At 40.0% G+C, this 123339-nt stretch overlaps 2 protein-coding genes across 10 annotated transcripts; one reads left to right on the forward strand and one right to left on the reverse strand.

Moving 5' to 3' along the window:
• The first annotated feature begins 891 nt into the window (after positions 1–891).
• Positions 892–28838, forward strand: ENTREP1 (endosomal transmembrane epsin interactor 1). 4 transcript variants are annotated; one of them, XM_048931296.1, is made up of 11 exons: positions 894–1295; positions 3115–3171; positions 10882–10992; positions 12632–12760; positions 13477–13584; positions 13708–13841; positions 16625–16754; positions 17265–17340; positions 19889–20035; positions 21609–21898; positions 22876–28838. In XM_048931296.1, the coding sequence occupies exons 1-11, from the start codon at positions 936–938 to the stop codon at positions 23080–23082; spliced, it is 1749 nt and encodes a 582-aa protein (XP_048787253.1). In that variant the 5' UTR covers positions 894–935; the 3' UTR covers positions 23083–28838. The 4 variants fall into 4 exon arrangements, with proteins under 4 accessions (XP_048787254.1, XP_048787253.1, XP_048787256.1 ...); XM_048931299.1 differs by lacking the exon at positions 894–1295 and adding an exon at positions 1589–1979; XM_048931300.1 differs by lacking the exon at positions 894–1295 and adding an exon at positions 2040–3052.
• Positions 28331–109585, reverse strand: APBA1 (amyloid beta precursor protein binding family A member 1). Of its 6 annotated transcripts, none has more exons than XM_048931287.1 (13): positions 109430–109585; positions 60743–61947; positions 48824–48925; positions 45747–45786; positions 43489–43634; positions 40059–40091; positions 38857–38943; positions 38119–38304; positions 35603–35782; positions 34522–34734; positions 30828–30947; positions 30106–30246; positions 28331–29734 (listed from the first exon to the last, which is right to left on the reverse strand). In XM_048931287.1, exons 2-13 carry the CDS (start codon positions 61892–61894, stop codon positions 29663–29665), a joined length of 2472 nt encoding a protein of 823 aa, XP_048787244.1. In that variant the 5' UTR covers positions 61895–61947; positions 109430–109585; the 3' UTR covers positions 28331–29662. The 6 variants fall into 6 exon arrangements, with proteins under 6 accessions (XP_048787244.1, XP_048787247.1, XP_048787246.1 ...); XM_048931290.1 differs by lacking the exon at positions 109430–109585 and adding an exon at positions 109300–109406; XM_048931289.1 differs by lacking the exon at positions 109430–109585 and adding an exon at positions 108558–109128.
• Positions 109586–123339: the final 13754 nt, after the last annotated feature.

Here is a 123339-nt window from a genome sequence, read left to right on the forward strand (position 1 = left end):
TTAATGCAAGAGGATGGCTTTGGCTGGCAAGAGATGCTTCTGGGTAAGGAGTCCTATAAATCCCGAAACTTCATGCAGCAAGTCAGCAGAAATGCACAGAGTATTTAATTCCAAAGCATTACTTATAACACTGAATGTTCTCCTTTCTTTGCATCAGACCTTACCCACTGCTACAACATATGTGGCATGTGTCGAGTGAGACAGTAATGCCTTTAACGCAGCTAATTTTCCCGCAGTTCTAAAAGCTGTATTTATTATTATTATTATTATTATTATTATTATTATTGTATCTGAGATCTTCTGGTTTTTCAGTTCATGTCCAGACAAGCCCAGCAGGTACAAAACCACACACGCTGATGAAAATTCAGCACTCATAGCTGAATTAAACGCCTGAGCTTCCTTTCCTGGAACATTTCAACAAGTGGACAAGCATAGGGACAAGCCACCACCGCAACAGCCCTTCCTACCCCAGGAGGGGAGGACAAAGGGGACACAGGGAGTCCCGCGGCCTGGGCACCCCCTGCTCACTTAGCAGCTCGATCCCCTCGGGCCGGGACGCCCGCCAGCAGCGTGAAAGGCAACCCGCGGCTTCCCGCCTCCTCCCGGAGCAGTTATTTTAGAACTCGGGACCCACCGCGGCACAGCAACGACCAAAGGAGAAGGGGCGCGGTGCCGCGAGAGGGAAGCGGGCCGAGGGGCGGCCGGGGCACCGCGATGGCCGCGGGGACGGGGAGGGGCGCGGCGGGGCGAGGCCGGGGGGCGTCGGGCGCCAGCCCCTGCGCCGGGGCGGGGAGCGGCGGGGCCGCCGCAGGGCCCGTCCCCAGCGGCACCTCCCGGGCGGGGCGGGGAGGGCAGAGCCACAGGAAGTCGGCGCCCGGGTGGGCTGGCACAGGGGCGACGGAGGGCAGACGAGGCCCAGCCGGCGGCGGCCCCTCATGTCGCTGCCGGTGGTGTTGCCGGGCTCCTGCTGCCCCGTCCCGGCGCTCGCCGCCGGGTCGCCGGCAGCCGGCACCGCGACTCAGCCGCCGGGCTCGCTGCCCGCCGCGGCCGCCGAGCCCTCGCTGCCGCCGCTCCGCTCCCGTCGCGTCGGCTGCCCGCGGCCGCGCCCCGCCGCCCGCTCTTCGCCCGCCCGCCGCGCCCCGGGCGCCGGGCTGCTGCCGTCGCGGCCGCTGCTGTCGCTGGGGCTGCTACAGCTGGTGCTGGGCTGCTGCATGGTGGCGCTCAGCTTCGGGGCGCTATCGCTGAGCGGCGCCCCGCAGGTGAAGAACGCGTGTCCCTTCTGGGCCGGCTCCTCGGTACGTGCCCGGCACCGGGCGGCGGGACGGGACTCGCGTGCGGTGCGCGCTCGCTCCGAGGCGCGTGTTCGGGCACCGGGCTCGCTGCTGGCGGCTCTGTAAGGAGCGCCGGGACTTCCCTCTCCTGTTGCGTTCCGTTGTAGGCTGCGCCTTCACGCATAGTGCGCGGGCAGCAGCCGCTGTCCGAGCGGCGGGGCAGGGCCCGGGCCTCGGGTGAGTTCGCCGCGGAGCGCAGCGCAGCCCGGAGCGGCGTGCGGCTAGGCGCCGGGCGGCACGTCCGGAGCGCGGGCAGCCTTAACCGGGCTGGAGCCCGAGCCGCCCAGATGGCGGCGTGGTGTCTGCGCTCGCGTTTTTCTTTTACCTTTCTGCTTTCCTTCGCTTTTATTTCTCGCTCCAAATCAGAGTTTATTTAGATCTCTGGCAGCCGCGAGCTTTTAACTCTGCGAACAGTACTGTGCTTATGATTTAAAAATGTTCTGAAGCTGCACATGTAAGCTGGAAATGCCCAATTACTTTAATAATGAAAAAAAAAGATCTTTTTTTTTTCATGCTGGCTCTGGAACGGTAACATATACAGCCTTAAAAAAAATTACCAGAAGTGTCTTTTGAGCATAGCAGCGTGAGTGAAACGTCTCATCCCAGAGGCAGTGTGGGATGCTAGAGGCTGCTGAGGGCTGGCGTTGGGTATGTATATGTATATGGCCTTTTTCTCGTTTTAGGTGCAGCGTCCTTCTTGTGATGCATGGAGGAAAGACACTCTGAGGAAGGCATTCCTTCCGTACATCTTAAATCTTAATCATAATGAAACCAGTGTTGGTGTCCCTAAGGGAAAACACCAATTCTTATAAGTATTGGTGTGCTTTGTTACAAAAACACGTGTCTATTTTGCACTCAGAGAATTAAAAAATGTTTGTTATGAAACTGCAGCGTTATGTACGTGCTTTTGCAACAGCAGTGGTGATACCGGGAGGTGTTTTGGCCGAGTCATGTATGCCTGTTATGCTAGGTCAGATCAGTCATGTCAGGTTAATGAAGCGGCTGGAGGGATTTGTTAAAAACGTTAGTGGGCAGCTTCCCCTTTGTGTTCCTGCTTGGCTTTGGGGTGGGAGCGCAGTCTGAGTTGGCTTAGTCACAAAGGCCCCCAAACTAAGGGTAATTCGTGCTTGCACCCAGGACCAGCTGAAAAATGTGTTTGCCTTTTCTTTCGGTTCCCATTCGTCCAGTGGGGAGTCTCTGGTGCGTGGTTTGCTTCAATTCTACAGCAGTGCTTTCTCCTTCCTTAACTGTCTTGCTGCCAGATGAAGACACAGGGGACAGCCCATGGTTCAACAGGTCTGATTAACAGCACCTGCTGCGGAGGGGATCTTCTGCTTTCTCTTTCCTTGTGTGCATGCTGGCTCTCTGGCTGGGTAGCAGGAAAACATGTCCTTGGTTGAAATTAATTTTTTTTGGCAGTTGATGAGATGGGAATTGCTGGTGTGACTTTCTGGACGTTTTCTGGGAGGAAGCAAAACAGTAGATAAAAATTTCAGTTCCAGTTGTGTTTTCCCATGGGGTGCTCTTTCGAGTGAAGAACCTCGTCAACACAGGCTCTGAGTATCTGCTATAGAGTGTGCCCCGCGTCATCTCAGCACTGCTCTCACGCTCCAAAATGCTTTCCATCAGAGCAGTGGCAAATATTGTGTAAATACAGTGTTTTCTGAGCACTGTTTTCTGAACGTTACCTTCTTGGTAATGCTGTTTTCTTAATGTTACAGGTAATCTTTCAATGTTTTCTGAACGTTACCTTCTTGGTAATGCTGTTTTCTTAATGTTATAGGTAATCTTATCTGGAATCATAGGGCTAACGACATGGAAGAGACCAATGATATTATTGGTGAGTATGGATTAAAACTTGTTGCGTGAGCGTTTTCAGAAGATGTAAACGAATTATCAGATTGTTAGTAGTCATTGGTTAAAAAACTCTACTTCTTTCTCCATGAAAAAAAAAAGACCGTACTGTTGAATCTCTTTTGTAGACTGCAGAGCTATATTTACTGAAGAGGTGAGATGCCATGAAAGGCTGAGTTTATGTGCATCCTGCAATCCTTTTAGGAGACTGTTAAGGGCAGGAGAGGATCGTGTCTGCAAGATGTGCTGGTGTTGTTCACAGAACACCTTCTATGTAGGTACAAGAAAATGCTGGTTTAATAGGGATAATCTCTCTGAGGCAGTGCTGCTAAACCTTAGAGATAGTTGGTTTGAAAGCTGTGGTCGTTTGTCCTGTGCAAGTGTCTGGTGGCAGGCTGAGCTAAACTAAGCACTGCTGTCCTACAGTATTCAGTGTTAGTGTTTCAAATACAGTTGACATTACGTTGTTCTGAGAGGAAAAAATCAATGTGCAGGGTGTGTAAACTGTTCCTGCTTGTAAGTGAAATCTGAAGCTGGGTAGCTCTGAAAGTCTCAGAAATGGAATTTGCATAAAAGCATTTGAAGGTTGGTTTTCTTGGTTTTGCAGGTTTTGTTTTCACTATACTATCGCTTCTGATGCCCTTTTTCCAGGATAAAGCAGATGTTTTGTCTCTGTACAGTGTGTCCTTGGGATGTGTGTGGTATCCATGTGGCCATCAGTGAGATGTACCAAGCATCAGAGAACAGACTCTGACTGCATTTCTCAGTGGTGTGTTGCTTGGTACTCCAGGAGCAAAAGAAGTTTTTGTACTGCTGCTCTGGATACAAAGAAAAACCTGATCTCAGCCTACCAGTCTGGATGGGCTATGTTTTCTTGAAAATAAATATAGTTGCATCTTTCTCAGAATGCCCAAGTCTTGCAGATGGTGCCTGATTTGGTATTACATGAGTTCTGTACTCTTCCTACAGCACTTACTGTTGTTGTTTCCTTTTGTCTGAGGTTCAGTCTTCAATTCTTTCACGCCTCCCTTGCATCAACTTTGTGGGCCCTTTTGGTTTTACTGAAATAGAGGAGCAGCAAACTTCCACATCCTTGAATTTGTGTGGAATGATCTTTTGGGTGGATGGTGAACAGATGGGAACAGAATGCCCTAGGATGTTGTGCTGCAAGGACATGGGGAGGTTCCTGAGATTAAACTCCTGCTCTGATCTCAGAGTTGACCCTGCACTGAACAGGAGGCTGCACCAAGGACTTCCTGAGGTCCCTTTCACATTTTTTCTAAGACCGCAAGATACTGAACGATTTTTTTTTCTTTTTTTATATTTGCAGTTATAGACAATTTTTGAAAGCAATATAATTAAATGCAAAAAAAAAAAGAAAGAAAAGAAACCAGCATTAACTGGTACATGGGGGTTTCAGTTTAAAAAAATAACAGGAACCTAACTTTCACAGGAAGTCATACATTGAACTGGCTATGGTCTGTTGAGGAAAGATTGTTAGTTTCTATAAGCAGATTTATTTTGGGATACATTTCTATTACATTCACAGTCTAGTATCTTGAATATTTTCTCCTGGAATGAATATTTTCATTCAGCTGCCATGTAAGTTGCAAAAGCAGGTTTTGTAAAGAGCTAAGTAATGTGCCTTGTTAGACCGTACAGCTTTGGGTTATGGCGTTCATAAATGAAAGTGGAGAACACACTCAGGGCTAAAACAGATCCCATTTCCAGCTGTGACTGCCTCCACTTTTTGCTTCTCATGAAAGGCTCTCATACCTGATTCTTGCAAATGTGCTTTAGAACCACGGGGCTTCCTCTCTGCCGCCTTTTGGAGCAGGTCCCTGTTGCCTTTGCCTGTTCAGAAATAGCACAGAGCCAGCTCTCAGCCATCATCACACGGCTGTCCTGGCACGCCTAGCACTAGCTCAAGCAGGTGCCCAGTGTAGAAATGCCTTTATGTAGCAAATAAGCTTTGCAGAAAGGATTGATTTCCACGTGAAGGTGGTTGTATGAGATTGTAGCAGAACTCAGATATTTGGTGTTTTGGGTATGTGTGCTAGACCCGTGCTTGAAATCTGAGAAGTGGGGAGTATTCCAGGCACAAGGTATGAATTAGCACATTTTGCATTGCAGCAGTTTGTTAGTGTTTAGTTGTGTTCGTGTGGAGAACTTGGCTGTACCTCAATCTACACAGGCCCTTGCATCAATAAGGACAGGCTTATTCTTTCTTTTTTGTTGTCGTTAGGTTCCATGATTTCTTCAGACTCTCTGCTCCAAGTACCCTCTGGAGTCCCTCAAACACATTTAATTTCGCAAACAGCTTTGTTACCTGCCCAGGTGTGATAATTCTGCATAGACTTTGACTTTGCCTTGTTGTGCACCGGGAGCTCTCAGAGGAGGCTGTAGTCAGGGGCAGAGGTGAGCCTTGCGGCCCTCTCCCTCTGGCAGCTGGCAGTGGAACCACGTTCCAGCTGGGTGCTACAGAAGGTGCCCACCAGGAGATGTTGGTCCTGGAATGAGCTTGTGGGAGGGACACGCTGATGCTGTTTCTTGAGACTCCTTGTGTTAACTTATTTTTGATTTTTATTATCACTTTCCAGTCTCTAGGGGACTGTCCAATGAAATTCACTGAGTGAATTCACAAAGTGCTGAGAAGACAGAGCTGGGGGTGAGGGAGAGGTGACGTGGAGAGGAGAGGAGGGCAGCTGCCTCTTTCAATCGAAGGCCACAGTGGCAGGGAGCCTGGGTAGCAGGGCTGATTTATTCCCAGCTGTGAGGCAGAGGTGCTGGTGGTGCTTGTAGGAGTCAGAGGTGATGGGAGAGGACAGAGGGGGTGGTGGGATTTCCTCTGGAGGAATAGGGATAGATCATCAGATAGAGACGATGATAGGCCTCCAGCACCACAGTCAGGAGAAAATTAGTCCAAAGAGGAGCAGCTGCAGGAAAGGATGGGAAGCAAATATCAGGTTGCAGGGATGGAACGCTGTGAGGCAAAACAGAATTGTCATCAGCTCTCTTGATGGACCTTCTTGCAGGGCCAGCGTGGTCTTCAGCAACGTAGCATCTGAGAAACCCTGGCTCTGAAATCTTACCTTGCTTGTCATTGTCTGAGACTTATCTGTCCTGGGTATCAGTTGTCAAGTGACTGCGGAAGTTAGCCTATGCCGCCTGTGCTCTGATCTTTGCTTCAGAGGAGAAGCTTCCTCCTGTGCATGCTTGCCCAAATGTGCTCATGGGAGAAAGGGATTTTTTTTTTTCCTGAGGTTGTTTGGATATTGGCTATCAACAGTTCTGGGCTGGATGCTATTGTGCGCCTGAACAGAAGCTGATTTCTTCCTGTCCACTCCAAAACTCCTTACTTCCACAGGACTTTTCGTTTTATTTTCAACTGAAGAAATGTGGCTTCTTTCAGAAGGCGTGTAAACTTGCTGTTGCTTGTTTGTTTGCATACACATCAAGAATTTATACCAAAATAGTTGTTGTTTAGGTTCACTTGAATTCCTCATTCCTTAAAATCTTGGCTCTGCTAGCAACAGCGTAATGCTATGCTGGTAGCTGTGTTGCAGGTCTCCATGTGGTACAACAAATAGGAAATTAGTAAGGTCACATAATTTACATATGATTATTGCTGTTGGTGCTGTGTGTATATGGAAAGTTAATACATTGACTTAGATTTTGCTAAAAGGATGCTTAAAAGGCTTATGTGTAGGACATGCACAGATAAGAGTTAGTGACTGTGCAGCAAGTGTTTTCCTTTCACTGACTTTTTAAGTGCCTGCTTGTGCCTCAGTCATGTGTGTACATATCAAAAGTCAAAGCAATTTCTCCTTGGCATTTAGACATTGGCTTTGACAGTGGCAGCAGCAGGGTAGCAAGAAATCTGCCAGTGCAGAATAAATTATAGGGTCATGGCCTTATCATGTATGTTTGTCCTGCTGCTGCTGCAGCTGCTTTTGAAGCTAATGAGAAAAGTGCCACTAACTTAAACAGAATTGGCTGGCTGACACCATTTAGACGGGTTCTCAAAGGGCAGAATGTTCGGTTTTTTTTGTTTTTGTTTTTAATGTGGAAAAGGTCATCCATGCAAGAGATTAGTAGATACTGTCTCTGACATTAGAATACACTTCGATTTCCTGGAGTTTAATTCATATAGATGTTCACCAGAACCTTCTGCAGCTGTTCTGTTCACAGTCCATGTGTATCTGACATTCAGAAGATGAGGGGCAGTGGGCAAAACTAAAGCCGTAATTTGAGTTGTTTTTATTTTTGTCAACACAGTTTGGTTCAGACTAGTTACCTCTATTTGGACTTTTAAAATAGAGCAATTGTCTTTGCCTGTTCTAAATGTAGGAGCATGTTTATCCTGGTTCAAATATGGGTGGGTCCTTCTGCTGAAATAAAGTGGACCACCTGCTTTTACTTGTTGGTGTGTAGTGAAGGAGAAGGTTTTTTAATTTACATCTGCAGGACAATATAATTTATAAAGCCAGCTGGCAAAGTGTGGGTTAAATGTACAGTGGGGTGGATTGAAAACTGAAAGAACAGTTGGGTCTGGAGGGTGGTGGTCAGTGATGCACAGCCTGACCAGAGGCCAGTCAGCAGTGATATTTAAAATCTTAATGAATGATCTAGACAATGGAACAGAGTGCTCTCTCAGCATGTTCACAGATGGTAGAAAGTGGAGAGAAGTGACTGATGCAATGAATAGTTGTGCTGCCGTTAACACAAACTTGGTCAGCTGGAGAAATGAGCAGAGAGCAGTCTCATGAAGTTCAGTCAGAGGAAATGCAGAGTCCTGCCCCCGCAGGCACTCCAGGCAGTATTATGTGCTGGTGAACTCTCTGTTGGAAGCCCTGCTGCAGAGAAGGCACTGGGGACCCGTGCAGAGAAGCTGCTGACCATGTGTCAGTGAAATGTGATTGTGGCATAGGAGGCCAGGGCTGCATTAGAAGGAGACTTCCCAGCAGGCAAGGGAGGGAATCCTTCACCTCAGCGCTACTGAGACATATCTGGGTACTGGGCACTGTTCTGTGGTCCCCAGCACAGGCACACTGGTTCAAGTGCAGCGTAGGGCCAGAAAGGCCTGTAGCAAGGACTGGCTGAGAGGTAGGGCTGGTGAGTCTGGAGGAGACTTCTGTGTGTATAAATAGCTGGTGGAAGGGAGTGAAGAAAAGGGAGCCAGACCCATCTTGGTAGTGCCCATTGACTGGACACAGTCCAAATGCTGTGAACATGAGATAATTATTTTTTTTCCTGTGAGGATAGTCATGGTAGGACTCAGGCTGCTTGAAGAGGTTGTGCATTCTGTGGGGCCATGCAGAACCCAGGCAGATGCGATGCTGGGCAGCTGGCTGCTGGGGACTCTGCCTGAGCAGGAGACTCAGCCTGAGCAGGAGATGCTGACCTGATCACCTCCAGAGTGAGGTTCCTCCATCACCAGTGCCTGCAACCTCAGCCTTTCTCTGAAAATGCTAGCTAACAATTAGCAAGCGTATTTTCTCTTGACAAGTTCTGCTGGATGCTCCTTTCTGGCCTCTAAGATATGTGAATGTCTTCTCAAGTGTGGCTCGGATCCTGATCATTTTTTTCAAACTGTAGTTGGAAGAATCATTTTTATGTCCTACATCTTAAATGGGTTTACATTTTGCAGTCACAAGTCGATCTACAAATAATAAAAAACAGGAAAGTTTTCATTTATGTCTGCTAGAATTTACTAGAATGTAAATGTACCGATGACCATCCTTCTTTTGAGTATGTATGATAATGGTTATTTCCTTTTTATCATTTGATTTTAACACGTCTAATTTAGAAAGATCAGTATGATAGTTATCCCAGATTTTGCAAACTGTTACAATAGAAGTCTGGATTGTTTACTTATATGCTTACAGTTGTATACTGGCTTGTTTCTTTTACAGATTCTGTACCAAAGCAGAGGACTGATATTTGGATTTTCCTCCTCTTGTGCTGTTGCTGTATTTTTGTTGTGTTTTGTTTTTTTTTTTAACTGGCTTCTTTTTAGAGTATGATTCACTTCAGCACTGCCTAAGGAATGGCTTTCAAATTAAATTCTGTGTTGTTGAAGATAACCAAATAGCACTCAAAGTGCATCCTAACGTTAAAAAAACCCTCTGGTATGTTTTTATGATACGTGTAAAGCTAGTTGAAAACGCTGTTCCTCTTAATTTTTATTGTAGCATGTCTAACACAGTCCCATTCCTCTACTGAGAAGCATTATGATCAGGTTTGAGTAAAACCTGCTAGTAGTGAGATGTAAGTTAAAGAATGAGCTTCCATTATAATGTTCTTCAGCTCAGGAGTGATTTTTTTTCCCATGGAATTGCTGAAATGGCTCTGATTTATTTTTGGTCCAGATATCTAGGTAGCTAACCATGGTACATCAGCTAAATTTACTTGTAATGCTGTTGCTGTCTGTGTGTGTTCGGAAAGGCCGAGTTGTGGGAACTGCTGTAAAGCTGCTTAGAGCAGAACTGAGCCTGTGTCCAACAGGATCACCTCTTCTGCAGGTTTTTGTCATTGCTGAATTAAAAATGTCAGTCCATTCTCGTACAAAGGCATCTGAGCACACAGATTAGCAAGGATTTTTCTTTTGTATCTTTAAAGGACATGAAAGAGCTAGTACTTGTTTTGTAGAACTTGTTTTGTAGAACTGAGAACTGCTTAAAATGTAAACATGTTGACATTAATCTGTTACTTGTTTCCAAACTGTTTCATACTGTTCCATACTGTTCTGATATGTAGAACTCCTATATGGAAAATTTTGCCTGTATGAATTTAGGAGAGGAAAAGTTCTGACTTATATTTAAAATCCATATAGCCTCATATAAGCACGGTTTGCAGATTGTAAAGTCTTACACGAAGGTAGGACTTCATTTTATCCAGTGCTTCTGCTAGTTGTTTTTCAGATACTATTATTCCTGCCCTTGCTGTTTTATAGGACTTTATAAAACTGAGGGTATTGCCTGAGTTATGAATCTAGGTTTTCAGGCTTCAGTAGCCAGGAGGAAAGAAAATCATGAAGCTGAAGCTTAATTGTCTTTGTTGTACTTTAACAAATATTTTTCATTAATTTATGCTGCAGTATAGCTTTGGAAATTCTGTGAAGGATCAGTGTTGTCATGGGATATTGCATCTTCCATTTTCTTAATAATTCAGACGTGTTGAGAGGTGAATTCAGTGAAAGGGTATGGCATACAGTAGATTTCAAAAGTTTTGAAAACTTCTAAGATGCTTTACGATTTTTGACATGCATTTCCCCATTTTACTGGGGTGGTTTTTTTAGGGCATCTGGACAATTCAGATGATACTTTGGAGAACTATAGAAAATTGCTTGCTATGGAGTTCATCCAAGCATTTTAAAGTGGACTGGAGCATAAATAGAGCTTGTTGGATGGCTCCAGAAAACAGCTCACTTTTCAGTAGTTGCATGCATTTTATTACTGCACAGTTAATACAGAGTAAGGCAAGAGAAATAATAATGGTGTTCAGAATAACAGTCTTCTAGATTAAGGTAGGACATGTTTGAGTACTTCAGTGAAATCTGAGCGAGTTTTGGAAATTGCCCAGAAGAGGAGACTCCTATCTTCGGTTTGGGGATGAGATTTACATTGCCATAGATTCCTTGCACTGATTTCTAAATTCTGTTTCCTCTAGTGTTAACTTTGCATTGCTATTTCAGGTTAACCTGTTTGTTCTGCTGTCTGTTATCTGTGTGCTGCTGAACCTGGCTGGATTTATACTGGGATGTCAGGGTGCTCAGTTTGTGTCCAGTCTACCGAGATGTGATCTGGTGAGCAGTGATTTATTGCATATTTTGATATATTTATGCATGTTGAGACCACAAAATCTTCTAATGTTGAGATACAAGTAAGGCAATTAAAATGTAGCATGTTGGGATTAAAAAAGGCAGCTTGCTCCTTCAGACCTATAGTTAATTCAGTTGTGAACAAACTCACTGAAATTCACAGCAGTATTTTTATTATCTCTGTCTATAAATACTTACTTTTTGGAGGTCTGGAGTCTTCATAAGCTGTTTATCTCTCACAGGTAAAATCCTTCCAGAAGGTATGTTGTGAATGGTTTTAAAAGAGCATAATTGGCACAGAAATGGTTTTGTTTGACTTGATAGCTGGCCTCTGTCTTAAACGTCTGAAGACGTTAAACGTCTGAAGCTAATTCTGTGCATTGGGTTCCTAAATATATCTCGAAAAAATTCCCCTTGCCAGCAATATGCACTGCCTTTAATGTAAAGACCACTTAAGAATGAGCATAAAGGATTTTTACAGTCATTTGACAAAGACAAATGCGCTAACTCGTTAGCTCATGGGTGGAAGTTTTTCCCCTTTAATCCAGCTGGCTGGGACATGTTCATACCTTGCAGTGAAAGCCATGTGAGTGAAAGAAATAAGGTAGGTTAAGCCATATTGGATTCTCAGAACACTTTTACTGCAGGAAAATCCAGTTTGCACTATAATGCAAAGATTTTTATCAAATAGGTGATGTAAGAAGCAGAAGAAAGTCAGTGGAAGATATAGAATCAGTTGGTAATAAAGATGATTGTTTTTTGCAGAACTTTTAAGGATTAATGGAAGGATCTTCAACTGCTAATTTTCACTCAGTGCTTCACAGAAAGCTGTCTTTGGTTCCTTAATATGTCAGCCTAGTGCAGTGAGAGTTCCAGATTGTAAGCACTTGATACCAGTGTATGGAAGCAGCATGGGGAACTGCTAATGTTATTTGAGACAAGGTGGTTAAATGTTTCAGGAATTTTAGAGTACTCTGTTGCTGGAAGCAGCATAAGGTACAGTTGAAAGATGTTCCTGAAATCATGAATTACTCTGTGTTTTTGCAGGTTGAAAACCTTTCACACTGTAACTATGATTTGGCAGCTAATCAAGCAATTATCTCGTGGCAAAGAAACATTAAATTTCTACTTGAAAACTAAGATAATGATATGAATTTGGAAGTTGTAAACAGCAGTGGTATGCAGATATAACTCTTACTGGTTTGTCTGGGTTGAAACTACCGTTTGGATATCATTCCATTTGTAGAGATACAGAATATACCCATGAATCAAAGAAGATGTATCCACTCCAAACATAGCATGGTTTACATGTCAGTCAACAAAGAATTTCCAGGCTGCTATGTCTTTGCAAGAGGTTGGATAGTAAAATTGTTCAGTAGTCACTGTAGCATTAGTTGTATTTAAATGTTCTGAGTGTATTAATGTTTTGTTTCAGGTAAGAGATGTTTGTAATAGAGCTTTATGATGCATTAATCTTGGGCATGCTGAACTGTACAAATTTGACTTCGTAAGTCTCTATGCCAGTCCAGATATAGTTTAACATGCATGTTCTGTGTTATGCAGCTAAAAATGTTGTGTAAAACAGCTTATACCTTAAAAAGTGGGTTTATTTGTTTCTTTAAAGGTGGTTGTGGGTGAAACCAAGATTTGTTTCTGCTGTGAAGAATTTAATCCTGCTAAATGCACAGAAAAAGAGAATGTGCTGAAGCTGTACCCAGTGAAGTCATGCGGTGCTGTTCACGTCCTTCTCAAGGTACCCTGTGTTTGCTGATGAAAATGACTGCTTTGATAAAGTTGTGAAATTGGGTCAAACAGTGTTGAAGTGATGATTTTATTGTGAAAAATTCTGTTATCTTGTGGTCTTACATACTGATAGAAGGTTTGGGGTTTTTTGCTTATCTCTGGGTCTTGAACAGTGCATTCAAGGTGATCCAACATAGAGTTCTTGTTCGTTCTGTGCCTTATGCAATCACAGCTGCATTTTGGTTCAGATGAGACTGCTTGAGTAAAGATGCTTAAGGTTAGGCTTATGATTAGAGGCCTCTGTCATCTCTTTTGGTAGTCTCAGTCCTTCTTAGCTTACAAACTACTAAAATACAACTTCAAGGCTGCATCTTCTTCAGCTATAAAAGAGCTTTAACATTTCTCTAATGGTAATTTCTCACAGTTGCATTTCCCATGGAAAAGCTAAGAGGAAGACTGTCACTCTTGGATGAATAGGTGGCCTACAAATCACATCTGAGTAAATTAAAGCCTCCTTGATCTCTGTCAGGAAACACTATAGGGCGAAACAAGCTTTTGCAAATTATTACAGTCCTGGAGGTCATGAATGCAGAAGTCTGCATCACATATTTTACTAAGAACTGTCATGGTCATCTTTGTGTTTTCTATGTTTGTTTTTTCTTTCTTTTGACATTTACAAATACCTTGATTTAATCTTTTGATTTCCATAATCTTCATGTTCTTCAGAAAGTTATCTTTGCTCTTTGTGCCCTGAATGCTCTCACCACCACAGTTTGCTTGATAGCAGCTGCCCTGCGTTACTTACAGATATTTGCAACAAGAAGATCCTGCATAGTACGTGAGTGCAAGGCACTGCCTGATATAAACAGTCATACTAACATTATTACTAGATTACACAGTTCAGTAATTTGTTAGATCTCAGTTGGAAGCTTTGTTAACAGAGTTGCATTTGATTAGGATGAATCTCAGATTTCTACAGAAGAAATTGAAGAACAAGGTCGCATTTCAGACCCTGAAGATTTTGTCCCACCTGTGCCACCTCCATCATATTTTGCAACATTTTATTCATTTACTCCACGAATGAGTCGCAGGTAAAGCCTCAGATGCTCTTTCCTTCCTACTTGGATGTACTAGCTTCTGTATTTCTTGAAATTCAGTGGGGGCTTGTGGGTTTTGTTACTCTTCATTTTGCAGTAGTTACATGCTTTTCATAGTAACTGTTGGGCTGGCTTTGTTTATTAGTTTATTATCCAAGTGGGGCTGAATATTCATAGGCAGAGATAGAATGATGCTCAAGCAAACTGAATCACTGGACTCATTAAAACTCTCACATTTTGCCGTGTGCAGGAGCATTTTGTTTATTTCATTGCTTCATCAGAAACAGTGCGTGCGACCTCATGGGTCTTGCTGAGGTAGTTACAGTTTCTGTTGCAGGATTACCTAGAAAATGATAAGAAAACAGTTTTACACTGAGAAAGCCATCCAAACCTCACTGAAAACAATTGATAAATGACAGTTGGTTCTAGCACCTAATGTGTTTGCTTGTTCAACAGACTGGTGTATGTAGCCATCTCTGTGGCAGCGGAGGCATCTATTGAAATGTGCTTGTCACAGCTTCCCATCCTGGGGAGGGGCTGTTGTCTTTGTCAGGCACAGCAGCCTTGATGTCGTATCTTTCATGCAGCAGCGTTTGTCTTTTCAGCACAGCAGGAGCCACTGGGCTGTATTTCAGCGTTTTGCAGTCTGGAATAATGCAGCTGCCTCACCCATTACAGCATTAAATCTTGCTGATAACATCCAAGCACAGATGACAGCTTTGCGAAGTGGGGCTGCTTCTGTGAAGGCACTGAGGCCAGTTATGTGGCAGTGCAGAATTCACAGCAGCAGTCCAGCCTTCTTTTCTTCCCTAGCAGGCCAGGCACTGTGTCTCATCCCGACATGGGCTGTGGGATGGCTGAAGAGCAGCCTGGCCTCTTCTTCACCCTGATGCATGTCACCTGCCTTCCTGGGCCAGGCAGCTACAGTGTGAAGGAGGCCAAGAAATCTACCTCAGTCGATTTTAAAAATATTTATTGTTTGGGGATTGGGCATTTGCTGAAGTGCTAGTGTGTTTGCTCACATGGTGTGTTCTCAGATCTGATGTGCTCTCAGACTGAGCCCGCACCACTTATTTCTCAGTGGCTCTGTGTGGCCTTGCTGTTGAGAGACATTTCTGTGAACCCAGAGACGTGTGCTACTGCTGGGTGGAGGTGTGAGGGCAGGAGGTGGCAAAGACAGGCCCTTGCCTGTGCTCAGAGTGCCCTGCGTGGGTGCCCAGGGATAGCCTTTGCTACTCTTTCCCATGCCACTTCCAAACCCCTGTGTCACCATTTCAGCAAGGGTGGCACTTGATGTTTCCTCACACATGCACCTAAATCTTTTGGTTCTGTAGATGTGGAAAGTGGAAATTAGGAGGCAGAGAACAGAGTGCACTTAAGGGAATGCTTTTCTGGCTACATGTTCTCTAATGAGATGTAACACAATAAAATTTTTCTGCAGCATTGATTTTCAAGATCTGACTGAGCTGTGTAGACCAGCTCATGTTTAAAAATGAAGTCAAACTAAGGTTCAAGATCTGTTTGGTCATTTGGTGCAGCGGCTGTAAGCTCAGCATGTATGTGGAATAACTGAAAAATATAACACCAGAGGAACATTCATGTCAGCTGCTGGAAAGCTTCAGATGGTTTTGAAGGTTTTTGGGGCAGATGAAGGTGGCTGAAATATTTCTGCCATCTTTTAAATTTAAAAAAAGTAATGGCTGGCTACCAAAATCTTTTTTTATTATTTTATTTATTTATTTATTTTCCCAAATTTTATTCCTTTCTTGTATAAGAAGCCTTCTTTTGGCATTTCCATTCTCTCTGCCCCTTCAGATCACGGCATGAGTATCCTTCTCGTAGCCATTCTTGTTTGCTTTGTGTCTTGAGAAGCCTTAGGCTCCTGGGGAAGGATTCTCCTTAAAGCACTGTCTCCTAGAACACATCCCACTGATGGCGGGAAGGCAGGAAAAGATCTGGAGAAGAAAATGCATGATTGCTTGAGGTGCCTGTTTCAGGACCAAGTCAGTACCTAAAAATGCAAGGAAAAGCAGAGACAATCTTAGGCATGCAGATTCAGAGGCTTCTCTGAAGGCTGTGCAGACAAGCTCCCCTTGGCAGTCAGTCCATCTCCAAACTTTCCCAGCGCCAAAAGCAGCATTTGCTAACAAGAGTTTCTCCAGAGGATGCTCTTGAATTCTTCCCCTTGTGAGCTGCCTCCTGAGAGGAAGATGATGCAGAAAAAGGTCTGGGATTTCAGCTGTATTTGAGATCTCTTTAGTGAAAATTCAGAAGTAACCTTTACTGTGAGGTTTATTTGCCTTGTGTTACAAATTTGCCTTTGTGAACTGATCGCCTGTAATATCCTCAGCCAAGCATCACTGCAGAAATAGCCTTTAGCCTCTTCCTGTGCAGCTGCATCAGAACATGTAACATGAGACTAGAAGTATCTTGAATTTCAGCTATAATTAGGAATTTAATAGTTCATGACAATCAGAGCAGGGTTACGATGTTTTGAACACCCACCCGTGTTTGGATCTGTGAGGTAAACCTTGGTCTCTGCTAAGCTGCACCTGCAGCAGGCTCGGCCTTGGTTCTGCCTGGGCAGAAATCCTGGTGGCTTCCTGCAGGAGCACTTTCTTGGCAGCCATTTCCTCCTGCCCTGGCAGCTCTGGCAGTTCTGGGGGGTGTTAGGGGCTGCTACTGAGAGCCCAAGCTGGAGCAGGCACAAGGTGCTGGCAGAGCTGCTTCCATGCTAAAGAGGTGCCGTGCTGATGGCTCTGTGTTGTATGTTACAGGGTGCTGGGCTCTGATGTGATTCCACTGCCTCACATTTATGGAGCAAGGATTAAAGGCATTGAAGTGTTCTGCCCCCTGGATCCACCTCCTCCTTACGAAGCTGTGGTGAACCAGATTGACTCTGAGCAGGTGTGGTTCGGAGGGGTCTCCAAATGTTATCTGTCTGTCTGCTGTAAGAGTAAGATCAGCTGCTCACCTTGAAAGCTTTCTCCCAGTTGGGCGTCATGGTAGAAAACTATGTGAGCATGGATGTAGGAGCAGGGAACGCAGCAGAATGTTATCCTTGAGGGCTGTTGTGCTGCCTTTCTGCTTTGCTTTTGTTCTGTGACTGTATTCTACCCATCTGGGACTACATCAAAGTCTGCCATATTCACTGATCCCTTCTTGCTGCTGTTCTGAAGAAGATGCTTTTTTTTTCTGCTGAAACTGCTCAGCAGGATGAAATTGGCAGAATTGGATGATAATGATTGATTATAGAAATTCACCGGTTTTACAGTGGAGAGAAACAGAAATAACATAGTCACTGTGCAGTTACATTCACTGCACAGTTCATTCTCTTGGGTGAATGTTGCAGTTCTGGAAAAGTACTGGAAAAAATTGTGCTGGTTTTTGTTCCTGAACTTTTCTGTTTTATTCCAGGAAAGTGGACTGCAAGAGGCACGTGAGGAATTTGTTGCTGATTCAGCAGAAACCAGTGGCAGGCAGGCCTCTCAAGGTAGGAGCATTTTAAAATTTGCTGTAGAACAGTTCTGCCCAATCAAAATTATTTCATACAGCATATGGCTTTGTAAGCCAGAGATACAGGACTATGATTGGGCAGCAGGAATGGGGATTAATTACTTGAATTACAAAAAAAAGCACATTAACAGCAAACAACAAAAGGAAAGAATATGTAGGTTGCTCTAAGTGTAATGCTTCCTATTAATTTCCATGGAAACTGTAATAGCTAGAAAGAGCACAGTAACACTATTTCATTGAGGAAGTTCTCAGCTACAAAATACTGTTCTTCAACGTAGTCGTCACTGTTAGCTGTATGTTTTCACCAGCCCTGAACAAGAGCCTGCATGCTGTGGTAAGGTAAAATTCTGCTCCAGTAGATGTGACCTGTGGTTGCTGTTGCTGCACACACCGCCCCCTCCTTCACTGTGCTCACATCCACTGGTTGGGCTCTAGAAATGTTCAGTGAATGTCACTGCGTGCCAATTCAGTGCCATCTCTTTGCTTCATCCGCTCTTCCATGTCTGCTGTCGTTGTGTCAGAGTGCCCCTCTGCTGCCATCTGTCACAGGGCATCAACATGTAACAGGATATTGGTGGGAAGGCTCAGCCTCTACTGCCGTACCACCATGGCTGCACTACAAGTGGATGCTCCTTTTTTCAGCATTGTTTCAGAAAACTGTGGAAATTGCTCCAAGCTGTTCTCAGCATAAATTTTCTATTTGTTGCTGTGTGCAGTTGCAGTTAAAATATTGCTGGCTCCCAAGTAAACAACAGGCAGCTTTTTCACTCTGTTAAAAATTTGTTTTACTTTCCACTTTAACTTGCCATTGCTGTACAGATTGTCTTTGGTGCTACAAATGGCTGTTTATCCAGTTGCACGATGATCACACCACAAGAATATTGAGAGAAAAGGCACTTCAAAACCTCTATTTCTCCTGCCACTGTGTTCTATGGACAATTTCAACCGTTTAGCTTCACACCAAGGCTTTTTTTATAGCTTGCCCAAGAAGTCAGCAAGTGTCAAAGAAAAGATTTAGGATTTGTTTTTTGTATTTCCATAAAACTGTACTGTAATTGAACAAGTTTATTTCGACTTTCCCTACACTCCAGCAGTCAAACTAAGACTGCTGAAAACCAACACATGCTTCTGGTATTTCGTCAGTTGTGATGGCCAGAAAGAAATTGAAAAAAGTGGTAGCACAAAGTTTTGTTCTGAAGGCCTTCTTGTAAATATAGTGGCAGTTGCTTTCTCCGGGTGCTTAGAAACCAGCGGATATACAGAATGATACAGGATAGCAAACATGAGGCTGCATGGTTCCTGCTTTGAGTTTTGAGAACAGAACATAGAAAAAACGATAGAAGAGGCAACTTGTTGTAAAGGAGAGTCAGAAAAGATTACAAAAAAAAAAAAAAAGCCGTGATAAGGCATTGCTTGAGGTATTGTTTGTATTTAAAACCTTCCTTCACAAGCTAGCAGATTTGATCACATCGTGCTCTCCTTCTCATCCTTTTAGTTTATTTGTCCCTCTTTATTTATTTATTTTTTTAAGTGGCCTGTAAAGTGACTTTTAACTCTCAGCCTGGCTGAGTTCATGTGCAAGCAAGAGAGGTAGAATATATTGATAGAAATAATTTTTTGATAGAAATAATAAGCAGTATTTCTTCTGTGTGCCTCAGCTTTGCATGGGCAGTGAATTTAAGAAAAGAAAATACACTGAGCAGTATCTCCCCCTGTATTAATATCAGTGGCTGTGTACCAGGTCTGTACTGGTTTGTTTTCTTCATTAGCAGCCTGAAGGATGCTGTGCTCTGGGCCGTGGCCAGAACAGCGCTGCCCTGCAGTGAGGAGACTGGAGCACTGGGATAGCACAGGTGCCCTGGGGCAGGGAGAGGCAGAGCAAGGAGCTGTGCTGCAGTCGGGGCAGAGGAACGCCACCCACTGTCTCAGCTGATGTCGAGTAACAGTCTATAAATAAAAAGTGAAGTTATGGTTTATGCTGGCAGTCTGCTGTGCCAGGCATTTCTGTTGGATGCCACCATTGCGGCGGGTAGGCAAGGTGTAGTTCAGACTGGGAGTGAAGGCTGCCTGCAAGCTAAGTGCATCCCAGCTTCAGGAGGGACCCTGTCAAGCCAAATAGGTGTTTCTCAGCCAATTGTAATAGGAAGACACCTCCTGAGGCCTTGGGGTGCTCACCAGCTGCCCTTGGTAATTGCAAACTGGGAATTTTCAATACACACTCAGCTTTACTGCCACTTACTCCTTTTAACACCTGTGAAGTTAATATGGATTTTCATTAAGGTCATGAAATCAATGTATTCTTCTGAATAGTATTAAAAAACACCTCACCAGAACACCAGTGACTAAAGGAGTGTTTCTGGTGAGTGCAGGCAGATGGTTGCATACGAGTACTTCTAAGCTTTTGTGTCCAATCATTATAGCTATTTGGGGAGCAAAAAAAAAATCAGTAATCTGAAATGATTATGCCCTCAGATCTGCTTTGTTCTAACTACTTTCCTTCACCATTGCTGTTCTTGATTATTCAGGTGAAGAAATTCCCAAGTCTCCCAGCAGAACGAGCCTTCCACCTTCAGCTGCCAGCCCCACGCCTGCGGAAGTTCACAGGAAAGCCTTCAGTCCCTTACAGAAACGGTCTAAAAGTGACCCTGTGCTACACTGCCAGTTGCCACAAGGTGACTTGACTTTCTCTGTCCTTGCTTAGGTAACAAATCCTTAGGCACACATCTGTCAGACTACGTTAGCACCCTCAACCCACTGCCTACAGATACCAGCTCCTGTCTTCTCGCTGTGCCTACATCACACCAAGCAGGCTGTGCTTTGTCACATGCACTGCTGCCAACACCTCAGTTTTACTTTCTTACTTACTCACTTTACTTACTTACTTTCTCAGTAGGCTTTCAACTCTAGGAACAACATCTGCAGCAGGCAGGTGTCTGTGATCCACTGCAGTTGCTGTGTAAGGGCTGCTAGTGTGGCTGCACAGTTAAAATCCAGGAGTCCAGAGTCTTGCAGTTTTTACTGCAGTGTGTTGGAATCCCTGTAGTAGTTGTTGATGTGTAATGGTGTTCACAAAACAGAAATGGGGGAGTGTTTGTAATTTTCGTTTTGAACGCTGGAGTATTCTTAGTGTTTTATGGAACATGTTCATGTCTCCGCTGCATCATCTGTTTTCTCTTTTCCTCCTATCAGCTTCCACCACAGCACCCCAGAGAATCTGCTGCTGAAGCAGTAGTTAAATGACACACTGCGCCTATTCAGAGCAGAGAAAGCAGAGCAGTGTGTTTCTGCTGGAGAGGCAGTCTGTCAGCCAGAAGTGTTTGGGCTGATGTATAAGGTGTTAGGCCTATTCAGATTGGATGGGGAAGCTGAATATGCAGCCACTGCAGAAAGGGAAGTCAGCTGCTTAGCAGCGGAAGCTGCTTGAAGTTAGCTTGTGCTCCTCTTGCTGGAAAATTTTGGATCTGCTCCTGGTGGTGATGTATTTGGAATAATGAGGTCTTTGAAGAGCTATTTGAGCGACTTACGGGTGTTCTTACTGTTTTAACAGGGTCGAAAATCAGTATTATTTAGACCAAAGGTGGATTTTTATTCAGACTAAAGGCGGTGGAACTGATGCCACAGTGTCCCTTGTTTAGTCCTTGCAAGGTCATTTTGAATGGCTTTTTTAATGAAATTTCTGCTTTGTAGTATTACCAGCTGTCACTTTGGGAAATAATTATTTTTAGGTATTTTGTGAACAGTCATCTGTTAATAGCTGAAAGTTACTAGAAGTCTAGGAAGTAATATAAAAGTAGTAAAGTAAAGTAAAGTAGTAAAAGTAAAGTAAAGGAAGTAAAATAAAAGTAATAGAAGTCTAGGAAGGGTCATAAAACTCACAAGCTGTGTTTAACCTGCTTTGCATGTCAACACTAAGACTAAATACTCATCCCATCTCCAATCAGAACAGAAGTAGGAGCTGACCAACACAAAATGGAAAACCAGCAGTCACAGAAGTGTTTGTCCCCATGATAGGCACTCAGCCATAGTGCATATGTACTGTTATTTTACAAGTGTTCTCTGTACTGTGAATAAACACAGTAACGAAGAGAGCCTTGAACAATATCCTTACCATGCCAGACTGTTAAGTTTCACTTGGTTAAATTGTGTAGTGCCTCATCACTGAATTGGTATGGAAGTGTTATTGGATATTTGTTGAAGAGTATTTGAACCAAGTAAATTGTTTGCTGTGTTGATCTTTGTCTTCAGGCCCAGTGCTCAGCTGTGAGGCTGCGACTCAGACTGAAATAAAACCACAACTCAACACTGTTACATTGCGGAACAGTTTGAAAGCAAGACCTTTGAAGTCAAGACCCCGATCTTTGGTAGACTACAAGTCCTACATAGACACCAAGCTGCTTGTGGCACGTTTTCTGGAGCAATCTTCTTGCAGCATGACCCCTGACATACATGAGTTGGTGGAAAATATCAAATGTGTTTTAAAATCAGATGAGGAACATATGGCAGAAGCTATCACCAGTGCTACCTTCCTTGAGCAGGTAGTTTCATTACTTACATTTGTAGGCTGGCCTTGGTTTGGAAGTATACGTTTGTAACTCTACTTCATGTGCCAATGCTTTATTTTAGCTTAATGTAGGGAAAATATAAGAGATAGAGAGGCTGTGCATGTGGGGTATTCTGGCCTTGTGGTTGATAAAGCAGGGTAGGTTGGAAGACTGCAAAGAGTCACTAACTGTGGGGGAGAAGAGAAGCAACTAGCAGGAACAGAGACTGATAAGAACATTGTTATAGAAGTCCCCTAGAAACATCCTTTTGGAATTTGTTCGCAGAATAAATATAAGACTTGAATAAAAATAAGACACAGTAGCAAGGGAAAAAAGAAAGCAGAAGGTAGAAAAGGTGTGCTTACATCAATGGAATGAATGTCCAGTTGCTTTAGACGTTGCAACCTTTATCAAACATGTTTTGGCTGATTTATAAAGCATTTGAAAAAATGAGTTGATTTAAATGGGGTGGGAATGATCTGCTGTGAGAGTTGGCTTTGGTTTAAATTATCATGCAAAACATGTTAAAAAATTAATTTAGGCTGTGGAAGTAGCAGGATTTCCAACTGCAGAGAACACAACAAATTTGACAAAAACTGCTGAAAGATACTTATGGGAATTTTATTTTTCACACCGGTCTGCAGCTTGTTAGTTGAGTGGCTTCTGCAGGACTAAGACTAATTCCTTTAAATGATACCTGACACAAAATGGTTTGGGGTAACTAACTCTTGTGCAGTTTTCACCAGGAAAAAAAAAAAAAAAAAAAAGCTGAAGAATGACAACACTCACTCCTTCAATCTATGGGACATTTCCCATCATCTCTCTTAGGCAAATACCAGCTTTACTCTGAAATGCTTATTTATTTATTTAGGAAATGAGTAATGCTACAATTAGGTTCTTCCTGGTTGGCTAAGAAATGTTAATGAAACAAGAGGTTGAAAAAAAACCGTATCTGTGTTTGCTTGTTAAAGGTTATGGCACCTGCCCAGCAAGATGTGGGGCTGAGGGCCCATGTGCTGCCTTTCAGACGGCGTCCTGGATTGCTGCACCTGGAGAGCTGTGGTGATCTGAGCACTTTCACAACAGGTGAAGACCAGCTAGCAGAGAGGAGGACCCAGAGAACAGAACACGAGCGGCCTCACAGTCTTATTGGAGTTGTCAGGGAAACTGTACTTTGAGTTGGTTTCTGTTCTTCAGTAGAGCATTTCTGTCAGGCACACATGTGGCACAGGAAAATCGTCTCTGACAAGTAGTGGACAAGTGTGTTGCTAATCCATTTTTACATTCTCATATTCAAGACTCCCAGTGGGAAACTCATTCTGTAAACCCTCTTAAGTACACTGCAAGCAGTCCTTCCAATTAGGCTGTTTAGTTGCAACTAGTGTCTTTGTGATTGATACACTGCTGTTCTATTGCACTTCTGTAGGCTACTGCCACTTAGAACAGTTGTTTTGTTTTTGCTCTATTTACAAGAGTTACAGCAGAAGGGCTCTGCCTTGGTTCTTCTGTGCTCAGGCAAGCACAGTTAATTCATGTGTGCACTTTATATCTTGTGGAAGAACATGGCCAGAGTTGAAGCCTGTTTATGTGGTGTATACTACTGTAGTTCTATTGACTTTTAGCTGGCTTGTACCACCTTAACATAAAAAAACACCTCTGCTAGTACCAACTGCCATCCATGCTGGAAGCATTTATACAGCCATCTCAGATTTTCTGCAGATGTGCAGGGGATTACTTACTTAATATTATTTTGCCAACCCTAACCACTAGGCCATAGTGACCTATGAATTTAGTCTCTAGTTAGTAGACAGATACATATAAGCAATTTGGCTCAAGCTGTTGGCTGCACGTAGTTTGTAAAGCTCTGTTCTGTATGCTGCTAACTGGGAATACACTGTGTATTTCCCTAGGCTGGGATCAGGCACATAGTTCTGATAGGCAAGGCTAGTTGCAGCCTTCTGTGTCTCGGTAGGATGACTCCTGCTGCTATTTTAATGATAAAGCTTCATTTAACAATTACTAAACAGCTTTCTTACTGAAAACTTAAAGGCTTTACTATGAATTCTAGGTAGGCTCTTTCAGAAGGGGAAACTGTAGTTTCAACTATGAAAGACAAGTAAAATAAAATGGTCATCTCTGCACTTGACTTGTTGTTTTATTTTGGCCTGGTACAGAAAATGCACTGTCATATTGGTACATTTTGTTCTCAGAATTAAGAGCAGAACAAGTAAAAGTTGAGTCTTGTGGAAGAAAGAAAACATCACAAGAACATATTAGTATTTATCTCAGATGTTGTATGTATTTTGCATTACATATAAAACTCCTTTTTTTCTTGAGAAGTGCATCAATTGAATTGCTTCTGTGAAAGCATGAGAGTTAGCGTAAGCCATTGATAGGTTGTTTGGCTGAGCTGGAATACAGACATATAAAATGAACACCGGGTTTCAATACTACAAATGTCTGGAATGCTGAGGAGTGAAGAGTTCCAGGGGAGCAGTCATGCCAGGTTGGTGGCAGAGAAAACAAAAGTATTCAAAAGCATATGGAGAAAGTAGAAAAGTTCTAGATTGTTTTATGGGTACAGAGGTAGCCACCCTCTTCAAGCAATACCCATAGCTTCCTTCTCCTATGTGCTGCAGTTATTTGCTTGCACTGTGGTCTGTGAACCATCTCTCCTAACTAACTAGCATGCTAACTAACCGTTGAGTTTCTTTTGCTTCCTAGGAATTGCTTCTGCCTTCCCTCAAAAGAAGGTCAGCATGCAGATTCAGGGATAATTGCTGTATACATAATTCTGTCTGTTAAATATTACATATCATCTTGTTATTTGAGTAGGTCAATCTCATCAACATCCTAGTCTCCAAATCAGTAGTTTTGCTCATGCACTGTGGCTATTATATATGTTGTGTGGACGCCAAAGAAATCACTGCTTAACAGCTCTTAGTTTGCTGAACAGTGAGGAAGAAAGTCTACCAGCAGGCATATGTACAATGTGTATAATATGTACAATGTACAGTATGTACAATCTGGCCATTTTATGCAGCACTTGAAGTTATGAAAGGGAATCCTTTATTGTTATCTCTATAAAAAAGGCAATTGGAGCCCTGGAAAGCATCATTTAAAATGCAGCTTCTGAAAACGAATGCAATGAAGAATGAGGGCAGAAATGATTACACTATCTCCTTGAGGATGTGGGAACTCAAGTTTACAGTATCTCACTGGCCTAGGATCAGGATTTAATTCAGATCCCATCCATGCAGACACTACCCCATTTTCATTGTTCAAGCTTCGAGAAGTCTTTCTTAAAACAATTTGATTTGCCACTTCTACTGTAAAACAAAAAAGGATGTTCGGATAAACTTCCTGCTGCACTTTTAGATGAAGGCAAGGATGCAGGAGTTGCATCAGCTCCAGCAGGCACCAGGAGCTGCCTGCAGGTTCCCTACTCAGCAGCCATCCAGCTGAGGTCATCTTGTGGCCCAGGAACACGTGGAGCACAACACAGCTGTTGTGTGGTAGTTCAAGAGTGCTCATGACAACCCACAGTGCACAGAAAATTCTGTGAAGCCTCATCTGAAGCAGTGTTCCTGGTTGAATTTCAAGTATCACTGCTAACCAGCATTGGGTTATACAAATATTTTTTAAGCTTTTGCAGAGGCACTTTCCTGGGCAGCCTGGTCTACTATTAAATGTGGAGGCTGGCAGCCCTGCCTGCAGGGGGGGAGGTTGGAGCTTGATGATCCTTGAGGTCCTCTTCCAACCCAAGCAAATCTATGATTCGATTACAGTTTTTAGTTTTGCTTATCCAAGTGGTATTAGGCCTTTAAGAATAAATCACACTGACGACCTGAGCAGAAAAACAGTGGTTTCAGAAATTGTATTAAGCAGAAAGAATATTTAGTAAAATCTTGTTTATGAGCCTCCCTTTCCCCAGATTCAGTTATTCAGGCACTGGGATGGTATTTCTGTGATTGGTATAAAAGGCATCTTGAAATTACCTCCTTTCAGAAGATTCAAACATAGAGCCAACTCATTTGGCAAAGATTCTGATGCAACATTAGGTGAGAAATCATTTTCATTTAGAAGCACTAGTGTAATTTATTAACTGAAAATAATGCTGCTTTAAAGACAAAATTGACAATATTGGTTCACATCTGCAGAAATACATGTACTACTACTCCAAACTCAGTAACAACAAAGCAGTTTTGTTACTTTCCAAGCACTCATGCACTCAGTACTGGCAAGCCAGCCCCTAAAATTAGTATGAGCAAACTCTCAGCCTTGTCTGAGGTATTTTTGTTTTGTATTTTATTGTTGCAAATCGTACAGACATTAGCGCTCTGTTAAATAAAGGAATGTAGCACAGTACATACATCACAACAGAACAGCTGGCCAGGGCCCCCCAACCCCCACCCCAAATAAAACCACTCCTCTTCCACCCTCCCACCCCCACCCCAAATCAAACCACTGCAGCGTCATTACAGAGGTCAGAAACCTGTGGCAAAGAAACATCAGAGGAATTACATTCAGTAGATGTGCAGTATCAACATTCCAGGCTCACATAGATCTATATATATATTTATATTTATATAGAGAGATCATTAAATGTTTACAAAGAACAATATTGTTACAAATACAATACTATACTTTTCCCAACGCTTTACAATAATTTCTATTCACCCTCTTTACAGAACAATAATATAACTTCATAGTCTAGGTACTGCGCTAAATATGTACAAGATATCTCAACCACATTGCTGTCTTCAGAAACGTATTTTATTTAAAAAAACAAGGAAAACAAGCAAACTCGGAATCCCCAATTTGAGCCAGGTTCAAAACAAATGTGAGAAACTTGCCAATAAAAAAAACAGAAGGGATATTTCACCCTTAATGTAAACACTGAAGAAAAAGTTAACAAGACTGCACAAAGCAGCGAGAAAGAGAACAAATTCAGGTCTGTCACTGAAGAAGGAATGTAAAGCAGCAGTTTGCTCCATCTTGTCTGTTAATAATTCATGTCACCTGACAAACTGCTGCAACGGCCCAGAGAACTGCCAGCTTTCCACCTGGAGCGTGTTTTTTGAAAGCCCTGTCCTCCACACGTAAGACAGGATTGTTAGAAGACAGTTACCAACAGTGTGTGTGAACTACGGACCTGCCAGTTCAGAAACCTCTCTCTCTCTCTCTCTCTCACACACACACACACACACACACACCTACTGTAAGGATGTATTTTTTGCTAGACTCTGATCCCACAAGCATTCAGTTGCTTAATGTGAAGTGCCTGTGTACTGTGTGCCATGAAAGCACTTGAGTGCCAAGAACTTGGCAGAATTTTGGATGCAAGATTTTCAATAAACAGTTGTTTCATCGCTCCGTACTTTCAGGTCTTCAGCATTTTGCAGTGAAGTCAGGTAAGGACCCCACCACGTGAGTGGTACAGAAGCACAGAAACGAGTGAAGCTGGGTGTGAGCACAGCAGGACGCAGAAGCACGGTAACTGTGTCTTTGAGAGTTCACTGAGTTACCTCAGGCAACTCATGGAAAGGCTGCGCTGTATATAGTCCTCTGAATTGTACATGGATATATATTGTATTTACATATATTACTATATATATGGAGAGTTCTGAAAAAAATTCAGATGATCACCATAAACCAGACGCTGACAGGTAGACAAGATACACGCCGTCCGTTATCCACTTGCATCAGCCTGGTGGCAGAGGTAAGTGTTAACCTGGAACACTAACGTGGCGCTCTTGTGCAGTCTGTTATTCCACAGATTGGGATTAAACTATATAACGGGAACTGCAGTAAAAACAAGTCACTCTGCGTTAATCTCAACACTAAAACATATTCACTGACAATACCTGACAGTTTATGCAGTGCTCCATTACCTCCCTTAGGATTTACTGCCCTAAAACTACAAAGTTCTGTTTTCTACCTCTCAGCAGGCCGTGGATGTTTGTGATATCTGAAAGCCAAAAATGAGCCTCTGGAGCTCGTGCTCCATGGCTCTCATCAGCGTGCACACCAGCTGTGCCTACGCACACACACACATCCATCCATCTCTGGAGACATTCCAAGCTATCATTACCAGACTGCAAATAATGCTTCTTTTGCACGGTCTACCACACAGTAACTGGGAAACAAGTAACTGTGACCATGAGAACATCTTCGAAACAGAACAGACAGGTCTGTGTGACCTGTTCTTGTTTTCATCCCACTGAGCCTTCCTACCACGCTATGACATAGCAGAAACTGTTTCCGTAAAAGAAGACCAGCTGCTTGGACTAAATGCATGGTACAATTTCAGTGTAAACACCAGTATACAGTCCTGGTAAAAGTAACTACAAACAATGGAGAATTTTCCTCTCACTAGGAAGAAAAGTCACTGCTTTTATTTATTATTATTCCTTAAGGAAAGAAAAAAAAAAGGAAACAACCCAACCCGTTTTCCCCCTTTTATCTCTAGCATGCAAGTTACAGGCCACTCAAATCCTATGTTTCATACATCCCTACAATATATCTTCATACAAGTGCATATAGTACACATATATATCCTAAAGGTGCCATACAAATGGAAAAAAAGTCACAACTTAACTTAAAATAAATATGTTTATCCCCACTTTACCGCTCCGATTATTATCTATGTCATGAACTAAAGAGAAAGTCAATAAAATTAGACAAGTCTTTGGACAAAAATATATGTTAAAATTGGCTCAGAGAACAAAATTACTTAGAATAGTATGCAGATCTCTTATATTCAAACTTCATAAATAGCAAGCACAATTTTAAAAACATCTATATACACCGGCACGCATTGCTGTGTGCACCAAATGCAGAAATAAGAGCCTAGAAAAAGTGTAGCTATTCAGGAAAGCCCCTCACTATTTCTCTTGTAGATATTTAAAGATCCTCCCCCCCCTCCCCCCCCATCTTTAACATCTAAAACAGGTAAGGGACTATAAAAGACACGTTACATTTAAAAACAAAGCAAAACAAAACAAAGAGTTGGAAAACTGGGGGCAGAGAAGGGAGGGCAGTTGTTAAAAAACAAAAAGCTTCCCCCATTACTTGGTGTAAGTAATGGAATTGTAACACGTTTAGGCATCTCAGGAAGACCTTCTTGGAGTCCTACAGTCAGGACAAACTGCTGATGGGGAGTAGTTAAAAAGTGTGTATTTGGACAGTCTATTTTAACACAGCAGCATTCACTCATTCTTCTGGAGGGCAAAATTATCCCAGCATTGTAGTTTTCCTACAGATGTAAACCTTTCAGAAAGCCTATGGGAAAATGGGAAGGAAAGTTCATCACATGCAGGATGTCCAAGAGAACACTTTACTTCCTACATTTCTGCCTGTCTAGTAAAAACATCTTTCATTTTGCAACATCAAGCTTATTTAATTTGTCAAATTACAATCACAAAAACCCCTAGTTATTAGAATTACTCAAACAAATCTAATCTTTTTTTGTGAATCCTGCAGTGAAGAATGCTGCTGTTATTTTCTTGTTTTGCATGTGGAACTGCATTTAGTTTCACTTAAAAAGAGATGCAACCAAAATAGTCCTGTAGATATATTTTGCCCCTTCCCTAAATACAGGAAAATGGTGGTGAGAAGGGAGGAGAGAGAGACAATATGCTTGTGAGTGAGATAAAGAAATAAACATCTCTGCAGACACATAAATGCAGCACTAGAGTGACAAGCACTATTGAGGAAAAACATCCTCCATGCACATTGTGACGGTGAGTGTCAGCTTTAGATGTAAACTGGTTGCTCTTGTGCAGTCAGCAGTCTGTACATGGCAGCTGGCATAGTCTTCATATGAATCTAAAGGAAATAAGACAAGTTACTCAGTGTTCCTAAAGTGCATACTACTTTGGCGAAGGAACTAGCCAAGGTCAGACAGAACAGAAGGGAAAAGCAAAGCCTGAGAAATTTTGCATCCTTATTAAAATATGGCAGGTGGTGAGATGACAAAGCAGTGTGATCGGCATCAACTGACCACGTAAAGTTGTGGATACTTGAAAATTCCTGCATACAGTTCATCTAATACACATGAGAACTACAGGTACATTAAAAAAAAAAGAAATAGTGGATTATCCTTACCCTCACTTCCACTGTTCAGGTTTGAGTAGCAACAGCCTAAAAGAGGTAACAATGATGAAGTACATCACACTGCTTAGTTGCACTGCTCTTACCTCACCAACAGCGTTTGAGAGAATGTGAACAATTTTCTCATGGGGTGTTGCTACCACACTCTGTCCATTGATTTCAATGATGCGATGGCCAACACGCACACCTCCTCGCTCTGCTATACCACCTCTCATGAGGCTGCAAATCTGGAAGGCAAAGGAAAAATCTATCAGTGCCTAAGTATGGAAGAGAGGCATTAAGCTACCCCTTCTCGCCTCTAAATTGTAATTCAATATAGGCTTGCAGATTCTAAAATGTCGTTTATCACTGTTTCAAAATAAGGTCTGTTAGCAGCAAATAACTGCCATATATTCTCTGCCGAGAATACAACAGTCAGAAGAGGCTATTTGTGCTGCATGTCAGATGCGCTACAGTGTGGCAATTTAAAGGTGTAGGAAGGACCACAGTTTAACAGTGTTAGGGATGCAGATGCCTTACTGCAAGAGGATGTAGAATAGTCTTTTTCTTTTGAGAATGTACAATGTCTTGGTCAGAGACAGAAATGAAGACTGAAACAGCCTCAGATACACAGTTTTGTTTCTCTCATCTGTATTTGTTTCCCTAACTCTGAAGTTGTGGATTAAGCAGAGTCAAAGATAAAAATAACTCTGATTAACTGAATGTTTAGATCCTAAGACTTAATACGTATGCAATGTCCTGTATGCTGTGATGAAGAAAATGGCAGTTTCCTTCTTCCCACACATGTGCTTCACAGGAAGCTACTTACAATCCCATTTTGCACACTGAAGCCCAACTGATATCTGAGGTCCGGTCTCCTGATCAAGACAGTGGTCACTGGAGGACACCTGACTATGTTCAGTTTAACCCGAGCCTGGTTTTTCAAACCCTGCAAAAAGAAATCACCATGAGAAATGCTGGAGACAGAGGGAAACATTTAACATGAGCACTTGTGGGAAAAAGGTAAGTGTTAAAATACTGACATAGGAATACTCCTGAATAAACATTTATCTGCGTGCATTCTAACAGAACTGGGTCACTCTGTGCTAGAAACAAATATGCAAATTACTCAGGGAAATCAGCAATACAATATCAAATGTTCCTCGTTAAGAAGCTGAAACTGCTGTTCTAAGAAATGTGGCTTCCTCTTGCCAATTTCTTCGTCTCATAACAAAATGTGTAAGAAATATATGAAACTGGTTTATCCAGCACACTGAAAAAAGCGAACTGTGGCTGGGAAATGAAATTTCAAATATGTAGCTAAGATAGTAACCAACAATTGGCTTCTCCAATGGGATTCTGGAAGGTTCTACTCCTCTCAAATGCTTGTTTAAGCAGTGCTGCTTTTTTGCACTCCTCCTCCCTTCTTGGTTTAACACATCCATCGTGAACTCCTTGATACTAGAAGAAAAATGAAAGAGGATTTTCTTTTTATGTCCTTCCGTGGTGGTGAAACACTAAAACAACAGATTGCCTGGACTGGCACGGAGAGTCCATCCTTGGATTTATTTAAACCCCAGTAGAAACAGCCCTACAGAATCTTTTCCAGCAGATTCTACTTCGAACCAAGGTGCTTGCAAGCTGCTAAGAATCAGCAATGTGGTTGCAAAGCTCCACAAAAACTCAATTGCTGAAATGCAGGTAGCTGCACTCTGTGCAGCTCGGGTATTTTACTTGTAGACTGCTGATCTTTTTTCCAACATAGAAGCAGAGACACATTTTTCTACTCTTAAATGCTTCATTCACACAAAAAATTAGCCTTCAATAAATAAGTAAATCCATATCAGTAAAGAAATGCTTCATAAAGAATACAGTGGCTTCCACCTTTCCTTACATAACACACATCAATTCCAATATCTATTTCTGAATTCCTTTAATAAGTACAATTAAAATCTGGGTCCCACTGAAACTAAGTGGCACCTGGCATTAACAGAAGGTTAATTCTGAAAAATAATTTCTACTGCAGCTAAGGTAATACAATAAAGTTTCTCCGTTCAGTTCACTGTTGGTGATTCTGTTGAGCTGAACTCCTGATTCAACAGTGACTTGAATAACTGGACTGGCATTCAGGGTGAACTGCTTTCACAGGGTGAATCTTCTTTCTTGCCAATGCTTTAAACTGTCTGGACGCAGTCGTCACAAGGGCAATGGCTGGTCTCACTTCCACACAATCTTGAGCTCAGCTTAGCTTGTTATTCAGGTGGCTTCAGGAGAATGATTGTATGAACTTGAAGTGAGCACGTGCTTATGGAAACTGCCTCCACTCCACTCTCAGCTAAAAGAACATCCCAACTCCACTTCTTCCATGGCAGTGCTCAACACTGGGTTTATCTGCACGCTGTATGTGCTCAAGAGCCTCCAAAACAAACATGGAGTAAAAGACAGGAACTACTTAACTTATACTAAGCTGAAGGTATCATGCTTAATCTGATGGGCTTCTCCCTTAGTCTTCTAAGCTCAGAATAGTAGGACTCACACTGAGATATTATTCATGTGAGGAATTTAGGTATCTAACTTCAGACATATGAGTTCATTCATGTTACATGCCATCAACAGAACTGATACAAATACACTCCTATTTTTCCTGAGGTATGCACAAGTTATTTACACCTGTTCCTTCAAAAAGCACTAATGTGGTCACCAATAAAAAAATTTACTAACCTTACAAAAAGCACATTTATTTTAAAAATGACTGATTCTGTATTATGCAAAATGGTGATAAGTGCTGACTAGAAAAAAGCAATTGCATAACTTGACCAATTTATTTCCTTCTGTAGTCCCTGGGTCTGTTTCTGATAATAAAAAGTACCAGAGGCTTTTGAAAAAGAGAGATACAGTAATACAATTGGGGAATAACCACCAGCAGCTACTCCCTAGCTCTGTCATTCTGTAATTGGTTCACAGACGATTAATAGCAGAGCCTACATCAGTAATACTAACATTACCTTACTGAACAGCTTGCAAGATATTCTTCAAATTAACATGATATTCATATTTTCATAGGAGCCTTTAGAGCACTCTAAATAAATCTGAAATCCTGAGATTTTTCTGCCACATTTAAATAGGCCATTCAGCAGTTCATGCACTTGACATAAGAAGTGCTATGTGAACAGCTCTTGATGTATGGTAAGGAAGACATGAAAATCCGTTGACTTTTCTTTAGAAACACAAAATACACAGCTAGCAGTTTTTTACAGCTACAAGTGTAAGTACCAGCTACCATAAGAGAAACGTCCACAAAAGATAAGCTGGTTGTTTCTGTTTTGAGAAAATACGAATGCGCTTCATAAAAACAAAACCCCACCTGAAAGGTTCTGAATCAAAGAAGCACAAGTCATCACAGTTTTAGAAACAAAACTTATAAGGGACAGGAAACAAGTATGGCTTACATGAAAAGCCTGAACTTGTGGTGGACTTAGCTCCACTGAAGCTTTCTGGGAGACATGTAACGTGATTTTTCTTTCCATACTTCACAAATGCAAGACTGCTTCTGTCAATTTTTTGTATACTACACTTCCGGGCTTTCATTTCCACTTGCAGAATCTAAAATGTCTGGGTCAGAAATCTGTGCATCTACTTCTCACTATAGCACAGCATTCATGTTTTGGAAACCAAAATGGGAAATCTAGTTCCTGTGCCCATGCTACAGCAGGGACACCTCCCAGGAGATCAGGTTGTCCAGAGCCCCATCCAACCTGGCCTCAAATACATCCAGGGCATCCAGAGCTTCTCTGGGCAGCCTTCTAGTGCTTCATCACCCTCTGAGTAAAGAACTTCCTTCTACTATCTAATCTAAATCTCCTCTCTTTTCATTTAAAAGCATTCTCCCTTGTCCTATCACTATCAGATCATGTAAAAATGTTAGTCTCCCTCATTTTATATCCTCCCTTTAAGTATTCGAAAGCAGCCATGAGGTATCCCTGGAGTCTTCTCTTCTTCAGGCTGAATGATTTTCCAGGTTGCAAGTGCTCATTGCTTGCTTATGTCAAGCTTTTCATCCAAGCAGAGTTTCTACAGAGGATAAACATGTTCTTTTGTCTTTTTTAATTTAAAAATACTTCAAGATACATCAAACAAAAAGCCTCAGCTCCACTTCAGCCAGAGGCAATAAAACAGTTAGTATAGCTTATAACAGTATTAGGCAACTCTTTCTCCCACATACATTGTTACATAAAATGTTAAGAGCCTTTAGACATCTATCGATAGACATCTGGCAGCATCTAGTTTTCCAACAAAATGTTCTGATGATGTTCTGTACATTAAGACATTAAGTTCTGATGTTAAACTCTGTAAATGCCACAGTTCACCTCCTGAGAGTCAGAAAACTGGGAGAGCACAATTTGCATCACACTTTGAAAATCACCAAATGGAAAAATTCAAGAAGAATTAATACTTAATTGTTCTACACTTACTGCTTTCCTACTATGTAACCCTTTAAAAACATCCAGAAACATTCTCTGTACCTTTATAATGCTCTGACATGTTGAGAGAGGTAAGCCAACCAGACTGGTCCCATTGATTGACATGATCTGGTCCCCTATATTCAGCTTTCCAGACTTCTCTGCTGGTCCCCCATGCATCATATTGGCTATGATAACTGTAGGCAAAATGGATCCCCAGCCAGACTCCACAATTACTACACCTAGGATTTCTCCTTTTTGCTTTTCGATGTAAACCTGTATCATAAGAAAAAGTGCATCAAACAGAAGCTTCTTCTCAAACACAGAACTGACTAATTGCCCCTCCCTTTTCTCCTCCACCTTCTGGAAAAAGAAAAAAAAAAAAAAAGTTTATCTATATTTACTAATATTTATATATATAAAACTCCTCCATATATTTTATAAATTAACAACACACACCCTTCGCTATTTGCAACATGCCTTTCTAATTCAAAGGCAAACAGAACAGTTGTATTCAAACATTAAATAATCAACAATACATAGATTTTGCTTAGTAAAGAACATTCCTCATACAATTTTTTTTTCTGCAGATGAGCAGAGGGAACTGGAGGGGAAGAAACAGTGATTACTGTGTGCTTCACAGGACAAAGTTAAACAAGAGGAGTTTACAAGAGCTTATGACTACACATTGGAACACCACATGCTGTCTGTTGCAGTGGTGCACAGGTTCATATTTACTACAAAAAACAAAGCAGCACACCCCTTCAGCAAAAACAATTCTTTACAATCTAGAGTCAGTCACTCCATCAGTGCCAACATGAGTTTTACGCTATTTACTGTAATCTCTAAATTGTATTAATTTTTAATCTGCTTTAAATTCATTCCGTTAGCATACAATATCAAACATTTAAAAAATGTTAGATAAAAAGAATGCAAATCAATTCACTTTTCACACATGATAGACTTGGTTTGCTCTGTTTGCCTTTGATAGAGAAATGATGACAGGTTGTCCTACTGAGGAGGATATTCCAGATTCATTTAAGTCATTTGTAAGAAATATTAATGCTTTTCTGATTTGTGCCTGTATGGGCCTGCAACTAGTACAGAGAGTCTTAATGTTGTTAGGAAGAAAAATGAGACATACATCTTTGCAGTTTTCAGATTTGGAGAAGTGAATGAGGTCATCATTGTACATGTCCTGGGTGTTGAGCAAGTCACTATATTCCTTCTGGCTAAGGTCTTCTGGGTTGATTCCATTCGCCCTCAGAAACTCCTGGTATGCTACACTAAAGGCTTGACCTATGGACTGTGCAATCAGCTGTGCCTGCAGCAATTCCCAGAGAAAAGAAAGTCAAAACATTCTGACGGTCCACTATACAATCACATTGTAAAATGGTTCAATCCTACAATGGCAAGTCACAGTTAAAAAAAAAATACTTGTGCACTAAAAATTAAAGCTTTACAAGATGTCCATACGTTCTCTTGAGAAAAGGAAATCCTGCCACAGCTAGGAGTCACTAGCATAAATGTAAAGGCACACCTGCTGCAGTGACTGAAAAATAGAAGGCAAAAAACAACTCTACCTCCCACCTGCAGTTCTTCTCAACCTTGCAGCTTCTATGTGGCTCTCCTGTATAGCAGAGGTAATGCCACTGATGGAGTTGGAAACAGAAGTCAACTGGGATCACTACCCTTTGAGGTCAAAGTAAAGTTAAAAAGACAGGTACTGGACAGTAGGGGAAAGCAGCACACAGGGTGCAGAGTACACACACAGATGCTGTGTGTAACAGGAATTGTAATACAAATACCACTGTGTGGGGGACAGAAGCTGGCTACAGTCTGCACAGAAACAGTCCCTTGCAGCATGATGCTGAATGGGGAGAGGGGCTAGGGAAGAGATGGACAAAGTGCCATGTTTAACCAGACCCTGGGGATGGCTTGTTATGAAAACTTCTGCGGTGTATTTTTGTACAGCTTTCCAACTGCATTTTAAGGTCCAGTTTGGTCCCCAGTAACAAAAAGTTTCTCAACTCCCAGTTAAGAAAGTGATTGTATTTCAAAGCAACTCAAGATAGCACTTAACTTGCTGATGAGCATAGCATGATAGCTAGCGCTGAGAACGCGAATGTCTAGACTAGCATTATTTGCCAATGCTCAGTTCAGTGAGAAGAACAAGATGGCACAACAGTGGGAAAACAAAGAGCTAAGCCATAAACGCATATTTTATGTATGTTCATACGGATATACCTTGTCTCCAAGAAGAGATCAATTCCCATTTAAACAGCCACTATTTGGACACATCAGTAAGAATCAGTTCTTTTGGATATTCAGCCAAAAACAGGACTGAAAATCTAGTGCTACCTTCCTTAGATGAGGACATTTTGGCCAACCTCCACTGCTTACAGCAGGCTGCCAATTTTTTTTATGTTCTTGGACAAAATATTGACAGACTACTTTTATCAATGCTTCTGTCTTCATTTTTCAACCTCAGTGGAGGACTGACATATGTACATCCACCTGCAGCTACACAATTCATCTGAACATAGGCTCATATTAGGTTCATCATTACGTTTAATCAGCTGCTTATTCAAGGAACTTTCCTTCATCAAAGTCCTTGCTGATACACCATGGAGTAGAAAGCATAAAAAGATTTTAAAAGAACTGATACTCCCACTTCTGTTAACTATTTCAGTATATGCAAAATTGCACCACAAAGTCTTCCTTCAAACTAAGTGATGTGCAAGCCACAAGAACAGGAAGTAAGCTATTACCTCATCCTCCCTAATTTGGGCAGGATGCCTTCTGCAACTGGCATCACTTCTGGGATCTGTAAGTAATTTACACGCAGTTGCAATTCTTCTTTCATCTCCTGCTATGTGAACCATTTGACTGGTATTAATATGACAGTTGCCACAGAGACAGTTAATATATTTTTACCTGGAGGCTCAGAACTGGGAGTTTTTATCTTCCCAAATTTTTTGAAATACTGTGTGTAAGCTAACCTGATTATGAGACCAACAACTCTATCTCTAGCCACTTCAGTCTGTGTTTGACTTTATATGTCAGTAACCCAGCTTTACGAAGTGCATAAAACCACCATGCTACAAACAGCGCTTGTGAAAACAGGATATGAAGGTTAGTAACAAGCATGTTAAACTTAGCAAACCTACACCACATTCATACAGCTGTCATGACTACTTTGGGGGTACTAGAATTAAAAACTTTCCTAGCTGCCTTTTAATACAATAGCAGCATCTACTCTTCAACTCAAACGAAAAACAAACAAAACAAAAGGATGCTTCTCAGATGCAGTAATCCATGAGGTGACATTTAGATCAGAAATTCCCTAGGAAAGCAAGCATCTTCAATAGGCATTCATTCTTATAAATGAATTATGAACTTGCATAAGTAAACTGTGACAATGGAACCTCCTTATCACTGTTACAGAAAGATAATGTGGAAACTTAAAAATGGGAAGCTTTTCTATAAACATCAACTTTGTGGTTAAAATGTAAGATCCAAACATGCCAACAAAAAGCAAGATGAAATATCTTGCTGCGATTAATGAACAAACAGGATCACTTCCTAGTGGACTTCAAGCCTACCAAGATGCGCTTACATTTCCACCCCTAGAAAATTATGAGACAGGTAATTCCTTACATCCTCAGACTCGAAGACATGGCAAATCATTTTGTACTGTCTCTTTCCATCCTGGGAAGGGTGAGATGCTTCCACATTATCCTGGGAGTTAGACCGTGGCATTCTCCTACGAGCCATCAGAACAACTATATTCCCTATATCTGCAATGTAAGAAATGGTCCGCAGAGGATGATCCATCATAGTTTCCTAGGGAACAGAAAAAAAAACAATCTGAGAAGCTGTTTCAGTGAAGTTTTTACTGGACTCTGAGTACTATGTCAACATAAGACCTCAGTTAAGTGAAGCCCATACAAAGAAAGAAGACACCAATAAAAAACAAAAGTTTTGCTTTCCAAAGGAATAAAGCAAAGAACATGTTTTATGAATTCAAATTTACACAAAAACCTCAATATCAGAACCTGAATATGCTGGGGATGTACAGATTCAATGTGCAAAGCACTACAGCTTTCAAATTATCACAGCCAACCATTCCTGGCTACTATGGGCACAACCAATACTTGCCACATGACAGCTAATAAAAAGTGAGCTGACTGCAGTCAGTTCACCTGAAATTTCTAATAATTTAACTACTGACATACCAGAAAATTGATTATATGACATGGCTCTTGAACATGGATTTCTTCCTAAGAAATCCTACAGGGAAATAAAAGAGCCAGCACTTCTTTAAAAACAACTTCTGGCAGACAGGTGAAAGTCTATTTCAGTAGCCTACTGTTACAAAGGTATCCTTGTGTATACCTGTGTGTCTGCATTCAGTACTTTAATTCTTTGTGTAGAAATGAAGAGATCCACTTCAGTCATGGGTTGAGATTCCCCTTCTGGAGCCTGCAATTAAATGAATTAGAGTCAAATGCACACACAAAGTAGCATCCTTACTAATGATGTTAGATCACAAGCAGGGGTGTACTAAAACACAGTCACCAGAACAGCAATGCAAGATAGAGTATTAGACTGCAGAAGCTAAAGAGAAACACAAAGATATGGAAACTACATACGGATTTATGAAAGTGAATTGGATATCAAACAATTGTTAACCCCATAAAAACTTCCTTGGTATCTTTACTGATCCAATAAAGTTATATGTGACTGCAACTTGAACTGTATAGATATTTCATGCAAATTAGTATGATTCTCCCATTTTTGCCACATTAGCAATCCCACTTTAAAGAATTTTTTTTCACACCAGCAACAGAAACACCTAACAGTTACTCTTGCCTGAGGAACTTCTTTTTAAGCTTACAGCGACTGCTCAGACCAATGGAAAGAAAACATACCAAAGGTGGGTCTAAGCAATTTGTAGGGCAGTTCTGGTAAGAAAGCCTTCACAGTCAGACAATGTACTAATCAAGCATCAATCCCAGCACAGAAATAAGATGTGTGTCAGCAGAAAGCCAATGCTTGTAATTTATTTTTTTTTTACAAGTTAAGATTTGTTAAAAGGTATTTAAAATCTTCATAAAGAAAACTTATTATTAAAGTAAGCCATTATCAGCAGATTACCATGTATATGTAAACTTTTTTTGCATCCAGCAATTTGACACATCTGTGAATCAAACAAATAATTCTTTATCTAGATAAAAGATAAAATAAAAATAGATTTATTTTTAATCCGTCATTTTACAGAGTTACAACCTTTTCTGTGTTAGTCCTGTTTCTTTAGCATGGATTTTAGGTACTGCCTGTAACCATTTGATAATTCCAATTTTTACTCTACTTCTAACATGAAATGGCTAATGATAAGCAACAAAAAAAGGCCAACCAGGCAACTGATTTCTGAGAAATGTCAACTTGTATGGTGGCTCAGAAATAATCTTAAAAAAGAAAACAAACAAAAACTTGCTGGATGCAGAAAATAACACAAAATAAAAAGAAAGGCAGAAAAATCTCCCAGAAAACAAAAGAACAGGCATAAAATAAAGCTGATGGAGTTTGTACTGCACCTTCTTCCTGCTTTTGGCTAATTTCTGGGCCATCTGCTTAGCATGGAATAAACAGAGACAGGAGAACGGTTAGAGAAGAATTTACAGAGACTCCAAGTCAAGCAGGAATCTGCATGCTAATGCCAGGGCTCACAGACTTCTAGCTGCTCTAAATTAATCCCAACTCAGATTAATTTTCTTTTTCTTCACTTATCCAAGTTTATCATAACCACTTTAAAACATGAAAAGAAACCACACTGAGAAGATCAGTCAAGAAACATACAAAAGCATTATTTTTTTTCCATTCAAGATACTGCTCTCAACAAACAGGTTTTTGCTTATTTGCTTGTTTGTAAGAGAGGAAAAAAAAGCAGCTCTCCCTCATTTGCAGTAGTAGGAGCCATGAGTACAGCCTTTGAAGCAACACCTGGATAGACAGTGAGAGAAGAGTTTTAACCATTTTATTCCATTGTTTTCTGATCTAAGGAATTTAAATTAGAAGTTGCCTAAAACCCCCACATCACAATCTTAAAACCAATCAAACAAAAAACAAACAAAAAAATCCCACATTATAAAACTTCAGTAGTTTCTCCCAGAAGAACAGCGTGACAGAAGCAACAGAAGCTAACCTTCACCTCCGTTTTCTCCTCCTCACGTGCAAATATACCCAATGCCAGCATTCACATTACATTTCTGAACAAAGATTTCCTCTGACAACTGCATATCACCATGGTTTTTTCTAGAAAAGCATGTACTTCATAGCTACAGCCTCCTAGAACAGTCTCTTGTCACTGATTTGTCACTAGTTCCACTGAATTATATCCAAAGATATACTGCCCCACTGCAACAAGTGTATTTACACACTACTGCTGTGACAATAACAACACAAACAAACATCACCTTTCTTATGATCTTGCAAACATTATTCAAACCAAGGTGAAATGAACTTATGAACCTGCTTACTAAAGAAATGCAATACTCATTAAGCACGCAGATATCCTTTTACTTCCAACAGTTAATGCTAGCCAATTAAATTTACAGGCATTCTTGTGGAGGCCTAGCATTGCAACATTCATGAAGAGAAATTCATAGCTAGCTGCTTTTATGAAGAACAGAAAGGAAGCCTCAACCAAGAGACACAAAGAAAATTTACATAGACGCTCACCTCTTTATTCTGTCAATTTTAGTGTAAACAAATCTGAATGCAGCTACTGAAATTTTAGACGTGCTGCTTATTTACAAACATGAAAAAATATTCTCACATAGGTTTTTAGTCATCTTTTCCAAATGGAGTAATATTGGATAGTCTGGTGATAACAAACCACTGCAAAAGCAATTAGAAGAGCTTCATGCTGCAGGCTCTGCATTATATTAATTTACATTGGTACTGAGAAGTACTATCCATATGTTGAATAATAGAGTCCTGGTATACACTGGGCAAGGGGGAGACACTAATGAGACTCAAACCCTTCTCCAAAATGAAGATCCCCTTCCACACAATTTTCCCCTCCCTCTTCCCCCAAACTGTACATAATGATCGACCTCACAAAAGTAGAAAAGTATAGGCTGCAAAGACGAGAAATTCAAAATTCTGCTCTTTGTTCCAATGAGAGTGTATACTCTGCATTACTCTTTTTGAAGAATGATTTTCAAGTATTTCATAGAACTGAGGTGATGACATGGGGCAACTGATACTAAGAAGTGATTTGACACTACACAGAAATGTCGTGAAAGAAGTTACAGTTCACAAAAAAAACCACCACCACCACCTCATCAAATTAGGATAATTTCACACTACAGACTATCAGTCAAATCTTCTTTATTGTTGTTTTGCTAATGAAGATCAGAAGATTATTTCAGTGTGCTTAGAAAGAAGCTACCTGATTTAAACATAACGATATATTTTTTAAATACGAAGAGCCTCTTCACCTAAACAAAATGTAACCACATAATACTCGCAATACTCAAAATCTTAAATCTTTAAATATCAACAAGATTTCACTTTTCGGCTTAGATATTCTCAAGCCATTTAATTTCTACAAAAAATGTACTGCAACTTATCAAACACATGAAAGATACCTGGTAAACAAAATATGTGGAAATTTAAATTATTGGCGCATCTTAAGTTACATTTAGCAATTCAATTATTTGATAGCTCAAATTTGACAAATCTCCCGATGAAAAATAATACAGAAAGCTGTTCCTCTGTATGCAAATTGTAGCATCAGCTCTGCACAAATCAGATGTGAACTGTAAACACAGAAGTTTTTTTTTCCTATACTGCCATAAGTATTAAACTTCAAGTATGAATTTCAAGTAAACAACATTGTTTTCCATGCCATTTAAATGAGTAAGACTACAGTCAGAAAACAGTTCAATTCCTCTCCTAAAACTAAAAGTACCTCTTGGTGGTAGTATGAAATCAATTAAGCTTGATGAATGCCTTCAAAGCATTGTATCTGTTACAACTTATGTTGACTTCACGTAGTTATATGTCCATGCAACAAAACCCTCAACTCTTCTGCTTTTATCTGCAGAGGTACTTGTTTAAAGAAAAAGTATGAAGAACTGTTTTCAAAGTTTGTTCATATTTTGAAGGAATTAGTATGTGGTCTAACTGCTCATCTAAAAGGAAGCATTAGAAGAATTATTAAATTCAAAAGGAACACACTGAGATTAGGAGGTATGCGAACACAACAAGCCTTAAACAAAGCTGTTCCCTCTTTTCCAATACTCTGAAGTTTACAGATTTTTCTAAGATCTGTCTTAATTCATAAACTTTGGCTATTTAAGTAGTGATTAACCTAGGAGCAGGAACTCTATTTGTCATAATGAAGCTCTCACTAAAACGTTTGGCTTGAATGGCAATCGCCAACAAAATCAATCAAAACCAACACCAAAGATCTCAAGGGGCAGAGGGGCACATTTGCATTTCCATCATGTAGAAGAACATAATCTGCCAAAGAACTGTGCAATGGTATTGTGTGCCATGCAGTAAGCAAACAATTTTCTGAAATTCACTTAGTTTCAGAAAATTATGCGCACAAGCTTGCTTTTACCAGGTCAACTGTACAACTGCTAGGACCTCTGCCCTATGACAAATTTACTGTAACCAAGAACATGCAAGCCTGTTCATTTAAATGGATGTATAAATTATGGATTTGATGAGTGAAATAAGCTGAACAGATTCCTTCCATGTTGAGGCACAGCAGTGCTGAGGCATAACAGAAACCTCAAAAAGAACTTTATTCTGCTAATGAATTTCTTAGACTCTTTAACTTTTCTTTATAACTCATGTTCAAAAAGCAGCACTACGTAACTGATTTACCTTGCAGAAAAATAAGGCACTTAACCTTCCTGAAACCACAGACAACCCCACACAAGAAGACTACTGCTTACATATCCACAATTTTAAGGTACAGCATGAAAAGTAGCCGGAATCATTCCTCACCTTGATTCTGCTGACAGCTTCCTGAGCCTGCATCATTCTCACATTCTTGGAGGGAGTTTTATCAGACAGGAGCTGAGTTGAACCAAGATAGTTGGCAGCAAAAATGATTCCATCAATTAGGTCTTCAGGATCGCACGGTCCAGGAACTGAAACAAAGGAGAGAGATCACTGCAGAAAATCACACCGAATCATGGCAAAACACAACACTGACAGCTTGAGCCTGCACCTGGTGGCTGTAAATGCTCCTCTAAATTACTACAGTTTCCCATGACAACATGGCAAACAGTTCTTTCAGAGCACACCACGTAAAAGCTCTCAACATCTCTTCCACAAAAACTGTAATCATTAATCCAATCTGTCTCTTACAATAGCTCATTCTTCTTGAAAGGAATCACCTTATGGCAAAATCTCTCAGAGCTTTTGCTGTTACAAAGAGACATGGTAATAAGCTCTTCCCTCATCCACCAAAAATCTCCTTGCAATTCTAAGACAGTTATAACTAAAAGAGAAAGGGTGCAATTTAAGAATAGCCATCAGTTACTTGCTCACTGTCAGCCACAGTTAGTACACGGCAGAGGAACCTCCCTGGCAATGCTTTACAGGTACCAGCACCTCCTCTTATCAAGGAGACTGATAGCCCAATTAAACAAATTACTTTCATCTCACAGGCCTTTAAAAATCATCCTCAGTCTCAACAAAGATATTAAGGGAAAGTACAGAATGCAGTAAAAATGTTGCTACATATGCAGAGCGCAGGATGTTCCAGTGGGAAAAAGCAGCACTGAAGTCCCAAAAGATTATCATCTGATTCCCATCAACTTCTCTGGAAAGTCAGAGGGTGAGGAAGTACTCAATGCCTAACAATTTAAATCATTATAAAGCAGCATTTGTTATCTGCAACTTTTAGATATAATTGCCAAACACACCACACAAAAACTGTGTATCTAAAACTGCAACTGTATGTTGCAATTTAACACATTGCTACATGTTAAAATTGTCAGGATCCCAAAGGAAATCTGGTCGAGCTGAGCTTCTTGCTTCCTTAGAAGTGAAGAAAAGATAACTGATGTTCAAGACAAGTGAAAATGTATATCCTCTTAAATAATTCAACTGGCAAAAGCAGTTGGATTTGAGGGCTTTTTTAAGTTTTCTATTCTAGGAGCAAAGCAAAAAAACCCAAAAAACAAACAAAAAACCCCCCTAAAATATTAGAAAGGAGTTTTCATTAGCTCAAGGCTTTTTTTTTTTTTTTTTTTTTTTTGAAAAATGGGGCGATGGAGCCCAAAGTTTAACATTATTTACAATGCCAATTCTGTTTTAATTATAATACAAGAGACCAACAATCACTTAAAACAAGCATGAGAAACTTGAGCCCTGAAGAAATGCAAGTAATTTTTAATAACAGAATAACAGATCTAAGAGATTAGTAGAACAATCAATTTGTAGTCTAAAGGGAATGGCTGATAATCCTACTAATCATTTAAATACAGCAAACTGTAAAGCTATCCAAGAAATTCCAAGACAGTCAAAACGACCAACTCTATTTCCAGCACTTTGTAAAGCACACGTTGCAACTGCTAGTGGGGCAAAACAACAAATGAAACTTCAAATGTTTGGCTTCTGTTGTGCACCCATAACAACATAACTGAATTTATTATTTTGTTTGTCTGCATGGAGTGCAGATTCACACAAAAGGTAACATGAGTTCAGGTAGTAGGTAATCCGTTTTCTCACGTCCTTCTCAATAAACACATCCCTATTACAATCTGAACTCTAATACAGGAAGCATTGTGTAATTAGAGGACAAGTAGCTGTAAAGCAGTGCAGATCTCCTCTGGCAGGCCTACCGATTAGTCCCATTAATTCAATCTTGCTAATTAATCCAACTGAGATTGGAATGAGCATGACACTTGAAATTAGTGCTAGACAGAGCACTACAGTCATCTTGCTTAACCTCTTTTCTTTATTCATCATAAAAAATTTAGCAGTGTTTTATGAGATTCTGATAAAAGCCTAGTGGATCAGACAGGAATTTGGAATGAAACACTAAAAAACAGAATGTATGCATATTCCTGAAGTTCAGAAAGAGCCTAATAGGATTTAGCTCAGGCTACAGATTGAAAACAGTTTGATCTAAATCGGTGCACCCAACTCTAGTAGCTTTTCTATTCAGCAAATGAAAATAAAATTTTATGCATTATAAATACTGGAATTCTTAAGAGATGCAAAAATATTTAGAAATCGTAGAACCACCTTACCTTCAACATAGGTTGGAAATGAAGCCAAGCTTTTTCTGGACTGTAATTAAGACAAAGAACAGAGCATGTGCATATACAGATTAAAAAGTTCTCCATGCCAAAAAGAAAAAAAAAGATATTAAAGGAAGATTGCTGTATATTAAGATTTACTATTCTATCTGGTACTTTCAGACTTGAACCAGGTACGTAAGTTCAGTGTATTCCATTTACATGTTTAGCTATCAGGCAAAATGCTAAGCTCAGTTTTCAGTTACATGCTGGTATCTGTTAGCATATTAACTATCAAATGGTGCTCTGCTTTCACTAATCAAAAGGTACGCAGGAAAACACATCACACCTCAAAGATCAGAGTTTTCCCACCACAAATGAATGCCATGTAGAATCATACAAAATTACCTTATGCTTTTTTATGACCAAAACCATCAGCTCAGTTAGTTATTCATTAACCAAATTTTGTTATTCATCACGATTGTTTTTACATGTATCCCTCACGTCATACAGCCTATTAAAAACATTTCAAATTTTATATTCTGTGGTATAATTGAAGCCACTAGAACTTTGACACCAGCTCTATTTACACTGCATCAAGCATAAGAATATATTTGCTACCTTCAATTCTCTAAAAGGTGAATGGTTCAAAAAAAACTTATTATGTATATGTCAATACACAGTGCAAAGGAAGACCTTATTTCCAGCTGCAGCTTTCTGTATGAAACACACTGGCTAACACTTCAAACACCTGAAAGCTACAAATTCAGTAAGACTCACCATGTTATTATACTCAATAACATACTCACATTGGAAAAGTTATCAAAGAAAATTCAATATGCCACATACAGATGACAACAGATAATGGAAATAGATGCTGATATCACAAGCATCGCAAGTAAGAATTTTGGATAGCCCAAGGATTACAAAACTTTAATGAACATATAACTGATTTGTATCAGCAGTAACTCCTTCAATGACTGTCCAATTCAGTAGTATTAAAAGAAGAGCCACATACAGTCAGAATACTGCACATTATCTTAGACAGTTTCGAGCTGCAGTTATACATATTCATATTTATACCAGTATGAAAAATTAGTCTCCTTTATTGAAGGAAACTTACTAGGTTCTGTATGATAGTGATAAATATAGGTAGACCAGGAAGGTCTCTGTTAATTGACAGACTAATCCCAAAAAGTTTTTCCCATTTTTGCAAACGGAAAATACATGCAAGTAATTTTTTTTTCAAGCACCGATACTGGTCTTGCTATAAAAACCACTCAAGAAAGAAAAACAAAACACACATGACAGCCAACAGTCTATGCAACCCTTAAGTACTTGTTCCTTCTAAAAATGACTAAGCTGTACTGCAAAACAAAGAAGGCTCCCCACCAGAGGTAGTACTAACATAAATAAAGATGTCAGTAAACCACCATCTCCTGCTGCCAAGGCATATCAGCTGCTGCACAGATAGAGACATTCATTCACAGATGTGTGGCTCTTTCACCTCTTCAGATTAATGTTTTTTACTGCACCACCTACCTATACAGGCTCAAAAGTCATTTGCTATTGCTACTCGCATGTAGCTAAGAAGGATATTTAACAGACGGACGCTGACCACACCAGAGGACAAATCCACTGCACACCACAGATAGTTTATGCAAAGAAATGTCTTTTCTGATAAACTTTTTTTTTTTCTTTCTTTTTTTTTTTTTTTTTTTTTTTTTTTAATTCAAACAGCGTGCCCAAAGTTTATAAATACAGATTTGGCAACTGCTCAGCCATCTGGCTAGCGGATACAACTTTTTCTCAAGATAAAACCATTAAACTGTCATTACACACGCTCTTACAGTGAAAACTCTCACCAAAAAGTCATATTTTTTCTTTTGCTCTTTATCCAGGTCAAAGGATATTCCACTAAGGCCACAGGAATACTAAGGAAACAGGCAAAACTGCTAATAAGATGAAATCTACACCTTTTAATTATCCAAAAATAATGAAATGCTGAGATCATCAATGTTTCATTACTCTTGTTAGTATTTTTACTGCCTTTTGGCATAGCATTATACAAACTGTACCTTAGAAAAAGGTTTTTATTAAGATCTTAAAAGAATTCCCCAAAACTATGACTCTGTTTTATCACTCCTCTTGCATGAAGATACTAAAGCAGGCACTATTGCTCATTTGAGAGGAACAAATGGACTTATTCATCCTACTGTGGATTTTACCAGGTTTACCAGGATTAACTGTCACCATGCGTGAACACATACTAAAAACTGAAATGAGCAGCACCTTATCTTGTTTTCCACATTTTTCCCCTGAGTAAGTTTATCTAAAAATATTTAATAGTTAGAAAGTACATGAAGTAACAAAATTTATAAGCTGAAGAAAGCTAAACGCTTGAAGAAGCTAACAATACTGCAGCTAAAAATGTAATGACGCAATCCACTGATTAAAAAAAAGAAAATAAACCAAATTTTGAGTAGGTGGAACTAGCATGCAGTAAAAAGCTAATAGGTGAAATAATGCGTAAGAAAGTATTTAGCTGCATTGTGCAAAGCTTTATTGAGGAGTCAAGAACTCCTAAATTCTGACTGTGAATCACTGGCAAATTATCATCAGATCACATTTAGTTCTTCCAATAGCTCTGTCTGCTAATATAGTAATGTTAACATACTAAGTAGAAAAAATTACTAAATTAATTTTATTTAAGGAGGATTATTCACCTCTCTGAGAAACATTACTTTCTTTGTTGGAAGACATTTTGAACGGGAAAAAAGAAAGAAGCTCCTTCATTTGTCTCTAATACAAAAGTGATTTCTTCTGTTCTTCTTCCAGCCTGGTAAGTAAATTTTGCAGCAGCCAAACAGAATCAGAAATGTCATGATAACCCTTCTTAAGTATGTTAGAAATTCAGTTGGACAGCCAGGCAAGCACAAGGGGAAGAAGCTGTAAATCAGCTGTAAATCAGTAGTTTGTTGCAGTATTGACAGAAGAGAAGGGATTGCACAGGTCTAAGAGCGGAATGACAACAAAAAGGCATGAGCAGCATGAACAAGACTGTGGCTTTTAAAAAGGTTTCACTCTACCTCTTTATTAGTGGAGGGCTCTGCTGTACTGCAGACATCCTGGTGATGTTGCCTACTTGACGACTCAGCACCCCGAGGTGAAGAAGAATCTGGAGATGGAGACTAGACATGGCAAGAAAATAAAATTAAATAATGATCTGAGTGAACAATGTAGAAATTCTTCTTTCATAATTTCCTCTCACTTGGCAGAGGAAATAGGAAATGAGTGAAAAAAAGGAAAAATAAAGAACAAAACAGGACAAACATTTTTGAGATGTTGTAACCCTTGACTTTATCACAATGACAACATGTAACTCAGTACCTCACTGGACTTGGTCTGAACAGCTAAGTCTTTTTAAAAAACCATTTATTTATCAGTAATGTATAAAATAAACAGGTGGAAGACTTGAAAATCTGTACACAACGGCAATAAAGACCGAGCCAAAAAGTGTGTCATAACATCATTTTTGTGAGGTAAATGGAGGATTGCCTGTGGCACTGGGCCAACTGCTTACATTTACTGTCAGCATTCAGCAACACTGCAGTCACAGGGCTGCCAGTTGCGCAAGAACATTCCTGTTACGTGCAGGCAAATGATTCTGTGAGCTTACTGAAAGCTGTGAGCAACACAGACCCATGTTCTAGAATTCTGACATTTAGGAAAGAAAATATGAAGTCATTAAGCAGAACTAAGCTGTGATGGTAGACAGGCGAGTTGATCACAACCAGAGAAGAGATTCTGCTAAAGGTAACTTACTCTTAAATGTTAAACTGTAAAGATGGAAGAGAAGACTGCAGTTTCCCCTAGCAGCACAAAGACTTTCAGGCATAATAAACCTGAAGTAGTAAATTAATTTCATTTAAGCAGAAGCAGGCTGTAAAACTTGTCCATAAATGTCAGTTCCACTATCTTTAAAAATACCTTTTATTAACTGTACAAAGAAATACTAACATACTCAAGGACTTCTTAATGTACTAAATGGCTATACAGTACCAGTATAATCAATGGTTCTTCAATCTGGAGGATTTACAAACTCTGTAAATACTGCACAGTTCATTCTATGATCTAAATAACATATATGCCTCCTACATCAAATTTCCTAATTTCCTTTACTTCTTTAACCCATAGCCTTTAACCCATAACCCGTGTCTCATACCATTTCCTAGTCATTCAGCATCATCATATTAGAACATCACAGTATAAAAACAAATGGAACAGCATACAAAGCAGTATCATCAAATTTCCAGTTCTATGTGATCTGTCAGTGAGTATTTTGGTAACTGTGGGAGAGGCTATTCTAACCAGAAGCTGTTCCTGATGAATGCTGACAAAGAACACCATAGTGAGGTACCACAGAAGGGCAAACTGGAATGTAAACGTGACACAACACTGAGTTGGAATTAATGATGGTGACCAAAACATATGAGAGTACAAAGCGTCAAGCCAGCACGAATTTTAAAGGCAGATTTTCAAAAGGTATTTGCAAAACAAGTCTGTGCACATGATAAAACATAAATCCTCTAAACCAACTTTAGCATTTGTTTATACAAGCTGAGTTTTTAACTCAGCAGAGCCAGATTTCTACAACCTCCTTTGATATAGGGAGTTTGGCCGATTCAACAGTTCATCAAATGAACTGTTGAATCAGTGGCAATGATGGCAAAATAGTCTAATACCATTCTTTCATTTTCTTTACAAGAAGAAAAAAGAAGAAAAAAAGAATCCTCTTCCCTAACCAAAATTATCAATAATAATAATATACTGCCTACGAATAACAAATAACAAACTCCCTACAAAGTTTGCTACACAAGAAGAAACAAGTACTGCCCATGAAAACTTTTCTACCAGCGTTTGAAGAAGAAACATTCAGTTTTCCTTCACATCACAATGTTTGTTCAGAGCCACCACTTACAATCCACAAAGAAAGAATGCCATCACAGTCTGGAAGTAGCTTTTGTGCCAATAATGAAACAAACTGACAAATCACAGCGGACAGACAACTTGCACAGCTGTTGTATAAACTGAATTCTAAAATAAATGCTTACCGACTGCTTCATTATCTGATAAGAAAACAAGTTCTAGAAACCTAACAAAAATGCTTTTAGAACAAACAAAATAAATGCATGTGAAGCATGCTGTTATTACATAGAGAGATCCAGCAGAGGAATGAAAGTGTTTTCTAAAGTGCAGTAATAAAAAAGTACAAGTTGCCCACTTGAATATCTACTTACGCTTTTCTTACGATACTCAACCTGGTACATCCAAAAATTCTCCATCTCAATTTCAGTGTTGTTTGATTCTAACTAACACACAACTCACTCCACTTGAGAAGCCTTCCCTGCTATTGCTCAAAGAAATTCTGTAACAGAACTTGTAACAGGAGAGGATGAAGCATTGTGTTGCATGGAACTTATCCAGGTCAATCCAGCTGGCTGCTGAATAACTTGTGAAGAAAAACATAACCAGCACTGAAACTTCTTCAAACACAACCACCTGCTTTCGTTTTATAAAAGCAATGCTGTTTTACCTATTTATGGCAGCAGAGTCTCTGAAAACAGTATAACTTTGGGCCACAAATAAAACTGGAACAGAAAGGATGAAATGCTACTTCAGCACAGCAAGATGAAGTTAAACAAAAGACCATTACTTAAAATGTCTGCATACAGGCTTCTTGGTCAAAGAACAGCAGATTACCTCTTCCTGTACCTAATTCCCAGAAGATAATTGGGTAAAGCAAGGGCTTTAAATTTAATTGACCTCAGTGACAAAAAGTTCCCTGAATGCTACCACACATACTAAGCAAAGGTCAAAGCACTACAAAATTTTCAGATCCAGCATGCAAGTGTAGTCAGATCTGTGCCCCTTTGTTTTAATTGTCTATCCATTGTAATCTATCAAACTATTTCTCGCTATTAATTTAAAACTGACTTTCAGACCATGACTGCATTCCTTATATACTATAGATAGTGTTATTAAGCATTGTACATTCAGTATAGTTATGAGCTAGTGTTGAAGTTGTTCTTTCCTTCAGGAGGAGAAAGAGTAAAGAAAATGCACCTAAATTCCACAGCTGAAGTTTTTAATAAGCAATCCATCACAGCTGTCCTTTTTCAGGACTTGATTCAAAGTATACCTCATAGAAGACAACAGACCATTCATTTAACAGATGCTGGATTAGGACCTTGAGTTTGTCAGAAACTCTCTTACAGTCTACAGAATCTCCAGTTAAGCAGGATGTTATGCATATTCACTACTCTTCTCTAGAAAGACATAAAACAAGTTCTGTCTGATCATGTGAGCAATAACATGATAGTATTTAGAATCACAGAATCACCAAGGTTGGAAAAGACCTCCAAGATCATCCAGTCCAACCATTCACCAGTCACCAATATTTTCCCACTCATATCCCTCAGCACAACATATAAATGCTTCTTGAACTCCTCCCAAGATGGTGACTCCACCACCTCCCTGGGCAGCCCCATTCCAGCACCAGACCACTCTCATGGAGAGGTATTATTTCCTAACATTATTTCCAACCTGAATCTCCCCTAATACAAGTTGAGGCCATTCCCTCTCGTCTTATCACTAGTCACATGGGAGAAGAGGCCGATCCCAGCTCACCACATCCTCCCTTCAGGTAGTTATAGAGAGCAATAACGTCACTCCTGAGCATCCTCTTATCCAGACTATACAATCCCAGTTCTCTCAGCTGCTCCCCATAAGATCTGTGCTCTAGATCCTTCACAGCTTCACTGTCCTCTGGACATGCTCCATGGCCTCTATGTCTTTCATGTAGTGAGGGGCCCAAAACTGAATGCAGTACTCGAGGTGTGGCCTCACAAGACTTATGCAAGTTTGATTTCTGATTCTTAAAAATCGAACTAGAAATCAGATTGCTGGATCTTAGGAGCACCAACATTTTCTCACATCAGGAAACATTTTCATCACTTCAGGAAAGGTCTGGCAGGAAAAAAAGCACTTAAGTAGAGCTCTGTGAATTCAAGTTAGTGACCTGTGTCTGATATATTAATGTATAAAAATGACAGTATAAAGGAAAAAATCTTGATTTTACTTCTTTGCTGCTAGCTCAGTTCATAAGAAAAAGAACAAACTGCAATTTTCATGTGCCAAATATGAAAACATTTTCTTGGATAGTTAAGTACAACACTAAAGTACCACAAGACAGTGTGCTTTATAAGTAGAACTTTCCAATGCAAAAAGACATAAATCACTCAACACAGGTAATCTACCTTCCACTCCTACCTATGGCTACCTCAACTAGCTATCAGAAGGCAATATTTCTTGGCCAAAACTGCCTATTTTGTTGTTGTAGAGCATCTACTGTGACTTGAACAGTTAAAATTCTGTTCACTAAAAACTAGACTGGCACCATCAACATATATTCATAGCTTTTAAATGATCTCAAGTACCCATTAAGAATAGAGCTAAGGAGCTAAATTTCTTTACAATATAACTAATCATTATTCCTAGTCTGCTTTGTATAAATTTGCATTAAATGTAGTGTTAAGATGAAGGCTTTGGAAAAAAAAAAGAAAAAACTATTGTACACATACACACATACTGTGGAGCAATGTACGGAATTCATTTTTTACCTGTGACACAAGAAAGAAACTCCAATTTGTTCTCCAGTTAAAAATGTGACACAACCACATCTCTCTGCGTAACAGCACACTCATGCATCAGTTTCATAAGTGGTTCAGGACATCCTCTTAATACTGCTAATTTGCACAGATGATAACAGAGGTTAACTTGAGGGAAGATAACAAACTGACTGATCTATTCAAATGAGAACAAAACATTTAGTGGCTATAGCACCTCTCCATATAGAAATCCCAGGCACCCCAGGTGACTCCTGCTGCACATTCAGCAACTCAGAGGTACCACTCTTTGCTTCAATGAGCAGACCACTGCCTTCAGCAGGGACTTTGCCTGTGCAGTGCAACTTCTGCTGCAAAAAATGACCAAACAGAACACAAGTAAGATACTTGCTTACAGTCAACAAATCACTATTCCTGCAGATTCAGATATGGCCATGAATAGCCTGTAAACACAGCTAAGACAGGTTATGTTTTGTATGTAGTTTAAAGTGATCTGCAACAGTGAGACATGCATGTGCCAAAGAGGTTGCGTATGATCAGAAATGAGCTTTATATAAGATCTGAGAACTTCAGCAGTTCAAGGCATCTTGGTTTGAGGTGATCTCACTGGTTTGGCTGAAGATGTCTGCTGATGATAAAGCTTCCTGCCACTCAGAGCCAGAAGACAGTGACTGACAAACCTCCTGAGGGATATGAATGTCTGCGAGTGCTGAAAGTCTGAATAAACTAGCTTTTAAAACACTGCCCATTACCGTCTGCACAAGACAAACACATAATTCTACAGCAAAACTCACTGAGGTTAAAAAAACTGAGATTTTTTTTATCTGAGTTATGATTGCATATCTACACCAATGTCTTTCAGAAAAGATCCCAATCTGTTACTGTTTTAATTACTAAATCTTGGATACAATATACCTAAGGATAAGAAGAACATTAGATTTAGAAATTTAGAAAATTAATTAGATGAGCTTACAGTAAATGTAACTCAGACTGCTAGGGAAAGAGGCCCTTTGCCTGTTCCAAAGAACCTCTCAGCCACAGAAATCAGGAGTAGTAAACATGCAGTACCACAGCCACACTCTATGGGCTGGTAACTTCTCTCTAAATAAAACCTTACTCTATGGGCTGGTAACTTCTCTCTAAATAAAACCTTAAGTCTGCACAAGCTCTGACTGTCCATCAGACAGCACACATATGAAGAGGGCAGGGTCCATTCAGCAGTGTGTGCAACAGAAGGAAGGCTGACAGCACAAGAGGACTCCTAGAGCTGGTGCAGTGCTGACTGCTTCTCCCTCTCAAGCATGGACTTCCACAGCTGTACTTTCACTTGAATTCATAGTTTGAATACGGTTCCATGACTCAGTTTGAAAAAAGAAAAAAAAAGCGTGCTCTAGAAAGCACTTACTATCATGAACATTAATTGATAAACGTCTCACAGAATCATAGAACACTCTGAGTTAGGAGAGACCTACAAAGATCATCAAATCCAACTCCTGGCTCTGCAAAGGACTACTCAAAATTCAAACTCTATGTCTGAGAGTGGAGAAAGTTAGAAGGCAGCCTAGCACGGACTTACAGGACAATAGTGCAGTGTCTGATGCACGGACTCATGTGAATGATTCAAACTGTTTATTACAAGTTTCATACCACTTATATACCTTAACATGTTTTTTTTTCTAGCTTTCTCATCCAGCCCTACAACTTTCCCATCCACCTTTACATGTCAATAGAGCATTCTACAAAACACTCTTCAACCATTCATGCGGGCACTTATCCAATCAGAACCGTAAGACATTCTTTTTACTTCTAGAGGTGCCCTTGGTACTCACGCTGTTTATCTCGCTCCACAGCTGCTGCTCTGAACAGTTTTTCTTGTATTCCAACATAATAGCAAATAAGAGCACAAGCAAATGACAGAGCAAAGAATAGTATTCTACAATTGAGAAATGCCAATTGAGGATGACATGAAAACTTAGTCATAAATCTTAAAGACCTGGATGCAAGATGTAGTGATTCAATACAGGAACATTAAGGCATCTTAATTTTCTCATAGACAACCCTCAGCTGGTACTCACTGCTCACAAAAGCGCACATCACAGGACCACAGATGTACATCTTAAAGAATGAGGATGCTAAATGAATGGTGTATTTCTTTCATTTTCAAACACATGACAGTGTACTTTCTGACATTCTTTATAGAAAGTACATATTTTTTACGTGACTACTACTGCATTTTCTTTTCAGCAGGACCCTCAGCTACTAAGAAACTCTGACTGGCTTTCTTCTGTGTGACTGATGAATCACCATAAAACTTTCTGCTCTGGGGATTAAAATAAATATTTTTTTTTTCCTTAAGCTGAACTTTCTATAGATTTTTAAGACTGTGATCTTGACAGAAAGATGACCCATAGTTTTTGTGCTCAACAACGAGTTTTAAAAGGCTCACTCAGAGAAAGAAAGCAGTATCTTAATAATACAAACTCATATTTATTTCACTTCTGTTCTTTCACTCCCAGTTCATGTATTAGTGAAACCTGCTTAATTATTTAAAACAGACTTCTTTATTCCCTTGTTAATAAAACATCAGTCATCTTCTGGAAAAAGTGAGGCAACTTAATCTCCATAAAGACACTCAATTTCTGGACTCATCACAATTGAGATGTACGGCTGAGAACTCAAGGATTGAAATAAAATACCCATAACCAAAAAGAACACAGACAATACAGCACATTCTGTTTTATGTGAAAGGCTTACTTTAAGCTGTGAGTCTCCACCTCACAAATCCAAGCCATCTACGTATTCAGTTTGAATTTGCATTAGGTTTTATTCTAATGACATCACCATCTCAAGTGTCTGCAGAGAAACAGAGACTGTGGCCACCACTGAGGGATCTTTACAAAACTGAAGTCTCAGAACACAGCTATAAAACATTCCTTGCAGGTCAACAAAACAGTTTTAAGATCTATAATTTAATAAATAACAGACCTCAGTAAACCACTGTTTTCTCCTGATAGTGGAGGAAATAAAGTAGGTAATGTGACTCTATTCTTTGGTCATGAGAAGACAGAAATATTCCTTAAATCCCAGCCAAAAGAAGATCTACTTGAGTGTTTGGGCCTTTTGGTGAATTTCTCAGCAGGCCCATATATTTTCACAACATAAAAAGCCACTATTATCACAGCTGACATTTTAAACGATTTTCAGACCTTTTGTACAATTTATACCAGAATACTCCACCTTATTCTGAGGTATCTCCTACGAAGAACTATTATTCCTTTGTCTACTCTGCATCCACGCACTGCAAACATCTTCTACACTGATCTTTAAGCACTGTAATTCCTATGCTTGGCTAGTTGTACCCACAACAATTTTCTAATGGAGAATCTGAAAAGAGTAATAAGCCTGAGCTACCTAAATGAAGTACAAGCATTCCCTTCCATGGAGATAACTGTAGGAATTGAGAACAGTATCCTTTTAGGGGATATGTAGGCAGACCATAAGCTTCACACTGGCCTCCAGCTATAAGTATTGTTTAGTAGCTATGAATAGAGTATCTCCAGTTTCACACTGACTTAACCTAACTGCAGCTTCACAGCTCTTTTCCATGGGTCAGTTTTCTGATGTCACATTTCTCACAGCTGAGCAGCTTTAACTGTTACTGCACTTGAAAAAGATGCACTCATGAGGCTATTTCCAATATATTTTAGAAATTTCCATAGATTTTAGAAATGTACGTTGATTTTTCCTATCTCAGATGTCAAGCTACAAAAAACAAAACAAAACAAAAAAAAAAAACACAAAAAAACCTGTATTTATTACAAAGACAAAGATTAAAGATCAGTGTAGAAGACGTTTGCAGTGCATGGATGCAGAGTAGAAAAAGGAATAATAGTTCTCCGTAGGAGATACCTCAGAATAAGGTGGAGTATTCTGGTACACAAATTGTACAACAGAGAATTGTTCAGGTTTTATCAAATACACAAGTACTATACTTTTCCACAAACCACCTGGTACCTAAGAGAAAGCATCACTAAAGAAGGTGCACAAGATCACTGCAGCAAAAAGTCTCTATTGTTTAATAGATAGTTGCAGATAGTTGGTTACCCTATTTATTTATTCACACAAGTCTGCTGTCTACCTTTGACATCACCATACTACCCATTTATTGCAGTAGAACTTCTCATGGCTGTTGAGTAGTTTTCATTCTTTGTATACATACAAGACATTTGCTGTGGGGAGAAATAGGAAGGAGTGCCTGAAATTCCTGGCAGATTAAATATTAAGTAAATGTGGAAACATGGCTTCTTAAGAACAGACTTTTACTCAAGTGATCTGTATCCTTCAGATGTTTACTGCATAAATCTTTCCTAAGTACCAAAATATATCCAGCTGCAGGCTAGCCGAAAACTTCTTGGTTTCTAGCTTCTCAAAATAGTCTCTGGGCAGCACAAAATCGTCTTCGTCCACACATTCTTCTATGAAATTATCATCTAAATGTTCAGAACTAAGGAGTGACTTTATTGTGAAAAAAAGGAAAAGAGTTTGTCATATTTAATGACTCTCAACTGGAAATCATTCTCCTGACTCTCTAGCTGAATCGCTCTCTCGAAGAGCTCCTTGCTAAGCAAGAAGTGACCATTACTTAGCTCTAAAATGGACTCTACCAGTTTCAGTATCACATGATTAACTGTACAGAATGATTACAAGTATTTCCAAGCAAGTATTACCTCTAAAAGCAAAACAGTTCCGTTAAAAAAAAAAAAAGCAATGTGAGGACAATTTTCAAAGCAGACCTTCCAAAATAATGAAGGCAATAAAATACTCAATTTGCATCATCTGATGGTCCATGGTACTTCTAGGCAAAGAAAAGCATGTCTGCACTGCCTCTCTCTGTCATTCCTTCTTATATCAAAACCAAATATTAGTAGTCAGATTGAGTTACATCTCTGGCATAGACTTGATTACACTGAAAAGCTTGTGTTTGAGGATCATGTTTCTCTTCCTTCCAAATGGAGAAGGAAAATCTACATCCAGATAAACAGGCTTTGGCTACATTTTCACTCTGATCACTCACAGTCACTTAGTCAGCATTAACACAGTTTTGTTCAATTTACTGCTATGAAATCATGGAAATGCTCTGTTTACGAAAACAAGCTGTTCAGAACAGTATAAACTGAAATATGATGTGAAGAGTCTACTAAAGCATACACCATACAATCTTAAATTAGAAACAAAATCCCCATCCAATCCCAAGTCCTGTACTATATTCTTCTTCTGCAATACAGACTTCCCCCAATCTGCTACAGATCTTCTAAACCATTATTTGACTTACTTTCTCTTTCCAAGAGCACAGACTGCCTGTACAGTCTGTACAGACTACAACCACCATTTAACTTTGCACACAGTTATACTTATCACTACACATCACTGTTTTAATTGTAGTTGGAACTTAAAATCTCAGTCAGGTTCTTACCTGACAGACAACGAAAACTACTGAATTGGTGCAAAACTGAAACACCAAAGTACTTCAATATAGATACCAATATTGAGGGAGACTGATAGAAATCTGTTTCAACTACTGTATGAATACACCTACCAGAATACCTGGAAAATCAAATTCTGCAAAATGTACTGATACTTAAGAGATCAGTGAGCACGCCCTCAGAAAGGACTCACCACGGATACACAACTTAGTCTTGCTGAGAATATCACTCATTCTGGCTGTTACGATCAGACAGTTAGGAACCAATAGAATGTTCTCTGACCTTCGCAGAAAAAGACAGCACTGGAAGATACAGTCCAAGGATCAAAATGTACAGCAAAAGAGTAATGTAATCCATATTCAAACAAAAGCAGAGAATTAATGAAAGCTTTTGGAAATTTTTTATATTAAAGATACTCATTCTCTTTTACAGAACAATCTGAGAATGTTCCTTTAGCCTTCAAAAGACTGCTAATCAATTCTGTAACTTACTTAATGTAAAAAAAATATTAGTAGGAATAGTTTTTGCAGTGTTATTTATTTTGGTTTCATTAAAAATTTCAATGAAAATGTGGAGGAACAAAAACAAACTCAAACATACTTATCACTATATGTTTCTAACAGCTTTGAAACAAAAATAAAATCTGAAAGCTACTTCAATCCCATGTTCCAAAATATCTTCTCATTTGTAGAAAACTAGCATTCATAGTTTGGAAAACAGATTAAATAAAAAAAAAAAACAGAAGAATGCAGTATATCTATACATGTGATCTTTTTTCACCAATTGAATTCTCTTTTCTGAGCCTGAGGTGTTCTGGACAATTCTGACACAATCCTAGAATTTTAGAGTAATTTAGCTGAGAAGGCCAAAAAAAAAAAAAAAAAAAATCACCACAAAAAGTTCTTCCAAAACAACAAAACACAGAAAGATGATTCAACAGCAATGAAGAGGATGGAGCAGATGTTTGCAGTGCAGCGCAATTATTCTTGAACTAATAGCATGGGACTGCTTCAGAAATTGTTTTTGCCTGGTAGGTTTAGTATCCCAGCTATTTTCACAGGCATAAATTTAACACAGTTAACAGATGTTTATGAGTTTATTTTATTAGAAATACAGAAAACGCATGAAATTTCAGGTAAATATTATATAAGCCACAGGAACCACAGACTGTGAATTAATTCTGATTCAAGTTAAACGTCATGCCAGAAGTAAAGAATTTGAGAAATGTTCATACTGTATATCTCAATGGTCTTTGATACTTACACTGATGGAGATCAAATACATTTTACAGTGTTAATATACTGAAGATCAAAGCACAGTTCTAGAGAATGCAGGAGGCCAAAGCCAGTGAAGCTTTTCTGGAATCTGGATATGTGACATCATCACATATAAAATTTACATATTTTTGATGGAACTGTTAATATTGCTATTGAGACTCAGAAACCTAGAATTAACAGAAAAATGAAAGGCTAAATTATATAAGACAGTGTTCAGAGCTACTGTAAATATCCCATGGCAATGAAAAATTGAAAAGCATTTGCTTCAGGAGCAAAAGAAGTGAAGAACTTTGTGAGTCAAATCCCTTATTAGCTTAACTGGGGTCAGAAGTATTTCAACAAGAAAATTTTGGTCCACTTACAACACACGTATATACATGTTTACCTTTTATAATCCCTCTAGTGTACATATCTTAAATAAGTAAAGCACTGCATAATTTGCTGAAGAACATGTCCCAGAACATGAACAAAGTCCACCCTCTCTCACTGCAATGTATGCTACTGCTAAAGAAACACATGAAGAAACACGTAATTGAGAACTGAAAGCTTTGTGTACTCACATCTCCATCTAGTGGCCTCTGGTCGTCAGAATCCCTGGTCGGGCTGATGTCCTGCCGCATCACCCAGATAGGCTCCTTCGGTTCATCGGGAGTATAAGGAGAACGGATGGTTCTTGTCTTCACTTCCTCAATAGCCTCTTTAATATCCTTAATGGCTAGTGAAATTGCATCTCTCTTTTCCTTGCTGTACCTCTGCACAGTTTCTCCCGAGCTGGATGTAACTCGAGAACCAGGTGGGAGCTGGCCATTGCTTTCATGCCCCCCACCAGGAAGAGCATGAGCATGCTCCAAACTCTGCTCGGCTTCTGGCATGTCTTCAGCTGCCTTGTCCAAGCTTTGGGAGCTCATGCTCTGCTTCACCTCTGCCACAATCTGATCAATGTCCTCCTCTTGTTCATAACTATCCATCCTTGGGTAGGGTGCAAACTCTGCCTCCTTTTCTGGGCTGTCAGACTCTCCATCAGACCGCTCATCATAATGGTGAAGGCGGGCACCAAGGGCCTCCTTGCGGTAATTGTCAGCCTCCTCCCTTTCACGCTCATACAGCTGGATCCCCTCCCTAGCATCAAGGTCTGGTGTATCCCCTATCTCCTCATACACATGCTCCTGCAGTCCATAGTCAGCGTAAGGCTCAGCATACTGCTCATCCTCCCCTCGGTGGAATAGTCGATGTGTGTAGACATACCCCGAGTAGGCTGCGTTCATGGCTTCCTCATGCTCGATGGAATGGAAGTGTAAGTGATTGGGCAGTGTTCGGTTATGAATAGCCTCGCCATGCTCAGCCTCAGCATTCTCTGTGTATTCCTCAGACTCAGGCCTATACTGCACTGCATATGCACTCTCATCTTCATTCTCCTGAACTCTCTCTGTGTCGTAACTATCCTCCACTGTGGCTATCACATCCCCTTCTGCAGTATCTGTATGATTGTGGAAGCCACTCTCAGTGCTGGCTGACCGAGCTAACATCCCTTCCTCCTCCTGCCCAGGCAGGCCCCCTTGGCTGCTGTTTGTATGCCTTGGATAGTGAGTTGCATACCGCTGCTCCTCTTCCACCTGTGAGTGCTCCAGGTCAGCTTCTATTGACTCATTCACTGCTCCACTTGCTGGCTCTTCACTTACCTCCCCATCAGGCGGTCCAACCAAATGATTCATGGCAAGTTCTGGTGGGTAGGTCACTTACTCTATTGACATTCTGTCAATCACAGCTGGAAAGAAAAGAAAAAGCAACAAACTATGAAGTTACTCTAAGAAAAAGTGGAGACAATGAACAGAAGCAATAAATGGCACCCTTCCATTCCCAGCAGATAAACTTCTGATTCCATCAGCTCTGAAGTCAGAGGACAGCCAGTACTACAGTACAACCTCCTGTAGAAATACTCTCCAAAAGTATGAACAAACCATGATTCTCTTGGGTAGTGCACTTCCCACTTTTACCAACAAATTCTCTGCAGAAGAATCATTCCCAAGCACCTCCTTGGAGCACCTTCTATGGACTGCTGTAGCATTTAAGTGACATGGAAAGGCATGCATTAGAAAAACTAACAATTGCCAGGGGCTCTAACATTGTAGAGGTATGACAGAAGTATTCCACCACTTTATCTGGAGCTTACTATCTCTGCATATAGGAAGAATGTAATAATGTAAAATGGTAGATTTAGTCCTACCACTGCAGTCTGCAATTGGTAAGATACATGACACCTATGCAGACCACATTTCTCTAATGGGGTATCTCCAGCTGAGCTGACCACCCTAACTCCTGAGATCAGCAGAGATAAAAAGGGAGACTCAGCGTGCATCTGAAGTAACCTGTTTCTTCTCCTAGGGAAGCATATGACAGCTACATTCAACATAGATATCTTCATGGAATCTATCTAAAATTATCTAAGATGGATGATGACTCCTGCACCAAATATCTTTCCTGTAACATGAAGCAGCATTACTAATTCTCATAACCTGACCACAGCGAGACTAGCAAGGCATGTTAGCCTTGCTGACTGATTGAAAGCCTCAAAAGATGATACAAATACTAGAGATGTCTGCCAACAATAAAGCCCACAGAAACAGGAAAAACCCATAAGAATACAGTTTAAAGTATGAGAGTTTCTTAGAGCGAGCAGGCTTATCTACCTCAGAAGGTTTCATTTGCACACAATAGCTTCAGCTATTCTGAACCTTACCCTACATTTTAAAATGTAGTGTCATGAAAAGGACATCTCCAGAATTCTAAGTTAAACTGTATGTCTGTGGGTAAAATACAACTTCAGCCTGTGTTTTATTGTTGGAATACTTTAAACTTCAAAGATCTATAAAACCATGTACCAAATACTAATTAAAAAATTAAAATTAATGTAAAATAGAAGTTGAAGTCAATCCCCCGAGTACAGACAGAGAGGTTTCGATGGCAAATAGCTGAATAAACAAGCTCCATGAATGAGCATTGGAAATACTGACAAGAAAACAATACCAATTTCAGCTGCCCTCTGTCAGAGAATTTGACAGGCAGGAAAAGCAAGATGGGAACCACTTGCATTGCAGCCGCAGGGGAAATCTAATGGGATCAGCTTCCAGATGAGCAAATACTCCTCCTTGTCTTGTCTTAGCCACACCTATTGCTTTAGTCTAAAACTTAAGAACTCTTACATAAATAAGGAAGTAAGGGACCAAAATATAACACTGCCCTTGTTCCAGACTAATCTCATTTTCAGAAACAGTCTGTGCGTAATTCTTGCAAACGTGGCACACTGTGTTTCAGCTCTAAAATTTGACTTTTTATCTCCTTCACAAGGGAAGAAGAAGTATAGCATATCTTAATATCAAAATTGAATTTTCGAAGTAATAGTTAATGTATCACATGAACTGAACAGGTAAAGATTTTCTATACAAATCAATATTGTTTCAAAATAACTATGAGGAAACTCAGTTTGCTTTCTCCATCTAACAAAGATATCGAAGTAAGAAACTTTCAATGACAAGATAAGGCCTTTTGCTTCTAAGGTTTGCTGGAAAGAATGGACAGATGTGTGTCAAAACTACCAAAGCAAGCATTCCTCTGCCCCCAGCACAGAATAAGAAACTGCTATTTAAGGAAATAAGAACAAAAGCTCTCAAGCACTTTCAATTTCAAGCCCATAAAAACAGTGAAGATGCTGATGTGTAACAGCCCCTTGAAAAGTTCATCCCAAAAAAGATTTCCTTTCCCTTAATTTGGACAGAATAGAGGATTACTTACTAATTTTTATTTAAATATGTTGCAAACTCATATTTAAGTATCCTTCACAGAGAAAGGGCAGTAATGCAGAAAGAAATGAAGCTACGCAAAAACGCAGGAGAATGACCAACTTTCTGAAATCTTTAACACATATATCCCAGCACACCTTCAACTGAATGATAATAAGTTAGAAGAGAAGGAAAAATTCCAGATGACACAATGTGCTTTAGGACAACCAAATTTCCAATAGTACCTGAAAATACATGATTCAATTTTATGAATCTTAATAGGAGAATGCAACACACTAGCTTACTATGGAGAGATAGCATTGTGGACAGATATAGATGTATGAAACAGAGGGATTACAGACGATACAAAAAATTCTAATGACCACCCAAAAGCCTCAACATTTTCTTTACGCAAAATGGATGCTTCCACAGTAAAATTCTTTCACTTACTAAAGAATGATCTCAGACTAATTTCATATACTGAAATTTCCAGGTTATGTCTTTTGAGGGAATGAGAAAACTGTTTCACTTTTAAGCTTTCTCCCAAGGAAGGTCCTATTCTGGTTGTACTTACTCGGTTAATTAAATTTTACTTTTTAACTTTGGGGGAAAAAAAATTGAATATTTCAAAAAGCACTGAAATTGATTTACTAAACTGGGGATCTGAATAGAAGTCCCAATAATCTTCAGTGAGAACCAAGCATCTAAGTATATCCATTCAACTACCTAACAACCAGTCTTTAAATCACCTATTTAAATAATAAGATAGATGTTTAACTAGATCTGTTTTCCTATGTAGAAGCTGAAGACTACTAAAATATTATTTTTCTGATTTTTCCTGATTTTTCTCACTAGGCCTTCCAAGAGCACTTCATCTCCTACAAGCAAACAGAAATCAATACCCTAAATAAAATGCCATAGACAGAAGAGAATATAAGCAAGAAAGGTCATCTGACCCGGGAAATAAAGACAAAGCACTCATCTGAAATGTATCATACTCTCCCATTAATTGCCCGGAACAGCAGCTGTGCTTCAGTAATCACACATATACAGGAAAGTGCTTTCTGAGCACTCAGCTCTGCACTCAAGACTTGATGGATGAATCTGTCTCCAGAACAGAGAAATCAGAGGTTGATTACTAGTGCAACCAGCTTCTTCCTGAAGGTTAAACTACCTCATTGCCCACAAAAAAGAAAAATTAAACATCTCCACATATTTTTCAAGCAACAGTATTAAACTGCTTGAGAATTTTTCCTTGCTACTTTACATTAAAGAATATTTAAAATACCAGCAAAGGCTATGCTATCATCTGGAAACAAGACTGCCACATTAATGTTCAGGAAAAATTTCCAATAAGGTAAAAATATGAGATTCCAATTTGATTATTTGTTTCATTCATTCATCTGTATAATCACTTGCCTTCTTATGCATGTTTACTTCACAAGATTATCTTAGGGTGCCCCCAAAGCAGCCCCTTCTCCCAGCTGAAACAGTCCCACCATGCAGCCTCCCCTCATAGGGCACAGTCTCCAGCCCCACAGCCCCAAGGCATGCCCTCCCCTCATGCTCATTCTGTGTGTCTCATGTTGTGAGCACAGCCCCTGCCTCCCCCCCCCCCCCCCCATCTGAGGGGCCACATCCCATTCCCACTGCCCCTCACTTCTGCCCAGACGCAGTGCTGCCCCAGCTCAGCTCCACGCCACAAACACCTGGGGCCACCCCTGAGTTGCACCCCAGCCCCACCTGGCCCAGTCTGCATCACTGAAACAGATTATTTACACACACATTTTTTAATCAATTTTCTCATATATATAAGTCATAACTGTTTCCTCTTATTTCACACAATGTTTTTAAGAGAAAAATTAGTATGTGTGGTGACCTTGTAAGCAAAAAGAGCTTTGTCTGTCCTAGAAGTCAGCTGTTCCCTGAACATGTTTACCCACAACCCCAAGTCACATTAGAAGCAGAGAGACTTCAGGCTGAATTTGCAAAGTCATCACACTGAGTGTAAGCTGTCACAGCACACTCTCCACAGAATTTCATAAAGTACTCCAGCAATGCACCAATATTTCACTTGTACAGGTCTTTACAAAAGACAACAAGTAATATTTATTTAAATACAGCATGATTCTCAGTCCCTCAGGAACTATGCTACTTGGTAGCACACACACATTTCACTCCAGGCAGCAGAGGAAGCCTTGGAAAGAAAAAATACACAACGAGAGTAATATTCAGTTAGTCACAGTGCCATAGCAAAAAAATGTTTTCAGTGCAGGATTCATATTCAAATTATGTTACCGAACCTATTTTATATCTAAAATTGCTTCAATACATTAAACTGTACCAAGGACTGCATCAATTGTACATGATTTCCAAACTCCTTCCCCGCAAAAACACATCAGGGATTAGGGGAGGATTATTCTTGCTCAAGACAAGGCACTGAAAAATACCCATCTCCAAATACAAGCTGTATCACTGAAATAAACAAAATGAAAACTGCAGGTGTAGTTACCTATATGCAGAAACACAGTACACACGTACGTAAATATGTGCTTGTTGCCCATATGTCTTAGTCTTAATCAATAAATAAACAGGTAATATGTTACTCTTACTCTATTAAGACTGGAAAGGCTGCATTCAGTACTTGACACATTTACTAATTAAAATAAGCAACGTAAATTTCTGGACTAAGATTTCTTACTGCAGAGATTTTTTTTCTAATCACAACTAGCCTAAAAGAATATGCAGATTCCTAGAAGAAAGGCAATATTCTTGCTATAAAATAGTTGTACACTGGCCCACGCTGAGTAACCACGGCACCTAAAAAATCCATTGCCTAAATGAGAACTGGAGCCAGCCAGGCTCTGTGCACAAGATTCAGGGACTTACCATTCAGGTCTCCCCACAACTGAAAGCACGAGAGACTGAACTTTGGATGTAACAGAGGAAGAAGAAACCATAAATTTATGACCAAAGGAACACTCCACTACTTGAACAGAACCATGAACAGATTTAGGTCTCTGGTAGAAATATAAGTAAACTGTAAAAATTATTTGGGACAGATAATTACATCTATTACATAAATATTAGTGTATGTATATATATATATATATATATGTACTAATACATATACTAAGCTGCAGTATGCACCTAACTGACTGAAAGGTCAATCACACACTGGATTTCATTTTTCCACTATTTCTAAATCTACTTTTACAGATTTTTACAAAGAGTGTAAAACTTTGAGGTGTAAGGGATGAATATGCGTCAGCACAGACCCAAATGGTATAATCTCCTTGAATATATGGAATTAATTTAGGCTGATTTAGAATCAATTTCCACATCATTAACAACAGTCCTTACACATCTCTTTTAATTTGAATTGACATCGAAGCTAAAGCAACCTGTACCCAGCAGTTCAGAAATGTCATAATTCCCTGCTAAACTTGTAACAGAGTACTGCAACCACACCATGTTCCTGCAATCCTCATTTTATTCAAAACTTTAAATCTGTGCAAGGAACACTATTCAGTAACTGTTCAAAACAGAAAGACAAGAGGTCTCAAGCACTGGTGAAGCTTTAGGGCACTGGAGAGAATGTTCTGCTCATAAAAGAGATTCTTCCCATCACCTTTTGCTACTGAAGTTCTGTTTGTACAAGAAACAGAGACAAAGGACTCTGGGACTATGTGAAAGTATCCATATGCTGCCAGAGAAAGGTTAACTGTATTAAGACCCAAAAGCATCAGAGAAAAATGTTGAGAAGAACCCCAGGCAACCTCTGCAGTAGAATACAAAAACTATATGCAGTAAACCAAAGATCCTTATAAGAAAGGAAAAAAAAACACAAATCCCAGTTGGAAACTGGTTGAGAGAAGAAATCTGACTGCTCTCACCAACCAGAACAATAAAGCATCATAAGTAAAACTGTTATTCTAAAAGCTAAGCTAAGGAAATGTAACTTACTCTTTCCACTCTGCTTCGATTCTCTGACAGGTTATAGCTATCTTTATTTCTGGTTGTACTATGGATTGAATCTTTAATTAACAGCTTTATAATCTGTTAATTGCATCAATTTCCACATAAGAAAGAGACGTTAAAGCCATATACAAAGTGTCAAAGCATAATGACATCTAAGATCAATAGTTGAATAGGAAACTAATTTCAGTCTCTGTTAGAGGTACTGATATTAAAAATGAACATTTACTGAATCTGGGCACATGGTTATTTGTAATTTACAATATTTTCCTTTCTGTGTAAAAAGGGAAGAACTGTCTCAGAAAGCATAATGGAAAACAGCAACTCTTCAAAGATTAAAGGATGTTATCTTCGCAACTGTGACATTTTTATAGCAGTTAAAACTATGTATGTCTATTTAAACAATGGGACAATCTATGCTAAAAACAAACAAAACACACAAACAAAAATCCTCAAGTCAACCTAACAAACACAAGACCTCTTCCATCTCCTTTCACATGCTACAGCACGTACATACAAAGCATCTGTAAGCAGAGCTAACAAACATGATAGATACAGTAAACTGCAGAGAATGACACAACCTTCATAGTGAGTATGTATGCCCATGCTTGTGTCATGAGATTAAAACTAAGATATCCAATAAACTTTTGAATTTTCTTCCTCTGTTCACAAATAAAGAGTATCCTACCTTTCTGGCTGAGACAATCTTACTCAGGTGTATTCTTGACTGTTGTTATACTCTAGATGTAAATATCTACCATGCACAACTATTCTTTGATGCAATGGAGACAGAAAATATACCAGACAAGAATTAAGATTCAAAACACTCTGCATCTGTTAAAAATTCTGAGTCATTTAGTCCTTCTGATTTAATAACTTGAAATTACAGTGTGAAGGGAAAGTCAATTTTTATCAATTTTGTTGTGGAAAGCGCAATTTTCAAGTGACTTAAACACTACATTTGTTAATTCCTTAATGTGAACAAGACACACGTTGTGTCAGGTACACAGAAACATTCTGACAGCGCTGAGATGACCTCAGTAAAAGAAGGATCTGCTAGAACCAGTCTCTTAGTTAATTGTGTCCTTCAGCTGAACGAAGCAAGAAGAACAATACTTCTAGTGGCAATTGTTTCAAGCAAACAGAAAGGCTAGAGTAGAAATAATAAAAAGTCCCTAGGACTGCCAAGCAATAGATTATTTACTTCTTAAAGGCATCTGTAACAAATCTAGCAGTTACCAAGACAACACTTCTTGAGGTAAAAAATCTGTTTCTTATCTTCCCAAATCCAAGGCTCATCAAAAAGGTATGGAAATACCACTGAAACTGAAACCACTAGATTGTGGATCATCCGATCCATAAAAGGATTTGTTCTGTGGAGCTCACAATTGCCTCAGAGCTTCAAGCTAACAGATACACCCTCACAGAAAGCAACAACTTTATTTCACTGCTATCGAAGGAGCTGTATCTCAGTTAAGCTGAAAGCCGGTGGGAAAGACAGGATAAAGAATGTGCTTACCATCTATCATGCAATAGGGAGATAAAAATGTACCACTGCCTGGCAACCATAACATCAGCTATGGAAAACACCAGATTTTACACTACCCCCTCCTTCAACTCAGAAGCATGAAAGACTCAAAAACAACTGAATTAACACCTGTTAGCTGACAACCCTAGGCTCCTCTTCAAGGACATGATGTATACTTGGACCACATTATTAAGAAGCTGCTTTTAAGCACTGGATAGCTTGCCTGGTGGAGAAACAGAAAAATCCCACTAATAGAAGGATTTCACTCAAAGGTCCAGGCTAACCAAAATTAATTAACTAACTAAATACACTGAATGCAACTTCAAAAGGTTTGAGCTTCTACCTATACAACTTCTACATTCAGTAAAAAAACCCAAAAACCAACCAACCAACAAACAAAAACCTATGGAACAACAACAAAGATGCAAAGGGAGAGAAGGTGGGAATGTATAACATAGGTTACAGCAGTTAAAATTAAGTGTTTTTTATCATCCCCCAAACAGACACCTTTCTCTTCTACCACACTTTCTGTTACAATTTTAGCCCAACCAATCTCAGACATAAGCTGCAACAGCACTTGCAGCTCCTTCAGTTTCTTCTATTCTGATGATAAACTGATTTAGTCCCAGTAAAACAAAACAAAACCCACTGCCAACAAAAACAAGTCAGAACAAAGCAACAACAACAAAAGACCTAAAAAACCCAGAACTACAGAGAATAGCTCCAGAGGCTTGAAAGAAAACTGATCTGTCACTTCCATCTTCTCATACATTCACAATTCTGTCACAGCGCTACACCATAAAGGCAGCCTCACTGCCCTCCTAAGTACCATTTGGAAGGATGCCATTTACGTCTGAAGCTATTAGAGAAAAAAACGGCCAAAATGGACATCACACAAGCGTATCTTCCACTAGCTTCTTGAACGGTGATGACTTCTCAGCAACAGAGCAGATGCACCACAAGGTATCCCATACAAGATTTTTGGCTGCCAGAGGCTGGTCTGACTAGACCAGCACCTACTTGCATTTGACCAGCACCACTAGAGATATCCCAGGCTGCCCCAATTTTTATCTAGTCTGACATAGGAACAGCTTCTGTGCCTTGGGAAGCTGTGCCCCTGTGCTCCTCTACAGGACTGATGTGAGAAAGGTCACTTGTCCCAGAGGTGAGTACCAAGACGGGTCTTATTCCCCCACACAGGGGAAGACCTTGACTGAAGCCAACTTTCTGCACAAGCACATTTCTGTTAGTACTCCAAGGCAACTACACATTAAATCTGTTCCCAGACATAATTAAAACCCTACTGAAGGCTGGCATTTCTCCACATCTGCAGCTCAGAACCAAACTTGAAGAGTCTCACTAATTACAGTCCTCGCTGGGTCCTCAGAAACATCTCACAACAAGCAGACTCAGCACAGACTCAGCAAGGGAGATTCATGGTGGGGTGGAAAGGAGAACTGTACTTAGTTGCAGTTTCCTGAACTCCTCAGTTGAAGAAAAAATAACCCTGGTGATGCTGATCAACTTAACCAGATCACATTGCCAATGTATTGCCAAATCAAGGACATCGGAACCAGATATATTACGTCAAAAACATAAAACTTGCCACATTCCTCAGTTTCTATCCACTAAGCAAACAAGCTTACCATACATAATGGTAATTATACAGAAGCGTTCTCCCAGTTAAAAACAAACAAACAAGCAAACAAAAACTTGAGGGCTATCACCCAAGTACACTTCCCTATTCAAAGTTTACAGCTAGAACTTCCAACAAGTCAAGTCAAGCAATACACACAACAGGAGAAAGGGACAGAATGTTGGAGTCATAAGGGAGACAGAACACAAACAAGACATTTTCTAAACACAGGTTTGGTGGCAGTCATCTTCCTTTTAAATTACTGTTCCTCCCTCACTGCCCAGTGCTTTTGACTCCCTTTCAAATAAAAATTACTTCAAGCTTCAGGTGTCTCACGTTTCTGTGAAAATATGTTACTTTGTCTTCTCCTTAGAAAAGAACTACTTAGATTTAGTACAAAAATAAGCACATTGAAAATACTTCTATGATAGTCTCCTAATCTTTTTTATAACATTCAGACAAGCAAATACTGCAATTACAGCAGAGAAAAGTAGCAATTAAAAAGTGCAATTGTAATGTAAAAAACATTTCATGTGGGTAAGCTTACAGGACAAAAAGTACAAGCCTAAAATGAAAGTATTTAGGTACTCAACTATTAATTTTTTTCTTTTTTCTTTTTTTGCTTACAGACAGCATAGGAGTCAATGGCTCCGTTTTGCTTACTGACAGGAGTTATTAGAAAGAAATGTACAAAAACATGACCATTTCTTTCCAGGCTATTAAGTCCTAATTATTTTGCTCTATTATGTTTTATAAAGAGAGAACATGATGCACTTTATATGTTCCATAAGACCTAGGTAAGAAGGACTCTACACTACCAGGGATTTAAACTTATTCTGCATTGTCCTTTTATTTCTTTTCAGTGAAGGACCATCCCTCCTACAATCCTGTCTTTCTCTTCTGACATCCAAGCTTAAATGCCATTATTCTCCAGTAGTATTTCACTAGCATTAAAAGCCATGCCAATCTTCTGCAGATCCTGAGCTCATATACTTAACAGCCAAGGTCTGGAATTAAAAGTAAAGCACTGCAAATATAAGCAATGTTTCACAAACTTGTCTCCAGCAGACACAATATTAATGAACCTCAGTCAGTGCTGGGGAAAAAAAACTGCTTGCCTTTTGAGCTCTGTGACTAGATTTTGCCAATTATGAAAGCCTCTGCATTTCTGTCTTTCATCAATTTGAGGAAGGAGAAAAATATCCAGGAGAAAAAAAAAAAAAAGAAAAAAAAAGGAGATGAAGAGAATTGGCAAAAAACAAAAAAGCCTCTGCAGTTTGCAAGGATGAATTGTCATCCGCACTCGTCAGAGCGAGTTGCTCAAGGCAGGCCTACATTCATGTTTGTCAGTGAAGTACACTTCAGAAGTGTACTTCTTTTTTGGCTATTCAATGATTTTGCAGAGAAGAATTCTTCCACGACGTCCTGACTAAATGTCTATTACCATGAAAACTCTTACAGCTAAAACCGGAACTGACTGCCTGCAAATTCATCATATGTCTATATAATGCACCTGTTCACATGAGTAAATATGTGCCTGAAAAGAAACATGCAGGAGATCAGGAAGTTTCTTAGAGAAACTAAGTGGGGCAGGGTAGGGTGAAGGCTCAGTGGAAATGTGGCACATTATATGCAAGGTAAATTAACAAGGCATGAATTGGTTCATGTGAAACTCTTCTGCAACTCATGCAGATACAAGTATTATAGCTGAAGACCTGGCATTCAGTTTCAAAACTCTGCCAGTGACATACTGTTTTTAATTCTTGAATTTAAGCATTTCTTTACACTGCACATTAGTGTTTGAACTCCACACTCTTGAAACAAGACACGAGATCCAGGGATATCTGTTTATTATTTAAGCAATTATTTTCATTTCCTTCACATGCATACCAACATTTTTCCCTTTTAAAAAATGTTCCAAAAATACATTTTTATGAACAAATACAAAGAATCAAAATAAAGTTATGTAAGTTGTTAAGAAAATATAGCTGTTGAAGAAGAAAGGGGAAAAACAGATACCTAACTTCCTAACTTCTTAAAAGAGTACTTAGAAATTTTATCTTTTAATCTTGAATGTATTGTGAATTTCATCTTCTGCAAACACTAGACAGTGGCTAACATTTATCTGGCGTTTAATCTGAATATTTATCAAAAATATTCAAGGAATCACAACAGCCTAATTCAGTTGAAACAGATTGTGATTGACGTGCCTTAGATCAGAACTGTTCAGTGAAACTCTGTAGCATCCATCATTTCTAGTTACAAGACTGCAAAGTTAAGGTAACCACAATCAAAGCACCTATTAGGAGATTCTCCTTTAATGTATCAGGGTACCTAAGTGTAACATTTCAGTTATGGTTACTGACAACGTAGCTTTTGTAGCAGTGCTCAACCTCTGTTACTGTGAGGAAGGCAATTTCACCACTTACCTGAATTAACGTCCTCTGAGAAAAGTGTCTCCCACTCTCACCTGCAAAGTAGGTGCATACACACAGACTGTTCTGAGACCAAAACCATCATGCATGACCTCCTGTGTAACAGAAGCCACAAATCTGCATCTTGTAACTCTACAGCAACTCTTCCTATGTATGTGTTTACAGGCTCCAAAGCATATTCTGTCACTGCTCAGACAGACTAGTCCATAAAATGACTAATTCTGTTGGCAAGATGAGGCTGCAGCACAGTCTAATAACTTCAAAATTGCACAAATCCCAAATCAGAGCCTTCAGAGCAGCCTTGGTAGAATTCTGAAAAAAAAAACAAAACAAAGCAAAACCATCCCACAACTCTATCATCTACCCCAGATGTTCCATCGCTTTCACATTCACATACAGTTTTAGCCAGAATGATGGAGCACTGCCAGGCACACAAAATTGAATCTATTTGTCATACTTAACCATTAGAAAAAACTCCACCCAAAACTCCTCAAAACTCTTTCTTATTTTATCCGTCAGCCTTTTTTCTGGCTTAACAATCACTGATGGACTGAAAAATGTTTCACACGCAATGAAGTTTTCCTGTGAGCTTAAAACTTTTCTCTCTTATTGTTCCCAAGTACTTTCTGCAGTTAGATAGGCTCCAGTGATATTCCACTTCTTTCAGTTTTTCCAAGATTTCACTTCAGGTGAAATTCCTATCACTTTGTACACAAAGAAATCAAATAAGATAACAAAGAGACTGCATTTTTGCAAGAGAGAAAAATACAGCATTATTTAATGCTTAAAAGTAAAATACTTTTTTTCACACAAGATACCCAAAGAACCTTTACAAAAGATCAAAAAAAGTAGAAAAGACTTGTCTGTGAAGCAGGTTAGGTCTTGTGCCAGTATTTTCCTTTCAATATTACATCCAATTTGCCAAAGGTGCATGTCTTCTTTTAACAGCACTTACTTTTTTCAAGTATTGTGAGAATCCTTTTTCTTTTCTACATGCAGCATTAAGAAACCAAGAAAGATAGCTTTTCAGCTGAACAGATCTTATTTATTATCAGCGAGGGTTATGCTGGCATGTCATCAAGCAGTATGAACAGGATAACCGCCCACAGGTCAAGCACCTATGCTATTTGATACATATGGGAACACTGAAAAAAAGTTTAACCTAAAAGATGAAAGACCATGCTTCTACATTGCTATCTCAGATAACAATCCTCTCTTCAACCTTGCAGACTGACTTCAACCACTGAAATTGTATTTTTTATAGTGAGCTGTATTACAAGAGGGACTATTAAGTATATAAATCTTCTTTGGGAAAAATGGAGAAAACATGAAATTGTATTCAGATTTGGAACAGACAACAACAACTTCCCTGTAATTCTTGCCAACACCCACAAATTACCACTGCAAAAAAAGAAAATTCTTATGTAGCTTGATTAATGAATCAATTGGTTGAAAAAAAAAAAACCAAAAAAACAACAAAAAAAAAACCTCCAGAACTTGTCACCTATGTCCTTTTCAGAATTACCTCCAGTTAGAGAAAATTATCTGTTCCATATAAAACTAATTTAGTCTTTGACTTACTAAGTAACATTCAGCTAATCTGAAGTATGAGATTTTGCTCAAGTATCTAAATTACAACCACTTCACATATCATAAGAGATCATTATCTCTAAAAGAGATAAGCAGTGGGTCACAAATCTACAGTAACTGAAATAAACACATGCAAACCTTAGATCAGGCTGGAAGCTAAACAGACAATCCAAATTACAAGGGCTGCTCCAACAGTAAAGCTTCCTGTTTTATTATCTTGGACCATGTCAAAGGCAGGTGCTAGTGGTTCGGCAACAGAAGTTGAACCTTCCCACAAATATTGTTATATGTTGTTGCTGTGTGACAGGTGGCAGCAGAGGAGCACTCTGACAGAAAGCAGCCTAACATGAAAGTGCAGGTGAAGAAAGGGGTGGAACTGAATTCCCCCATACAGAAAAAATGGCATCCACTTATACTCACTGATGTTTGTTGAACATTTACAGAGACCAAACTGTGGATGTGAGCATAATTAGGTGGTGGGTGGTATGTTTCAGCAGTGATACTATCATCACAGCTGTGAAACAGAGGGTCCTCTCCTCTGGTACAGATTTTTATGAGCATGGCACACAGGCTCTTATTCATTTTGTTCAGAGCTAATACAGTGAAAAGACTGAAAAATAGGATTTGCTCTATCAAATAGTATTCTTTGTATCAATTTGTGCTCTTTGTATCCGTTGCAGTTTCCATGGAAATAATCAGGAGACATTACTTTCAGAGCAACCCAGGTACAGTAAACTCTTGAATTTTGTAAGGCACAGTCAACATGCTTAACATGAAGGTTATTTTAATCAATTGAGACACAAATCTCAACACGTATAGGAAGAGCTGCAGGACATTGTGAATCAGAGGGCAGGAATGGATAAAATGATGTAATGTCCTGACTCCCTGACAGTAGTTCCACTTGGAGGGGAACAAACCTTTCGGATTTCCTGCAAACTTTTCAGCTTAGTGTTTCCTGGAGCAAAGATGAAACAGAGAGACAAACTCCAGCATCACAAGAGCTTTAACATCCACAGGAGAAGGAATCTCATGATCCCTGCAATGTTGCTCTTTGGACATGTCTTTGTAAACCCAAATAATATAACTGTAAACTACTCAGAGATACAAACATACGAAATACAGCAGTAGTAGACACACTACCTCCAAGCTTGAGTGCAGAGGAAAGCACACAAAACATTCCATTCAAGTGAGGTCCCAGATGACTGTAGGAAGGGTCACATCACTCCCATTTACAAGAAGGGGAGCAAGGAGGACCTGAGGAACTACAGGCCGATGGAGTGACAGCACAGATGGACAAGGGAAAGGCGACCGATGTTATTTACCTGGACTCGAGCAAGGCCTTTGACATGGTCCCCCCCCCACATCCTTATCTCCAAATTGGAGGGATGTGGATCTGATGGGTGGACCACTCAATGGATAAGAAACTGGTTGAAAAGCCGCAGACAGGGGGTGGTCATCAATGGTTCTGTGTCCAGGTGGAGACCAGTAATGAGCAGCGTCACCCAGGGGTCTGTCCTGGGACCGGTGCTCTTTAACATCTTTATCAATGACATCGATGATGGAATCGAGTGCACCCTCAGCAAGTTTGCTGAGGACACCAAGATGAGTGGCGCGGTTGACACAGTGGAAGGAAGGGATGGCAATCAGAGGGACCTTGAGAGGCTGGAAAGGTGGGCCTGCATGAACCCGATGAGGCTCAACACAGCAAAGTGCAGAGTTTTGCACTTGGGCCGGAGGAATCCCAGGCATCCACATAGACTGGAAGGAGCGGTGCTTGAGAGCAGCCCTGCAGAGAAGGACCTGGCTGTCCTGATGGATGAAAAACTTAACATGAGCCAGCAGTGTGCTCTTGCAGTTCAGAAGGCAAATGGTATCCTGGGCTCCATCAGAAGAGGGGTGGCCAGCAGGGACAGGGAGGTGATTGTCCTCCTCTACTCTGCTCTTGCGAAGCCCCATCTGGAGAACTGTGTCCAGGTGTGGAGCCCCCAGTACAAGAAAGACAGGGAGCTGTTGGAGAGGGTCCAAAGGAGAGCCATGAAGATGATCTGGGGACTGGAGCACCTCCACTACAAAGAGGGGCTGAGGGAGCTGGGCTTGTTCAGCCTGGAGAAAAGAAGGCTGCAGGGTGACCACATTGCAGCCTTTCAATACCTAAAGGGAGCCTACAAACAGGAGAGGAATCAACCCCTTGGAAGGCAGATAACAGCAGGACAAGAGGAAATTATTTTAAGTTGAGAGAGGGAAGATTCAGGCTGGATGTCAGGGGGATGTTCTTTACTATGAAAGTGGCAAGGTTCTGGAACAGGCTGCCCAGAGGGACTGTGGATGCCCCGTCCCTGGAGGTGTTCAAGGCCAGACTGGATGGGGCCCTGGGCAGCCTGGTCTGGTATTGAATGTGGAGGCTGGTGGCCCTGCATGTGGCAGGGGGGTTGGATGTTCATGATCCTTGAGGTCCCTTCCAATCCTGGCCATTCTGTGATTCTGTGGTTCTATGATTGCTCTTAAAAGCAGGCTATGGAAAAACCAAAGGGTAAAAAAAGCCTTTCCTTGCATAGCTCAAATTAGTCTTGACAGTGTAGCAGTATGTTTTTGTGTCCCTGGACATGATGCTAGAGTACAGAACAAACATTAAGCATTAACTCAGAAAACCTGGAAGCAAATAGTAAAATTCTTAATCACAGTTATACTGATGTGCAGTCATAGAATCACAGAATCACAGAATTGTAGGGGTTGGAAGGGACCTCCTGAGATCATCGAGTCCAACCCCCCTGCCAAAGCAGGTTCCCTACACCAGGTCGCACAGGTAGGCATCCAGGCAGGTCTGGAACATCTCCAGAGAAGGAGACTCCACCACCTCCCTGGGCAGCCTGTTCCAGTGCTCCGTCACCTCACTGTAAAGAAGTTCTTGGACATGTTTGTGCGGAACTTCCTATGCTGCAGTTTCCAGCCGTTTCCCCTTGTCCTGTCTCCATTCACCACTGAAAAGAGTCCGGCCTCACCATTCTGCCCCCCACACCTTAGATATTTATAGTCCTGGATCAGGTCCCCTCTCAGTCTCCTTTTCTCAAGGCTGAACAGACCCAGTTCACTCAGCCTTTCCTCATAGCAGAGATGCTCCAGGCCCTTCACCATTTTTGTGGCCCTCCGCTGGACTCTTTCCAAGAGATCCCTGTCTTTTTTGTACTGGGGAGCCCAGAACTGGATGCAGTACTCCAGATGAGGCCTCACCAGAGCAGAATAGAGGGGGAGGATCACCTCCTTTGACCTGCTGGCCATGCTCTTTTTAATGCACCCCAGGATGCCATTGGCCCTCTTGGCCACAAGGGCACACTGCTGGCTCATGGCCAACCTGTCGTCCACCAGGACACCCAGGTCCCTCTCCGCAGAGCTCCCCTCCAGCAGCTCATCCCCCAACCTGTACTGGTGCATGCAATTATTCCTCCCCAGATGCAAGACTCTGCACTTGCTTTTGTTAAACCTCATCCGGTTTTTTTCTGCCCAGCTCTCCAGCCTGTCCAGGTCTCGCTGAATGGCAGCACAGCCTTCAGGCGTGTCAGCCAATCCTCCCAACTTCTCCCAACTTAGAGGAGTAGGCAAATCTGCATATAGTAGACATTATTCTCTCAAGGGGACAGCATTCAACTGTAAATGGAAACACTGAAATAAAATTAAAAAAAAAAAAAAAAAAAGGAAAACTGGACAGATAAACTATGTCCTCAATTCTTTTATCAAGCACAGAAATGATGACACTGCATAAACATCCAAGCGCACTGGAACAAACACCAGCATGCACAAAGCAAGATGAATCTCAAATATCTGCTCTAGTGAAGTTGAGGTAAAAATGCAAAACAGACAAACTTAACCAAACAGCAAAAATTCAACAGCAAAAATCAACGGAAAATCAAAGGAAAACTCTAGTGACAGAAAAACAACTGCTTAATGGTAAACAATAGCGCAGAAAACACATTTTCTTCCTTAAGGTTCAGAAAATATACAATTAATTATTTTTACTAGGTTCTTACACATTGTTAGGGAATAACAACACAAATCACATTTCAGGTAAGCCAACATGTTGAAAAGCTGAAATATGGATTTCGTTTGTAGTCTGTAAAGGTAACAACACGCAGACAAACATTTTAAAGGGCTCATCAGGGAAATCTGGAAATAGAAACAAAAAGAAGAAGAAATCCATCAGAGCATTTCAAGGCACAGCAGATTCTCTAGTTAACAAGTTCAAATCAATAATCCATGCCCACCATGAAGAACTAAATGTCAGAAACACATTGAAAGAAAATGAGCATAAGGGAATTGCTGGAGATGACAGAGCAAACACCACAATTTAAGTGACTGCAAAACACCACAGCCGAAGGACTCCAAGCAGTGACATGATGGCTTTCTTGGCTGCAAGCCCTCTTAAGTGCAGCTAAATCCCTTCAACATACATTCAGCACATGACCTAGAGAGGTCAGCCTCATCAGTATCAAGCTCTATAACATCACAGCCCAGGTCTTCCACACCTGACACCCATTCTAGAAAATACAGCTGTCAGTTTCACCCACAATATTCTGAATACTTCAAAAGACTAAAAAAAAGTAAAAATGTGTTATTTCACTTCTGTCTCCCACTCCAAAACTCTAATTCTTTAGGTCTCTGTCAAACAATTCTTCCTATACCAGCCTGGATGGGAAAATCACTTGCTCAAACCAACACCTGCAGCATCAGCTGGATTAGAGGGCACAACCAAGAAGAAACATAAGCAATATGATGAAGGTATTGAAGGAGCATGTGCAAACTCCTCATGAATTACCTTTCCCAAATGTCCTACTCTCAAAGCCTGCACTTCTACCACCGCAGGAAAGCCCCAGTCACACAGCTGCATGTTACCTGGCACCTTTCAAAATCGCTCAGCCTTCTTTCTTATAAGTAAACCCAAGGTCACCCACAACTCTATGAAGTTGTAAAGAAATCACCTTACTTAAGTCACAAAGGTTACTGCAGTGGTTATTCTACATGAAGTTCAGTCATCAGTCTGAACTCTCTCATAATCTTTTAAAGGCAACTCTACGGCTCATAGTTACTCTCAACTGACACTGACAACACATTGTGATTCTCGAACAGACATGCAAAAAGATGTTAAAAGTAGTGCACTGAAATCAGTATATTCAATTTTCAGAAGGAAGTATTTTCTAGTTTGAATAAAGTCAGGTTCTCCTTCAAATCCATTCTTAACCACTTCTAGTTTTTACTTTTTTTTTTAAACAAAAGGTTATTGTTCTGTGACTACACAAAAGAAATCCTAATCAGCAACAAAACCAAACCCAAACCAAACCAAACAAACATCACTTAAAAAGAGCTTCGTACTTGGTAAAATACAGTTGCCAGGGTACCACCAAACAGACTGACAGATTACCGCATGTAACTGCATATGATCCTTTTTGCAAAGATCTCTTTGCTGAAACGTGTTTCATGTCTCTGCAACTTAAAAGTGGTAAAAAAGCTGCAGTAGAGAAACTGCAGCAAGCATCTAATTAATCCGGAGAACACAGACTAAGAACATAAGATAATCTCGTCTTCAGTCATGCTCTGAAATACAGCTGAAGAACACAAAAGTTTTGGAAGTAATCATGTGAATGTTACTGCTTGACTTTCTAAAGCCTTTTAGGAAGATTCAATACCACACGATTTCAAGAGAGGCCCCTCCTTCCCTATGCTGCCCAGACACACAGCAGCAAAAACATTTCCAGACAGAGCTGTAATATATCAGAAATGTTTACTTTCTAGAAAATTGCTGATGCAGTCAGGGACACAGGTGGCTTCCTATTCAATCCCCTAGTCAGGTGTAAAGACCTAAGCAGGAGCAGATACATAATTGGAAGTGAGCGAATGGCTGCACAGACAGAAAAGTTTCACTTTTTTCAGCTGAGAGATCCCATTCGGCAAATGAAAGATGGCCAAAAAATGCGGAGATTCTGAAGCTATTCAGAATAATTGCTTAGCAACAGCTAAAAGCAATTAAAATATTTTTTGAGGGAATTCATGGGAAAAGAATTATATATTTAGACAGTTGTAATTGTAGAAGAGACACTAGAATGGGCTGCCCATAGAATCTGTAGATGCCCCATCCCTGGAAGCATTCAAGGCCAGGCTAGATGGGCCTTGAGAAACCTCATCTAGAAGGAGGTGTCCCTGCCTATAGCAGGGGGTTGGAACTGGATGATCTTGAAGGTCCATTCCAACCCAAACCATCCTATGATTCTATGAAACTGCAACAGGATTATACAAGAAACAGCAACAGTATCAAAAGACAGTTCCTTGAATACTGGGGACATTGTCATAAAATGCCACAACAGAAAAACTAGCAGAAAGTTCTGCTGTACATCTTATTATCCATCACGAAAACTCTCTGGGACAACTAACTGTAACAGAATGGAAGAAAAAAGCTTTTCATGAAGGACAACTATGGCAAGGAGCTCTACACTGCATTTTGAGAGCAGTCTATTTATTCTGAAATTCAAGAAAATACAAAAGACTGAACCAAACTTAAGATGGAAGATAGAGAAGACAACAAAGGAAATACAGATGACTCAAGTTCTCAGACAAACACAGAAAGACTTGTTTTTACTAACAAAATACCCCAGCTACTCAAAAGACAGTTGGTAAAATACAAGAAGTCATTAACTCAGGCACTGGATGAGAAAGCTATGCATAACACAGTTACTGCAGTTGGACTTGATGATCTACATATGTCCCTTATAACAGAAGTATTTTAATTCTTGAAGAATATAAAGAACCTTATTGCTTCAGAAATTACTAGATACATAGGAATTAGCACTGACAAATGAGATGGGATATATAGCTGCATCACAATCACAAACCAATGAAGTACAAGCTTGTAAGAAGAGCAGGATTCTAAGAATGACAAGATGAGAATAATTCAGGAGAGGTGCCAGATAAGTACAAATAATTACAGGATACCTGGAATACAAGGCCTCAGTGAGAAAGTCTGAAGAAAATTACTTTTCTAGTCACATGGGGAAAAAAAAAAAAAAAAAAAAAAAAAAAAAAAGAAAAAACAGCTTTTACAACTAAAAATACTGAAAACACTGAGATTGCGTCTTAGGGAAAGCAAAAGAAAAGTCAACGAAAGAAAAAAGTAAATATACACTTGTAACTTTTAAAAGACAGCAGAGCCCTAGATCTGATTAATTTTGGAGGTTACAGAATTTCTCTTCTTATCTGAAGAACTAAAGAGAGGCTACAAAAAACATGTAATCAAAATGATGTAAGATGTTATAATTAATTCCTGCAGGAATTAATTAGGTTCATAAATAACTCTATAATTTCACATCAGTGATACAAATTCTACAGCAGGAAGCTTTTCTTGCTTATTAAAACATTTCTAGGCTTCTTTAAGGCAGGAAAATCAAGAGAATCTAGATCTTTCACCAAGGTCCTCATTTAATACTAAGTAAATGACTTCCAGAGGTCCCTTTCTACTCGTAAGATTCTGTGCGATTTTACAAAACAGGAAGACTTCAGTAAGAAATTGATAGTACATAAAGGAAGTTGTGAGATGTGACTTTGGAGCACAAGGTTTCATAATAGGTAAGGCTCTAGTAATGACCATGGCAGCCCACAGCAGAAGTGTGAAAACACATTACCCCACTGCTCTGGCACATAGAGCGCCAGCACATACAGTAAGAACCTGATCACTATGAGCTGAAAATGGAGCTGAGGCTGAAGCAGAATCATTATATCCAGTAATTGAACAAAGTTAATCAAATCCAAACACTCCACAATGGTAATAATTGGAGAATTTGGGGCTATCAGCACACTCACTCTGATACCCAGTTGATAACACTACATGAAGTCTACACTGCCTATATGACAACATCAGAGATATGAAATCTGGGTATGATTGTAGCAAAACTGGAATCTGAGCAAGTAATTTGTTATAGGAGGGTTGCTTACCTGGCAAGAGTTTTGACAGAGACAAGGAGACGTAAAAGTCATGAAATACTGAGCTCAAAATCACAAGTAATGGAATCACAGAATGGCTTGGGTCAGAAGAGGCTCAAGGATCAACCCCCTTCAAACCCCTACCACAGGCAGGGCTGCCAACTGCCAGCTCAAGTGCTTTATCAGATTGCTCAGGGCCCCATTCAACCTGGTCTTAAACACACTGAAGTACAGGGCATCCACAACCTCTTTGGGCAGCCTGAGAAGAAATCTTCTAACTAAGAAGAAAATACTAACCAGGTGGAGAAAAACAGGAAGGCTGGTCTTGCAATGGTACCTACAAATGGTAATACAGTGACACATGGATTCAAGTCCACAAGACGACATGCTGGACTATCCATCAAGTTTATATTCCTAAGACTGCAGAGTGCTGGAGAACAGACTTACACATTAGTACTTATAAAACTGTAACACTGCGGTGATCACATAATGCGATTCCTTGAAATCTCCATTATACCGAATTATAAAATTGTAGATCATTATATTTGACTTCATAGAGCACAGGTTACTTTGTATGTATCATTTTCTTGTTCCAGCTATTTCCTATTATTATGTTTATCAATCCATAACCATTTTAATAGTTCACATCACCTAAGTCTCCAATCTGCATTCTATAGGGTGGAGCGTCAAATCTTGCCAGTTAAAGAATATTGGAAATATTTCTTACAGAATGTTTACATTAGTTTACATGATAAAATTCCACTTGCACACTCATCAAGCAGAATAGAGAGACAATAAAGAAGAGGAAAGTCCCAAAATACCCTGCCTCAGTTACTCCCAGACCATCACAGGAGTTAATTTCCACAAGCCCTGGATATAAGAATATATATAAGAATATAAGAATATAAGAACCCAAACTACACTGTCCTTGCGAAACAAGCACTGGCGTTCTCTCTGAGCTTCAACTCTGCTGTGCAGGCATGGAAAACAACCAAGATGAGTCATGAGCAGCAGCATCTGCCTCAGTTCCGTTGAGCTGTCGAGTCTGGCATGATATATTTTACTCTAACAGTGTAGTATTAAACTAGACACAAAACACAACCTGCTCTATAAAGCCAATATGCAAGCAATGCACTATAATCCTATCAAGCTAAATCAAAATCACTTCGACCACTGTACCTACAAGTTAAAATACTATTAAATAAAAATAGTATTCACAAGTATTTCTGCCAATCACCACAAGAAAAGTGTTTTTGATGAAACACTGTAGGAGTCAAATCTTCTCCATTAAACCTAACAAAGCACTACATAGCTTGAATGCTTTATCAATTTCTGTGGTGCCATTCCTGCAAGTTTTTAACAGTTTGATTTTTTTTTTATTGAGACAGAAATAGATACTCCAATGATGTACCAACCAGAAATTCTTCATTTCTACCTAATCCCTTCTTGATAGAGGGCAAGTCATATAAAATCTCTCCTTCAGTTTGCATGTCTGTAACAAGCAAATAGCACAGTACAAAAACATTTTTAGACTGCACTGAAAATTATCAATGAATATTTGCAGTGAATTCAGAAAATGTAAATTTCTATCAGCTAATCCCAAAATGTTGGATACAGCACTGGTAATGTGAAATACAGTGGAAAGGAAGAAGAAAAAAAAAGAAAAAAAGAAAACACAACATCTATAAGCAGAGGGAACAGCCACAACCCATCTCTTTCACCTATTTTATTTTTGTAGTAGTGACAAAAATAAAAGCCTAAAACAAGCCCGGTCTCCTTAAACATGCAGTTTAAAAATACAAAAACAGCGTCACTCTGGAACACACATCTTTTGAAGATAATCATCTAGGAGAATTTACAATAAATGTATAGTTGGTACATAAGGACATGCAACAACACTAATTAAATCAAACATATCTGAAGCGTATTAATTATATATGATGCAAATGTTTCATTGCAAGTTAAAACAGGCTTACTGCAGCAGACAGATTTAAATACCAATAAATAAGGATTGTAAATTTAACTGTAAAACACACCACCAAACTCTCTGCACACTTTTATGGAGATGCAGGAGTTGAAGAATAATTATTTTGTTTCCTTTAAATCAAACTGAACAGCATTTAAATCAGGTGTGCTTGTAACACAGCAAAGAAACATTACAGTGTGCCGAGTTACTCTTCAAGGTACAAGATTTAAAGTCTTCTAAGTATTAGGTAGATGGCAGCAAGCTGAAGCGGTATGTCTTTTTCTTTGAAATCGATGTTACGTTTTTTCAGTAAAACTACAGATTTTCTCAGTTTACAGTGTTTGGAATGACTTGGGCGGTCCTACTTGCTGTAGACTCGCTGAAGCAAGTTGGCATCATGAAGAGGTCAGAAGTTCCCTTGTAAATGTCTTTACATATTATGAGAAATGCTTTTAAAGGCAGAGAGCAATGTAACATTTTCACAACACTACCGCAGGGCAGACCCAGATTCTCTTCACAGGCCAAGTCACAGACTGATCCTCTTAATCCACGTATGTTGTCTATCTAATCCCAAAACCAGTTCACAGGAAAAACTGTCAGTGCCTTCAGCATGAGCTGTAAATGTGGTAACACAACCTTTCCTACTTCCTCCAAAATATTTAAAATTTCTGTAATTTTTCCTTAAAATAACTGCTTCAGACAATGGCAGAAAAATATAAAATTCTTCTTTGGAAGTATTCAGTAACAGTTCTTTATTAACCAAACTCAACTCAACAGTGCGGTGACAAGGACAGAAGGGAGGGTCACACGCTTTCTGAACATAAGTTCTGCATTAACAACGATACCTTTCAAACTATCAAGAAATGTAGAGAAACGTAAAACCTATAATCTCATTGACACACTGGCATAAAAATAATGGTCCAAATTAAATTTGTTGAATTTTACCAGGGATTAATGTCGCCTGTTTAAAGTAATTTATTTTCTAATTCCTAGTACAGACGGGGAGGGAAGCTTAAAAGAGTTTGTTCCTGGAAAAAAAAAGGATCAGATCTTTCTTTCCTAGTAGAAATCACAGATATCAATCCTACCATCTCAGCTAACTAGGTAATCCAAATGGATTGGACTTCAGCGAAATCATAACAGGCAGCGTACAAACTTGAACTAAATTTTCTTCCTCAAAGACAGACTGCTATTCCACAAAGCAAGCTTTGTAAACTGTATTAATTGATGCATCTACACAAGATGTGAACAGCAGGTTGTCATCTGCATAGTTGCTCTCCCAGCAGACATCCCCAGACCTGAATGCATATGGAGATACAGAAAACAGCTTATATTTTAACAAGCTGGGATCAAAAGTTGCAAGCATACTAGTAGGTTGAATAAGGAGAGCTTACAGAATGGCAATATAGACAGACAATCATGCTACCTGGAGAAAGCTTACAAGGTCAAGGCTGTTTACTCACAATTCCCAAGCACTACCCTCAGAACCACTGGAGTGACAAAGTAACCTCAGTCTGACAAATTCCAGCTCCAATTACAGCATTCCTGCAGGTGGACTCCTAAGTCTGTGCTACAAGACAAGCAAATTCAAAAGGACCAGAGAATGCAGAGAAGGACCTGCTCATCTAATCCTCGCATTGGTTCCAAAGTCCAATGTGTGATTAACCTGCACAGGATTTAGAACTACACAAGGCAAGTAAATAAACACCATCAAAAAACAAATTCTAAGTTGTTTCAGTTCATTTTAAGTACAGCTTGACAATACACATTTCCAGTGTTTCCTGGGAAGACTGGATACTTAAATACCAGGATTTTAGTCTGAAATACTTATAACATGGAGCAATTTAAATGTAGCACTGTGAAAAACATTGTCTATATTTTTCTTTCTCCTCCCTGTCTCTAACTTCAGAAGCATTTTAATGTAAACATTATTTTGCCGTTTTGCTGTATGACTTCATGTACTTGTTCAGTGTGGGGAAAAAAGAACAACCTTGAAGATCGAAGTTTGAACTTCAGATAATGTCACTGAGTGCAAAGAGAAGACAAATTAATTAAACAATTAATTAATAAAAACCAAAGAATCAAACCTGGAAACAACACAAGACCTCTATAACCAAGATAATCAAGGCAAAGACATCATTTAGATCAATAAAATATCAAATTGTGTTGTATAAACACATCTTCCTAGACTGAGAGGGCACTCCCTTCTTTGGACAGCTCCTTCACAGATCTTTCAACGGGAAAGTCACATGTACTCAATACAACGGCCTCATTCTGCGGAGCCCAGAACTGCTTCTCTTCAAAACTCCCACGAATAAAGATCAGAATTTAAGCAGCACGCCAAACAAATTCACAAGCAAAAACATAAGATCTCATTCAGACCTCAGCAGGAATCTCATAGTCAGAAACAATTAACAGGTCAGAAGTTGGTACAGGTACTGAAGTAATTTACAAGAATAATTAGGACAAGCTTTCAAGTCTTACAAAAGATTCCAGAAGAGCTACACTTGATTTTAACAAAAAGAGAAACTGAGAACTTGAATTAAAAGAAATACATGCATTTTTTTAAACTGAAGACTGGTCTTTGTAAAAGGATGAAGAGGCTTAAATTCAGTCAGGAAATAAGCTGGTTAGGCAACAGCTCTCAAACTTGGGTTTCTGGCGGAAGGAACAAAAAAAGTTTCAAGTTTAGTTGTTCTGAAAGCTCCAAGATTTTATTGCAAGGGATTACCCAAAACATCAGGAACTTTTTGTGAAACACAAAAATAAATTGTAGCAGGGTATTTCTCACCAAGTTTTGCCATCCTCTTGCTTTTAGAGGATGTTCCCTGCAGCCCAGGAGAGGCCCATGAAGGAACAGGCTGTTTCCCTGCAGCTCATAATCAACATGCAGAGCAGATCTTCTTGTGCAGCCATGGAGGAGCCCACAGCGGATGAAACCTGAAGGAGGTACAGCCCATGGAGAGTCCCCGCAGGAGCATGCTGCTGGCATCAATTGGCCTGCAAAGCATCCAGTCTGCTCCTGATGGATGGTATTCCCATATGAGGGATACCAGGCTTCAGGTAGGGGAGGAGGAGCAGGATAGAGGGATGAACTGGCAGAGCACCACAGTTGCCCATCCCACTTGTGCTCCCCCTGGAGGGGGGGAGGCAGGAATGAAGTCACAAAGTTGATCTCAAAAAGAAGCACTTGAAGTGTTTTAGCTTTGTCTTTGCTTCTCACAATTCAACTCTATTTTTAATTGGCAAAAGAAGTTAAACATCCTCTCCAAGCAAAGTCTGCTTTTAGTGTGACAATAACTGGTAAGCCATTTCCATGTTCCTTTTCAGAACCCATAAGCTTTTTTATTTTCTTTCTCATCCTGTTGGAGGAAAGGCTGCAATAGCAGCTGGGTGTGTATGCAACATCCAGCCAAGGTCAACTCACCAAGCCATCTTTGGGCAGTTAATGATCTCTGCAGAGCTGCTTCCAGGACCCTTCTGCCCAACCCTGTACTGTTGTCAGAGACAGGGGCAGGTCTCAGTCTCTGCTCTTTTTAATTTTCATCAGGTCCCTGTTCAGCTATCCTGCCTGGTTAGATTCCTCTGAACAACCACAGATTAACTCGTCTTCTCAGTATAATGTAATTTGCAAAACTGATGAGCCTTTTATCCTCCTCTGTGAGTCACTGAGAAAGATGCTGAACACAACAGGCGCCACAACACACTTCTGTGATATGTCTCAGGATTTTGCACTCCAGGCAGCACATGACCCTTAACAATGAACTTTAAGCTCAACCAGCAATCAATTATTTTTTACCCTTCTGGATGTCATACAATCACAGAATATCCCGAGTAGTAAGGGACTCATAAGAATTATCACATCCAATTCCCCACACAAGACCACCCCAAAAATCAAATCCTATGTCTGAGAGCACTGTTCAAACATTTAAACCGCAGCATCTTGGTGCCATGATAAGCGTCCCAGGGGGCCTGTTCCAGTGCCCAACCGCTCTTCTATTTCCCATAGAGTAACATCCAAACTGGATAAAAGAATACTGTTGTGACAAAACAATGCTTGAGTCAAGATAATTAACATCCACTGCTCTTCCGTACTCATTTTATCACATTAAATAATCAGGTGGGTAGCCTTTATCAATCCTTGTGCCAGCTACCAATCACACTGCATTCTCTATCACACACTCAGAAATGCACTCCAACAGGCCTCCAAGATTTTTCCAGGGATAAGAGTTAGGCAAATAAGACTAGTTCCCAGAATTGCACTTTCTTCTGAGGATGTATATAACATTTGCCTATCACAAACTGAAGACAACCTTCCCCAAATCTGCACAGTCTTTCATAGATGACAGCAAAGGATCTTGAAAATCCTTCCAGATTAAAACGTGATTTCTGGAATACTTATAGTACAAATTACTTTTGTGTAATTCGTAACTACCCAAAATGAAAGAAAGAGAGAAACAAACAAAAAGAACATGGAAAACTATTGTACAGAATAATTCATGGTTACTTACTTTCAAAATTAATTTGTTTTTATTTCACTCATCTCTCTTATTTTATTATTGTCTTGTTTTTGTACTGCTTCTTGTCTTTTGTACAATTCCAGTTGGAAACACTTTCATAAATTTAAGTGTGCTATACTATGCTACACTAACTATACAGTTCCCTCTGAAAGCTCTAGGAACTTTAGGCCATTCTGGTCAACAAAATGTGCCATGGTACAATTTGAACACTGAAAAATGCTGAGCTGAAGTAATTATGCTGCTTATTCATTCATACTGAGGCCTTCTGTAATTGTACAGAGACAAAGGAAAAGAATCTGAGCAGAATGGATTTTCAGATCACACGTGGAAAATAGTACCCAGTGTAATGCAGTTCACTCTTTCCACTGCATAAGCAGTTTCCATTTATGTTTTCTTAGGCCTACTGTTCTATTTGTGACATGAACCAAATTATACTTCTGTTCTCAGTTACTTAGAGATATGAAAGTATTTTACACCAAATGGACCTCCTCCAATTTTCTTCATTTCCTCTGAGAGGGAGGCCCAGCCAACCTGAGATTCCTGGAATTTCAAAGCTACCTGAAAAGCATAAAATTTAGACTTCTTTCACTCTACCTTGAATACCTGTATAAACAGGACACTTAGATGTATTACAAATTCTAACAAATGTTAGAACAGAATACAAACTAACAGATTTAAAGCACTAGCAAATAAATACTCATTACCCTGAATTTACAGCCCTCACTTAAAATCATGCACAGTACACAAGCATCCTTTCCAGAACCCTCCTGGGTACATGCTGTAAGATATCAGCATCTGAACTATGTATTGGAAATCATCAACTACAATTCTGACAAGATAACTGGTCTTCTCCCAAACACATGCATGATTCCTATGGTGCCTGCTACAGATTACAGCTGAAATTTAATTAGTGCAAATGAAAAAATAATGGAAGAAATCGAGAGTTATAAACACAATACCACAATAATAGATATGAGCATAGGATGAAGACATTCCTTCTGCAAAGAAAGAGGTTCTTAAATTAATTCTTAAATCAATTCTTCTTAAATTAAAGCAACTTTGGTACTCAGACAACTCAGAAAAAGCCCTCATTTCTATGGGTTTGAGAAGAACCTTCTATTATTATCAGAACAAAGTTAATTCTAACACTTGAAAAATCTCATCAGACAAAAACCAGAACAATCTATAATGAGTCCAGAGCTACAGAAGGAATGGTTCTTCAATACATCAACCTGCTCAGTCAACTGGCTACTGACAAGTTCTGCACAGGTCAGTTAAGCTCCTCTGAATCTCTGTGGAGAAAAATCAGCGCATCTTCTCATTATCTGATCATTAATGTCACAAAATGCAAATTGATTTATTTTCAAAACTCTTCCTCTAATTCTGGCTGAAACCAACCATCAAGGGTACAGCTTGGATACAAAGGGAAAAGGGAAGCTCATAGAAAATTCATTTTCATTTTACAATATCACGCTACATAAAAAAAGGGGGAGCTTGGTGGTGCTTATGACCTCCTCCACCTCATTGTATTCTAACCCTGTGACTAAAAAAATCTCAAATCAAACAGTCACATGGTAGCATATCAAAAACTCTAAAATCACAGAGTTGCATACTGAGATGGTTCTTGGTACAGTCATAGCAAGGTACCTGTTCCTGAAGTCAGCATCAATGACATTTCCAGTATTTCAAAGCATTTATCGATTTTCAAAGGCATCCACAATCACCTGGTCAGGCTTGAGTGTTCCAATGTCCTTACTATTAGTAAAGTATCTCCAAGACCTAGTCTGACTTTGTGCTGTTTCAGTGGAAGCTGATTATTTATATCCTGTCAATTCAAGCACAGATTGCATGCCTTCTCTTTACCACAGCTATTTTCAGTATCCTGAATGCATCTGTGGCAGAAACAATTCCCACAGTTCCCATATCCCTGTAGCTTTCCATTTCAGCACTGAGCTACTGGTATGTGCTTGCTTTTATCTCACTAACTTCCTCAGAAACACCTTCCCTAGTGTGACTGTAACAACAGCTGAGATAAGTGCTCGTTCAGTGATTCACAGTTCACAACTCATTCTAAGATCACATGCTGCTCACTTAGAGAAATCTGGTAGAAATCTGATGCAGAACATGGGTGCCTCCAATAACTGTTAGTGCAATTTGAAGTCAATTTCAATGGTACTCCAAAATCATCAAAACCGTCAGAGCTCCTAACATAAGAAACACGCTTCAGGTGTACATCAGTCAATAGCAGCATAATTTAGAACCCAGACCTTTCAATATCTTAAGATTCCTCCCTGTGTTTTACGTAACGCAACCTATGGCCCAGTTAAAAATGAATCTAATGGGCAGCACTGAGTGGAATTCAGTCACAAATGCTGAAACACAAAATAAAAAATGTAACCAAAATAATCAATTGTTAAAGAATTAACTGTTCTTGAAAAATTCTTCCTCTGGAAGAAGAATTAAAAATGTACAAGACAATAAATCAATAAAAACTTTTTTTTGCAAATATTTACAATTTTTTTTAAGTGAAAAAGATTCCTTTTTACTTTAACCCACTTTCCATGTAAGTCTATTCAGTGCTGACAAAGAACACATGCATCTACAAAATCTACTTATCCATCTCCTAAAGCTTATATTCTCTGAAAATATTATATCATAGCAAAGTAAGGTCTACGTTGTCTTTAATATCAGTGGATACAGCATTTGAATTAAAATTATAATCAGAAAGATAGATGTGAAAAATCCCACTGTTAGCCACAGTTTCATTTATAAGTGCCTCCCTTACATTTACATAAACAAATCACACAAATCAGCAACTGAAGCACACAAAGTAAGTGAACTGTTGCTACATACTGTCTAGATCACGGAAGTCCAAAATTCTGGCTTGCCTTGGCTGCACTAAATTCACTCATGGGGAATCTTCTTGGTCTGCATATACACAGGCTGCACTGAAAGTACTGCCTCACACTTATTTCCATGAAAAATACAACAGATACAAATAGCACAGTAACACTCTTCGACTGAGCAAATTCTCAGCGACAAAACACTATTTTTCAACACAGTCACCACCACGAGCTGTGTGTTTTTGTCAGCAGTGAACAAGAGCCTGCATGTTGCACTCATAAAAATCTGCATCAGTGGAGGTGACACTGTCACCATCATGGAAACATATCACCCACTGCCTCACCATGCTTACATCCACAGTTTGGTCTCCAGAAACATTCATGAAACATCAATGAATGTCAGTGGAGGCCATTTTTTCCACATGGAGGAATTGACACACCGTTGCTTCAAGTGCATTTTAACGTCAGAGGCTATTCTGACAGTTCCCCTCTGCTGCCATCTGTCCTGTGGCAATAAAATGCAATGAAATAATGGTAGGAGAGTTTGGCCTCTACTGCAATATCATCATCTGCCACTGATATTGAACTAACATAATAAAACAGGAGACATTACTTTTGGAGCAGACCTCCAAATACATGTATATAAGTAACAAAACTTCAAAAATCTTTAGTAATTTTTATTCAATCGAAGAGGACCACAAAAACATAAAATTGGTGGGATATTTGACCTCATTTTTCTGTGAAACTGAAGAATCAATTTGGTTTGATGGCAATGGCTGCAATTCTTTATGGATTCTCGAGGGGTTCATCTGAGATCTTTGACAAAGTTCTGCTCTTCCTCAATTTCATCCTTGAAAACAGTTGTTCAAAAATATACATACTGCCAAAAAAAGCAGTGACATGAATAACTCGTACCTGTGAAAGAAGGGATATTTTTCTCTGGTAACAGAGGGCTTATAAAGGTCTGGTAAAAAGACATGATCAAGCTTTTCATTGAGGAGAATGTCTGATATCAGCTCAGTACATTCCATTTGAGAATCTGCAGGTTACTTGTTTATGTCAACTTAAAACAGAGTGGCAAATATAAAAAAAAACTGATCTTATTAGAAATCCCAAATCCTGCTCTCCCATCATGTTATCAAAGCAGAAAGTACAGCTGCATATTTTTTGCTGTTCACAGGACTGTGCTTAGCCAATGTATCACAATGCATACAATTATTTGCTATCCCTTGAGCTAGCACTGCAGTGCACCCTCCCCTTGTCCCAATTTCAGCCCAAATAGCATTAATAGAACACCAAAGTTTGGTTGTTACTGAGTGATAATTACATCTAGGGCTGGGCCAGCCTGCTCAGCAGGAAGAGTTGCCAGCCATGAAGGCCTGGGGCAGAAAGCAGCCATATGAATGGCTGTGCTGGGCCAGATGCAGCCTGCAGGTCATCAACTGGACATATCTGGGCTACATACTTAGCTGCGTAACAGCTGTAACAAATGGTGGTGTACTTCTGAAGGCAGGTTGCCACCTACATCTACAAAGTAAGACTACTGTTTAGCCCTGTGTTTCCAGCCAAAATGTAATTCATAGTGATTAACTTTCGACAGAAATTGAACAACTGGGAAGGAACAACAGGAAACTGAGCAGAAGAAATTGAGCAAACCAGGCTAGTAAATGTAAAAAGATAAAATACTCTGGAATGTAAAGAAGCTATGTATACAAACTAGCACCAAACTTCTAACAAAAAAAAAAAAGCCTTAATAGCAAGTGCATATATTTCAGTGCTTCAGGTTTACAGCACTCAACACCTGCAGAAACAACTTTTTCTCTCCATTTTGTCCTAATACTGAACACGGAATCAGAACCACAGAATGGCCTGGGTTGAAAAGAACCACAAAGATTAACTAGTTTAAACCCCCCTGCTATGTGCAGGGTCACTAGCCACTACACCAGCCTGCCCAGAGCCACATCCAGCCTGGCCTTGAATGCTTCCAGGGATGGGGCATCCACAACCTCCTTGAGTCTTCCTGCTGTTCAGGGCAATCACATAAAACAGGAGCATGTGGGAAGGACAGAAAACAGAATAATAAAAGCTAAGAATTAAAATCTGTACTTAATCTGTCCACAATGCTTTATATTGTCTACACGTATCTGAAGACAACTCAAAGATGAGGCAAAAGAAAGTTACAGTGTTGATAGCCAATGAAGTTAAAATTATTATCTCCTAGTAAAGCTCTGAAAAGGCAATACTTAGTTTTCTTTCATAACCTACTTGCAGAATCAGGCACACATGGCTGAAAACACCATAACAGTTCAGGGTAAGGATAACTATGAAGAAATTTTTCTGGTTTACTATTATAAGGAGGAAAAAATGCTTATGAAAGATGCAGCATGTATCATCACACTTCTGAGCATAAAAATTGTCCACTACATTTTCATATGCTTAGTAAGATAATATCCCAGAAATTCTGATAAAACATGTTTTAAAAACTAAAAAGTCTGAATGGTTCTCTCTTCCCTAATAAGTCATGCTAATACAATTGTTTTGATGATTTACTGTATCATTCCTAGCACTGAAAAGGTTATACATGAAATCACTTCAACTGTCTAGCAAGCGTATTTATGACTGAGAAGATGGGTTTTGCTTTTTTTAATCCACTGACTGTCACCATGTAGCAACTGGTAGATGCACAAGTGATAGCAACTGCAGGGATTCCAAATTAGATCAAAGTTCTGTTAAAAAACATTACAAGAAAATACTTAAAATATGCAAAAATCTGGTTACCGTTACGTTCTATATCTCTTCCAAGATAATAAAAAATACCATTCTGAAGAGCTCACTCATTTGTAAAAAAACTGTTTGTGAAAAAACTCATTTGTAAAAAAGTTTGTGAATTTTGTGGGTAGGCTATCACATCTGTGAAGTACACCTGATGTTTTCATACAACTTGATACAATTCAAACAGAAACACATAGGCATAATAAATCAAGATTTTATATATTATATTGCTGATTTTCAATTAACATTTACCAAAAAGGTAGCAAAGAATCACAAACGGTAGTTAAGATTTACATGCTATGTATAATATTACAGTGAAAAAAATCCCTGTGATTAAGTGTCTTGGAATACAGGATTTTTATAAGGTTGATAATGAACAAATAACATGTTAAAGTGATAAAATAGTTGCTTATTTCTCACCTTTCACTTTTTAACCACTAGTCACTTTTAAATTTATTCTATAGTGGTAGGAGTTTCAAAGTTAGTGCATTTTCTTTAAGCTGAATGGGCAATCCCAGTTTATCCTCCTACTATAAGAAAGGCTAACACAAGTTTGGCAGCGGTCAGTAGGCCAACCTGCAGGCACAAACTGGCCCACAATGACCCAAGCATTCATTCATTTATATTATTTCCATTCTGTTTCTTAACTAATTTCATGGCTTTCTTGGAAGGCATGTGGATAGAATATTAAGAGTGGGATAACAAAGAATTGAAGCTGTAAAAGAAAGGCAAACTTCTGAAATCCTGCAAAAATCAGGTTCCACGTGGCCCACCTTTGCTGACAAACACAGATGCTTGGGCAGTAGAGGATGTAACACAGCATGGGTACCAACAATAATGAGCCAGTCATACCGAGGAAGACACTCCATCTGAATATTGTAATCTTACTGAATACTGTTTTAATATAAGGGACTCTGCAGAAAGGTCCAAACCAACCAAAAGTCCCACTGCACAGAGTACAGTTACTCAGCAAACATTTATTTGATAAATTATGGGCCTGCTCAGATTTAATCCAAAACTGTTTTTTTCTCAATTTTGCAATGTGTCTATTGAACCTTGCTGTTTTCTGGCAACATAAACAGGGACAAAGTGACAGAAAGCAAAACATTACCTGTAGGAGTAACTGCACAAAAGCATTTCTCAAACACAGAATTACAGATCTGAAAGAGAAAATTCCTTGAATGGGCAGTTTCCCAATCACTTAATCATACCATGGGGAAGTCAAAAATACAGTCACAAAACAAGGCTAAATGGTGCCACTTTCATTCCAGAAGCAACAACAACAACAAATCCTGAATAATAGCAAAATTGCCTTACAGCTGCATAGAGTGCCAGCTGACTAGCTCCTGAGATTAAGGTGTGTTGGTTTTTTGTTGTTGTTATTGTTGGGTTTGGTTTGTTGGTTTACAGAAAAACTTCCTTATCAAAATTAAAAACCGACAGCAAATCCTTCCAGACTGGGATCAAAACTACCTACATTAGAGAGAGGCAGAACAGCAATAAAGTCACTTTGGTACCTGAAGCCTGAAAACTTAGATATGTATACTATCAAGGAAACAGCCTCTTCAGATCTATTCACCCTTCTCTGTGCTACAAGCTGGTATACATATTTGTAAAAAGCTATCCTTGCTACTGAGCAAGGAGATGTTCCATCATATTTTCCACATTTTACAATGCACCTTGAAGCAAATACATCATCAGAATACAACATTAGAATACAAAATTAGAATACCAAATTAACCACAGGCCATCCATGGATACAGGCAGCATCTTGTTCTTAGCTACACCTATGCAAATACTGAGTTGAAAATGCTTCTCATCAACCGAGCCATTTTGAATTTAAAAGAGTTTTTAAACTCAAGCAAGAATGAAGACTGTGGTATATGGTTTTCAACAAGAAGAAAGAGTTACTTGAACAGATTTTGTTTGAGAGCAGTACCAAAAGGGCAATGTGGAAACTTGCTTTCAGAATAGCTTCCAAATAAAGTACACGTATGTCCTTTAGGGATGTTCACAAAGCCACAATGACATCTCCATTTAGTCCCCAAGTAAGCCTTCTGACAGTAACAAACTTGTGGATTAAATACTAAGCATAGACATAATGATGATTCTAAATATATGTAAACTCCACAAAATTGAATATAGCTTTGCACCACTCTCATGATTACAGCAAAATACAAAGATGCAAATCAACTGTCTTTCTTTCCTCATTAGAATTATTGCTTTTTCTAAATTCAACTGAAAATCTCTGTCTGGGTTGGCTAGTTAGCCTAGAAACAGATCAGACCCTCAGATGCTATTTCCTACTCACATATATGTTCCAAATTCCAGAGGATTTGTAATCCTGGGATATTCAGGAAGAAAATCCCACTTAAGGAAGCAACAGTTAAACTCAGAAAGAATGCTGTTGATAGTACCTTTCACTTTCTTTAATTTTCATCTCAGAGATTTGGATGTCACTGCTCAAAATAGCCTTAGCTGCTGTTCAGGACTTCTTAATGTTACCCTCTGCCAGTCTACTCATTGCTCTGAAAATGGCAGTGTAATGTGCTCCTCTAAGGGACGCTTCCAGGAGCAATTAGTGGAAATGTAAGCCTGCAACACGATCATAACTATCAAAATATACTAAGAGCTGCTTGATACAGAAAAGGTAATCTCCTACATGTAGAGAGGATTATCAATTCATTATTTCTGCCCTTACTCCCCAACAACAAAGCAGCACTTTAATCTTTTTGGTCATTCCACATAGAAACAAACATGTAGAAGGACGTTTAGAAATGTCTTCTATTACCAACTTCCAGACATTTGTAGCACTTGGCACACAATGCACACAGAAGTCTTTACAAAAGTTTCAGTGGATTTAGCCAAGTCACAGAAGACTATGAATTCTTTAAGAAAAAGCTCTGGGCATCAGGCAGTTGTCTTGTAATTACATGTCTTCTATTCATTAAAAAGACAACGTTAACATTACTTTAAATCTTGTAGGTTCCCAAAAGTCACAAACTCTAGACCTGAGCTGCCTGTCCATTCAACATAAAACTGCAAATGCACCTTCCCCCAGTGTCTCGACGATTTCTAATCTGGGTTGCAAACCAGCAACAATAACAGCATTTATCAGACTTAGAGAACAAAAACAAATGTTGACAGTTCCCTGGCTCATCTTCCAGTCAGAATTCAAATTCACGCAGGAAAAAATGACTATTTCTGTTTTGTGTTCTGCACACAGAGCTTAATGTGCTCAGACTTGGCGACTTCCAGGATGTTGCTGCTGAACTTCAAGCCATGGAGCTGCATTGTGTCTTCGAACGCCTCCAACTACTAACAAGAGGCAAAAGAAGCACAGCCACCATGAAGCACAGGAGACAGGCACACCACCGTCAGAGCATGTAATTTCTCTGTTTCAGCAAGCAGGCTTCCACATCAGACACCATCAAAAAACAGTCTTTGGAGTCACCTCAACAGAGCGAGCAATGCACACACAGTACATGGCAACTAAGACCATGCTATCTTCTCCACACCACTTCACTGTTCTTCCAGTCCCAAACGTCTGCGAAAGTTTCACAGAGCTTTAAAAAGCAGGATAAATCCTAAAGATCTCAAAATGTAACAGAGTCTGCTCCATCCTGTTGCATGAGATTGTACTTTCTCAGTTCTGACTCAAAGCTAAGGCTCTTCTTCGGTTAAAAAATAAATTTTAAAAGTTGAGGGAGGAAGGAATAGAACTTCAGATCTGTTAAGTCATTAAATGCTCATAAGAAAAAAAATAAGCAGTTCCATTCTTAGCGCATTCAGAAAATCAGTCAATTCAATGAGATAGTTCAAAATAATTTCCTCATTTCTGAGTAGTACTGAAGCCACAATACCAGCTCTAAACAGCTGCAATAATACCATTTGCAATTTGCAACTCTTATCATCCAGCAGTCAGGCCTGATGTCTGATTACTGTCTGGACAAGTACAGATTGTGGTGGCTTAATTGGTCACGCTGCTCACTCCGCTTGCTGAGGGTTTAAAGGTGATGGGTAAAATGTGTAAATGGAGGTGTACTACAAAGATCATCATGAAATTCAGCATGATTAATCAGACAGCCACATTGACAGAAATAATGATAATCACTCTTCAATTAATAATGAGCATTTGTCACAATGACAGATTTTAAGATAGAACTAAGGCAATGAGGATCTCCAGAACTACAACAGTATTGCATGAATGACCTACAAGGACGCAAGATGACCAAAATAGCTAAGTAGATCAAAATGTCTTGCAATCACTCTATCATTTCAGAACAGAAAAAAGTTATGTACAAGGGCTGCTCTTGAAAGTAATGCCTCCCATTTCATTATGTCAGCTCGTGACATCAATGGCAGATGCTGGTAATACGGCAGTCAAGTAGATCTTCTTTTTAGATTTTAATCCCGAACTTTTAATGGAAAGTTATGCTCCAAGACTGGAAACTTGCTACTAAGATTCTAACACTGCCCCCCCAGCATCTCTCCCTGCACTCAGTGCTGTCTCCCTTAGGTCAAAATTTAGCAGAAGTAGCTATTTTTCTCACAATGGCCATTTGGAACCACTGTACCTGGACTTCTGATGCATTTCATTTCAAAGAAAATAAAAAATTATTTTACTTGTATTAAAACTAAACGTGATTTTCAGAGGAAGACTAATAACTCAATTTCTGCTCAAAATTAGTATCATTATTTTCTTGATAGTTTATAAAGGTTTACAAAAAAAAACAAAAAAAAAGACAAAGCTTGTTTCTGCAATCCAGGAATACATCTCACCTGCCCTTAATGAATCAATAAAACAGCACAAATTCTTGTACAAATCAGTGCACAATCAGTGCAAAAATCTTGTACAAAACAGTGCACAGCCACAACAACAGAGGAATTTCCTTTGCCAACCAAACATACAAAGGTGCCAAGTACTTAACATGTAGTTTTTAACAAGAGAAACTCTGTCCACATTTCTCACAACGAGGTCTTCTATTTCTAGAAGTCAATGAGCACCTTTATTTGTGGTAGGAAAAAAACAAACATCATCTTATTCACACAACATGTAAGAATGAATAGCCGATGAATACCATCCCGATGAATACCACTCAGCATTATTAAAAAATCCAACTATGAAACTGCTTTGATTTCTTTGATAGTAAATTCTTTAAAATTCAGGCAAAGAGAACTGAAAGATTTATCCCCCATGCTGCAGTATCAGAGCAACACAGAACCACACGCTGCCAGGCCTTTAGCATGAGAAGACAGATTTATTTAGATACACTGGGCTTCTAACTGTGGACAGTGAAGCAGTTCCTGTCAAAATAGTGAAGCACCTGTCAATCTTTATACTCCAAGGTTTATCCATTAATCCCGGCCATAATTCTTCAACAACTGCCAGGAGATAAAGGTTGTTGTTTTTTTCTGAAACAAATGCTTCCAGATGAAATGCACATCCAGACACATGAACTCACACACTCCATGTCTCCTCCACAGGTTCAGGAGAACCTGTGAACCGTGAACCACTGCAGATACAATCCACCGTTATATCAGTTTTTTCTTGTGGAATTTGTCACATTCACTGGAAACTCATGAATGGAGCTTCATTTATTAAGCGGGAAATTTAGCTTCCTTTGGGTAAAAAGGAACAAGAGGTCATAATTACGACATAACTTACAAGCCAGACATTGATGGATGAGAATTATTTAAAAAAAAAAAAAAGATTAAATCCCCACCACATACAATCCAAACACGCTTAAAATACACAGTACCTACAACAAAGCATGAACAGGTACACCAGCCACAGTATGAAATGCATCTGTGAGACCACCTTATACACCCTGCCACAAGGATGACCCATGGGTAGGTGAATCTGAAAGATGACAATGCTATCATGCTTTATAAGACAGAATTCCATATTCACATGTAACACTTGAAGACAGGAAAATAAAATCGTAACAAGCACACAGGAAGCTTTCCTCTCAGGTATCTGAGACTGAAGGAACCAAGGTTAAAGATAATCCTGGAAAGCCAAACAAAAGCATTTCTACCAAGTCCCTAAACAAAACAGGAAACAATACTGCTGCCATCTCATAAAAAGCAAGGTGAAATCAGTATATCTTCTCTGCAGTCTTCCTTCTGGCATTCAAATGCTTCCTCACAAGCAACGGTGTCAAAAATCTCACTGGTTCTGTGTCAGTGCTTGGTGAACTACGAACATCAGTAAGAAAAGATCTGGGAACCATTAACAGGAGAATTCAGAAACCACCGTCTGTGCGGAAAGCACACCACACAGCAATACTTTTAGCTAATGAGCAACACATTAGAAGACTAAAATTCTCAGGTTTTAGTCTCCTCAACAAAAATGTGTTCCAGATATGCATCCTTGAACTTTAACAGGTAATCCATCCATTTTCTGTTAAGAAAAGACTTAAAATAGCAGACTTACTCCTTGCAAAATAAAAGAATGGTGGTGATTTTAAGGGAGATTTCCCCTTCTTGATGAAAAAAAAAAACAAAACAAAAAAACAAAAAAACAACTCTCCATCATTATTCTCTTTAATGGCTGTGGCCATGGGATCTTAGGCTGTCCTTAAAGGACTTTGGAAAAAAAAAAAAAAAGAAAAAAACAGACTTCAGAAACTACAAAAATTTGAATATATAAAATACAAGAACAGGTACTTTCTATACTGTTTGCCCAGTCCCCTTTATGTATTTAGTATTTGCAAACATTGCTGCAAATATGAGAAAACTCCACTGACTGACAGACTGCATCATCAAAATACATCAGATTGATGCTGCAATTACACACTATCATTTCCCCATTTCCCTCCTCCAAATACAGTGTAAATTTTAAAGAGCAACTACAGACGTCAGCATTGAAAATCATGTGTAATTACTTATCTTACCATAATCACTACTCCAGTTACTTAATCAATAATAATGGCAAAATTTGGTGTTGATTATGGAACCATTTACAAAACCATATCACAGCAGCATTTGCGAGGCTTTTTACCATGGTGAAGACAGAATTACATGCTGTTTCACACTGTTTTTTCTAAATAACCTCTCTGCCATTAAGCTGACACAAGCTCCTCTGAAAGGGAATGAACACATGGCTGACTACTTACGCTTCTCTGCATTTTCAGCACCCCAATTTCTCCTCTTGGGAAAAATAAAATTAACCATAGCTCTCCCTTCACCCTATTCTTTCCCTTATCCTCACACTGCATTACTTTCCACCCCACCTTTCAAGCTCTCCAGCTAGACAGACCACAAAACCTGACCCTGTTTGATCTGCATGATGAGGCCTGGATGCTCAGTTGGTGAAACCAGTAGAAAACCCTTGTGCAACTGGACTTCCTGCCAGCTTCCAATGAAACTGCAGTCATAAATCGCTGCTGTGCATGGAGACCATTCAATACAAGCACAGTCCCTTTATTCAAACCCATCAGTGTTTCAAACTACTTATAAACAGCCACAAACAACTTGACAGCATGTTACCTTTAAAAGATTTGGAAGACCTGAGTTGGACAACCTGTTTACAAACGTGTCTTCTCTTTGCCCTGAAATTCACACACAGACTTGGGCATTGCTGAATACTGACTTGAATCCTCTAAAACACTGAGTTTTACCTGGATTATTCAGTGTGTCCACTGTTCAGCATCCTACTACAGCTACAAAGCCAACCCAGAAAAGCAGTAACCGTGGCTTGTGTGATCCTACACCATAACAACAATTTCAGATATTGCAAAAAGCCTTAAAGCAGCAAGATTTCCATCATGGATCAGAGAAACACAAAGACCTCAATAGGTGGGGTGCGCAAAGAGACAGCAGAATTGCATCCAGCTGTAGGAGCTCAATCTTTCAGGGGAGTATCTGTTTGGTTTTTTTAATGCTCCAAGCCTTAGTAGCAGAGACACAGAACATTATAAATACAAAATAATAATAGGTTTTTTAGTGCACTTTCATCCTACTATCCATTCAACCTCCAACAGACTGAAAAAAATCTCTTTCTCATATCACAAAAATTCCTTATCATAACCCTTGAACTCCTTCCCTATGATTCCAGATGTAAGACACCTTCAAAAGAACAGTACGTGCTCTTTAGTGCTTCCATAATCTTTTAATATGTAGCTTTTACACACTGCCATTCAGTTCAAAGTGCTTCTATCCACCACAAAGGGACAGTTCTTCCTACTATGCTTAGACAGATCTCCTCTGATAAATATTCTGTTATTTACTCCTTCAAGGCTACCATAGGATCATAGAATCACCAACCTTTTCACTGGAAAAGACCTACAAGATCATCCAGCCCAACCGTCCACCTATCACCCATAGTTCTCATTAGAGAAGTCCCTCAACTATTAAGATTATTAAGAACTTAAGAACCAGGTTTCAGAAACATCTGCAGTCTCACCACCAATGCACCAGAAAACAGGACTGAAGTACCTCAGAGGCACCGCATACATAAGTGCAACTCTCCAATCTAAAATGAGTACTGATACAGGCAGACAGTATATTCCACAATTATTTTTAGGAAGATCTGCTCGCTCTTCTTCTTCAGCCAAAATTTTTGTTCAAGAAATATCTTGGCTGCAAACTACGGACCAAAATAATGAGATCAGTAGTTAACTAGAAATAATAGTTATTTTCAATGAAGTAGTTGTACTTGTATCCAGAACATTTTGATCAATTGCACACTGAGGTACTGTGTCTAACTGCTGATACACAGATGTGCGTCTACAGAAGACAGATGTGTCTTCTGTAGTTTCAATTACATCTACATTTACATTCAAAGCCAGTTTGGCCTAACTTGAAATACTATCATTCAACCTTTACAGTTTTCTTAAATAAAGAAATAAAAAAATCACCCAAATGTGTATTAAGCTAATTAACTGCTTGAGTGTTTCCTTCCAGTGAGGAAGGAAGAGTGAACTCACAAATCACTTTCACCTACAGATAAAATTGGACCTAGAGCCAGTATGGCCCAAAGAGGTTGCACACTGCAACAAGTGAGAACCACACACTGATGTGAGATTTCAAACAAAGCCTAAATCACCCAGACACTGTCAGACCAGACATAAGGTCATGGCAAAACGGCTGGCATCTAGAAAGCCTAGATGCTGAAGCTGATCAGAACCACCACCACCAGGCACAGAGCAGCCCTCTCCCAGCTCCAAAGGCAGGCAGGCAGCTCAGCCACCCCTCCCTCTCTGCTTGCAGCCCAAGCACCTTCCTGCAGGAAGAACCCATCAAGGACTTTAGGATTTGCTCATCGAAACATTCTTATGAAATGAAATTAAGCATGCCAAAATCTGAATGATGTCATGGCAATCTTGTAAGTGGATTACATTAATCATTTATCAGCAAGGCAAGATAATAATTGAGCGAGAGCAGAACCTGGGGTTTATCCCTATTTAACACCCAAAGACAAAGGGTACAACAGCTGAGGATATCAGAAACACAAATAACGTGCATGTAGAGGATTTTTAAAATGTCCACTGAGATATACTGAAATTACAAAGCCACAGATTTTTTCTACATAGGATCTTCTGTTTAACACAGATATTACAGGAGGTTTTCTTAATCAGCTAAAAGGTGACTGTACAACACACAATTAGGAGGAAAACATCTTAACAAATCTTTTGTTTAGAAAAAATAGGGATCAAATCAAACAGATAGGTAAGTAAAAAAAACATGTTACAACACAACTGAAAACAAAAATGTTTCCTGAATTTGGGGAGGTTATTTCCTCACTTAGTCTTACGAGTCCAATTTAGAAAAAGCAGGTGATTGTCTTCTGATCAGACAACACCATACAGCAAGTATACCTGCATGACAGCCTGCATGGAACAAATGCAGTAGGACAGATCTGAAAAACAGAGCCAAGGCGAGGTGGCCACTGTTTCCTACACAAGGCAAGCACTCTGCAGCAGCCCTGGGCTTAATGGCAGCAGCAGAGCCAGCAGTGCCCAGCAGGGCCTGCTCAGAGAAAGCCCAGACTCAGCAGCATAGCCTCCTGCTCACCGACTGCAAGCAGAACCTTCTGCACATTGTTGTTATTTCTGAATCCCCCAGAGAAGCAGCACCTCAATTCCAATTTCAGACATGAGCAAGCCAAGCCCTACACACACTGTATGTGCACCTTCTGTCTCAGTCACTCCGTTTGAGCAGAGTTCAGATCAGACGACATTCAGGGATCCTTTCCAGCTTATATTATTCCTATGACCATAAAAGAGCTGGCGTAAGAAAGCTGTTAAGGAAAAAAAAAAATCCACAGTTCCCCACATACATCCCACAGACAGTGCCAACTTCCATCCCCAGCAGCAGAGACAGCACCCACTCTCCCCGAATCCATCGCGTCAGGCAGTGTACTGAAAACAACTGGTTCTGTCTGCTTACTGGATCTGAAGTGCATTACGGAGAACACTACCTTTTATTTCAGCCCAGGGAAGACCCAGACATAGATCTCTGCCTGCTAATGCCTCCCCCATCAACTAATATGAATGTCAGTTCATTTTTTAAAAAAGCTTTTCTAATTAAGGTTTATCTAGGGAGTTGCACTCGGTGATCTCTTGAGGTCTCTTTCAACCCTGAGATTCTGTGATTCCATGTGGTTCTACTTAAGACCACAGAAGCAGCACAATTTCAAACCTGATGAAAGTCCCATCAGAATACACGTTACACATATGCACAGTGATAGTAATGCTGTCATCACAAATTGCAACACACAGATCAGAATGCATTAGAAAAAAAAAAAAAAAAGAATAAAGCCTTAGAAAAGCTTAGTAAGTTGAAAAGGTAAATTAGCCCAAGAAGGATTCAGCCAAAAAATCCAAGGATGTGCTGTTACATCCTTGGAATCTGCCATATTTACCAACAGATTTTTCATGATGTCTCTCACTCTTAAATCTCATTTTGACCTCATGTATGATAAGGTGGCTGTTGACTTACAGAGGGTAGTTTTTACTGAACTGTTCATTCAAAAAAAAAAAAAAAAAAAAAAAAAAGGTAATAATATTTAATTGCTGTCTTACGAGCAAGATTTGATAGACCAAACAGATAATCTATAATGGCAGGGGAGATGGGCATATATCTAAAAAAGACTTTAAAACATCTCATATATATTAAACATTCTGAATTGCATAGATTTCACAGATCATCTCCTTTTGCTGAGCTACAGAAAAACCAGAAATTCCTACCGTGGTCTACCTCAACTAGAATTTCCATTGTTTTAAATACCCATAATCCATTTCTTCCACTGGTTTCCTTTCTGATGTACAAAATCCCACTGCTTTTCAGCAAACAGCTCTTCTTGTAGCCTCATTAGATGAAGAAAAATTCTTAAGAATAACATCTAAGATTACACAAATCATCATCTAGGGAACACGTTTTAGGACATGATCCCGTCATTACAAGATGGACTTGGTGGACATAACACAGCTGCACCCCTCTTCTCAACAGCATGTCCTTACAGACTCCTTGGAACCAGTCTCATTCCCTCACTGCTCACATCAGGATGAATCCTTCCCCAAAAAAGGAGTCTGTTCTGCAGCCCTGGAATGCCTTGAAGGAAGTCTTCTGCCACCTTGTTCCAGTTCCCATATGCATAGCAAGTGCTGATCAGAATGAGGACAGGGATCACCAAAATGGCTGTCTATGTGAAAACAGCAAATAAAGATTATTCCCCAGATCCTTCAAGTAAAACAACAAACATATGACTTCTTTTTTTTTTTTTTTTTAAGAACGCAGTCTTATGCGGTGGAAACAGAAAAATACCATTGCACTGCTCTGAGCAGCTGGCTTATCAAATCAATCAACAGTATGAAAAAAAACAATCTGTTCTTCAAAAACCTTTAACCTCTACACAATACATATTACACACAATCTGTTGGAAATAATGAGCAGAGGATTGTTTGCTAGATCTCTGATTAAGCAGAAATCTTCATCTTCTGTAAAATGAGAAAACCACATTGAAAAATGCATTACCAGAACATCAATGCTCGACTTAAATCAACAGTAATAGGACCTCATTCGAAGTTAAGCCTCAATTAATCTAGCTGCATTGTTTATGGACAATGCTTACTACGCTGTCTGAAGTGCCTCTATTTTTTTAATTTTTTTAATTTTTAAGAGGGCGAGGTAGAGGGGAAATAAAAGGTCTAATTCTTCTAATTCATAATCTAGAATAAATCCAGAACAGCTACTGTCAATAGCTATCAATTCATGTGCTGAGCAAAGAAATGCAAAATTGGATCTTTAAAAGTTGCGGCAAATAGATACAAGCAGAAAGCCTGAGCACTTGCTTGGTTTTCCTACATGACTTCAAAGCTTATTTTATTTTTTAAAGGAATTGCTAGTTTGGATACTAACCCTGAAAGTACACAGATGCATTAACACCCCAAGGCCAACCTTCTCGGCCAATATTTCTGGACTTACTGCTCCACTTCCCTGCCTTATTTGCCACAAATACTAATGCACACTGAGATGACCTCAAACCAAATAACTAAAATACTGCACATGAACAATCACACTGACCTATTAAAAACACAAAACAAGAAGCTCAGCAAAAGACTCCATTTTTTCGTACCTTCATGTCTTTCATGTGGTTCTAGAGCTCATAAGCACTGCTTCTAAGAAGTGAAAACTAAGTGTGCCTTAAAGATGGGCACAGCTTTCATACTGCAGGCTTTCTGAATTCAAGAATGCAAACGCTGTACATGACTGTGGCTCATAATGGTATCAACGAAATCAGAAGTCAGTTCCTTGCCCAACCAAAATGCATTTATAACCAAAGGCACAATCTGTGCATATCTTTAATTCCACAGGCTTGTGAGAGGTCGGTCTTGTGTCTGTTAGAAAACAGCTCAACAGTCTGAAAAGCATTTATATTTTATGTAAAGACGTTTTAATGCAAGATGAATGCTTCAAGATGCAACTGACAGTGCTCAAGAAAAACTCGGACCAATAAATAGCATGACCAGTACTACACAGCCGACCTTGAGTTGCCATTACTTTATGAAAATCAGGTTAGCCTCAAATCTCACAGATCCCCCAACTTGGATCACACTGTTCCAAGGGAGGCAGACTGCTTTTGGCTCCGTTTCACATTTCAGACACTGAACACACACAGCACCCTTCCCAAAGTGCATCAGGATGATGCATTTTCTGCTCTTGTCTTTTCCACGGTCTCCCACTACAGCTTGCGTGATGCTCAATTACTGGGTATAAATATGCACTAATGCACCGCAGAACCTTCAGCCACCCATCACCTTCATGCACTGAGCTGCCAGGCAGCTCCTCCCCACCGCCCAACACGGCAAAATGTAGATGTGTCCCTCGCTTTTTGTTATCTGCACATCACTAAGATGTAACACACCTGGAGATCGAGCAGGTTCTTTGTCAGTGCCAGCGTCTAGGAAAACAGGGTGCCGCTGCCTGTTTCGGCCACGGGGCTGCAGAGGCAGGTGCAGCCGGAACGGATTCGACAGCAATGCAGTAGAACCTGAGGTGCTGTGACAGGGATATCTTCCAGGGCAACCTGCTGGAGAGCCGCAGGCCGCATCCGCGAAGCAGACGCAAAATCGCCGCGGCACCGGGCGAGCTCCCGTCAGATGGGCACAGCGCGATGGGTGCGCACCAGGGAGCAGAAACGCAGTATCCCGGCCTGCCCTACACCCACAGCAGCTCCGTGCACGCACAGCCGGCGGACATCCCTCCGGTTGCAGCGACGAGAGCAGTCGCGTCTGAAACCAACTGCAATCCTACAGCCCCTACAGCCGATCTCCCAGCCGAGGCCCGAGCTCCCGCATCTCTTATGAGGCAGGTTTATGTACGAGGGCGGCAGCGCAGCCCTGCCCGGACAGTCCCTGCTAACGCTGATCCTTCCAGAAAGAGCCGCAGCGCGCGGGGCCACCGCAACCCTGCCACGTTCGGGCCCGTGTCCCCGAGAGCCGCAGCCCCGGGCACCGCAGCCTGCCCGCCGCTCCCTGCCGTCGGGCACGGGGCGCGGGGGAGGAGGGGCGGTTCTGCAGCTCGGCCCGAGCGGGATGCGCGCGCCGGCCGCCGCAGCACAGCGCCGACCCAGCCACCGGCCCGCGCCCGCCCGCCCCCCGCCGCACCTCTCCCGGCCGCTCCTCGCTCGCGGAGCCCCTGCGAGGGAGGGGCAGTCCCTCCCGCAGCCGCGCCGCTGGGCACCGCCGAGCGGGGCCCAGAGTCCCGCACCCGGGCCTCGGCCCGGCCCCTACACACCTGGTGCGGATCCGCGCCGCCTCCTCACCACGCGGGGAGGCTCCGGCGGGGCTGGCAGCGCAGCGCGGGGCGGACAGCCCGGCAGGCAGCCTTTCCTCCCGCCACCATCTTCCTCCGGCCGCCGCCCCCGCCGCCAGCACCGCCCGGCACGGCCCCTCCCGCCGTTCCGCGCCGCCCTTCGCGTCAGCGCGTCCGCCGCCGCCCTCCTGGTCCCGCGGCGGTGCGGGGCGGTGCCGCCATCACGGGCCGCGCCGGTGGGAGGCGAGGAGATGGCGGCCGCCGAGCTGGACCGCTCTCCGCTCAGCGGGCTGCCCGAACGCCCCCGGAGAGTGGGCCGAGCGCGGCCCGGAGCCCGACCCTGCCGCGGGGGGAGCAGTGGCTGCCCGACAGCCGGGGCGCCGCAGGATCGCGTACCTGTAGCCAGGCCCCGGGCAGCTCTTCCCGCCCGGCGGCGGGCATTGCACCGAGACAGTGCGTCTCGCTGCACGCGACTGCTTGCTCCCTCTTCGCACATACAAACGTGGTATTAGTCATAGGATGTCATGAGTTCGAAGAGAACCATTAAGCATCGTTGAGTCCGATGCATAGCTCCATGCAGAACCACCCAAATCACAAACTGTGTATGGCTAAGAGCATCGGCAGCTTGGTGCCATGACCACGGCCTATGGGAGCCTGTCCCATCAACCTAAGGTGGAGAGCCATTCCCTGACCCCCAGCCTGATACTCCCCTGGCACAGCTCCATGCTCTTCTCTCATATCATATCACTGTCACAAAGCAGAGCCCAGCGCTGCCTCTCCACTCCCTATGAGGAGCTGAAGGCTGTCATGAAGCTGCCCCCTCAGCCTCCTCTGCTCTGGGCCAAACAAACAAACGAAAAGACCTCAGCCACTCCTCATATGTCTTGCCCTTTAGACCCTTTACCATCTCTGTAGCCCTGCTTTGGACTACAAGGTTTTTATGCCCTTTTTGAATTGCGGTATCCAAAACTCTGCACGGTTGAGGACACATCAGTGCATTGCAGAGAGGGACTTCCTTCCCCTTCCCTTGAAAGGCTAGCAGAGCCATGCTTGATGCACCCCAGGATACAGTTGGCCTTCCTGGCTGCCTGTGCACACTGCTGGCTCATATTCAACTTGCTGTCAACATCCTCAAATCTGTTTCAGCAAGGCTGCTCTCCAGAGTCTCATCTCCCAGTCTGTATGTATAGCCAGGGTTGCCCCTTCCCAGGTGCAGGATCTGGTACTTGCTCTCGTTAGAATTCATGCGGCTCATGGCTAGGCAGCAGTCTATTTTGTCTAGATCTCTACAAGATCTCTACTCCCTTGATGGAATCAAAGATGGAGCCGGACACCCCATCTGTAGTGCAGGCTGTAAACAGCTGTTGTAATTGCTTCCCTGAGTTATTGCTCCTATGCTTTACAGTAATTCCACATACATAGACAGAATGCTAAAATCCTTGAGATAATGCCTTACATGTATGGTATTTAAAGCAATATGGCTAGATAGTAAAGACTAAAATAAATTTCCCTACAAGGACAGGCTGAGAGAGCTGGGGTTGTTCAGTCTGGAGAAGACAAGGCTGCAAGGAGACCTGCTAGCAGCCTTTCAGTATCCAAAGGGTAGCAGGGTCTGTTGTGATAGAACAACAGGAAATAGTTTCAAACTGAAGGAGAGGAGATTTAGATTGGATATAAGGAAAAAGTTTTTTACAGTACGAGTGGTAAAGCACTGTAACAGGTTGCCCAGAGAAGTGGTCAGTTCATCCTTGGAGACATTCAGTGTGATCTGTGAAGTGCTTAGGCGTAGCCCAGTGCAAACTATCTTAAGTAAATATAGATAGAAGAGTTCAGATTGGATGTAAGGAAAAAATTATTCTCTGAATGAGTAGCCAAGGATAGGAACAGGCTGCCCAGGGAATTGGTGGAGACACCATCCACCACCCCTGGAGGATTTCAAGAAACGTGGAGTTGTATACTTAGGGACATGGTTTAGTAGGCATGGTGTTGATGGCTGGGTGGTTGGACAAGATGGTTGATCATAGAGGTCTTTTCCAACTGTAACAATGCTATATGTGGACTTGCAATTAGTTACTATGATAACAGTGTTCATTTGGAATGTTCACTGCCTTCCAAAAAAGGCTTCCAGGTCCTGTGATATGCTTGGCCGCTCTGTAAGCACAACCATACTTTCATATCTTATTCAAAACACTGCAGTACTCCACCAGTGCAAATTCTGAAAATGAGAGTACAAAAAATATCCATTGCTAAAGAATGGGAAAAATTATAAGTGACTGCTGCTGTTTAGACAACTGCTGCCCTTTCCTCTACATCTATTTTACCACGACACCTCATTTTATTCTTAATAGTATTCATTTGTTGATTTCTTTCTTATCCTGGAGACAACTATCTGTCTGATGACTTTCAATGTGAAAATAACAAAACCAGAAGGAGATTTCTGCTCTGTTCTCTCTCTTATATTATGGCCCTGGTATATGGCCCTGCTACAGCCCCAGGTTACAATTTCACAGGTGTAGACTTGAGAGGCTTTCAAAGCTGTTCATTACTGAATTGTTACATTACATAAAGCACTTCTGTCTTCTAGCCCTCTCTCACAGTAATCAAGCAGTAAGAATTGAATGTGATTGAAGTTTGCACTCCTGTAAGAGGTAGTTTTGGCCAGGTGACCCCTAGAGCTCTCTTTCAACCTAGGTGACTCCACTGAAGTCTTATGATTATTGAAGACTAATCATTGCAGTTTTCATGCTCAATTATGCTCAAGAAAAAAAGAAAAATCTGTACTACGAATCTTTTTCTTCTTAAGTTTCATTTTTCTCCCATTTGTCTCACTGTCATCAACATCAACAGGTGTTCTTGGGTACAAGTTACTTCTGAACTTGGAAAGATACTATTGTTGTGCAGCAGTATCAGTGCACTTGCATTATCACTGACCTTCTACCTCCTACATGTTATCGATCTGATAGTCATTATTTATGTATCTTTTTTTTTTGTTAAAATGCTGGAAGTTGCAATCTGCTTATTTTAGCGGTGAAGCTTTGATTTATGCAACACAGTTTTGCTCTTTTTGAAAATGTAGAAACACTTGTTGGGTTAAGACCACACTTACATGGAATAAATCTCCCGGGTGAATGTAAACTGCCCTTTTAGAGCTGTCCAGTCCACATTTAAGCATAAAAAATTCAATCTCAGAATGTTATAACTTAATGTCCAGCTTGTGATGTCTTTGGTTTCATTAGGTTATATTTACTAAGTCACAGTGGTAATCTGTCACAGAAGCAAAGCAGCCTGATCTTGAAATATTCAGACACTACTGCAATCTAAGCAGTGCTATTTGTGCTGAACTTTTTTGTTGTAAGTGCTTTTATCTCCCACTTGTATTTTACTTTAGAGACAAATGCTTAACACCATCCAGTGTGTCAATGGCTTTTAAGACTCATTAGGTACAAAGCGCTGTGCGAGTGCCAGTAAAGCGTCTATTTCAGGGGGAAGAACCTGGCCCAGCTCTTATACACACATCTCATTAACTGGGCCTGGATACTTCAAAGAGAGGAAATCATGTTGAATGCTTCTCTTTTCAGAAACAAAATTGCACTCCGTAAAGTGCATTAATTGGATTCAGCATGTTTACACTCCAGGTCTATAGATATATCCATTAGCCTAGATAAAACCTTGGCTGTGGCAGCTGAAACATTTTTTGCTACATTGCTCTAGTAATCTAATCAACCTGAATGTATTTTCAGGATCTGGAAATCACACAGCTCAGAGGTCTATGGCTTGCTACTTTCAGCCTTAGGCCACAGACAGAAACAGCTCTCCCAGACTGAAAAGACCAGTGGAAACTTGACATAGTTTTAAGGTCAGATAGCTCAAGATCCGCTAGGGACATAAATGAGTGCTTTTTACAGTCTGAAAGCTTGGAATTACAGCTTTCATGTCAAAAAGCATCAATCTCTGAAGAGTATTTGTGGAATGTCTGCTGCTAGAACAGCAAGGATTGTTTCAGAGGATCTCCTGATATTAAAGTAAATGGCTTTTGTAACTGGAAATTTCATTTCCAAATTCTGATGTTGGACCAATGAGTGTGATTTTTATTTTTACTTTTTCCTGGAAAGAGAAACCTTCAAAGTAACTCCTCCCTCTTTTGCAGTATCCAGGTCCAATTAATGAGAAGACAGATTTTATTAATAAAATGTTCTATACATCCAGTCCTCTTCCTTAGTTTGTTCTGGAATAGCTATCAGGAGTTCAGAGTTACACCTATGGAATTCTAGGCTGGGATTTACCCATGTCATCATTTATTATAAATTCCTTTATAAAATACGGGTAACATTTTGCCCAGTTGTGTCTGTATTAAACCTGTCGCTAATCTGCAGAACTGGAACACTCTAGTTCCATGGGCATTTTTCCTCATAAATTCTTATGCTAGCATCTTTAAAAAGTCCTTTACTTTAGACAAGGGCATCAAGAGGATGCCTAACATTTCCTGTGTCACTTGTATAGGTATAATCTAAGGTGATACTAAAGACATCAGAGATTTTAGTCTGTAAGACCTTCTTCTCCCTCTTCTTTTATGTTATACCTCCCCAAAAGAGCCTGTTCATTATCTGTGATTTGGTATCTTGAAGAATCTTAATTTGCCCCCAAAAAGTTCAACAGAAATATCTAAAAATCTTGTTTTCTGATGATTTCCTATCATCCCATTGGAGCAGGCATTGCACATGCCAGAAAAGAAAGATGGACTTCTATTAGGTTGCAGTTATTGTAGCCTGACTATCTACAAGCTGCTGAAACAGGTTGTCCCTTTTCTAATATTTTAATACTCTGAGAAAACAGTATAGCTAATCAGTTATGCTTTGAAGCATTAATTTTGCCTGAGGAGCCACATGCATAAATATTTAATTTAAATTTAAAAGAATGCAGTATCATCTAATGAAGAGGACTTTAAGCAGACAGCTTGTAAGGAGAAAACTATAAATAGAGAACAGTTGTGCCTTCTGGAGTATTAGATAATAGACCTAAAATAATAAAAAAGTGAAAAAAAAAAATTAATGATAAATAATAGAAGAACAAATCATCTGGAATCAGTCATGTGGTTAATATGATATATGGTAGCATTAGGGAGAATTTAGCAACAACTCATTGAAGAATGTGATTTTGAATATTTTGAAAAATATTAAAGGAATATGATCTACTCAAAGGTCATCTTCAACTTATTTATTTTCTGTACCCGGTATGGAGAATTTTGCTTCACTATTCCCCTTTACTAGTTAATTAGTTACTATTTTGTACAGTTTTGTCTTTTTATGTTTTTCTGTGACATGAACAAAGATAACCAAGTTGATGGTAGTGCTTTATACAGAACTCTTGAATAAATCAAATAGTGTACATTCTTCTAAAATTCTGTAACAAAGACATTGAGAAAATGCCCCTTATAGGCTTTGCTGTGGAACAGTGGAACATACGAAGAAGGTCCAACTACTGCCATTTGATTCGAGCGACAGTCAGGCTCTTAATGCTTGTGTGATCCTGCAGAAGAACTGAAAAGGCAAGTCTACTTATTGAATGCCACACTCCAATAAACACAATGCATAAATTAGCTTCCATTGTTCACCAGAAGGACTAGATGAACTTGGGATGTTTTGACAAAAAACGTCCTTTGGCTTCCTTCCCAGCTTAACTACAGTGGCCATGCAGGTTTCTCATATTGCATGACTTCTTTGAAGATGTGAAACTATCTTACATTTGGTGTGACAAAGAAAACCTAAATAATCCAGTAGGTTTCTCATTTCCTCATTTGTACTCCAGGTTTAAGGAAATATAAACTATATAAACTTGTATTTCTGCTTCCCTTATGGGAACTTCTGACTAGACAAGGGATGGAGATGTTGATGAGACTGAACACGTACAATTCCATGGGGCCTGGTGACATGCATCCCAGGGTTCTAAAGGAGTTGCCTGATGCAGTTGCCAACTCACCTTCGTGTTTGAAAAGTCATGGATGTAAGGTGAGGTCTCCTTTGACTGGAAAAAGGGAAACATCACTCCCATTCTCGGTAAGGAGAAAGGAAGACCAGGGGAACTACAGGCCAGTGACCCTCACATTAGTGCCTGAGAAATTATGGAACATATCCTTTCAGAAGAGATGTTAAGGTACATGAGGGACAGGTGGGTGATCGGAGACAGCCAGCATGGCTTCACCAAGGGCAGACCATACCTCAGCGATCTGGTGGTGGCCTTCTATTGATGGAGTGATGGTATTAGTAGACAAAGAAAGAGCAACTGATGCCATCTACCTAGGATTTGACATGGCTCCACATCACATAATTATCTCTAAACTGGGGAGATACAGATTTGAAGGATGAAATATTTGGTGGATAAAGAATTTGTTCAGTAGTCACAAACGGATTTGTGGTCAATGACTCGATGTCCAGGTGGAATATGGTGATGAGAGGTGTCTCCTAGAGGTCCATCTTGGGACCAAAGTTCTTCAGCATCTTTATCAATGACATAGTGGGATTGAGTGTGCCTTCAGCAAGTTTGCTGATGACTCTAAGGTGAGCAGTGCAATTGATACAATAGAAGGAGGCCCAGGGTAACCTAATGAGATTCAAGAAGGCCAAGTGCAAGGTGCTGCACCTGAGCCAAAACAATCTCAGAGATGTATGGATTGGATTAAGAACTTCTTGAGAGAAGGCCTGCAGAGAAAGACTTAGGGATCCTGGCCGGACACGTGCCAGAAATGTGTACTTGCAGCTCAGGAGGTCAACTACATCCTGAGCTGCATCAAGAAAGGGGTGGTCAGTAGAGCGAAAGAAGTGATTGTCCCTAACTGCTCTGCCCTTGTAAGGCCCCATCTGGAGTACGGCATCCAGGTCTGGGGCCCCCAGCACAAGGAAGATGTGGAGCTGATGAAACAAGTCCAGAGAAGGGCCATGAAGATGTTTGGAAGGCTGGAGAACCTCTCCTCTGAAGAAAACATCGAGGGAGCTGGGCTTGTCCAGACTGGAGAAGGCTTTGGGTAGATCTCACTGTGACATTTTAGAACTTAAAGAGAGCTTATAAATAAGATGGTGACAGACTTTTTACAAGGGCAGACAGTGACACAACAAAGAAGAATGGTTTTAAACTGAAAGAGTGGAGATTTAGATTGGATATTTACTTGAGGGTGGTGAGGCACTGGCACAGACTGCTGAGAGAAATTGTGGATTTCCCATTCCTAAAGATGTTCCAGGCTGGACAGGGCTCTGTGTCCAAGTGGAGTGCAGTGATGAGTGGTATCCCAGTAGTGGGACCCCCAGTCTTGTGGTAATCCTGTCCATGGTAGTGGAATTGAAACTAGATCACCTTTAAGGTCCTTCCCAACCCAAGTCATTCTACAATTTTGTGATGCACAGCTTCCTTTCTCTCTCCTTTATGACCTGTCAACAACAGGTCATTCCTGTTTAGCACTGAGCTGACAGTCTCCTCACATGCTGGTAAAGTTACAGTGATTAGAATTGTCACTAGGTCTAGCAAGGAACTGATGTTTCCTTCATTTAGTTATTCCTAAAAATGTCTCACTGTAGAGACAGCTTTGACATGCAGGGTGAAATTAGCATTTTAACTGTGTATCTCCTTTATCTACTTTTTTTTTTTTTTTTCTTTTTTTAAGAAAGAAGCATCTTATTGAATAATATTCTCTTTATTTCTCTTTAAAGAAAAAAAAACAGTTACATAAGATTTGGACTATTATAACTGAAGACCAACTGCTGACTGAAAAAACCCAGTCCGATTTGGGCTATTATAACTGAAGACCAACTGCTGACTGAAAAAACCCAGTCCATTAAGACAGAAAGGGTATTAAATTATTTCTCTTTCGTAATTTTCAGTTTCTGACCTCTTAACACCCACTGTCTTCACTGATTTATCAATTAGAACAGTAGTTACAGTATCTGTTTAAGATGGTACAATCATGGAGCAGCTGGAAGCATTTTTAATTTTGGCATTTATTCGAATGAAGCACTGCTAGACTGCCAGGACTGTAAAAGCCAAGCAATCTTTTCATGGATTTTCAAAGCATTTATGTTTCTACTCAAACTGAAAATCTTGCAGAGTATGAAGAATAAAGCCGATCTAGGATGCAATAAACTACACCACAGCAAGATTTTCATCTTCCCTGAAAACATACAAACTTGTTTGTGCAAGGACTAATAAAAAGAGAGAACTTCTGCTCTTTTAAGGATATCTGGTCAAGTATCTTTTTGAAACAAAAGGGGATAAATAAACAGGGAACCAATAACTAAAAAGGTAGAGAAGAAATAGAGAGAAAAAGTGAAGAAGAAAAAAGGAAAAAAGAGTCATAGAATGGTTTGGCTTGGAAGGGACCTTTAAGATCACTTAGTTCTAAACCCCCTGCTATAGGAAGGGCCACCTCCCACTAGATCAGGTTGTTCAAAGCCCCATCCAGCCTGGCCTTGAGTGCTTCCAGGAAGGGAGCACTCACAACCTTTCTGGGCAACCTGCTCCAGGATCTCACCACTCTCACAGTAAACAATTTTTTCTAGTATCTAGTCCGAATCTACCCTCTTCCAGGCCCCCTTTAAGTACTGGAAGGTCACTATGAGGTCCTCCCAGAGCCTTCTTTTCTCCAGGCTGAAGAGCCCCAGTTCTCTGTCCTCAAAGGGGAGGTGCTCCATCCCTCTATCATTGTGTCCCCTCTCTGGACCTGCTCCAACAGCTCCATGTCCTTCTTGTGTTGAGGGCCCCAGAGCTGGATGCAATACTCCAGGTGGGGTCTCATGAGAGCAGAGCAGATGGACAGAATTACCTCCGTCAATCTGCTGGTCAGGCTTCTTTTGATGCAACCCAGGATACAATTGGCCTTGTGGGATTGCAAGCACACATTGCTTGATCATGCTGAGTCTTTTGTAGTTCAGCACTTCCAAATCCTTCTCCTCAGGGCTGCTTCAAAGCCATTCTCTACCCAACCTGTATCTGTGCTTGGGATTGCCCCAGCCAAGGTGCAGGACCTTGCACTTGGCTTTGTTGAATTTTACGAGGGGTCTACCTCTCAATCCTCTCCAGATCCCTATGTATGGCATCCCTTCCCTTTAGTGTGCCAGCTGCACCGCTCAGCTTGGAGTCATCTTCAAACTTGCTGAGTGTGCACTCAGTCCCACTGTCCATGTTGCCTACAGAGATGTTAAATAGCACTGGTCCCAGCAATGATCCTCATTCCTCTCGATGAGAGGAACACCACTCATCACTGGTCTTCACTTGGACACTGAGCTGTTGACTGCAACTCTCTGAGAACAGCCATCTAGCCAATTCCATATCCAGCAAACAGTTTGTCTATCTAACCTATGTTTATCCTGTTTATTGATTAGTATTGTTATAACTCCACAGCATTCTGGTTATCATAATACATTTTAATAGCATGAATCTCAGTTATTTGGTTAACAGCCTGGAATGGAAATTCTTTATAGAATTATTAACTGCCCCGAAACACAAGGAGTAGAAATAAATCTACTGCAGTGTTAAATGAAGTCTGTTAAGTATATTTTAACATGGAAGTCAGTTTTAAGATATTAAGAACAATTTTTGATAAATGAAAGTTCAAAACTAAACATAAAATAAATGCCAAAGATCACAACTGTGGATCTAAAAACTCGCCATGCTTTAATGCATATATATTTAAAATACTTTGAAATTTTACAAAACTAATCAGTATACCTCACATAACTTTTCATCAAGTTCAGATTAGTTATCATCTGAGCACTCATCATATAGATGGATATCAGAAAAAACTTCTTCTCTAAAAGAATGGTGAGGCATTTGGCACAGGCTGCCCAAGGAGGTCATGGAGTCACTATCCCTGCAGGTGTTCAAGAGATGTGGATTTGTGGTACTAAGAAACACAGTAGACATGACTGGGATGGTCTGACTTTTCAGTGTACCTAGGGTACATTAAGCAAGGACCTGTCCTTGGCCTCACAGAAAATATGTGAAATAGTTAATTAAAACACTACTTATTAAAACAAAAAATGAGGGCAACAAAAGCATAAAACTGGTGGGGCATCTGTCCTTGCCTTTGTGCAACTAATGCATCGATCTAGTTTGACGGAAGTGGCTGCAATTCTTAGCAAGTTCTTAAAGTGCACATCAGAGATTTTTCATCTTATTTTATTCCTCCTGTGCTTCATCCTTGAAAACAGTTGTTCACAAATGTATGTACTGCCAAAAAGCAACAACAAGAATAAGGTGTGATTGTGAAGCGAAGGATAATTTTCTCTACTAACATACAGCTTTCAGAAGTCTGGTAGACATGATCAGATTTTTCCTTGAGTTGAATATCTGATTGCAACTCTATACATTCCATTTGAAGATTTGCAGATTATTTATTTACGCCAAGTGAAAACGGAGTTGCAGATACACCAAAAAAAGATATTTTCAGAAGTCTTGAAACCTACTCTAAAATTCTTTTATTACAACAGAAAGCAACACTGCATATTTTTCACTGTTCACAGGACTATGCTTAGCCAATTTATCACAATGCCTACAATTATTTGCCATCATTTGAGCTTGCTATAATTTAGGTTTCATTTTAAATGCTGTAATGTTTTCAAACATAGCAATGATCTGTTGATTTACACCTTGAAGACACACATTTTACTCATTTAAATGAGCAGTCAAATCCACCAAAAACTGTATCACAAGTTACTTAAACTTTTTGTGAGCTTTTTGAGATGCTGAAAATGGCAATTTGTCAGAACCACACAAGTATTTTGTATATTTCTTCTGCAGTGAATGCTTTAACTCATTATTTTACAAAATAACAAGACCAAATCTTACATGTCTGTTTAATACGAAAAAATGTATGTCATCACAGGCACACATGTAAGTTGAAGGTAAGTTGAAATACTACTATTGGTAATCACTGCCTTTTCCTTGCCAAGCAGTAGCACAAGCACATGTAATACATGTAGATATCAATTCAATGTTGCATGTGGTGGGCATGAGAGGCACTGCACTGTGCTGCCCTCCCTTCCACAGCGTTGTCACCTACGCAATCTGCACTCAAACTATGTGCAATCGACTCATGAAAGATATTGCTTTAAAAAAAAAAAAAAAAAAAAAAAAGCTTGATAATTTTACATGCATTTAATTTTACATTTACATTTAATTTTACAATCTTGTGGGGGCACACTGTTAGCTGTTCAGGGCTGCATGTGGCCTATGGGCCAGAGGTTGGACACACCCAGACACCAATAAAAGCATTAGAGAACATTGTACCAAGATGGACCTCTGAGGGATATCACTCATCACTGACCTCCAGCAGGACACAGAGCCGTTGAACACAACCCTCCAGCCATGACTATCCAACCAATTTCTTATCCACTCAATAGCCTATTCTTCAAATCCATATCTCTCCCCCTTCAGAGATAAGGATGCGGTGCAGGACCATGTCAAAGGCCTTTGAGAAGGCCAGATTGATTACATCAGCACTCTTCCTTTGCCCACTGACGTCACTTCTTCACAGAAGGCCATATCAGATTGTTCAGGCACAATCTGCTCTCGCTGAAGCCATGCTGGCTATCTTGGATCACCTCCTCATCTTGCAAGTGCCTTAACATATCCGCTGATATCTAAATTCGTATAAGATGGCACAGTTCTTGTTAAAATAAGCTTATCAGCAAAAAGAGATCAGGAACAATACGGAAGGATATCTGTTAACAATGAAATTCTACTCCAGGTAAATACACTGCCACAGAAAACAGATTTTAGGAGACGAAAAATTTATTTAAAAACTGCCAACATTTAACAAAAACAATTTTACACTATTTTCCATTTTCTACAGAAATACAATAACTTACAGCTGTGCTTAGTATACTTATTACTAATACATATAAAAACAAGTCTGCTGATAAATAAGTGAGAAAAAAAATTACCAACCACCACCACTAAAATTGTACCTGTAAATTCTGGAAGACATCTGCATAGGATGGTTAGGATCCTAGGGATATTCTTTTTTTTTTAAATATATTTTGTACTACTAGAATATGTAAAAATATAATCAACATGCAATACAAAATATTTGAGATAAACAAGGTAAAACTCAGTGTGCACAAATGGAAAGCACTATTAGGATGCCCTCCTATGTTTTTCAGAGAACTGAACATTTTATATAGCAAATTTTGATCTTCCCTTTACAGCCAAGCTAAGTTTACAACGTAGAAATCACCATCTGGCTAGATTCCACTACAGAAGGATTAAAGAGTGGAGGAAACAGTAACAACAAATAATTCTAGAACATCTCAAATCAACATTAAGTAGATGCATTTTAAAAAGTAAATTAGGTGTTAATGTTACCTAGTTATAAACATTTGTGAGATGACAGAGTGACAAAAGTGCAGTTTATTGTTGCACCATCAATGTATACAGCACACTCTGAGAACAGCAGAACTTAAGCCATTCAATATTTATTAAGACTTTCCTCCTTCAATGTTGCATCAGTTAACACGGCACCTTAAAGCCTACGATTCCTCCCCAGGTATCTTGCATGAAACTCAGCCACTGACCTACACACAAGTCTTCATATGTAACACCTCCCAAACTCTTTGTTCTTCCAAACAAAACAAAACCAAAAAGCTTTCTTAGGTCTTGATACCTGCATAGTACCCACCATGTTTGTCTCCAGCTGCTTATTTAAACCTGTAATACTTCAGAACCTTAACAGCTTCTCTCCAATCACAGTGCTAATGAATATACATTACTCTATCAGCTTTTTTGGTCATGAAGTTGTAAATATGACCATGCCTGAAACACAGAAGTCACTTACAATCCATCACAGTAAATACTTCAGAGCTACCATATGGTTACCGGTATCCTTCCTTCAGCAAGGTCTGATCCTTTGTCAGAAAAGTCGGTAGGAATTTTATCCCTCATTTCAACAGAACTTAAATCAATCACTCCTCTCTGTTAACTGATGACAAGATGCATGGGAACAGCACAAGGCTTTGCCACAGGAGGTTCAAACTGGACATCAGGAAATATTTCTTTACTGTGAGCACGGTCAAACGCTGGAACAGGCTTCCTAGCATTCAAGAGGCATTTGGACTGCGCTCTCAACACGTTCTAACTTCTGGGTACTCCTAACATGGTCAGGCAGTTGGACTGCATGGTCTCTGAAGATCCTTTGAACTATTCCAATTTGTTTTAAAATCAAGCACTCAAACCAGTAAAAAACTAAAATCCAGATCCTACAAACTGCTTCTGTGAAAGGAGTCCAAAATTTATTACTTGCTCATACTACGCCTATCTAATTAACCCCCAAAGTTACATAAATTAAAACCTAAAAGCATTCAAAATGATGAATATCTTCAACAACAACAACAAAAAAGTAATTTATTTTAATGAAGAGAATAACAAGAAAATACTAAAAATAGCATACCAAAATAATGTGATGTTTAGATTCAAATATTGATTGCTGGCCTGTGTCCTACAGGTCTTCCTAGTCTTCTCTGAGGCTGAAGTACTTTATCAAAACTGAGCCCATCTCTACTCCTTTCTGGAAGACTCACGAAAGTTATCTGGCAAGTAGGACACCAGCTGAACACTACTCAGTCCTCCCAGCTTGCAGGACACGACCAGCTCTTTCACTGTCTCAAAAATTACCTACAAGCAGTTGGAAGAAACACCACCACAAATCATTTGGTCCATATGTGCACATATTTGCCTAGCAATTGTGGAAGGAAGGCAAAGTGCCACAGAAGGGAAGCTCCTTTCAGTAAATTCAGACATTGGCTGTCATCTTTCTAGATTCAGAGATTTAAGAGAGGTACTCCACAGAAGAGATATGTTCACAGATCATGAGTGTGACATAAAAACAGCTGTATGTGGAACATTGTTCATTC

The sequence above is a fragment of the Lagopus muta genome, chromosome Z, assembly GCF_023343835.1.
Source record: "Lagopus muta isolate bLagMut1 chromosome Z, bLagMut1 primary, whole genome shotgun sequence".
NCBI lineage: Eukaryota > Metazoa > Chordata > Aves > Galliformes > Phasianidae > Lagopus > Lagopus muta.

Bases quoted from the DNA above. Each gene is read 5' to 3' on its own strand.
- ENTREP1 (XM_048931296.1), top strand. From the start codon at position 936: ATGTCGCTGCCGGTGGTGTTGCCGGGCTCCTGCTGCCCCGTCCCGGCG. The intron at 10,993-12,631 runs GTGAGCAGTGAT...GTTTCTTTAAAG, and splicing joins GTCTACCGAGATGTGATCTG to GTGGTTGTGGGTGAAACCAA. The intron at 20,036-21,608 runs GTGACTTGACTT...CTTTGTCTTCAG, and splicing joins ACACTGCCAGTTGCCACAAG to GCCCAGTGCTCAGCTGTGAG.
- APBA1 (XM_048931287.1), bottom strand. From the start codon at position 61,894: ATGAATCATTTGGTTGGACCGCCTGATGGGGAGGTAAGTGAAGAGCCA. The intron at 45,787-48,823 runs GTAGAGTGAAAC...TCTTAATTACAG, and splicing joins AGCCCTCCACTAATAAAGAG to TCCAGAAAAAGCTTGGCTTC. The intron at 35,783-38,118 runs GTAAGGAATTAC...GAATTGCTGCAG, and splicing joins ATGTCTTCGAGTCTGAGGAT to GCACAGCTGATTGCACAGTC.